A 144,179-nucleotide genomic window follows, 5' to 3' on the forward strand; every position below is an offset into this window, starting at 1 on the left:
TGTCAGATTTCAAAAATGCTTTACGGTGAAAGCAAACGATGCTATTATCTGAGGATAGCACCCAAGCAAACAAACACAGACCATCATATTTCAACCCTCCAGGCGCGACACAAAACGCAGAAATAAAAATATAATTCATGCCTTACCTTTGACGAGCTTCTTCTGTTGGCACTCCAATATGTCCCATAAACATCACAAATGGTCCTTTTGTYYGATTAATTCCGTCGATATAYATCCAAAATGTCCATTTATTTGGCGCGTTTGATCCAGAAAAACACTGGTTCCAACTTGCGCAACGTGACTACAAAATATCTCAAAAGTTACCTGTAAGCTTTGTCCAAACATTTCAAACTACTTTTGTAATACAACTGTAGGTATTTTTAAAAATTGAAGATGGGTGTGTTCAATACCGGAGGAAAACAAAGTGGAGCGTGCTTTCAGGTCACGCGCCTATAACAAAGAGTACACTTCCCTCTACCTTTATTCTGAACAGTGTTACTTCTTCATTTCTCAAAGGAATAACCTCAACCAATTTCTAAAGACTGTTGACATCCAGTGGAAGCGATAGGAACTGCAAGAAGGTCACTTAGAAATCTGGATTCCCAATTTAAAACCATTGAAAAGAGAGTGACCTCAAAAAAAAAATCGGAATAGTTTGTCCTCCGGGTTTCGCCTGCCAAATAAGTTCTGTTATACTCACAGACATGATTCAAACAGTTTTAGAACCTTCAGAGTGTTTTCTATCCATATCTACTAATAATATGCATATCTTAGGTTTTGGGCCTGAGTAGCAGGCAGTTTACTTTGGACACGCATTTCATCYGGACATGAAAATACTGMCACCTATCCCAGAGAAGTTAAAGGACGAACCACTGTAGGTGCTGTAACAACATTCTTCCTAGATTGAGATGGAKTCCCATTGATCACAACTACAAGTACTGTATTGGTGTCTGCTATCATGTTGCAACATACAGTAGTAACTATATTGTTAATTCATGATGCATTTCCCTTTAAATTAAGTTGCTTGTTCCTGTGTAGAAACATTGTAGCTAAGTTACTTTTCTTTACAACATTGTAATAACTGACATTTTGATATCCTGTTAAATATGTAATTGCATTGAAAGTACATTGTAATTACACTTGCAGGTGCTGTAACAAGTTATTCAACATTGAAGTGTATTTTCCCAATGATTGTAATAGCTGCTTGCTCATGAGTACCTACATTATATTATTTTGAACAACATATAACTTACATTACACCTTTGAAGCCAGAGAAATACACCCTTAAATCCCTTTTCAAAAGGCAGGTACATAGTTTACAAAGGTTATACCATTGTGTTTCACTTTATATTAAGTTGCATGCTCCTGGGTAGGTACATTATAGTTACATGCATRTCCAATGTAAATACATTGCCCTTACATTTAATTCAGTACATCCTTTAAGCCAAATAATATAGAAAGAAGATAACTGAAGCTGTAGTTAATGACAGGGTGTGTATTGTTACCAGTGGCGATTTTAGCATGTACATCTTGGTGGGGAATAAAAAAATAAAAAGAATGCATGGCAAAGCCACTACAACACAACACTAAACAATACAATACATGAATTGCACTATAATGGTGACAAACGGTGCCCACAAACTGTTAGGGCCTAAATAAAGTTGTCTCAACACCTCACCCCTGCTACACCTGGCTATCAGCGGAGCATTGTCTGGTAGCAAAACAGTTCATTCAGCCTGATTTACTGCCTTTAAAAAAAAATGGCTGAGTTGCTTTAACAAATGTGGTTTCTACTGACAATTAAGATGTACAGACTATGGAATCGATGAGCGGATAAGAGGCAATCAGTCATTTTCATTAAGACATTAATGAGCTAGGACGGACGTAGTCAATATAATTTTTTGTTCAGCACTTTTGAAATGTACAGCAACAGAATTCAGAACATGGGCCGTTCTTACAGTATTCTCCCTGTACACCAAGTCAGAACCATAGGATAAATAAAAGGGGGCATATGTGACCCGACTCTAGAAACTAGGCGCGTATGTCGCACTTCACAGGAGAGTCGTTTGAACGTAAAAACATGTTTTTATCAAAATGCGTTTTTTGGCAGAAATGCCTTCTCGAACATGTGAACCTTCATGTGCCATAATAACAAACGTGTATGCCATCTGTAAATACGAATACAATTGTTAAATTATGCGCCTTGTTGGGTAAGCCACAGAAAAAGTCAAGCAACCTTCCCACTAGCCATGATTGGCTGAGATAATGTGTGAGCTGGACATGCCGAGAGAGGAATTTGGATTGGGTTGCCAAATTGAGCTCGTCAGTCTGTGTTGGTAATCCTGTCGAATGCTGCTTAAAAAAAAAATGGTATTGTGTARTGGAGCTGCATAAGTGTTGCTCTCCATTTTCTGGAGGATCAAGTTTTGAAATCAGTGGAATTAGAGCATGATAGCTAAAGAGATGGAGAAAACACCTGTCTCCGGATTACATCTTCAAACTAAGAACAAGCGTCGTATGGCATTCCTGACAGAGAGATGCGTCCATGATGCATGTTGATGTATACTGCACAGGTAAGGTAGTCTAGCGTTAGCTAGCTACATTTTCAGATATTACACGTTTCAAATTTTCACAGAAAGTTTTTTCATTTCAGGCTAGTGTACTGTTAGCTAGCTAGATAACGTTAGCTGGCTGGCTCCCTAGCTGACGTTATTTGTTTCCCAAAGCCGTTTGCTTTTCTAGTTAGAGCCTAATGTTAGCTAGCTAACTTCGGACCTGGTTGGTTCGCTCCCAGCACTGTGGCATTGTTGCCACTTTGTTCCTTGATGTTTAACAAGCTAATGTTAGCTGGCTGGCTCGTTAGCTAACGTTACGTGACGTGTGTGGTCTTAAACATTGTTTACCTAGCTAGGTTCATTGTTTACCTACCTAGCTAGGTCTTAAGCTAAAGTGTACTGTTAGCTAGCTAGCTAACATTAGCTGGCTGGCTAGCTGGCTGGTTAGCGGACATTATTATTCGTTTCCCAGAGCTGTTTGCTTTTCTAGTTAGAGTCTAATGTTAGGCAGTGTGGCACTTTGTTCATTGTTGTTTAACTAGCTAACGTTATGTGTCATGTGTACAACACCCATTGAATATGGCCGGTGTCAGTAAACGTCTGCAAAAAAACGTAATGAAATTGTTGCCAGCAGAGCTGGTTAGGCTGTTTTCATGTTATGAAGAGGTAAACAAAACATCGGTCAGCGAGTCAAGTGTGCGCTCCGAGAGCGAAACTAGATGGGTGGGGCTAAAGCTTAAGAGGGTGTGAACAATGCTGAATGGGTGTAGACAAAGAAGAGCTCTTCACGAGATACCAAAACATTCAAAGGCGATTTTTTTCAAAAGTGAGTTTACAAGTTGAGCAACTTTCAAAGCATAATTACTTTCCCATTGTTCCTCAAATGCAATGTATGATATACCATTTAGTAGCTCTGAGTCTCTACTTTTATCCAATGTAACAAATACCATTTCACATTTTTCTACATAAGACCGCATCCAGTTGGTGAGTCACATAAGCAAACAATGAAAGCTCTTACAATATTCGATGACATTTCTCTCTAGGCTATAGGCTACATGTGCACCACCAACAGCTAACAGCTTACTACACAACATACACTTAGTATTACTTTGTTAGCTACAGTATACATATCTCCCTGGCATATTACATAATTTATGCAGTAGCATACGAGACATTTTTGGACTCACCTTGTTGTGCTGTTCTCACTTAAACAGGAAGCTGATGCGGTGGTGTCACGACATCCGCCGAAGTTGGTGCCTCTCCTTGTTCGGGCGGCGTTCGGCAGGCGGTGTCACCGGCTTTCTAGCTGCCACTGATCCACGTTTCTTTTTCCATTTGTTATGTGTTGATTGTACACACCTGGTTCCCATTACGTTATTATTATTTCCCTATTTAACCCTCTGGTTCTCATTATGTTATGTTATTATGTTTTAAGCGTGATTGTTTCTGGTTTTGTGTTAGTCTTTTGTGTTAGGGTTTGTTATCCCTGCGTGGATTTGGCTGATTATTTTAAGAGTAAAGTTCGGCGCCTGACTCCGTCCTCACCTCTGCACAACTGACACTTGACAGGCGGTCCTTCGTGGGCTTTTTTTGTCATCAAAGTCTGGCATTCTCTGGATTTATGGTGCTTTCAAGACAACTGGAAACTCGGGGGAAAAAAACAAGGTTGAATCAGGATGACAACAGTGATCTTCTGGTCGGAGCTCTAGAAAGAGGCCGAGATCTCGACTTGCAATTCCGAGTTGGATGAACATTAAAAACGTTTTTTCCCAGTCGGAGCTCGTTTTTTTCTGAGTTCCCAGTTATCTTGACGCACTGTAGTTATTTGTCCCTGTTTCGAGTTTCCAGTTGTTTTGAGAGCGGCGGAAGTAATGCTTGATTGACATCATGGCCGATGTTGAATGTTTTAAGCTTGGAAAAGAGACCCTCATTGTTGAATTTGCATTTTCAACTTGTAGTGTAATGTTTATGGCCAATGAGGATTTGCCAGTAGATTGTTGACTTGAATCATGACTGCTAGCTTCCTAGCTAAGATTTTGAAAGTATAACGTGATTTGACGTCATTTTATCTGTGGCCAATGACCTTGACCCTTCTTGGATGGGCACTTCTAATGTAACTCTACGGCAGCACCCAAGGGGCTTGAATTTTGTAGGCTCTACCCTTAGATCTGGCGATGACGTAGTGTCCCCATGAGTGACATGACACTGAATCCAATCAGTGCACAACTAGAGAACATTACCAACCCCTACGCTCTGTATTTTCCACTAGCTGCCCCACCACCAGAGAAAGCACTGAGCTAGGCTGAAACACCTGCATTTTGGATCTGTGTTACATAAGTTTGCATGCAGCTAAAATATTAACTCCATGATGATTATTCATCTTTTTCTTTTTTTTTACATTGTTTGCAAACTGATATGTGACAAATATGAATGCCAAAATAACTTTTCTGGCTAAACGGGTGAGGAGCCCCACCTTCCCTGAAAGACGGGTCGCCACTGATTGTTACAACATCTGACGGAGTCCTAGCCTAGCTTATTTAAGTGATAATGCCAGAGAAGCCAGTGTTGAGGATATACAGTTGAAGTCGGAAGTTTACRTACACCTTAGACAAATACGTTTAAACTCAGTTTTTCACAATTCCTGACATTTATGCAGAGTAAAAATTCCCTGTCTTAGGTCAGTTAGGATCACTACTATTTTAAGAAAGAGAAATGTTAGAATAATAGTAGAGAGCATAATTTATTTAACCTTTAATTCCTTTCATCACATTCCCAGTGGGTCAGAGGTTTACATACACTCAATTAGTATTTGGTAGCAATGCCTTTCAATTGTTTAACTTGGGTCAAACGTTTCGGGTAGCCTTCCACAAGCTTCCCACAATAAGTTTGGTGAATTTTGGCCCATTCCTCCTGACAGAGCTGGTGCAACTGAGACAGTTTTGTAGGCCTCCTTGCTTTTTCAGTTCTGCCCACACATTTTCTATAGGTTTGAGGTCAGGGCTTTGTGATGGCCACTACAATACCTTGACTTTGTTGTTCTTAAGCCATTTTGCCACAACTTTGGAAGTATGCTTGCGGTCACTGTCCATTTGGAAGACCCATTTGCGACCAAGCTTTAACTTCCTGAGTGATGTCTTGAGATGTTGCTTCAATATATCCACATCATTTTCCTCCCTCATGATGCCATCTATTTTGTGAAGTGCACCAGTCCCTCCTGCAGCAAATCACCCCCATGCTTCAAGGTTGGGATGGTGTTCTTCGGCTTGCAAGCCTCCCCCTTTTTCCTCCAAACATAACGATGGTCATTATGGCCAAACAGTTCTATTTTTGTTTCATCAGACCAGAGGACATTTCTCCAAAAAGTACGATCTTTGTTCCCATGTGCAGTTGCAAACCGTAGTCTGGCAATTTTATGGTGGTTTTGGAGCAGTGGCTTCTTCCTTGCTGAGCGGCCTTTCAGGTTATGTCGATATAGGACTCGTTTTACTGTGGATATTGATACTTTTGTACCCATTTCCTCCAGCATCTTCACAAGGTCCTTTGCTGTTGTTCTGGGATTGATTTGTACTTTTCGCACCAAAGTACGTTCATCCCTAGGAGACAAAACACATCTCCTTCCTGAGCGGTATGACAAATGCGTGGTCCCATGGTGTTTATACTTGCGTACTATTGTTTGTACAGATGAACGTGGTGCCTTCAGGTGTTTGGAAATTGCTCCCAAGGATGAACCAGACTTGTGGATGTCTGCAATTCTTTTTCTGAGGTCTTAGCTGATTTCTTTTGATTTTCCCATGATGTCAAGCAAAGAGGCACTGAGTTTGAAGGTAGGCCTTTAAATACATCCACAGGTACACCTCCAATTGACTCAATGATGTCAATTAGCCTATCAGAAGCTTCTAAAGCCATGACATCATTTCTGGCATTTTAAAGGCACTTTAATACACAATTTAGTGTATGTAAACTTCTGACCCACTGGAATTGTGATACAGTGAATTATACGTGAAATAGTCTGTCTAAACAATTGTTGGAAAAATGACTTGTGTCATGCACAAAGCAGATGTCCTAACTGACTTGCCAAAACTATAGTTTGTTAAAAGAAATGTGTGGAGTGGTTGAAAAACGATTTTTAATAACTCTAACTGTATGTGACCCGTTTCAGGAAACTAGGCATACTCGCGAGTCACTACTTCACAGGAGAGCCGTTTGAAAAAAAAATAATAATAATCTAAATGTGTTTTTTTGGCAGAAACGCTTTTTCGAGCATGTGAACTTTCATGTGCCTTAATAACAATTTTCTATGCCATCTGTAAATACAAATACAATTGTTAAATTACGAGCCTAGTTGGTTAAACCACAGAAAAAGCAGCAACTTTCCCACTAGCCATGTTTGGCTGAAATAATGAGTAGGCTGGACATGCCGAGAGATGAGTTTCGATTGGTCTGTCATACAGTGCGCTTTTATCGATTTGAGCTAGTCAGTATGTGTAGGTAATCCCATCTAAAACGCAGCTTTAAAAAAAAGAAAGAAATGTATCGTGTAGTAAAACTTAACCGTAGACTCCACTATGCAAGTATCCATTTTAATAGAATGTCACTGCAACAACTGTTTCAGAGCACTCTCGTCTGAGTGTGCCAGAGCGCAGAATAACTGATGAATTTACGAATGCTCAACATCGGTTGAATATGGCCAATGTCGTCAAAAAAAGCGTAATTAAATTGTTTCCAGGAGCACAGTTACAGTCACCAACGCTCTGGATAACATGAAAACATCCTAACCAGTTCTGCTAGGGTAAGTAAAATGTTCAGARTCTGGGTAAGTGCTAAAGTTTAAGATGATTATTATAGCATTGCACACGGTCAGTGTGAGCCAGAGTGACTTGACACAACGGACCAAGCAAGCTGTACATCCAAAACGGAAAGGACACAGGACGTCTTATTTAATGAAAGGGGTTGCAGTCTGTCGTGAAGCTTTCATCCATGTATACGGGTAAGAGTCTAGCTACTGTTTCAGATGTTATAATTTCTAAGTTTCTAATTTTGTCAGAAAGTAGTTTTCATTGCAAGTTAAAGCTTAGCTGACGTTATATGGCTGGCTCGCTAGCTAAAATTAATTTTATGATCTGTGTTGTAACGTTCTCAGAATGCCATTACACATGGCTAGTTATAGCCTAATGTTAGCTAGCTAACTAGCTATCATATAACCTATTTGGTTAACTTTAGATAGCTATGACTATCGGTTTGTACTCTATGGATTAGGATTATGGTTCATTGTTTAGCTAGCGTGTCTAGACAAATATATCTCTGGCATTTGTCTTTCAGCATCAGTAGAACACGCCTGACTTTCCTCCACCAGTCATACAAGTAGAATGGTCTAATGCCCCATCAAAAAGAGAGCTAGCACAAGCAAGCAAAGACAGCAGCGCAGTCATCAACTACATGCACCATTTCTTCACCAACTATGGAGTTGGGGAAACATATGTGGACCTGAATTGTGGTAAATGCAGTGGCAAAAACAAGAACAAGTTTGTGCTCTGGTATTGTGCCTGGCGGACCATGCACAAGTTCCACCACAGTCTGGACATTCACTTCCTGATCACAGGCCACACCAAGTTTGCCCCCGACTGGTGCTACTGCCTCATCAAGCAGCGCTTCAGAAAGACCAGAGTGAACACTTTGTCTTAGATTGCTGGTGTTGTGAAGGACAGCACTGTGACAGGGGTCAACATCCCACAGCTGGTTGGACTGGAGGATGGTACGGTGCTGGTGGAAAGCTATGGCTAGCAACAACACCTGACTCCATACTTCAGGTCGCTGCCACAGATCAAGCAGTACCAGCACTTCAGGGGGAAATCATTTTCATTGTATGAGGTTATTTTTCTTGTCTAAACTTGGGAGGTGAATTGATGTTGTGCAGGGTTGTAGTGTCTTCTGATTGTTTGTTGTTGTTATTCCCTGTTTTACAGCTTCGATGCTCTGGAGCCTGGCGTTGTCGCCAAGGAGCGACATACAATAGTGTATGACATACCATTTTGAAGCTCTGAGTCTCTACGTTTATCCAATGTAAAAAACCCAACATATAAGACCGATTTGAGCCGGTCAGTCACAAATGTGCTCACTCATCAGGATACGGTTGTTCAGAGGAGCTAGCCAACAACACAACTAACACAATCACTTCAAACTGGAGCTGTGAAGACTGCAAACTAGCTGCACTTAATTTCGTTTGACTTTTTTAAAATGTACATTTCTTTGTATATATCAATAAAAATTATGCCAGCGGGTTCATGATTTCGACTGGCTGAGCAATGCTGCCTGTCCTTGTCTCCCGACACGTTCATTACTATGAGACAGCTGTAGATCTAATTTTAATATTGTTGCAAATGTCGGAGAGACCGACAGCAAGGTTTATACAAATCTCCACTGTTGGAAATGAAATGTTAGTCTAAAAGAAATTAGATGCTTTTTATTGTGGATATCAAGTGTATAAATTGCTTGGCTAGGCTGATGAGAGAGTGGATTGAGCAGTCAGATGGAACAGAGTAAATAGGTATTTTAACGTCATAGATTTAGCCGGTGGTAACTTGTGGAATAGACACCGGCTGGAATGCGGTTTTAACCAACAACATTCAGGATTATACCCACCTGTTGTATAATTAGGTGGTCGTGAATTATGTAGTTACATGTAACAAGGTTACGTAATAGGATGCATTGTTAACATTATGCTACATTGGAGACTGCAAAAATGTAATTACAGCACATTAGTTACATTTGAAACAAGACATCTTGTAATTACATATACATAATCATTAATTACATATGTGGAATAACCTCAGACAAGCTGATTTGTAATTAGATATCCTTGTTCCACTTGTGTAATAAACTATACCGCTAAATCCTTAGAGTATAATTACATATAAATACTATTTAGTTACTAATTAATGTACTGGTCAAGTGTTACCAATATGGTAATCTGGACACTGCCCATATATGCAAGGACCCCATTTCACCATACTGTTTACACCTTCTGTATCCTGTGCATGTGACACAAACTTAGATTTTATTTGATGTAGTGTGTGTTTACCAGAGACGGTAATATGAACAACATGACCTGCACCAAAGTCAGATTAGGATATAGGCCAAGGACTAGAATAAGTGTATTTTTACCTGTAGTTCTTCCTTATTGTAGGCTACTACTTTTACAACATTTATGTGTGACATCTTTGGTTGTTTACTATACTGCTCACTCTGTTTAGCACATGGGCTCACATGTGAATCCTTAAAGAGATAGGTGGGACTAAGGCTTAAGCGGGTGTGAACAATGCTGAATGGGTGTAAACAAAGAACAGCTCTCTAGTAGGTGTACCAAAACATTCAAGGGCCATTTTCTTAAGTGGGGTTATCAACTTTCAAAGCAGAATTACTCTCCCACTGTTCCTCAACTGCAGTGCATGATATACCATTTTTTTGGGGGGTAGTGCAACCACTTACTATATGCTCCTGGAGGCAGGATTTTTATCCCCTGTCTGACACTCACTTTCTGTGCAATATCCCTCTCATCTATTGTTATACTTGATCTGTCAATGTAAGTCAAATTCTCTTTGAGTACAGAAAACCAAATAAAAGTGTAGTTCTGCTTACCCTGTGATGGGCGGAAGCATGTCAGTGGACAAGAGGGCTAGCGGAATTTTGTCCCTCTCGATGAGCCACACCGTGTAGCGTCCGCTCTGCAGGGGGTGCAGGAACATGGCCATGTCCATCCCACAGGGGTCCCAACCTCCCCACAGCCAGGGGCTCAGGACCCATGGACCTGCCAAGGCAGAGCCGTTCACCCACAGGAACTGACCTGAAAAGGAGAAAGAGAAAGACGTTATCTAGGTCATTTGTCACTTCCAATCCTTCACCATTGATTTGATGATTTTATTGTTTTGCTTTTGTATGTCCCTTTCATGCCAATCTAGCTTGAACTTGAGAGAAGTCCTAGCCTCTACCCGCTAGACACTTCTGTAGATATGGAACTATTGCTTAGGTGGACGCAATATGGCAAAATCTCCACCAGCCAGGGGACAATATGGAACTACTACTCTGCCTATCCAATTAATTCAGATCAACAAAAAATGCCAAGGGGAAAGGGCTATTGGGTAGTTTCTGGAGAGTATGAAGCGGGGTGGAGTGATTATTATTGTTATTATTAACAAGTGCATCTTAAATGTCAGCGTTATGGGTAGTGAGGAAACAAAATAATCCACGTGAACGCCACATGATATGCCAATCACTGACAGGTTTGCCATAATGGAGTCTTATTGATTCAGTGATGTAACAAGAGCCCACAAGGGGCCAACCACGCACCCTTCGTTGTGGTTGATGGATTACAGATATCCCCACATTCCAGACCAAGATTTAAAGTTCTGTGACGGCACCCTCCTTTACAAGCACTCATGAGAACAAACAAACGACTCTTCCTTTTGCCTTTTATGACTCTGAATGGCCCTGAGGGGGGTCAGCAGACCTTCTTGTGATCTACATGTGTTACTGGGTAAATGACCAGCCAGGCTTTTGAGTACTGGGGATTTGTATCCCAAGAGGAGAGAAGTCAGGATTTTCCACTCTTTGTAAAAAAAAAATTGCCAATAGCACAAAGGACATTTAAACTTGTTTTCTGGACAATGTATCAAACCAAAAAAACTCATGACATGGTGAAGCTTGAAGCATACGCATACTGTGACATTTTTCCTAACCTTTCCTATATCATTAAAAAGGGTTTAATTAGTATTTGCTGTAACATCAAATGTATGAGTTTTACCAAAAGCATGTTTAGTACCTACAGGCTACATATTTCATCTTGCAGACAGTTAAACTGTACTGTACAAGTAGAAACATTGTGGGAACACTTGAGGAAATCTCAAATTTAGCTCATGTGAACATACTGTGAGTATCACTATAAATTACAGGACTTGCAAACATGTCAGATCAAGTTTCTTCATAGTGTGGCCACACCAAGTTGAACTGAGTGATCAAATCTCCTTGGAAACCAAACACCGGTATACTTTTCTTATCCTACTCAGACGGAAGAAATCATCCCTGATCTTGCGAGACTAGCTGACTGAGTTAGCAATCCATCCGGGCTGGGACCTGAAGGAGGGATTCATTGCATGGAAGCTGCTCTAATAGACTTCACTGAGGACTGAGAGAGAGGAACTGGGTATCACTCCTTCGGCTGTGAATTACTCCAGACCGCTGGCTTCAGCTCCACTGGTGAGAGAGACTGGGACAACCATCCTCCATCCAATCATCCCATCCTAACAGAATCTCACTGAGAGGGAACAAGATACAAGTAATTTGCCTTGTTACAATATTCATATCCTATAAAAGTGGCATTGTGTGTCTAAGGTGGTGGAAGTCATTGAGTAATTGTAAGACTGCAGGTCTAATCTACAAGCCCTTGGTCAATACTGTCCCGGCATTGTTTACATTTGAATGCTAACTGATAGCCTAGTTCATTGTCTATTCCTTGTTGGTGAGACGCTATAATTTTGTGTTGTTTTAGCCTCTAACATTTAATTTTTCAATGAATATGATCATATTCTCAAAGCCCTGTGTACGTATTATTTCATTTGCCTGAGATTAGTATGGGAGCCATTCATATTGACCTGCGGAGACTTTCACCTCAATAACTGTTGTATCCTATTATACCAGACCTTTATATTGTGTCCGTTAACTACCTCACTGCCCAACTTATTTCGTCTAGTAAATCAAACCTTAAATGAATTTGTGGCGCTGAGTTCATTTGCGAGTGACTAGGTTCTTGAGGTTCCGGAGCTTGACGACTGTTCAGAATGAGTATATAAAGTAAGGTGACTGTTGATTAAGACTATTGAGGATATAGGATTAATGGTATAACGGTTAATGATTATCAGTAGTTGAGTTAATTCGATTATTTTGGATAGGATAACCAAATTAAATCAGACCAATTAATTATTCCAGTAATTAATCAAGAAATTATCTTGAATATTAATTAGCCAAAAGTCAGTGACACTTTAAGTTATCCCTATTACTATGTAACTACACTGTAATAACTGCAAGGGCACAGGCTCTGGTATGCCACTGAGTGCTATCAGTTATTACACAATTGGAACAAGGAAAGTGTAATTGCACAACCACTTGCTGAAGGTAATTCCACGTGTAATTAATGTTATTAAACATTCTTGTTCCAATATGCAACTCATTTTTTGTAATTACACGTTTGAATGTCACCTGTTAAATAACCCAAACCAAAATCGAACCTTGTTACATTTAACTACAAGGTGACACTACCATCGAATCCACATACCAGGGTTGATAAATAGGCTAGGACTGAGTAACAACAATTGTAACAAGGCACACCCGGTCATGTACCTACCCAGGAGCCCCAACTTCATGTAAAGTGAAACCCAGTAGGGTATAACCTTTCTTAGGGCTAGGCGTCCCGCTAGCGGGACAACTTCCGGAGAGACTGGAGGGTGCACAATTCAAATAAATAATCATAAAAAGTATATTAAACATTATAGTACATACAAGTGTCTTATATCGGTTGAAAGCTTAAATTCTTGTTAATCTAACTGCACTGTCCGATTTACAGTAGCTATTACAGCGAAAACATGCCATGCAATTGTTTGTGGACAGCACCCCACATCAAAATATTTTTCCACCGGCACAGGTTTCATAATTTCACAAATAACGATTAAATATTCACTTACTTTTTGAAAATCTTCCTCTGATTTGGCATCCAAAGAGTCCCAGCTATGACATGTAGTGTCGTTTTGTTAGATAAAATCTTTCTTTATATCCCAAAAATTCAGTTTAGTTGGTGCCATCGATTTGAGTAATCCACTCGTTCAACATGMARAGAAAAGAATCTGAAAATCTAAATACGTTTCTATTTACTCCTCAGATACCCTAGAATGTAATCAAACTATAATATTTCTTACGGAAAGAAGTATGTTCAATAGGAAACCGATTTTAGCAGGAGTGTCCTGTCTTTATGGCACGCGCAAACATGAATTTCCAAGATTGTGTCCCTGTACTAAAACTGATATGTCTTATTCGTTTTGGAAGTTACAAGCCTGAAACCTTGAACATAGATGGCTGACACTCTGTGGAAGCCATATGAATTGCATCCTGGGAGCTAATTTTCAGTATGCCCATGCCATTGTAAGAGCATGGTCTCTCTCCCCCCAAAAAATCCAGTTGTTTTTTTCTTTGGATTTTCTCCTACCATATCTATTGTGATATATTCTTCTACATTATATTAACATTTCTACAAACTTCAAAGTGTTTTCTTTCCAATGGTACCAATTATATGCATATCCTGGCTTCAGGGCCTGAGCAACAGGCAGTTTACTTTGGGCACGTCATTCAGGCGGAAATTGAGAAAAAAGGCGTCTAGCCCTAATTAAAGTACTTTACTTCCTCTTGTAGCACTGTTCGTTCTGCGTTGTGTACTTTTAATTAGGACACTGCCACACCTGGAGGTCTGCTGGTTGGATTCTTTTTAATTAACCTGCACACGAAGAGACAACACACAATATTTTAGCCCTTGGCGCAGTCACAGCTCTCAGGCACCTTGCTAGCCGAAGGTCAGGCAAAAGAGAGCGCCTAAAATAAATAACAGGTGCTGCGTGCACACATTCAGTGCACAACAGCACACCATACAATACAAGTAAAATGATATAGAACATAATTTGGACAAAATAAAATACATACCTGCACACGAAGAGACAACACACAATATTTTAGCCCATGGCGCAATCAGAGCTCTCAGGCACCTGCGCAAGCACATGGACACTCACTCAAACACTGTCCCAAGTACTCACAAGTTACAATAGATACCCTAGTTAGCGAGATGGCATAGCAGTGCAGACGTGGTTTGTTGTCCTCTCGTTTACTTTTCGTATTTTTTGTATATATTCCAATTTATTTTTCAATCTCTTTTTCCATTTTAAATTTTAAATTACCTTCCGGTAACCCGCCTCACTCAATGTGACACGGATCCGCAATTTTTTTAGGCCGTATAGCCAAAACTTTCATCAGAAGGTAGCCAGCTAATTAGCTAAGTTACTAGCTATTTAGCCATTGTTAGCCACTGCTAGAGGCCTTTACCCTCTGCTCAGGCACCAGCCATTTTTTTTTTGCCTGGATAAGACCTGCCACACTCTGTTTTTCTCCACTACAACGCCAGATTCCTGCCGTAAACCCTGGACCATTGATCATCACAGCTAGCTAGCTGCCACTGAGTGACCCAGCCCCGAAGCTAGCCCTGAGCCAGGCGCATCTCCGGCTAGCAAACGAAATTACCACAACTACAATACCTCTTTCGCCATCTGGCCAGGTCCTTTCGTCGACACGGCGCCCTGCCGTACCACCACGACTGGTCCGCAGACGTAATTCCATCAGCTGTGCCTTCAACCGGCATTTGCCAGACGACGGAGCAGACGCTTGTACTTACCCCGCACTGCTAACTTTAAACGCTGTGTCTCCCGCGTGCTAGCGTAGTAGCGGCTTCCCTGTTTCATCTATTGCTGTACACTGGACCCTATGATCACTTGGCTACATAGCTGATRYCTGCTGGACTGTTCATTTCTCACGGTACTCCACTTTGTTTATCTGTCGGCCTTAGCCCCGAACTCAGGCCCTGTGTAGTTAACCGACCCTCTCTGCCCATTCATCGCCATTTTACCTATTGTTGTTGTCTTAGCTGATTAGCTGCTTTATGTCTCTCTCAAATGTCAATATGCCTTGTATACTGTTGTTTAGGGTAATTATCCTTGTTTTAGTTTACTGCGGAGCCCCTAGTCCCACTGTACATGCTTTAGATACCTCCTTTGTCCCACCTCCCACACATGCGGTGACCTCACCCAGTATAACCAGCGTGTCCAGAGATGCAACCTCTCCTATCATCACTCAGTGCCTGGGCTTACCTCCACTGTACCCGCACCATACCCCTGTCTGCACATTATGCCCTGAATCTATTCTACCACGCCCAGAAATCTGCTCCTTTTATTCTCTGTCCTCAACGCAATAGATGACCAGTTTTGCTAGCCTTTAGCCGTACCCTCATCATACTCGTCCTCGGGTGATGTGGAGGGTAACCCAGGCCCTGCATGTCCCCAGGCACTCTCATTTATTGACTTCATGCATGTTAACATCCTCCCTAAGTTTGTTTTACTCACTGCTTTAGCACACTCCGCCAACCCTGATGTCCTTGCCGTGTCTGAATCCTGGCTTAGGAAGGCCACCAAAAATTCGGAGATTTCCATACCCAACTACAACATTTTCCGTCAAGATAGAACTGCCAAAGGGGGAGGAGTTGCAATCTACTGCAGAGATAGCTTGCAAAGTTCTGTCATACTTTCCAGGTCTATGCCCAAACAGTTCGAGCTTCTAATTTTAAAAATGAATCTCTCCAGAAATAAGTCTTTCACTGTTGCYGCCTGTTATAGACCCCCCTCAGCGCCCTGGACACCATATGTGAATTGATTGCCCCCCCATCTATCTTCAGAGTTCGTTCTGTTAGGTGATCTAAACTGGGATATGCTTAACACCCCAGCAGTCCTACAATCTAAGCTAGATGCCCTCAATCTCACACAAATTATCAAGAAAACCACCAGGTACAACCCTAAATCCGTAAACAATGTCACCTTCATTGGTATTATCCTGACCAACTTGCCCTCCAAATACAACTCTGCTGTTTTCAATCAGGATCTCAGCGATCACCTCCTCATTGCCTGCATCCGCTATGGGTCCGCGGTCAAACGACCACCCCTCATCACTGTCAAACGCTCCCTGAAACACTTCTGCGAGCAGGTCTTTCTAATCGACCTGGCCCAGGTATCCTAGAAGGATATTGACCTCATCCCGTCAGTCGAGGATGCCTGGTCGTTCTTTAAAAGTAATTTCCTCACCATCTTAAATAAGTATGCCCCCTTCAAAAAATGTAGAACTAAGAACAGATATAGCCCTGGTTCACTCCAGAATTGACTGCCCTTAACCAGAACAAAAACATCAACTTGTAGCATCAAATAGTCCCCGCGATATGCAACTTTTCAGGAAAGCAAAGGCTAGCTTTTACAAACAGAAATTTGCATCCTGTAGCTCTAACTCCAAAAAGTTTTGGGACACTGTAAAGTCCAGTGCAAGACTTTACAGAACAAGAGCACCTCCTCCCAGCTGCCCACTGCACTGAGGCTAGGTGACACGGTCACCAGAAATAAATCCATGATAATCGAAAATTTCAATAAGCATTTCTCTACGGCTGGCCATGCTTTCCTCCTGGCTACCCCAACCCTGGCCAACAGCTCCGCACCCCTCGCAGCTACTTGTCCGAGCCTCCCCAGCTTCTCCTTCACCCAAATCCAGATCGCAGATCTTCTGAAAGAGCTGCAAAACCTGGACCCGTACAAATCAGCTGGGCTAGACAATCTGGACCCTCTCTTTCTAAAATTATCCGCCGCCATTGTTGCAACCCCTATTACCAGTCTGTTCAACCTCTAGGGATCTCGGACGAGACGAAAGAAAGATTGGAAAGCTGCCGCGGTCATCCCCCTCTTCAAAGGGGGTGACACTCTAGACCCAAACTGTTACAGACCTATATCCATCCTGCCCTGCCTTTCTAAAGTATTTGAAAGCCAAGTTAATAAACAGATCACTGACCATTTCGAAACCCACCGTACCTTCTCCGCTGTGTAATCCGGTTTCCGAGCTGGTCACGGGTGCACCTCAGCTACGCTCAAGGTACTAAATGATATCATAACCGCCATCGATAAAATACAGTACTGTGCAGTCGTCTTCATCGACCTGGCCAAGGCTTTCGACTGTCAATCAACGTATTCTTAACGGCAGACTCAATAGCCTTGGTTTCTCAAATGACTGCCTCGCCTGGTTCACCAACTACTTCGCAGACAGAGTTCAATGTGTAAAATCGGAGGGCCTGTTGTCCGGACCTCTGGCAGTCTCTATGGGGGTACCACAGGGTTCAATTCTCGGGCCGACTCTTTTCTCTGTATATATCAACGATGTCGCTCTTGCTGCGGGTGATTCCCTGATCCACCTCTACGCAGACGACACCATTCTGTATACATCTGGCCCTTCTTTGGACACTGTGTTAACTAACCTCCAAACGAGCTTCAATGCCATACAACATTCCTTCTGTGGCCTCCAACAGCTCTTAAACGCTAGCAAAACAAAATGCATGCTTTTCAGCCGTTCGCTGCCTGCACCCGCCCGCCCGACTAGCATCACTACTCTGGATGGTTCTGACCTAGAATACGTGGACAACTGCAAATACCTAGGTGTCTGGCTAGACTGTAAACTCTCCTTCCAGACTCATATCAAACATCTCCAATTCAAAATCAAATCTAGAATCGGCTTTCTATTCTGCAACAAAGCCTCCTTCACTCACGCCTCCAAACTTACCCTAGTAAAACTGACTATTCTACCGATCCTCGACTTCGGCGATGTCATCTACAAAATAGCTTCCAATACTCTCCTCAGCAAATTGGATGCAGTCTATCACAGTGCCATCCGTTTTGTTACCAAAKCGCCTCGTACCACCCACCACTGCGACCTGTATGCTCTAGTTGGCTGGCCCTCACTACATATTCGTCGACAGACCCACTGGCTCCAGGTCATCTATAAGTCTATGCTAGGTAAAGCTCCGTCTTATCTCAGCTCACTGGTCATGATAACAACACCCACCCGTAGCACGCGCTCCAGCAGGTATATCTCACTGGTCATTCCCAAAGCCAACATCTCCTTTGGCTGCCATTCCTTCCAGTTCTCTGCTGCCAGTGACTGGAATGAATTGCAAAAATCGCTGAAGCTGGGGACTTACATTTCCCTCACTAACTTTAAACATCAGCTATCTAAGCAGCTAACCGATCGCTGCAGCTGTACATAGTCCATCTGTAAATAGCCCACCTCATCCCCATATTGTTTTTATTTACTTTGCTGCTCTTTTGCACACCAGTATCACTACTTACACACCATCATCTGCTCATCATCATCTGCTCATCTATCACTCCAGTGTTAATCTGCTAAATTGTAATTACTTTGCTACTATGGCCTATTTATTGCCTTACCTCCTCATGCCATTTGCACACACTGTATATAGAGTATATAGAGAGAATTTTGTATTGTGTTATTGACTGTACGCTTGTTTATTCCATGTGTAACTCTGTTGTTTCTGTCGCTTTGCTTTATCTTGGCCAGGTCGCAGTTGTAAATGAGAACATGTTCTCAACTGGCTTACCTGGTTTAAATAAAAGGTGAAATATATTTATATATATCTTTTTTTTTTTTATAAATCTTTATATTGTCCACATTGTAACAAACGTATGGTTGCATAACAGCACATTGTGTAACATTACCACGGTTTTATATTGAACAATTTCGGAGCCAAGGGCAACATACCTTGCTAGCCGAAGGTCAGGCAAAAGAGAACAATAAGGGGGTATGGAAATACAGACAAACCAAAACATACAAAACTTTTACAATCACGTGTATGTACAATATTGATATGAAAAAGTGTTTGTACACCAAAAAATAACATTAGCTATGCAGCTGTAATTAAATAAAAAACACACTGAATTACTATTATTATTATTATCAAATTATTAACATCCCCTCTTGACCTGGCCTATTTGAATCGGTCCTTGTGTGCACCTTGGTGCATAATCTAGGGGAACAACATCACACTGCTACATTCACCCCCACTGTTTTACCTTAGATTATAGGCACAAAACAAAAACACATTACCTCGAAGGTAACAAAGCAAAGAAAGAAAAAKAAAAATTCTCACCCACAGGGCGACAGAGTAACCCAGTGTAGTCCCTTAATTCTAGACCCACAAATGGTCAATCAGCTGAAAAGCTATCCCAAGAAAGGATTAGGGAAAATAAGGGGTAGCTAATCCCTTATTCAACCGTATACGAAAAATGCCATATACATTTTATGCCGAATGACTACACACAAAGTTACATGAATTGTCAAATATATTAGACAAACCCACAAATCATTCTAAGACACGCTTAGATTACTACATATATAACAAATGAAAAGGTAGGCAATATCCTACCGTCACTGAGAAACCAAGAACTGTTTCATTTCCTGTGTAGACATAGTTTGGATTAGCCTATTCACTGGTTTAATAAGTCTACCTAGTCTAGTCCGAACACCCTCACCCAAAAACCTAGCAGGAATGTCACGGACAGCACTAACCGTGCTCAGAGGTCTAACCTCAGGATGGGGAGTATTACAGATCGGCATATCCGGAGCAGGCACACTTTCAGTTACAGACTCAACGCTAGTAGTGTCAGACGACTGATCAGAATCCTGGTAGATTGTCACAGACCACACTGACGAAGCATCTTCAACCAAGGTAACATTATCTGTCACCGCATCATCCACACGAAATGGAGTTTCGCAATCAGAACTCTTGTAGGCTTCGGGGATATCTCTCTGGTCCACCTCACTTAAGGGGACTTCATACGATTGTTCCACCTCACTTCCATCAGCTGGGACTTCACCATCCTCTTGTAGTATCTGTCACGCCCTGACCTTAGAGAACCTTTGTATGTCTCTATTTTGGTTTGGTCAGGGCGTGAGTTGGGGTGGGTATTCTATGTTCTATGTTTTGTAGTTCTATGTTTTGGCCGGGTAGGGTTCTCAATCAGGGACAGCTGTCTATCGTTGTCTCTGATTGAGAACCATACTTAGCCTGCCCTTTTTCCCACCTGTGTTTGTGGGAAGTTGACTTTGTTTAGGGCACATAGCCTTTGAGCTTCACGGTTTGTTTTTGTAGTGTTTATTGTTTTGTTCGGCGTCATTTTTTCCAAATAAAAAKAAAATGGATGCTCACCACGCTGCACCTTGGTCCTCTCCTTTCAACAGCCGTGACAGTATCCTCCCAGAAGACTCAGGAAGGCCTGCTACCCAGTGGACAGTCCTGGCGTGAGATCACGTCACCAATCGATAGAGATCCGTGATCCTCATGTTCCAACCACGAAGGCAAAGGCAGAAAGTTGACTGGCATAATCAGGTTCCTATGCACAGTTTTGATGCGTCCAGTGGTAGGGTGTTGGGTACGATATGTGTTCAGTGAGCTGTTCTTCGCAACAACTATGTACACCACACTCTCCCAGCGATCAGCCAGTTTCTTCTTGCCCCTCTTCCCCTTGTTAGCAAGTAGAACTCTGTCTCCCTTCTGCACCGAGTGACACGTGTCTCTTTTGTTGCTTACTGGCATGCTGCTGGGCCAATGTCATGGCCTCTCTCAGATCCTCACCCAGAGACTGGACATACTTATCCACATCTACTGTGTCCCCATCCAACAGCCCACTTTCAAACATAACATCTACCGGCAACCTAGGGGTGCGTCCAAACATCAAGAAGAAGGGCGGAAATCCACTAGTCTCGTGAACAGTGCAGTTATAGGAGAATGTCAATGTGTTCAACATCTGAGGCCATTTAGCCTTGAACCTATCTGGCAGAGCTCTAATCATCCCACCCAGTGTGCGATTCAGACGTTCTGCTTGACTGTTACCCATGGGATGATAAGGTGTGGTGTGGGACTTTAACACCAGATAACTTAAGTAATTCTGCAATAAGTGAACTCTCAAAGTTAGCACCCCTGTCAGAATGGATACAATCAGCGAACCCATAAATGCAGAAGAAATTATTCCAGAGAACACGAGCAACAGTCTTAGCAGACTGGTTTGGACATGGATATGCACAGGCCAGCTTAGTAAAGTGATCAGTCACTACTAACACATCAATAGACTTGTTGTTTGAGTCTTCTGCAGTCCAGAAATCAATAAACACTAGTTCTAAAGGTGCCCTTGTCACAATGGAGACAAGTGGAGCTTTTGCTTCAGGCTCAGGTGCTTTACTCAACACACATCACACATATTCCTTGACATCCTTTTCCATAGATTCCCAGTAAAACCACTGTCTCGTAAGCCACAATGTGCGCTGCTGACCCTGATGACCAGCATCATTGTCACGCCCTGACCTTAGAGATCCTTTTTATGTCTCTTTTTGGTTTGGTCAGGGTGTGATTTGGGGTGGGCATTCTGTTTTGTTTTTCTATGATTTTCTATTTCTATGTTTTGGCCGGGTATGGTTCTCAATCAGGGACAGCTGTCTATCGTTGTCTCTGATTGGGAAGTTGACTTTGTTTAGGGCACATAGCCTTTGAGCTTCACGGTTTGTTTTTGTAGTGTTTATTGTTTTGTTCGGCATCATTTTGATTAAATAAAGAAAATGTACACTCACCACGCTGCACCTTGGTCCTCTCCTTTCAACAGCCGTGACAATCATCATGAACTCCCTTCAACACAAGGCCTCTCAAAGACACAGGTACGACATACTGGAATATTTTCCTCTTACTCACTGGGTGTTTTGAGACACGATACAGAATCCCTAACCGCGTGGTGAGTTTCCCCCACTGTCTTAGAGTATAAACTGTTTCTTTAGCTTCCAGGACTCGCTCTCTCCTAGATGGGCGCCGGCCTCTATCTACAGAGAACATCAGTATTTCTTATCCTCTTCATGCAGTGGCACATTGTAATACCCTGACGTCAAGTCCATTGTGCTGAAGAAGGCATTACCTCCCAACACAGCCAGTACATCAGCCTGATGAGGCAGGGAATAGCTTCCTTTACTGTGCGGGCATTTAACCACCTAAAGTCAGTACATAGACGCAAGTCCCCATTCTTTTTCCATACCAGCACCAATGGTGAGGCATACTCGCTGCTGGATTTTYTGACGATTTCCTTTTCCTCCATATCATCCAGTGTTTCCCTGAGTTTTTGGTAATGAGCTGGAGAAAGCCTACGATAAGGTAATCAAAATGGGCCGTCATCAGTCAACCGTATGCGATGGCAGAACTCTTTTGCCTTGCTACAATCCAGGCTATGTCTAGAGAACACTGTCATACTTCTCATTTAAACTGACAAGTGTGTCTTTCCAGAACTGTGAAACTGGACACTCCTCAACAGACAGGCCTTGAAGTCCAAGATTGCTCAGTGTACTGTTGCCATTAACTACACTGCCACCAACTGAACTCTTAGCTGTAAGACTGCCATGTGAGCTGTCACATTGTACTTTTGCCACGTTCTGGTAAGCTGCTTGCTGCTTGACATCATCAAAATCCTCCAATGCAATGCAAGGGTACACATCCGCCACTTTAGCATTTCGTCTCAGGGTAACTGGCGAAGTTGTTGTATTCACGATCTTCACAGGGAGCCATCCATCCCCCCACAGAGGCGTAACTACTCTCCCATCTAATATGTGTCGATTCACACAACGAGACGTGCTGGGCTCGACAACAACAGTACTGCCCACAGAGTTTTATCTTTGGGGTTAGGCGGCCCCACACCAGATGCTCACTCATGGGTTGGAGCGTTACTGCTCTCTTCAACTTAACGGTGGCCACTTTATCTGGGATGGAGTCTCCTTTCCATCTCTCCAGATTTGATAGGAGACGCAGGAACTGGCTGTCATCACACTGGCCAGAGGGACCTAGCGTACCCACCACCCGCCAGTAGCTGTCATTTGATTTGAACTGTCTAATCAGAGACTTCAACACGTTAGTGCCCACAATGAGTTCATCAACCTGCCCATCTACAATAAGCACTGGGACGACATAACTGAAGCCATAAAGCTGTAGTTTCAAGTCACACATGCCCACTGGGCTAGTTTGCGTCCCACCACAACCCACCAGGATGATGTCTGAAGGAGCTAGAAAGTTCCCCTCTACCACTCCTGCCTCCCTCAACTGAGGTACAATATCTGCGCGCAGAGTAGTAGCCATGGACCCACTATCTAACATCCCCTTTAGCTCAACTTTATCCTGTACTAGCACGGTGGTGTAAAACAAACTGTCATTCTGAATAGTTCTCATTGTGTTCTGAAAAATTACTGTGTTGTTCTTGGGTACTGACTAGAATAAGAATAAACAGATTGGATATCATCATCAGTGGAGGAAAAATTAGACTACTCCACATTGCCCTCCTCAGAATGTAGGCTTTCTAGTTTTCCTGAGACCTGCCAGTCTGTCCACCTCCAGGGCTCTGTCGCTGCCCAGTCTCACTACAGTCAAAGCTCATGTGGCCCGGAGAGAAACACTTGAAACACAGCTGGTGCATCTCACAGTGAGCTTAAGTCCAGTGATTAGTGCTTCCACAGACAGCACACTCACGCTGACTTTTGGGGAACTGTTTACGGGGTCCTCTGTTAACAGACTGAGTATTGCTGATAAGAGCTTTCTCTAACAAAGTCAAAACTTAATCTAATGTCCCACCCTCAGATACAGATGGGGCCTGTTCTGGTTCACAGCCACATCGAGAAAAAGATGACACATTAGGTCTGCTCACAAGATCCACTTCCTCCTGGGGGGGGAGTCAAAGACAGCAGCCACCTGCTGTGAAAGTTGTGTTCTACATGCTTTATGCTCCCTTAACAGTTCATCCATACGATCCTGTGCCTCACTGGCTGTCCAGTCACGAAGGGGTTTGCATTTGAACACTTGGGCCAACTCTTTATCAGGACAGTTGCGTACAAACATGACTGCCAACTCTGAGCACTGATTGGGCAAGGTTCTACCCTCACTTACAAGGTACTGTTCAGCTGCCTCTGCAGCTTTGTTAAGCCTAATCCAGAAATCTAGTGGACCCTCATTAGTGTATGGTTTGATTGAGTAGAAATCAGCTAATGGCATACCTGAGCAGACAGGATCCCCAAAGTGTTGCTTGAGAACACTGAAYACTGCCTTAACATCTGTGACAACAGGGTTGTTACGCATCCAGACTTTGGTCACATCCCGTGCCCTCCCCAACATGCTCAGATCCAGTGTAACCCCTCTTCTGTAGGTAGACTCCCATTAGCTCCTACCCACTCCAGGACAGCGTACTTATCTAAGCCATCACCCCTAAAGAAAGGTGGAGCACTAACATCTGACTTCACAACCAGATTCAGCTTGGACGCATCAATAAAAGGTGACCCACATTGCTCAGGCAGGGGAAACTGCTGGGGTTGATGAGGGGAATGGGCAGGAGAAAGACTTGAAGCCCCAGGCTGCAGTAAACTCGCTCTGATAGATTCTCCTATCTCTGTACCAATCTGCTTAATAAGGTCACTAAGCTGACTCGGAGGTGTCCCATTATTACTGGGGATGATGGTGCATCAAAAGACAGAGGTGGGATACCCTGGTCAGGTGGAATAAACAGACTACCCCTCCCAGTGCTTGTAAACTCAGGACTAGCAAATACTCTACTCCCAGGAGCTGACTGTACAATTGGTGTAAATGCAAGGACACCCCTCCCTCTACCCACAATCCCCAGTATAACTCATATTATGAACTTGAGAGTCTTCCATGGTTCAATAGAGCACTGAAATACAATGTAATTTACTGCATTCAAATACCAAAAAAATTGCAACAAACAAATTCCTTCAAAACATACTAATAAACACAAATACCCTTATTTAGTGAATATGCTACATTCACCTTCACTAGTTACAGTATATATTCACTTATAGCAAACCATCAACAAGTGCGCATGCGCAGATCGCGCACCTCATCCACATGCACAGCTCCGGTGGTTGGCTTGAGCTGACCAGTCGGCAGGTCGCGGCACCAGTTTGTAGCGTGGTTCGTTCTGCGTTGTGTACTTTTAATTAGGATACTGCCACAACTAGAGGTCTGCTGATTTGATTATTTTTATTTGCCCTGCACACGAAGTGACAACACAATATTTTAGCCCTTGGCGCAGTCACAGCTCTCAGGCACCTTGCTAGCCGAAGGTCAKGCAAAAGAGAACAATAAAGGGGTACGGAAATACAGATAACCCGCGATGGGCCAAACCAAAATATACAAAACCTTTACAATCAGGTGTATGTACAATGTTGATATGAAAAAGTGAAAAAATTACATTAGCTATGCAGCTGTAATTAAATAAAAAAACACACTGAATTATTATTATTATTAACATCCCCTCTTGACCTGGCCTATTTGAATTGATCCTTGTGTGCAACTTGGTGCATGATCTAGGGGAACAACATCACACTGCTACACTCTTTCAAAATATAATTCGATGAATCATGCGTGACTCCATAATTTGTAACAAGTTTCAATAAAACATTTTTGGTAGTATTTCTATGTTGAAGATTGAAATTTTTTTAGGTGCATTTTCCCCATATTCCATCCAGTTCGCTTTAAAAACATAATATACTACATATATACTACTGGATCTTTCTTGAATAAGTTCCTTTTAGTTTTTCCTCTAACTTATTCTGTGCCTCTATGGTACAGTTTTTATTGCTATCTAACTGTACTCTTAGTCCTTCAATTTCCTTTGTAAATATTTACTTGTTGCAAGTCAAATTTGCCATTACGAATAGAATATACACCCCTTGTAGATGAAAAAAAAACGTTTGTTTTTGGGCTGCTAAAGAAAACATTTTGTGAAGCACGTGCTCTAGCAAGCAATGCCCCCTCAAGCACATTATGCAGCCTGTGATTTTGCCTGTGACGTTCATTCAGGTGAACAATATCTGGTGAAGGCTCCAGTTCTACAATCAAGTAACTATTACTCCTTGGCCTGAAGTCCTGGAATATTATTTTTGTATCTACTTGAAGGTAATTGTCTCTTTTATACCTGATTTTTGTTGGTAAACCTGGCATTTCTAGCTGGCTTCTGACTTATTCATGATACTTTACTAGCAACTGGCAAGCTGTATCAGGCAGCTTTACATGTGAGGGGAAAAATAGATATATTTGCTTAGCTATCCATCTGATTGATAAAGTTGATACAAATGCCATTAGCTAGCGAGCTAGATTGAAACTGCTGGAGGAAAGTTAGCTATCGTTGCCTAACTCCCACCATCAGTCTGAGTTCACCACCTTAGCTAGCTACGTGGACTGTAGCGAGGTTTCTAGAAAATATCAACTATACTGTATGTTTGCTAGCTATAACACTGACTATTGTGAACACTTTTTGTCAAACTACTTCGCTCCCCTGCCTGGGGTTTGATCCCAGGCTGTGTCATTACCGGACATGACCAGGAGTCCCATAGGGCGGCACACAATTGGCACAGCATTGTCCGGGTTAGGGGAGGGTTTGGCCAGGGGGGGCTTTACTTGGCTCATCGCACTCAAGCGACTCCTTGTGTTGGGCTGGGCGCCTGAAGGCTGACTTCGATTGTCAGTTGAACGGTGTTACCTCTGACACATTGGTGCAGCTGGCTTCCGGGTTAAGCGAACTGGTGTTAAGAAGCGCAGTTTGGCGGGTCATGTTTCAGAAGATGCATGACTCGACCTTCACCTCTCCCAAGCCCGGAATAGGCTTGTGAATAGGCTTGTGGACATGTACATCAGTGTTTCAATAGTTAAAACTAAGTTACTAGGCTAATTCTTATTCATATTTTTGGTGGTTTAATTTCAGATGAAAAGGGAGTTAGATCACTAGAAAAGCAGCATGCAGGGCCCGTATTCACAAAGCATCTCAGAGTAGGAGTACTGATTTAGGGTCAGTTTTGCCTTGTATATCACAATGAATGAAAAGGGTGAGCTTAAGACACGTGTGAATACAGGCCCTGGATGAAAGCTGTTGCCCAATACCTTGCACAGCAGTCTTTCACCACAGGAACCTAGAGGTATTTCCGTCAATATTTATGAACTGAATATTTGTATGTGAATTTCCATATCAATATTGTATGTGAATTTCCATATTTCCATATCAATGACACTAACAAAAGGGTTGAATTGATCAGCAACATGTGCAGTGAACATGACTTTGGCGATGGATGGTACATAATGCATGTATTGTCATCTCCCTATCAGGCCACTGCATGCTGTAACATGGGCTTGGATGGTGACACATCTTCTTCAAGCTTCCTGACTGAATACTGGGGTTTTCAGTGGTTCCAGAAGCAAGGGCCTTACCTGGGAGCACAGCAACAGTCTCTCTGTCTCGCAGCCATTCTGTCAACATGTATTGTATGTAACCACTCRAATTCTTACTCCCTGCTACGTATGCAAGACCTTAAAACTTGAGACATCTGTGGCATTGTGTTGTGTGACAACTGCACATTTTAGAGTGGCCTTTTATTGTCCCCCGCACAAGGTGCACCTGTGTAATGCTGTTTAATCAGCCTTTTGATATGCCACACCTGTCAGGTGGATGGATTTTCGACCAACAGGGATGTACTTGCGAAAGTATTCACCCCCCTTGGCATTTTTCCTATTTTGTTGCCTTACAACCTGGAATTAAAATATATTTTKKGGGGGGGGGGGGGGTTGTGTCATTTGATTTACACAACATGCCTACCACTGTGCATAACTATTCAACCCCACAAAGTCAATACTTTGTAGAGGCACATTTTGCAGCAATTACAGCTGTGGGTCTCTGTGGGTATGTCTCTGTAAGCTTGGAACATCTAGCCAATGGGATTTTTGCTCATTTTTCAATGCAAAACTGCTCCAGCTCCTTCAAGATGGATGGGTTCCGCTGGTGTACAGCAATCTTTGTAAGTCACACCACAGATTCTCAATTGGATTGAGGTCTGGGCTTTGGCTAAGCCATTCCAAGACATTTAAATGTTTCACCTTAGTGTTGCTTTAGCAGTATGCTTTGGGTCACTGTCCTGCTGGAGTGTGAACCTCCGTCCCAGTCTCAAATCTCTGGATGACAAACAGGTTTCCCTCAAGAATTTTCCTGTATTTAGCGCCATCCATATTTTCTTCAATTCTGACCAGTTTCCCAGTCCCTGCCGATGAAAAACATCCCCACAGCATGATGCTGCCAACACCAAGCTTCACTGTTGGGATGGTGTTATCGGGGTGATTAGGGGTGTTGGGTTTGGCCCAGACATAGTGTTTACCTTGATGGCTAAAAAGCAAAATATTAGTCTTATCTGACCAGAGTACCTTCTTCCATATGTTTGGGGATTCTCCCACATTCCTTTTGGCGAACACGAAACGTGTTTGCTTATTTTGTTCTTCAAAACGTCTTAAGGCTAGGGGGCAGTATCCTGAATTTCCGGCTGACTAACGTGCCCAAAGTAAACTGCCTGTTACTCAGGCTAAGAAGTTAGGATATGCATATAATTGGTAGCATTGGTAGCAACTCTCTGAAGTTTCTAAATCTGTTAAAATAATGTCTGAGTATAACAGAACTGATATGGCAGGCGTAAACCCGAGGTGTTTTTTTGTTGTTGAGGTCACAGGCCTTTTCAATGCAAGCCTATGGAATATACAAAACAATAGCTCCCAGATTGCAGTTCCTATGGCTTCCACTAGATGTCAACAGTCTTTATACAGGGTTTCAAGTAGTTGTAGTTTATCCAAGGTGTTCTCATCAGGAAAGGTAAGCTTTTGGCGCTCGTGAATAAGGGCTTGCTCTTCGTTATTTTCCTTTTCTATTGAACACCATTCTTTCCGTCTGAAATAATATAATTTATTTACATATTAGGGTACCTGAGGATTGATTAGAAACATTGTTTGACTTGTTTGGACGAAGGTTACCAGTAGGTTTTTGGATTCCTTTGTATGCATGTTGAAGGTGTGGATTACTGAAATCAATGGCGCCAACTAAACTGACTTTTTTGGATATAACGAAGGACTTTATTGAACAAAACAAACATTTATTGTGTAGCTGGGACCCTTGGGATTGCAAACAGAGGAAGATCTTCAAAGGTAAGTGATTTATTTTATCGCTATCCGATCCCTAAGCGTTAAGCAATTACTTTTTCTGGCCACTCTTCCGTAAAGCCCAGCTCTGTGGAGTGTACGGCTTAAAGTGGTCCTATGGACAGATAGGACTGTGGAGCTCCGCTGTGGAGCTTTGCAGCTCTTTCAGGGTTATATTTGGTCTCTTTGTCGCCTCTCTGATAAATGTCCTACTTGCCTGGTCTTAGAGTTTTGAGGGGCGGCCCTCTCTTGACAGGTTTGTTGTTGTGCCATATTCTTTCCATTTTTTAATAATGGATTTAACGATGCTCCGTGGGATGTTCAAAGTTTTGGATATTTTTTTATAACCCAACCCTGATCTGTACTTCTTAGAGTTATTCATAACTTGTCAGAAATGTCCAGATCAACTAGCCCATGTCAGCTAATAATTTTCATTTCGTTTTTTTGCCCATAGATATTGTTGTAATTTTTTTCGTACTCATATCACATGAATACACCTTAGACATGGCAAAATATATAGAATTGCAAGAAAATGTGTTTTAAAACAGCAACATTTCCTTTGCACTCCATGACAAAATGTGTAGAATTGCAGGAAATTAACTTTAACCTGTTTAGGCCAGGGGTGCCGCTAGCGGCACTCCTCCCACATTCCATTGAAAAGGCAGAGCGGCAAATTCAAATTTTTTTTTTGAAATATTTAACTTTCACACATTAACAAGTCCAATACAGCATTTGAAAGATAAACATCTTGTCAATCCATCCAACATGTCCGATTTTTTAAATGTTTTACAGAGAAAACACCACATATATTTATGTTAGGTCACCACCAAATAAAAAAAGACAGACAGACATTTTTCACAGCACAAGTAGGCTGCAGGTAGCATGCACAAGCCAACCTAACTAACCTAGAACCAACCTAAATAACCTAGAAAAAACTACCTCAGATGACAGTCCTATAACATGTTACACAATAAATCTATGTTTTGTTAGAAAAATGTGCATATTTTAGCTATAAATCAGTTTTACATTACTGCTACCATCATAGCCACCATCACAGCTACAGTCAGAAATCGCACGGCAGTAGCCAGAGAAAATACAGACACCAACGTCAACTACTAATTACACATCATAAAACATTTCAGAACAATATATGGTGGATAGCTAATGAAAGAATAAGATCTTGTGAACAGAGCCAATATTTCTGATTTTTGAAGTGTTTTACAGCGAAAACACAATATATCGTTATATTAGCTTACTACAATAGCTAGCACACAGCAGCAGTGATTCTAGTCAAACGGTAGCATAGCACAGTTCGACAGATATATATGAAAAAGCATCCCAAATTGGGTCCTTATCTTTGTTGATCTTCCATCAGAATGTTCTCCAAGGGGTCCTTTGTTCAGAACCGACTTTATTTGGATCCATAACGAACGATTTCCCTCAGAAAGAGCAAGCACACTGGCCGTGCGTTGCTAGCCTCTCGTTCTTGAACCAATTCTTGCGACGCATCACGTCTAAAGTCCAGAATAAATTTCAATAATATAATTAAACTATATTGAAAAAACATACTTTAAGATGATATTGTGACATGTATCAAAGAAAATCGAAGCCAGAGATCATATTCACCTTTAAAAAGGTTCTTCAATGAGCCGAGTACAGGTCCGACTTCGCGCCCAGGAAATAAATAAAAGTGCTAGAGAGAAACTAGAGACTGTTTTCTATCCAATAGTAATAATAATATGCATATTGTACGAGCAAGAATTGAGTACGAGGCCGTTTAAAAATCATACGATTTTCCCCAAAAGTGAAAATAGCACCCCCTGGTCCCCAACAGGTTAAACCTGCAAAATTATCTACACCAACAAGAGGGGTGTGAACAGTTTGTGTCATGAACAGTGCCGTTGCCCATAGAAATAGAAGTGGTGTGCAGGATGTTCCCCAATGCTGGAAGGGGGCCCTGAGTGAAAAGGTTTGGGAACCCCTGCTCTAGATTTCCATAGCCCAGCAGACTCACCTAGAGGAAAGGGGGATGGACACGGTTTTGATAAAAGTCTGGGAGACTTTTACAAGGAGGCGAGAGCATGAGTTTTGGAGTGAGTACAGTAAATGCATTCCAAACTTTGGCCCTGGATAATATACTAGTATCACACAAGCAGACTGCTATAGTGAAAGAGGTTTACATAGTAGATCAAGTAACCTATTATGAGTGGAGCTTACTTCTCTGTGCTCTGGAGAGATCACAGGTAGTTGGTCAGAAGGCTCTGGAGGTCCTTGGACCAATCTGTCTCTAGCACCTGGAGAGAGACGGATAGAGGTAGTGAAAGAGAGAGCCCTCACCCCTGACCTACTACTGTCCCAGGGCCCCCTGCCTACCCCTCTTATTGCAGTCTCTCTGACAGGGAGTTACTGCAGGAGTAGACCTTTGTATGGTGCATAGGGCCTCTCTACTTCTTATGACTGTAGTATTAGCTCTTAAAACCTTTTGTCAATAGGGGGGCGCTATTTTCACTTTGTAAAAAATCGTGCCAAAATTAAACTGCCTCGTACTCAATTCTTGCTCGTACAATATGCATATTATTATTACTATTGGATAGAAAACACTCTCTAGTTTCTAAAACTGTTTGAATTATATCTGTGAGTAAAACACAACTMATTTTGCAGCAAACTTCCTGCCAGGAAGTGAAAAATCTGAAATCGAGGCTCTGTTCCAGGGCTTTCCTATTAATTTGCCTGAAATCTATGGATCTACATGCACTGCATACGCCTTCCACTAGATGTCAACAGGCAGTGAGAGGTGGAATGGGGTGTCTAGCTTGATCTGAGGCCGAACAAGAGCTTTTGGAATGACGTGTCTGGAATTTTCATTGTCTTGGAAGGCGCGAGAAGGAACCCCAGGTTGCGTTYTGAAAAGCTTCCGGTATAGACGTTAGATATCTCCGGCTCTGATTTTATTTGATAAATGTGATAAAAACATCATAAAGTAGTTATTTTAAACCGAGTTATATCAGTTTATTGAACGTTTATTGCGATTTTCAGCATTTTCTTTTCTTTGCGTTATGTGAAGTTGGGCACGTTTGCGCCACATGGCTAGCTTTGGTTGCTAATTTGACAGGAGAAGAGGACATCCTACAACCAAACAACGATTTTTCTGGACAAAGGACAACTTGTACAACATTCTGATGGAAGCTCATCAAAAGTAGGAACCATTTCGCTATAACGTAAGCTGTATGTCGTACTAAAGTTATWAAAAAAAATCTAACACAGCGGTTGCATTAAGAACTAGTGTATCTTTCATTTGCTGTACAACATTTATTTTTTAGTTAAGTTTATGATGAGTTATTTGATTAGATTAGGTGACTCTCCAAGATTTCTCCGGACAATTGTGCATTTTGACTACGTATTCACATTGTAAAACCACGATTTGTACCGCTAAATATGCACATTTTCGAACAAAACATATATGTATTGTGTAATATGATGTTATAGGACTGTCATCTGATGAAGTTTGTCAAGGTTAGTGAATAATTTTATATCTTTGGCTGGTTTTTTCGCTATCGCTACCTTTGCGGTGAATGAATGCGGTTGTGTGGTTGGCTATTGTAGAAAGCTAATATAATGCTATATTGTGTTTTCGCTGTAAAACACTTAAAAAATCTGAAATATTGGCTGGATTCACAAGATGTTTGTCTTTCATTTGCTGTACACCATGTATTTTTCATAAATGTTTTATGATGAGTATTTMGRTATTTCACGTKKSTCTCTGTARTTRTTCTAGCTGCTTYGGTGMTATTTSTGATTGYAGCTGCAATGTAAAACTATGATTTATACCTGAAATATGCACATTTTTCGAACAAAACATAGATTTATTGTATAACATGTTATAAGACTGTCATCTGATGAAGTTGTTTCTTGGTTAGTGACTAATTATATCTTTATTTGGTCGAATTTGTGATAGCTACCTATGCGGTAATTTTTTTGTGAAAATATGCGGTTGAGTCTTTTGCTATCGTGGTTAGCTAATAGAAATACATATTGTGTTTTCGCTGTAAAACATAAAAAAATCGGAAATGATGGCTGGATTCACAAGATGTGTATCTTTCATTTGGTGTCTTGGACTTGTGATTTCATGATAATTATATGCTAGTATTTACTTGTGGCGCTATGCTAGGCTATGCTAGTCAGCTTTTTTACTGATGAGGATGCTCCCGGTTCCGGGATTGTGACCAAGTTAAATTAGTATAATGTAAAGAAGAAAAAAATTAATCTTTAGGCGTGCTTGGCCAAGCAGTCATGGGTGACCAGGGAGTACAGGAGGAGACTGAGCACGCACCCTTGTGGGGCCCCAGTGTTGAGGATCAACAAAGTAGAGGTGTTGTTTCCTACCTTCACCACATGGGGGCAGCCCATCAAGATGTCCCATTTGCACAGGGCGTGGTTCAGTCCCAGGGCATTGAGCTTAATGATAACCTTGGAGCGTACCATGGTGTTGAATGCTGAGCTGTAGTCAATGAACAGCATTCTTACATACAGTTGAAGTCGGAATTTTACATACACTTAGGTTGGAGTCATTAAAACTGTTTTTTCAACCACTCCACAAATGTATTGTTAACAAACTATAGTTTGTGCAAGTTGGTTAGGACATCTACTTTGTGCATGACACAACACAATTTTTCTAACAATTGTTGACAGACAGATTATTTCACTTTTAAATCACTGTATCACAATTCCAGTGTGTCAGAAGTTTACATACACTAAGTTGACTGTGCCTTTAAACAGCTTGGAAAATTCCAGAAAATGATGCCATGGCTTTAGAAGCTTCTGATAGACAATTGGAGGTGTAGCTGTGGATGTATTTCAAGGCCTACCTTCAAACTCAGTGCCTCTTTGCTTGACATCATGGGAAAATAAAAAGAAATCAGCCAAGACCTCAAAACTCAGAAAAAAAATTGTAGACCTTCACAAGTCTGGTTCATCCTTTGGAGCAATTTCCAAACACCTGAAGGTACCACGTTCATCTGTACAAACAACAGTACCCAAGTATAAACACCATGGGACCACGCAGCCGTCATACCGCTCAGGAAGGAGATGCTTTCTGTCTCCTAGAGATGAACGTACTTTGGTGCGAAACGTGCAAATCAATCCCAGAACAACAGCAATGGACCTTATGAAGATGCTGGAGGAAACAGGTACAAAGTATCTATATCCACAGTAAAACAAGTCCTGTATCAACAACCTGAAAGGCCGCTCAGCAAGGAAGAAGCCACTGCTCCAAAACCGCCATAAAGAAGCCAGACTACGGTTTGCAACTACACATGGGGAAGATTGTACTTTTTGGAGAAATGTCCTCTGGTCTGATGAAACAAAAATTGAACTGTTTGGCCATACTAACCATCGTTACGTTTGGAGGAAAAAGGGGGATGCTTGCAAGCCGAAGAACACCATCCCAACCGTGAAGCAAGGGGGTGGCAGCATCATGTTGTGGGAGTGCTTTGCTGCAGGTCGGACTGGTGTACTTCACAAACAAGATGGCATCATGAGGGAGGAAAATTATGTGGATATGTTGGAGAAAAATCTCAAAACATAAGTCAGGAAGTTAAAGCTTGGTTGCAAATAGGTCTTCCAAATGGACAATGACTAGAAGCATACTTCCAAAGTTGTGGCAAAATGGCTTAAGGACAACAAAGTCAAGGTATTGGAGTGGCCATCACAAAGCCCTGACCTCAATCCTATAGAAAATTTGTGGGCAAAACTGAAAAAGCGTGTGCGATTTAAGGAGGCCTACAAWCCTGACTCAGTTACACCAGCTCTGTCAGGAGGAATGGGCCAAAATTCACCCAACTTACTGTGGGAAGCTTGTGGATGGCTTCCCAAAATGTTTTACCCAGGTTAAACAATTTGAAAGGCAATGTTACCAAATACTAATTTAGTGTATGTAAACTTCTGACCCACTGGGAATGTGATGAAAKAAATAAAAGCTGAAATAAATCACTCTACTATTATTCTGACATTTCACATTCTTAAAATAAAGTGGTGATCCTAACTGACCTAAGACAGGGAATTTGTACTAGGATTAAATGTCAGGAATTGTGAAAATCTGAGTTTAAATGTATTTGGCTAAGGTATATGTAAACTTCCGACTTTAACTGTACATACATACAGTGCTACTGTAGAAACGACAACACGATATACATAAACTATAATGATAACGTAATAACGCACGTGTCCAAAATTATTATTAGTACGGAAAACTGCAATGAAGGTAATGCGAGCACCAGACAGAAAATGTGATGGGGGAAAAAATGCAAGTTCTGTGCAAGTTCTGTTCTGACTGGAGATGCAGCAAACATCTGCATACTTGATCCGGGGAAACACTTTGGAATTGTATGCGCTCTCGTCGAAGAGAGACAACATAAATTGTCCGATTTCTATGTGAATTAATGAGGAGGCAGAAAACATAACAAATAAAACTTATTCGAAAATGTTTTAAATTGGCAAGTTGAACATAGGCTATAGATAATTAGCAGGCAGCTTGCCTTGGTTTGAAGGTAGCACAGGTTAACTGTCCTACCAAGCAACTTAATGTAAAGTAAAACCCAGAAGGGTATAACCTTTATAATTACTATGTAGTGACAAGGTCAGATTTTGGTTTGGTTTATTAACATAGAAATTCACAGGTGACTTTCAAATGTGTAATTACAAAACAGTTACATAGTGGAACAARACAATATGTAATAACATCAGTAATTACACATGTGGAATAACCTTCAGCAAGTGGATGTGTAATTACACATTCCTTGTTCCAATTGTGTAATAACTGATCGAGGTACAACGTTATTACCATTGAATTACATAGTAATAGGGGCAACTTAATGTAAGAGTTTACGACTCAGTTATTGGTACTGCAAATGGTGGATAGGACAAGACAAACCTGCTCAGGGATGGACTGGGACCAGATATCGGACTGGCATTTCTAACATACCAGACCATTTTTTTTTTTAAACCTTGAAGCCCCCATTATTAACCAAATAATAATATTTATTATTTTCAAAAAACAAACAGGCCTACTGGTCTAAAGATAGACCAGCTCAAATGCCCTGTGGCCAGTCTGTTTCTGACCATGCTGATTGTCTATTTCAAATGCAAGCTAATTCAGGCTCCATCACTATAATATTGTTAATTAGCCAAATAAATCATGTTTTGATACACAATTTTGGTGCAATCCCCTCTTGAGATAACATTTAATCTATAGCCTTTATAGAATTAGTAAAAACCACAAAGCCACAACATACCTAAGATAATATAATATAGCAAGAACAATACCATTAAATATAGTGCTCTATACGAATGATCTGAAAGTAAAGTAGACTATCAAAGCATGAATGCAGGACATATCCTATGTTCTGGGGCAGAAATGTTCTTAGATCAAAACTGGAATCATATAGAGACATACCCATAAAACGACTTCAGTAGACTTCTTAAGGTTTTCAATTCAACATGAGAATTGGAGGTTACTTAAGGTCAGCTTTTTCAAAGTGAGACAAGTAATGCGTGAGAAAGCCATTAGCAAAGACTGAATTAGACTGAGAAGCTGTACTTTATAACCAATAAAATGCAATTGCATGCCAGATGCAAAAGCCTACTGTGATGTAATTTTAATTTCCGCTGGCAAAGACCAACAGTATAAAGACACAATGAACTCTCTTGACATTGAAATGCTAATTTGTAGATATGAGTGTGACATGGSTGAGATATGAGAACAATGTCAAAGGGCCATTCATCTGGATATTACGGTGTCCATAAAAAGACAGCCTCAAGCTATTGCCTTTTACAAGAAGAAGATCTATAGCTCAAACTCAATCAACGCCATGACTAAGGAAAAACGAAAGAGAACAGTCAAATTAATAAAAAAAACAGAGGAGCTATATCAAAGTGGTGTCTACAGGCTTTGATATGAAGTCCCCACTCTCCAACAGACTCATTGAGCTCATTCAAATCAGGAAGTTCACCGGAAACAGCAGCGGGGGGAAAACTACAAAGGCTTTCTTTACCACTTTTTAAGGAGAAAAATCCTATTTAAATGTCAGGGTGAGGGAGAGAGAGGAAACTGATTAAAAAAAAACGTGTTTTTCATTATTCAGAGTGAAATCCAACAAGGAATTAATGTGACATTGTTTTTTCTTTTGTTTTCCACTGAAGTGAGGATGGAGCAGGGAACTTGCTCGGCTCTTGGATTTACAGATCTGAGAAAGCTGTCGTGAATTTAGGACTTTGACAATTGTAGTTTTTCTGTTAGTTTTATTATTTTTTCATTTCCAGCGAGCATTTAATACTTGCTTGGCAAAGAMATTGTAATATATCAGCTTCTGTGGTATCACAGTGTATCAAATCCACCACACTAACTAGTATATGGACTGAACTGTCGGTCACTTGTGCACTCCCTCAACCACTTATGGACACCATGTGAGAAATGCTGTTACAGAAACATATGAGAAGTGGATGGTGATGCATTGGAGACATGAAGGATCTGATGTGATGTCATGATGGGTGGGATTAGCATGTACTGTCAATCAAAGCGTTATTCAAACCAATTAAAAACTTTGATGTGGAGCGCTCAGTGTCTCTACATGGTCACACAGTTTAGTGACTGACAAGGCCTRATATTCCTACACATAACATATTGCAGAGGTTTCTCTCCTTTCATCATTGCTGTGACAAGTTACGGTGCACTATGGGTATACAGTGGGGAGAACAAGTATTTGATACACTGCCGATTTTGCAGGTTYTCCTACTTACAAAGCATGTAGAGGTCTGTAATTTTTATCATAGGTACACTTCAACTATGAGAGACGGAATCTAAAACAAAAATCCAGAAAATCACATTGTATGATTTTTAAGTAATTAATTTGCATTTTATTGCATGACATAAGTATTTTGAATACATTTCAGAAAAGCAGAACTTAATATTTGTGTACAGAAACCTTTGTTTCCAATTACAGAGATCATACGTTTCCTGTAAGTTCTTGACTAGGTTTGCACAACACTGCAGCAGCACCTCCCTACAGATCTTCTCCAGATCCTTCAGGTTTCGTTCGGGCTGTCGCTGGCCATACGGACTTTCCAGCTCCCTCCAAAGATTTTCTATTGGGTTCAGGTCTGGAGACTGGCTAGAGCCACTCCAGGACCTTGAGATGCTTCTTAGGAGCCACTCCTTAGTTGCCATGGCTGTGTGTTTCGTGTCGTTGTCATGCTGGAAGACCCAGCCACGACCCATCTTCAATGCTCTTACTGAGGGAGGAGGTTGTTGGCCAAGATCTCACGATACATGGCCCCATCCATCCTCCCCTCAATACTGCAGTCAGTCCCTGTCCCCTTATGCAAGAAAGCATCCCCAAAGAATGATGTTTCCACCTCATGCTTCTTTTTAACCTTAAAGCGGATCGGATGTTCCATTGAGGGCCTTTGTACTATACTTCTCATTCCTCCAAACACGGCGAGTGGAGTTAGACACAATAAGCTCTATTTTTGTCTCATCAGACCACATGACCTTCTCCCATTCTCCTCTGGATCATCCAGATGGTCATTGGCAAACTCAGACAGGCCTGGACATGCACTGGCTAAGCAGGGGACCTTGCGTGCGCTGCAGGATTTTAATCCATGACGGCGTAGTGTGTTACTAATGGTTTCTCTTGAGACTGTGGTCCCAGCTCTCTTCAGGTCATTGACCAGGTCCTGCCGTGTAGTTCTGGGCTGATCCTCACCTTCCTCATGATCATTGATGCCCCACGAGGTGAAATCTTGCATGGAGCCCCAGACCGAGGGTGATTGACCGTCATCTTGAACTTCTTCCATTTTCTATAATTGCGCCAACAGTTGTTCCTTCTCACCAAACTGCTTGCCTATTGTCCTGTAGCCCATCCCAGCCTTGTGCAGGTCTACAATTTTATCCCTGATGTCCTTACACAGCTCTCTGGTCTTGCCATTGTGGAGAGGTTGATCTGTTTGATTGAGTGTGTGGACAGGTGTCTTGTATAATGGTAAAACATCCGTCATACCAGAGAAAACTAAGCAAGTCCTGCAGTTTTAACCTACATAGTCCAGGGTAACGATGACGCCGTAGAAAATACAGATGTTTTTAAATCCAATCGCCCAGTGAGGGATGTGTTATTTTAAAAAACCAAAATACCTTTAACAATGTATCAAAAAGGAACGTGTTATAGAGCTTGGTAAAACATAAGAAAACAGAGGGAATAATTAATGAAGGTGCTCCTCAAAAGATTAAACTAACATGCCAGAACGACCTTTAATGAATTTCTTACTGGATAGGGTGATCACTCTATACTTCAACCTCCATGGTGCTAGGAACATGACCAAAAATATCACAACACCAAGTTATATATATTATATCAATACACAAAATGTTGTACAAAACTATTTTAACTCTCTTAATATAAATCAATTAGATGTGATTTCTTATGGAACAAAAAGGTGCTGTCAATATTTTCCATTCATCGTGGATTTTTTGCTCATCTCTCATTCGATCGTACTACACAGGAAATTGAAGTACATCAAGTACACATAATCGGATACAAAGATACAGATATCAACAGACCTTTCTACCTCAACTGCCTTCTGTAAGTAGGAAAACCTGCAAAATCGGCAGTAGTGTGATCACATAACCATATCTCATCTTGTTCTCCCCACTGTATATACTGCAGTTGTATTTTTGAATCCATTTGTATAGGCTATGAATTTTACTGTGGATAAATTACTTAATTAGCTGATTTTCTATGGCACACTTTTTATCTGCCTCTGGAGCTTACCACAAGAACATGATGACAATACCCAGAGGGCCAATGAGAACCGCAATGTCAACACATGGACATTCAGTCCCAAATCAATTAAAATACAGAGACTGAATTAAATTAGGCCTGAGCACAGTAGCGTAGCAATCAGTACCTTCAAGATGTGTATTTGTTTCTGTACCATCTTGTATCTTTTTAAAAAGACAGCTTTTTCATTCCTATTATCCCTTTTGAAGGTGACCATTGTCTCCCAGAGGCTGTTGGGGACCATGGTGAATTCGGAGGCCCTCAATTTATGGTGCTCCTGCTAAGCCTTGTTTGTTTTTCTCTTCTGATTTGCATGATGTATAATACTCAGAGGCTCCCAACAACTTGGAGCCTCTGAGCATTAGGCTCTGAGTTTTCCAAAACGTTTTGGAAAGCATCACCCAGTGTTTTACTCATGGAGATGCTGAAAAATACCTGCTCAATACAATTATTGGCAGGTCACAGCTTTGACAACAAACTACAAAGTCAAAAACTAGATTTCTGCACCCTTCTCGCAGTGCTCTTGACATTGGCAAGACTTGCCTTTTTTTCTGGTAATATTATTACATAAATACATATAAATACATATTACATACTAAGCCTTACATAAAAAAGCTTTTTAGGCTTATTCCAAAGTTGCAGCAACAGGAATGGTTGAACAAACACTTTTGTCCACGGAAAATGGGAAGGCTTATGTTTGACATTCGTTCTTTGATAAAGCTGGGTATTTACTTAAGCAGTTGGGGTATAGTCAATTTCTTGAGTTGCTTACCCAACAGCTTCTTCCCCCACCTGTTCGTTTAAGTTTGAGTTCTGCTGTGCTCAGCCAGACTCAAAACACTGCTGTGTTCACCGTTCTGTTTACTGCACATATCAGTCTGTGAAATTAAACAGCATGCAGCAATCAGGCTGGTTCCACCATTGCTAGCTGTCAGATCCAGTCCTAACCAAATTACTCAAAGTGCCCGTTGATATTTACAATTCTGTTAGAAATTTTAGCTTTTAAATCATAAAACAAAGCCCCAACTTTTGTCTGGTCTTGCTGCAACAAGTACACAATTTCCTCAAAGAGCCATTGATGGTTTTGGTTTAAGAGGAAAACATTTTGTGGAAACAATTACATTCTCACAATTCTCGTGCTAGAGGGGAACCCGTCAATGTCCACAGATTTGGACTCCATTTGCCACGCAAGCTCTTGTAAATTGGGCCATTTTGCCACAGTTAATGGACTTTGTTGAAGGCAATTACTTATTTAGCTCTAGAGAGAAGACTTCTCATACTCAACAGTGGTTATGGTGTATTACATGGATATTGTCCCCTGAAGCAAGTTAGCATAACCCCAGAAGACAGTGCAGTGAATTAACATCCAAATAATTTACAACAAGCTAGTAAAAACTTATCCTACAGTTTATGTGCTGTTACTGATTCAAATCAAATAAAGCTCTTCTTGACAGCGCACCAAATCATTCCAATTGTTCTCAAGCACAGCATTGACTGAGATTAGGGCTGCAGTCCAAATGGCGCCCTATTCCCTTTATAGTGCACTACTTTTGATCACGGCCCAAAGGGCAGCCAATATATAATCCCAGTCGAAGACTGAAGGGAGAATTTTTTTTAAATTTAAATGTCGTTTTTCAAAATCCTCTTGGCAAAGACGATGCGTTTGCCTTCTGAATGAGCATGGGTTTTGAGTATTCATAACATTTCTTAGTGCAAGTTACAGCACATTATTGGAGTGCAGCAAATAGATCTTTCTGGAAGCTTTTTAACACACAGAAGCAAAGAAGCTGACTTTTGTTTCTCTCTCTAAATCTTGGCAATAATTTAGCGATGATATAATATTAATTTAGTTATTCCACAGCACGTCGTCACTATTATGTCACTCAGCCGAATCCCGAGACCTGTTCTGTTTGATTATTTAATTTTTTTCTATTTTGACTGACAGCTGTAACCTTCGATCTGTATTCATCCTTGTGGTACAGAGACAAAAAGTCACGTCGACAGCAACAAAGTGTTAAGGGGGCAGAGAAATGGCACAGGGAAGGCTGCAATTTTTTTTTAACCTTGTCTGGCTCCTCCATCTGTGAGACTAAAACATTTAGCGTCATTGAATTAGACACGCTGAGGTATGATGAAAACACAGCATCAATACTTTTATGTGGAAATATGGTAAAAAATGTATTTTAAACGCCACTGTTAAATGCATAACATGCAATTCTCTAATTATAACAGTGTCGTTTTCACTATGAAATGTATTCTACCATGCTATGACACCACTGAGATGGCGAGATACCTGACCAGCGGTGTTATGTCAGTAGAGCCATATCGCAAACCACTACCTCTGTCATTACAATGGTCATCTGATGTGAGCCAGGGGACCAAAAATWTAAAAGTAGGCTACAAAAAAGTTGACTAAAATCATTCCAATATCAATTACAATGCCATGGCTGTTTAGCATATTGATGGGCTGGCTTTAGGACTATCGCTCAGAGAGAAGCTGCCAGCCTGCGCAGATTTCTCTCAAGGACCAGAGACCGTGCCAGACAGGTCAACTATTTAGGTAGTGCGTCGATTGCTGTGAACTTGTTGTTGGCATTGGAACTCGGCCTTGTAAGCCTCATGGCCAACTGTTTTATGCACCGGTTACTTTCACATTGATGTTGGCATAGGCGGAGTGTCCAATAGGCTAAGGGAAGATACGCTTCCCCTAAAGTAAATKTAATTAAATTAGCCAAAATTATCTGCATAATTACTTGTGCCTATACAGAAATTAATAAAATAATTCAAAATACGACACCAGAGAGCATGATTAGGCCACAGAGGAGCATTAGCTTCTTGAAAAATTAGCTGTGTTGCTCACAATTTGGGCAGMAAATACAGTGGCAAGAAAAAGTATGTGAACCCTTTGGAATTACCTGGATTTCTGCATAAATTTTCATCAAATTTGATCTGATCTTCATCTAAGTCACAACAATAGACAAACAGTGTGCTTAAACTAATAACACACAAATTATTGTATTTTTCTTGTCTATATTGAACACATAATTTAAACAGTGTGGGTTGGAAAAAGTATGTGACTTCTCCAAAAGCTAATTGGAGTCAGGAGTCAGCTAACCTTGAGTCCAATCAATGAGACGAGATTGGAGATGTTGTTTAGAGCCGCCTTGCCCAACAAAAAGCACTCACATATTTTGAGTTTGCTATTCACAAGAAGCATTGCCTGATGAGAAACATGCCTTGAACAAAAGAGATCTCAGAAGACCTAAGATTAAGAAATGTTGACTTGCATAGAAGCTGGAAAGGTGACAAAAGTATATCTAAAAACCTTGATGTTCATTTTTCCACGGTAAGACAAATTGTCTATAAATGGAGAAAGTTCAGCACTGTTGTTACTCTCCCTAGGAGTGGCCGTCCTGCAAAGATGACTGCAAGAGCACAGCGCAGAATGCTCAATCAAATCAAATCAAATGTATTTATATAGCCCTTCGTACATCAGCTGATATCTCAAAGTGCTGTACAGAAACCCACCCCAAACAGCAAGCAATGCAGGTGTAGAAGCACCTCAATGAGGTTAAGAAGAATCCTAGAGTGTCAGCTAACGTCTCTGTTGACGAGTCTACGATACGTAAAACACTAAACAACAATGGTGTTCATGTGAGTACACCACGGAAGAAGCCACTGCTGTCCAAAAAAAATATGTTTGCAAAAGTCCACCTGGATGTTCCATAGCGCTACTGGCAAAATATTCTGTGAACAGATGAAACTACAGTTGAGTTGTTTGGAAGGAACGCAACACTGTGTGGAGAAAAAAAAGGCACAGCACACCAACATCAAAACCTCATCCCAACTGTAAAGTATGGTGGAGGGAGCGTCATGGTTTGGGGCTGCTTTGCTGCCTCAGGGCCAGGACAGCTTGCTATCATTATCAATACATTTTGCGGGAGGCTATTTGTCCTCCAATTGAAGCTAAACAGAAGTTGGGTGATGCAACGGGACAACGACCCAAAACACAAAGGTAAATCAACAACAGAATGGCTTCAACAGAAGAAAATACGCCTTCTGGAGTGGCCCAGTCAGAGTCCTGACCTCATCCCGATTGAGATGCTGTGGCATGACCTCGAGCAGTTCACACCAGCATCCCAAGAATATTGCTGAACTTAAACAGTTTTGTGAAGAGGAATGGTCCAAAATTCCTCCTGACCGTTGTGCTGGTCTGATCCGCAAGTACAGAAAACGTTTGGTTGAGGTTATTGCTGCCAAAGGATGGTCAACCAGTTATTAAATCCAAGGGTTCACATAGTTTGTCCACCCTGCACTGTGAATGTTTACACGGTGTGTTCAATAAAGACATGAACACGTATAATTGTTTGTGTGTTATTAGTTTAAGCAGACTGTGTTTGTCTATTGTTGTGGCCTAGATGAAGATCAGATCACATTTTATGAATTTATGGAGAAATCCAGGTATTTCCAAAGGGTTCGCATAGTTTTTCTTGCCACTGTAGCCTACCAAATAGCTGATTATTTAGTTGCAGTGGTCAGTGAAAAGCAGTTAAATAAGCCTATCGCAATATTTCAAAATACAAATCTTAGAAAAAACAGCTATTACTGAAAAGAGAAGACTCTAATCTGTCTCAAAATTCTCAACTCCCAATTGAGCGAACAGTAAGCTATCTTATTGGYACCAGCAGAGAGCATCTGGGTGAGTGCATATTCACTGTCTTTATCATTGCAACAGTACCACTGGAACGTTTTTGGGGAGAATAATTTCCTCCTCCAGGCTAGATGGATGTCATATTATACAACTTGTGTCTCACCTTTTTGTAGGCCTAGATTAAATGGTTGTTTATACTGATGTCAGTGTCAGCAGAGTAGGCTACTAATTTGTGTTATATAAAAAAAGATGTTGCAGTCATATAAAGTATAGTAGAATTGCATGAAATGTGTTAAAATCAAATATTATTTGTCACATGCTTCGTAAATAACAGGTGTAGACTAACAGTTAAATGCTTACTTACGGGCCCTTCCCAACAAGGCAGAGAGAAAGACATTTGAGAAGTAATAGAAAAGTAAAACACGTAATAATAAAAGCAAAATGAGTAATGACAACTTGGCTATATACATGGGGTACCTGTACTGAGTTGATGTGCAGGGGTACCATGTCATTTACGTAGATATGTACATGTAACTATGAATAAAGTGACATGTAATGAGTCAAAAAGTTGTGCAAAAAGGGTCAATGAAGATAGCTATTTGGTTAACTATTTAACTAACTATTTAGCCATCTTATGGCTTGTGGGTAGAAGCTCTTCAGGGAGAACACTCAATGACTTGGGTGGCTGCAGTYTTTTAAMAWYTTTTGTGCCTTCTTCTGACACCCCCTGGTATAGAGGTCCTGGATGGCAGGGAGCTCGGCCCCAGTGATGTACTGGGCCGTACGCACTACCCTCTGTAGTGCTTTGCAGTCGGGATGCCATACCAAGCGGTGATGCAGCCAGTGAAGATGCTCTCAATGGTGCAGCTGTAGAACTTTGTGAGGATCTGAGGGCCCATGCCAAATCTTTTCAGTCGCCTGAGCGGTTGTCGTGCCCTCTTCACGACTGTGTTGGTGTGGACCATGATAGATCCTTAGTGATGTGGACACAGAGGAACTTGAAGCTCTCGACCCGCTCCACTACAGCCCTGTCGATGTGAATGGGGGTGTGCTCGGCCCTCCATTTCCTGTAGTCCATGATCAGCTCCTTTGTGTTGCTGACGTTGAGGGAGAGGTTGTTGTCCTAGATTGCCTCATCTGTGGGTTAAGGCATTATTGTAACGGCTTTCCTCCTGGAAAGAAGGAGAGGACCAAAATGCAGCGAGGTTATTGTTCAACATGTTTAATCAGACGATAAACAGTGAACATTAACAAACAACCAAAATAACAAACGTGAAAGCCGAGACAGTCCTATCTGGTGCAGAACACAAACACAGAGACAGGAAACAATCACCCACAAAATCCCAACACCAAACAAGCCTCCTATATATGATTCTCAATCAGGGACAACGATTACCAGCTGCCTCTGATTGAGAACCATATTAGGCTGGACACAGAAACAGACAAACTAGACACACAACATAGAATTCCCACCCAGCTCACGTCCTGACCAACACTAAACAAGCAAAACACATAATAACTCTGGTCAGGACGTTACAATTATGCAAATTGGCGTGGGTCTAAGGTATCTGGGATGATGGTGTTGAGGTAAGAAATTACCAGCCTTTCAAGGTTTCAGATGTGAGTGCTATGGGGCGATAGTCATTTAGACAGGTTGGCGTTCTTGGGCACAGGGCCTATGGTGGTCTGCTTGAAACATGTAGGTATTACAGACTGGGTCAGGGAAAAGTTGAACATGTCAGTGAAGACACTTGCCAACTTGTCAGCGCATGCTCTGTGTACAGATCCTGGTAATCCGTTTCGCCCTGCGGCCTTGTGAATGTAAACTTGTTTAACGGTCTAACTCAAATCGGCTAAGGAGAGCACAGTCGTCCGGAACAGCTGGTGCTCTCATGCATGGTTCAGTGTTGCTTGCCTCAAAGCATGCATAGAAGGCATTTAGCTTGTCTTGACTTTTTGTTGGGGGGGGGGGGTTCCCCAAACTTGAAACTCACAAGCCACCTATGGATGATGACATCCTGGTTATATGTGAGCTACTCAAAGCCTGACTATGGGGTCAGTACAGCTCAGCTAACTAGTAGCAGCCTAGCCGGAGAGCACTGTTGCTGACAAATCTCCCATGGCCCTAGTTGCTTCTGTAAGTCGCTCAATATAAGAGCGTCTGCTAAMTGACAAAAATTTAAATGTACCGAGAAGCACAACCAGTCATTCTAGCTAGAGAGGGCACTTAAGCTAAACGAGGGGGGAGGTAATGCTGTAGGTAAAAGAGCTTACAGAAAGAGCTAGCTCTAAGCGTGTACTGGGCAACGCTATCTGTGGTGTCGGTCCTGGCGTTAGCTAGTCAACGTTCGCCCCCTGGGCCAATCGCCTAAATATTGCTAGTACACTGCAAAATGAAGACAAAGTGATTGTCTTAGGTGAGCTATCTGGTTAGCTTTGCCTAGTAACGTTAGTGTGGCGGACTCGCCCTGTGCAGAGGGACTCGCCCTGTGCAGAGGTAAAAGTAGCCTTAGCTCTAGTATGGAGACCCGGGCTATGAATGTGCTGTTTGATGTTTAGCTGTGTAGCTAGCTAGTTCTGTCATAGCTAGCTAGCATTCACCCAGTGGGTCAGTAGTCTAGTTATAGCAAGCACACTGCTCGGGTGCCTGGCGTGGGCCTCCCTGGCAAGGGGAAGCGGTAGCCATGACTCGGGAGAGTGAGCTACAAGCCTGTCGTAAACTGCACGCAGTAAGCCAGAGAGAACCGCAAGGTGGAGTTTCTCTACAGGCTAGAAGGCTCTCACGACCGCAGTACCGGAAGGTAGGACTGGTCAGCCTAGCCAGCGAGGGCGCTGGAAAGCTAGGTGGAGAAAATAATACTGCCGTGCAGGTAGAGAGAGCTAGCAAAGGAGCTAGTTCTAGTTGTGTGCTTCGCCGATCCTTAGCTGTGTAGCCAGCTACTCCTGGTGTTTAGCTAGCTATCATTACCCTCAAAGGTTAGTAGCCTAGCTATAGCAAGCACACTGCTAGCTGAAAATAATGTGCATTCTTTGTTAGCTAGCTAGATTAGCTTAGAGTATGGCATCTTCAAAGTCTCTTTCCTTTCTTCCATCTAGGTGGGAACAWGCGGCACGAAGCAGKTAGCTACAGTACCCGTCAAAAGTTGACACACCTACTCATTCAAGGGTTTTTCTTAATTTTGACTATTTTCTAYAKTGWAKWMTAATAGTGAAGACATCCAAACTATTAAATAACACATATGGAATCRTGTAGTAACCAACATGTTTTAGATTCTTCAAAGTAGCCACCCTTTGCCTTGATGACAGCTTTGCACACTGAGGTAGTCCCWGGAATGCTTTYCCAACAGTCTTGAAGGAGTTCCCACATATGCTAAGCACTTGTTGGCTGCTTTTCTTTACTCTGCAGTCCAACTCATCCCAAACCATCTCAATTGGGTTGAGGTCGGGTGATTGTGGAGACCAGGTTATCAGATGCAAATAGCCCTTAGTTTGGAGGTTCCACTGTGTCTCAGTGCACCCATTGTTAAGCATCAAGCTCAATTATGATAATTTCCCAATTTTCCTTGGTAATGGTTATATCATACTACTGTTTTTATGAGGGATTATCTCTTGTGTTTGTTCATGGTGGATCAACCATGTTAAATAGCACATTCCCACCTACAGTAGGTCTAACGTCAAAGGTCAAATATCTTCTCTAACCCAGGGCCAGAGTTTAAAGTTGTTCTCCTTAAGCGTATGAAAGATAGAAGAGCCGGCGGAATTCAAATGTATGGTGATTACTATGAAAAAATAAGTGCTGGAAGTTCAACATTTTGATCTATTGAGACGCCAGTATGAAAACCAACAGCAGTGTTTGAAAGTTTCCCTCTACTTGTAATAGTAGAGTTTACAATGTAAGAGTAATCGACAAACAGCCTATTCTCTTGAACTGTACCTACCTTCCACGGGAAGTAACTTAAAGGGATAGTTAAAGTCAAATGCGCCTTACGACAGATTAACAAATTAGTTACAACACACTTAAAGTATTTGGMGATGGGGACAAACTTTGTCTCGCAAATAAACAGACAGGTGTCAGGAGAGTTGTTTATGATTTACTGAGGTACAAAAAGGGGGAAGAAAGTCACAGGTATAGAACACAARGGAGTTTTCTTATACAGCCCAATGATCCGTACATCAACTGTTTTCATTTTCATTACTTCAATTCATGCCCGTGAGGTGGAAAGGAGGGGGGGTAGAGACTATTAACGTGTGAAAGCAGCCAATAAGACAGAGTCTTTAGCAGTGATTTTTAAAGAGGGTTAGCGGGAGCAGCCTTTACCTGAGGGAGTTAGCACTGGACTAGCTGACAACCCACGGAGGCAAGCGTCATCGCTGTTTCCTTCCTTCACTTAATGCCGTGAGAGATGCTGTCGGCAGTGCCAGGCCTGTACGTTAATAAGCTGTGCACTCGGGCCAGGAAATGGGAGAAAAGAAAAGGACCAAGGAGAGGCTTATTTTTGTATTAATTTTCTTTAGCTACAGACTGCAAAAAAATCTACAGTATTTTTTTTACCTGGCCTGGGTTTGGCTGAGATTATCCAAGTGCGTATCCCAAAAACGTTGAGCAAAACTTCGACTTTGAGCTGAGAATGGAAAACATTAAATGAGTTCATATCACTTCCCTATCAATTTAAAGTTAAACCGAWAGTAATGTAAACATTAGGTTATGTCCTGGGAATGTTCTTTGTTTGCTGGGGAGGCTTTTTAATCATGGAATGATTTCATTCTACTTATTTTATCAAAGCAATGTTTTTTTAATCTCTTTGATGAGTATGCTGTGTACGGTAATGTTACACAGTTCCTCCCTATTCTATAGGAGCTAATCAAAAGACAAATCCCAACATTTTGCAGGTGGCAACTTAATCAAAGTGCAACACAACTTTAAAGGAACATCATGGCACAGTCTATGGGGGACTGGCTTCTGTTACAAATGTTGGCTAAATGTTCGTTGGGATGTATTGGGACTCACGAAGGAGAAGTGGTAGTGGCTCAACTCAACCAGGCGCTGGGAAAGGGGGAAGCGGGCACTAGATCCAAAAACAGCTTTGTAGTTGAGACAAAAAGGAATGAATCCATAAAATGAGTGGAACCTCCGAGACGGAAACACACCAAAGGGCCCTGGCAAACCCCTCACGGCGACAGAYACCGGCCAAGGAACGCCGGCATGGTCATTTAATGGAAATAGGAGAGGAGAAGGAGGAGGTAGAATGTGGGGAGATGGTGCCCCTGTGAATGGCATTTGGAAAAATGTGGAGCGTATCCCTGGAGGCAGGGATATCTACCCGATTTAAGTTACATTAGGAAAAGACACAGAGGTAATAACTCCATTAGTGGACTCGCTCCTTTGTCTTCCTCTCTCCCTTGCCCTCCACATACACACACACACGTAACCTCTTTGGATTCTCTCAAATTCCATCCACTCCTGCTCTCTTTTTCCTCACATACACATATACACACCATCTCCAGAATCTATATAAACCCATCTACTCACTGTCTCACTTTCTCTCTCTCACACACACACACACACACACACACACAGACGTAGACACTCAAGCTCTCCAGAAGCTTTCTGATCCATCCATTTGATCTCCCAAACTCCCTCTCTTTCTACCCCCGGCATATTTTCTTTCGTCGCTTGATGACATATTGAGGAACAGTACGACGAACACCACTAATATTGCACTGAAGATGCAACAAGGCATCGGTTATTTACCTATGTGCTTTGAAACTCCCGTCGTGAACTGTGCATCACGTTTATGTTCTATTTCCCTTCAGTAGAGTAGATTTGCAGTGTGCAAATGAGTGCACACATGTGAACTGTGAACAATGAGTGTGCACRTGTGTTGATACTGTATGTGCTTCCCTGCTTATACACCTGTGTGTGTCTTCTATTTTAATGTCTATGTGTTGCGACTCAAGTATGGGTTGGCAAAATTCTAGTAACTTTCCCTAAATTCCCAGGTTTTCCAGAGATCCCAATGGGAAGATTACCAGAATCAGGAGGGAGTAAGCATTACATTCTCCAACCAGGATTACTCGGATTTTGGGGAAGTGACCAGAATTTTTCAACCCTAGAATCAAGACAGGGTAGCGAKGGGAGTTGGGCAGGGAAGTCAGCTGAGGTAAGGCCTTGATGGATCACTCTCCAGAGGGGCGTCAGCCACTCTCCCCTGCGAACACAGCCTAATGGTGGAGAGCCTCCCAAGGATAAGCTAAGCCAGTGTGCCAGAGCCGGTACCAGTCAACCCACGGGGGTATATGGAATGTGGGTGTAGGGAGTGTGTTTGCGAGTCTCACACACAGCAATTACGACACACACAAAGTCTCATTGTGGCTAGGTGTCAGTCGGCAGACACAGAGGGTTTTGGGAGTGTGTATGTGTGCTAATATATGTGTACCCTCCCACACAATGTAGCACCCAGCGGGTATATGGTAGGGTGTTTGTATGTGTTAGCATGTGTACTCCCCTATTACCTCACGTATGTGTCTGTCAAGTGCATCTGCATGTGTTTCTCTCTACCACCTACGTGCCTCACACCTACGCGCCTCTCTTCTTGTTTACCAATTTATCAGCATGCTTGCTCAACAATCATCTAATTGAACAAACTTGACCAATTCAACCTTCTACATGCAGAGCACCACGTGACCCCCTGTCAGTGGCACATTCTGTCCTCCGGCAGACAAGACGCCAGGGCGATCACAGAGACAGTGGGAAACTGCTGAAATCTGGCAGTGCCATGCCTTGGCTGATTAGGAACTATTACCACGGGCTCCTCAGTCAAGCTCAACTAGACTCTCTGTTTATTATCAGATGGCAGCCTTCACTTTCCACTGCTGTGGGACACACATTGGTTGACAGCTATAACAGAGAGACACAGGCTGCACTGCTTCATCTTTCAAGGGGGAGGGGGGACAGCTATAGGGGAGGGAGGAARGTTTATGTGTGCTGTTTGATGGAGCCTCTTGGGCATAATAATGGGATTAATTAGGGATGTGTGGCATATGCACACACACACAGACACACACACAAACACGAAACCCACAGTCAAATGTGAAGGCACACACACACATCTAGCCCCCCCCACACAAAGCATGGAAACAAAACCAATAAGAACGGTATCCTACAGAGAGACTGCAAACAACAGCTGAAAAAAATCAATAGCAAGCCAGCTGCTTGGCTTTTTTTATCGGAAGGCACAGCTGGCTTCAACACATGTCAGAGACTGACRAATATTAACACAAAAACCTGAAATTCAAAGTTGTTTTTAATTGGAAATAAACACTGTTAACTATAGACTGGAAAAAACGCTGTTTCCGTTCTTTCATGGCATGTGAAATAAACAGTTTGTTTTCTACAATAGTAACACTTTCATTCTTAGAAATAAGGGTACGGTTAGGGTACAAAGTGTTCTTTGGGGTACAAAAAGATAGGTTCACTCTCACTATCCTCAAACTCCCTGTCATAAATTGACCAAGGCGCAGCGTGCATGTAGTTACATATCTTTTAATGAAAGTGAAACCGAAACAACCAAAAAACAAACAGGTAAACAGCAAAGACCGTGACGCAACCGAGGTGCACACAAACACACACGGAAAATAATTACCCACAAAACACAGGTGGGAAAAGGCTACCTAAGTATGGTTCTCAATCAAAGACAACGATAGACAGCTGCCTCTGATTGAGAACCACACCCGGCCAAACACATAGAAATAGAAAATCATAGAACATAGACTGCCCACCYAAATCACACCCTGAMCAAACCAAAATAGAGACATAAAACGCTCTCTACGGTCAGGGCGTGACACTCACATGTTAATGTTTGGTACCTTTTAGGGTGCATGTACGGATAATCGACACCGAACGAAAATATGAACGCAACATGTACAGTGTTGGACCCATGTTTCATGAGCTGAAATAAAAGATCCCAGAAATTGTCCATACGCACAAAAAGCTTATTTCCCTCAAAATGTTGTGCACAAACGTGTTTACAGTGCCTTGCAAAAGTGCTTCTACACCTGCATTGCTTGCTGTTTGGGGTTTTAGGCTGGGTTTCTGTACAGCACTTCGAGATATTAGCTGATGTACGAAGGGCTATATAAAATAAACTTGATTTGATTTGATTTATTCATCCCCTTGGCGTTTTTCCTATTTTGTTGCATTACAACCTGTAATTTAAATTGATTTTATTTGGATTTCATGTAATGGACATACACAAAATAGTCCAAATTAGTGAAGTGAAATTTAAAAAATTACTTGTTTAAAAAAATTGAAAAGTTGTGCGTGTATATGTATTCACCACCATTGCTATGAAGCCCCTAAATAAGATCTGGTGCAACCAATTACCTTTAGCAGTCACATAATTAGTTTAAGTCCACCTGTGTGCAATCTAAGTGTCACATGATCTGTCATATGATCTCAGTATATATACACCTGTTCTGAAAGGCCCCAGAGCCTGCAACACCACTAAGCAAGCGACACCATCAAGACCAAGGAGCTCAGGGACAAAGTTGTGGAGAAGTACAGATAAGGGTTAGGTTATAAAACCGGTACATTATAAAAAATTGTAAGTCGCTCTGGATAAGAGCGTCTGCTAAATGACTTAAATGTAAATGTAAATGTAAAAAAATATCCAAAACTTTGAATGTCCCACGGAGCACCGTTAAATCCATTATTAAAAAATTGAAAGAATATTGCACAACAACAAACCTGCCAAGAAAGGGCCACCCACCAAAACTCACAGACCAGGCAAGAGGCGCATTAATCAGAGAGGCAACAAAGAGACCAAAGATAACCCTGAAGGAGCTGCAAAGCTCCACAGCGGAGATTAGAGTATCTGTCCATAGGACCACTTTAAGCCGTACACTCCACAGAGCTGGGCTTTACGGAAGAGTGGCCAGAAAAAAGGCATTGCTTAAAAAAATTTAAAAAACCTTGTGTTCGCCAAAAGGAAAGTGGGAGACTCCCCAAACATATGAAAGAAGGTACTCTGGTCACATGAAACTAAAATGTATCTATTTGGCCATCAAGGAAAATGCAATGTCTGGCGCAAACCCAACACCTCTCATCACCCAGAGAACACCATCCCCACAGTGAAGYATGGTGGTGGCAACATCATGCTGTGGGGATTTATCAAACTGGTCAGAATTGAAGTAAAGATGGATGGCGCTAAATACAGGGAAATTCTTGAGGGAAACATGTTTCATTCACCAGAGATTTGAGACTGGAACGGAGGTTCACCTTCCAGCAGGACAATGACCCTAAGCATACTGCTAAAGGAACACTCGAGTGGTTTAAGGGAAAACATTGAAATGTCTTGGAATGGCCTAGTCAAAGCACAGACCTCATTCCAATTGAGTCTGTGGTATGACTTAAGAATGCTGTACACCAGCGGAACCCATTGCCTTGAAGAATGGGCAAAATTCCCAGTGGCTAGACGTACCGAGCTTATAGAGACATACCCCAAGAGACTTGCAGCTGTAATTGCTGCAAAAGGTGGCTCGACAAAGTATGGACTTTGGGGGGGTGAATAGTTATGCACGCTCAAGTTGTCTTATTTCTTGTTTGTTTCACATTAATAACAATTGTGCATCTTCAAAGTGGTAGGCATGTTGTGTAAATCAAATGATACAAACCCCCAAAAAATGCATTTTAATTCCAGGTTGTAAGGCAACAAAATAGGAAAAATGTGCAGGCAGAAGCTACGGATAACGAACACAATTTAATTTTATCGATATCAATTTGAATGCACAGAGATATCGTAATGAGCTCCTGAGGCCCATTGTCATGCCATTCATCCGTCGCCATCACCTAATGTTTAAGCATTATAATGCACAGACCCATGTTGCAAGGATCTGTACACAATTCCTGGAATCTGAAAATGTCCCAATTCTTCTATGGCCTGCATAGTCACCAGACATGTCACCCATTGAGCATGTTTGGAAGAGGAGTGGGACAACATTCCACAGGCCTCAATCAACAGCCTGATCAACTCTATCCGAAGGAGATGTGTCTCGCTGCATGAGGCAAATGGTGGTCACACCAGATACTGACAGGTTTTCTGATCCACGCCTCTACCTTTTTTTAATGGTATCTGTGACCATCAGATGCATATCTGTATTCCCAGTCATGTGAGATCCATAAATTGGGACTTAAATGAATTCACTTTAATTGACTGATTTCCTTATTTGAACTATAACTCAGTAAAATCTATTACATTTTTGTTTCCCAGGGTACAAACGTATTTTGTGTACCCTAAGTATCCACCWTAAGGTACAATGATACATTTTTGCCACTTAAAATGAACTGACGGCTTTCTCACTGTGGTGATACCCTAAAAGGCAAATCTGTACGATCATCATTATCATATTTACCAGCATGCTATACTGCAGGTTGATATTTTACAATTGTTTGGAAGTTTCCTGGAAATGGGAGGAAGTATGCAGGAAAYCTGAAAGTTGCTGKAATTTTGCAACTCTTCTTGCTGGTCTGATGTGGCCTGTAAACCAACTTTCAGRACACTGTATTGTGAAAAAATATGACTCAACGTATGAGATACATATTTAATAGTAATAAAATTCAACAATCATCTCTCTGACACAAAGAAATACAGTCATGAGTAGTAACTCAACAATCCACTAGAAAGCAAGGTACACTGGGAAATTATATTGGAGGTGTGGGGGAGTGGCTTTCAGTTAGTTATTTTGGCCACCCGTGAGTGGAACTGTTGTACCAGTTCAAAGTGTATGAACCAATATGTTTTACTCATCAAAGTAACAACATGGTGTGGTCAAATGCTTAGTAACTTGTAATCATGACCTCGTTACCTATAAATATAGTCATGCTTTGGTTTTTTAAATTATTAACATCTTAACGGATAGCTTGTAAACTACCCACAATGTATTATTTCGCAACGTCATATGGAGACTCTACAAACAACCAATCCGATTCCCCAGTTAACCCCCAACAACTGCTCCCTGGGCGCCAATGACGTGGATGTCAATTAAAGCAGCCCCCCCGCACCTCTCTGATTCAGAGGGGTTGGGTTAAATGTGGAAGACACATTTCAGTTGAATGCATTCAGTTGTGTGACTGACTAGGTATCCCCCTTTCCCTTGATCCTGGTCGGATGCTGCACGCACCTGACTCTTCCTGCAGGCTTGCTTCTGGCTAAAAAGGAAAGTGAAAATCATTCCTGCCAGCTCTAATTGTTTAATACTTTGTCTGTGCTTCGCTTGTTTTTTGTCCTCCAATTTGTTTGGTCAACTTTTCAACCTGTTCTCCGTGAAGTAGGTTACCAGAGTTGTTTAACCTTGACATAGGACTAGCACGCTACAGTAGCTGACTGACTGTGCTGTCGTGATCTGCCTGGAGCCTTCATCCGATCGCAGTCTTATTGTTGATTCTTCCCCTCGTCTCCTGCGTCCAATGCCGCCTCTGGGTTATTGCATCTGGAATCTATCTGGATTTAACTCAATATATCGCTATTGGATTAGCTGACTCTCTCTTGCCGGTGAAATGGCCTCTCGCCTTGGCTCTTTATTGGTCGCTAACTCAGTGTCGGGAAGCCTCCGCTCTCTCTACGTCTGCTGGATTTGTTTGTGTGTTCTGTAGGTTCCTGCCTGTGCTAGACTAGTTGGTGTTGTTCTCTGGCTTACTACTTAGCTATGTCGACCGTGGTGGTTAGTTAGCAGGCTAAAATAACTGACTTTAGCTAGCTGAATTGCTGGCTAAGATAACTGAATATACAGTACCTGTAACATTGTTTGATAACTGGTTCGATGGCGTTATATATTCCCAAAGCTTCGGTTTACTTCGATGTAGCTATAAGCTAAGTGTTAAGACTAACTGGCTGATTCCTGCAGTRCTAACATTAGCAGGCTGGTAGGGCTAACGTTAGCAGGCTAGTAGGACTAATGTTAGCAGGCTAGTTGGCTAGCAACCATGCAAGCTGATTTGGAACAATAAAGTAATTGCTTGTAAGTTGGCTGAAAATGTAAATGAAATGCAAATGGTTTGGTTAGATTTTAAGTTATTACTGTCGGAGTTTACATTATAGAGAATAGGCTGGCTCGCCGTGTCCTCCATATTATGTCGTAACCCGCCAAAACGTTTTCTGGCATTCTTCGGAATTCTGATAGATTTTATGTAATAACTCCAAAAATTGAAGTGTAACTTTAGAACATATACTAATGCAAATCCATATGTTACATGTGGTTACGTGTATGCTACCTACCCTGTTTAAGTGGTGTATGGTAGAGGTACATTTTTGCCACTCGCAAGGAACAGATGGCTCTGTCACTGTGGTGGGATCCTATAAAGACAAATTGTTCCTTTTCTAAAGGCACTCTTTTCTACCYGTGGACTGTATGTAAGAAAGGTACGTGGAGTACAATTATGTACAGTACCAGTCAAAAGTTTGGACAGACCTATTTTTTTACATTGTAGAATAATAGTGAAGACATCAAAACGATGAAATAACACATGGAAACATGTAGTAACCAAAAAAGTGTTACACAAATCAAAATAGCCACCCTTTGCCTGAATGACAGCTTTGCACACTCTTGGCATTCTCTCAACCAGCTACATGAGGTAGTCACCTGGAATATATTTCAATTAACAGGTATGCCTTGTTAAAAGTTAATTTGTGGAATTTCTTTCCTTCTTAATGTGTTTGAGCTAATCAGTTGTGTTGTGACAAGGTAGGAGTGGTTTACAGAAGATAGGGCTATTTGGTAAAAGACCAAGTGATGAAACTGGCTCTCATGAGGACTGCCACAGGAAGACCCAGAATCACCTCTGATGCCGAGGATAAGTTCATTAGAGTTACCAGTCTCAGAAATTGCAGCCCAAATAAATGCTTCACAGAGTTCAAGTAATACACATCTCAACATCAGCTGTTCAGAGGAGACTGTGTGAATCAGGCCTTCAAGGTCGAATTGCTGCAAAGGAACCATTACTAAAGGACACCAATAAGAAGAGGAGACTTGCTTGGGCCAAGAAACACGAGCAATGGACATTAGACCGGTGGAAATCTGTCCTTTGGTCTGATGAGCCGTGTCTTTGTGAGACGCAGAGTAGSTGAACGGATGTACTCTCCATGTGTGGTTCCCACCGTGAAGCATGGAGGAGGAGGTGTGATGGTGCTTTGCTGGTGACAGTCTGATTTATTTAGAATTCAAGAAACACTTAACCAGCATGGCTACCACTGCATTCTTCAGCGATACGCCATCCCATCTGGTTAGAGCTTAGTGGGACTATCATTTGTTTTTCAACAGTAAAATGACCCAACACCTCCAGGCTATGTAAGGGCTATTTGACAAAGAAGGAGAGTGATGGAGTGCTGCATTAAATGACCTGGCCTTCACAAACACCCGACCTCAACCTAATTGAGATGGTTTGGACTGCAGAGAAAAGAAAAGCAGCCAACAAGTGCTTAGCATATGTGGGAACTCCTTCAAGACTGTTGGAAAAGCATTCCAGGTGAAGGTGGTTGAGAGAATTCCAAGAGTGTACAAAGCTGTCATCAAGGCAAAGTGTGGCTAAATTGAAGTTTAACACTTTTTTGGTTACTACATGTTTCCATACTATTCTACAATGTAGATAATAGTAGAAATAAAGAAAAACCCTTGAATGAGTAGGTGTGTCCAAACTTTTGACTGGTACTGTACCTAAATGTGCAAAGGAGGTACCTCATAGACTATCACTACAGTGACAAGCATTTGTACCCCTTTAAGAACTAATCTTTACATTTTAGTGTATAGCAATGATATCACCCATACACAACCCYMCCCCCCCCCCCCCCCCACTGCAGACACACACACACAAACCACCTAGCCCTCCTCACACAAAATTAGCCCCCCTGATGATCTCGCGAATAACACGTCTTTAACAGTGTGTGATAATTACCCATCCTGCCAAACAGGAGCAGTTTCAATTATATACCGCTGTGGCAGGCAACATCTCTTACAGCGAAGAGAAGAACAGGAGTGCATCCCAAATGGCCACCTGTTCCCTATTTACTGCACTACTTTTGACCAGGGCCATTGGGCTCTGGTTAAAAGTAGAGCTCTATATAGGGAATAGGGTGCCATTTGGGACACAGCCCTGTGTTCACCAGGGTTTCTCTAACAAATGATCAGAGCGTATGTAGACGGTGGAGCTGTGGATACCATACGCTCCGAAATGACTGTGGGCTACACTCAATCAAAGCAGCATTACCCGGAGAATTGAGAAAACAACATCCTTTAAAAGATTCTCGAGTCATGTACCAACCAAAATAAWGTTTTTTTGTCAATTTGAAATAATTCTCAATTGTAATTAAACATAATTTCTCGGTTCTCTGACGTCGTCTTGTTTTTGAGTTAATCTCCAAAACTCTGTTAGTCATTTTGAGGGAACRATGAGCTGTGCCGGTTTGATCGACTACGATTTGAGGAAATCCACCAAAAAATKGTGTCTTGTGATCTGTCATCATCCAGCATGAGTATGGTTCGACTGGTCCCAATCGTGGCCGTGCTCACGTGTAGCAGCTATTATCGATCGCTTTTCCCCATCTGAGCTGCCAACCTCTGTGCTTAGTCTGAAAGAGAAACCGCCTGTGCGTATGCATGCATACATGACAAGGATTGAACAGAAGTGTATATACACGAAGATATACACTTTTTCGGGGTCTGGGTAATAAATGTGAACCAGTCAAAGTCAGCTGTAGCCACAGAAAGAGGTCTGCCTAGTAACATTCCGCTGAGCAAAATAGTTTGAATAGCATTTTTGTCCCATTACACTTTCATTTAAGGTTGTATATTTCAAATATATGTGACACTAAATGCACCAAGGCAATTCAGGAGGGTGTTTAATCTTTCTGTGGTGGGACTCCCAGGCACTTGGCAGATGTTGTCCCCACTACATCTCAAATCAAAGTTATGCCCCAGACTGTGAGCCTCATAAAAGACTCCACAAAAAAGTACTTGGTACCTTTCTCTAAGCTATACCTTAACAACATTGCAATATAATTAGTTATTCTTTATGTCTTCTCATTGTATAGTTGGTTGTTTCTTTGCTCATTTACCTGCCGCAAGTAAGCCCTAACCTTCAGGGCCAAAAAACAGCTGTGCTCTGAAGAAGCAATCTCAGATTTTTTTAAATGCGCTCCTCCGATAGCCAATCACTCCTCTCTCCAGCACTCCAAAAGGGGTTCTGCCCTGCTTGTGGGTGTGAACAACGTGATCCTCATAGCAATGAGGCTCCTGTTTCTCGAACACTGAGGTTACGAAGAGAGATATGGATCAGAACCTGAGGAGTTGGGGGTCAAAGGTTGGGTGAGTGTCGTGGAAATTGCAAGATTATGTTATAATGCTTGTATTATAATGGTTGTTTTATTCGACAGAATAGAGTATTCTGTTAACTATTGTGTGTGTGTTTTAATGAGGAGAGACTCTATGAGATAGCACTGACAGGAGATTTACGATGTCTTTGGGTGATAAAACCTAAAGAGCATTCCAGATAACTTGAGGTAATGTATTTGTGCTATACCGTACCAGGGTGAGACAGTTCCAGTTTGGAGTAGGAGGACCAGACACTGGTATTTACAATAAACTGTTGACACAGCAGTTGCTGTCTGCTATGTATTATAGATACCTTTCATACAAATCTTAACCTTGTGACCATTCTATGTATCTGTTGTTCGTCATGTAGGTTGAGAGGGGTGTATCATGGCTATAAAAGATCTTTGTACTTTTGTGTTGTCACTTTCAATGGTTCATTAGAAATGGCGCATCATTGAAAGTCAGTGCTATTGCAAAGCTCTTATTATTAAAGATGTAGTTTAAGTATAATTCTGACTGGTGTGTGTACTTTGTCTCTCTCCTCATTGGGTAATACAGAAATTAACCACCACATGAGTCACGCCAAGCAGTAGAAAGTGGCTCAGATTGCATGTGCACACTAGGGAGAATTAAGCAGAATGGTTCTTGGAACATAGCCAGAGCCTCCACGTCGGTGTACTCCTGCCTTAACTACAGGACACCAGCTTGCCATTCAAGGCTCGTCCTCCTCCTTTAACCCCTAGTGCTGCTTTGTAACACACACACAAGGGTGATTTATCGATGCAAAGGAGGTAATATGCATGGTGGCCACAACCACTTAAAATGCCTAAGCTGAAAAGACCACATATAAAGATTATGATAAATATCTAAACTATGCAAAACAGGATTTTTCCCAATTAAGTGCAAAGAATGCCACGTTTGATCTACGGCGCCACTATTTGCTCTGTGCATCTCCGGACCTTACCAATTCATTTCTCACCTGAGTCGTTTGATCTACGGAGCCACTATTTGCTCTGTGCATCTCCGGACCTTACCAATTATTTTCTCACCTGAATAATTTCTAGGAAAATGGTGAGAGACGTTCACTTATTTGAATTACAATCAGCCGGTGTGAGTCAAATTGGGAGAAATAATGAGTACCTGTTGAGGACGAAAATAACACAGCTCCCTAATGCAATCTGCTCAGGCATGAGTTACTTTGTGAAATACGCTTCCTTACTTCTCTCCGGCAGATATKGGCAAGAACAGCCTAGCATACACAAATAAGGCTCTTTTCGGGGGATTATAGATTTTTTTGTTTTAGCAGCAGGTGGGAAAAGGCTTTGCGGAACCGATGGAGAGCAGAAATGCCATGCGCTTGATGATATTGACTAAAATACCCTAACCAGAACTCTTACTATAACCTTCCTCTTGTCATTACTTGTATTATTCACTGTTTGGCCTGTAGATCAATCTAGACTCCCACAGGCTATTGGCACTGGTGTTCCTGTCTATATATTGAGAATAATTCAATATACCTCAATTTCCTCTCCTTTTTTCCCCAACTCTTGGCTCCAGTAGTACACGCCCCACATCAACAGATGGCAGTGTAGAGCAGAAGCATCAACAGGTCAACCATCTGGGTTTCACTCCATATGAGCTGGTGCTTCAGCTTAACCACGCATCAAATGATTTAAATCAAGCCAATAGCACACCCAGTTGATTTCTTATCGCCTTCCCTTGGTTTCTTTCTTTGGTAATGGCACTCTCGATTGCCGGGGACAATTACACCATGGGCTCCGGCTGCAATCGAGCTCCAGCTCGGTCACAAAGAGGGGGCGGTACTGGGCAAGGCTGCCCCCTCTCTCCCCTCGTTATCTGGGCTGGTGATATTCTGCAGCAGCCAGTCAGTTCATCACACTGGTATTTAGCACTGGGGTGATGGACAATTCTAATGGTCTGTCGGCCGCCTTATCAGTCCAGAGAGGGCCTGCTGGTCAGCGGAGACATGAGCCGACTCCAGAACGAGGGTGTCAATCTACATGCCTGACTGGAAGGTTTTTATTACGGCAAAGTGTTTCATGTTAAATGGTCTGAGTTTCTGTGAAGCAATGATATAACAAGGTATTTACAGGGTAGTTATATTGGCAGTACAGTAATTCTCAGAAGTTGTATAGCTGTAGTCTGCTGTGTTCTACCCATAATATGTTTCACAGTAGCTGCCAATGTAGTCGCTGTGTACATAGATGTATTACTTCTTTTGGTTATCCGGGTGTTGTGAAGTGATTACATTGAGTCATATTTTTTTGTTCAATCTTTCAGAGGGGATGATATGAAACATAATTAGTTCATGGAATGCATGGCTGTCATTTTTTAATTAGGAAAGAATGAATAGATATGTGATTCATTTGGGGAATGCATGCCATTTCATGACCTCGGAGGAGTAAATGTTAACGTATTACCTCGTCATGTAATCTGATTTTATGCATGTATGATGGTGTCTTCTTTCAAAAGCATKTTATCTATTTTATTTTCTAATAGTATGGAGACAACCTTTTATCGACCTCAAGTGTCAGAGAGAGAAAATAGGGCGCATACCATTATCTGTCAGATGGTTATTTTCTCTCAATCACTCTTATATTTTTCTTTCCATGCCTCAGATTATCTCTATATCTCAGACTTATCTTTTTTCTCTCTGTCTGTGTAAGTGACTCATTCACAGTTGGTCTCGTACTAAGCCGCTTGCTCCCTCATTTAACCATCCAGAGCTATTTCTCTCTCACTTTTGCTCTCTGTGTTACCCTCTCTCATTCGCTCTTTGCAACTCTCACTCTTTCTTTTGATCTGTCTCTCTCCAGCTCTCTCTTTTGCTCTCCCCAACAGTCACGCTCTCTCTTTTACTCTCCCCCTTTGCTTGGCCTCTCAATCTCTGTCCCTTGCTCTCTCTCTCTCTTTAACCAAACCAGCGTTCCAAAGGCCCTGGCTGTGACTCGGGCCTTTGAAGGGTGTAAAAAAGAAGCCTTCACTGGTATCTCCAAGATTTCTTTCTTTTCACGTCAAGAGTGGCACTCGGCGCCGGAAGCACTTCATATATTATTTCAAAGATTAAAGCAACGCAATCATAAGCAGCACAAGCAAGTAGCGCAGCATGACACGAACACAACCTCACAAAGGAGAGAAGAGAATACGCTGAGAAGAACAGAGAGAGGGAAATTGAAACGTGTTCGCAAAGGAGCTGGGCTCTACTGTTCTTCTGGTGTTTCTGCGTTGCACCCCATTAGGACTATCGGATGAAACTGTAAACAGAGTTCAGCTGACAGTTTCAGATTGGTCCTCGTTCAGGCTGCCTTTGGTGTGTGTCAGTGTTTTGTTTTGTCGTGGCATTCCCAGTACAAACTCAAAGACAAGTYTCTCGAAGCCTAACCATGTTCTGATGTGTCTGATGTGTTTGGTTAACTTGCGATGCGCTTAGACTTTGTTTTCCGAAGAGCTTCTCTCTCTTCGGATCCAATTTGAAGTCAGACACAGCCACACTAAAAAGCTTTATGTGATACTACCATTGCGACCACCTTGGGGCCTATACCCCCTAGGAACAACAGTTGCTTCCTTCCTGCGTGAATCGCTTCCCACCGGTTTCCTCCAGAGTAGGTTTCCTCCAGAGTAAATGCAACAGGCCTGCATACAAACCGTGTACTGTCATGCCTCAACTTTTCAACTCAAACAACTCCTATTTTCACTTATGATTCTCATCACCATCGTGCAAGACCACCTACTGAATATTGTCGATAGCCCTACATACAACCATCTGTCCTCAACCTTTCAACTCGAACCACTTCTATGCTCACTAATCATTATCATCTCCCCTAACACCCGTGATCCACAACCCACTTACCTCCTGCACTGACAACCTCAGCACGACAGGAAGTAGACTTTCACATTCTCTCGATTTAATTAGTGTCAGCGCTCAGTTCCTCTCCGGCTCAAACTTCTACCCATTCACMATCAAAGCTCGACTCAATTAAGACTGCCATCTTTGAAGTCCAAAATGAGACAAGGCAGGTAGCTCTCGTGGGAGATTTGTCAGGCTTTGCAACCAAAGTAATAGGGCCTAGCGCCTAGGGGTTTGCTACCACGTTGTGTGACACACTTTGTGTATCAATGAGGCTTAGAAAGGGACTGCTACGCTACATGTAAACGTGCACGTACAGTTAATTGATCACTGCTCGTCACAACACATATACTTGTTATATGATGGTAAATAGGTTAGTTTAAAATGTGTGTTGCTGCCAGGTGTGATCTCGATTTGTACTTAGTGATAAACGACACACAGTGCAATAGCTATTGTATATTACTGCATTTTCATGTGAACAACTGGGGTTCAAACGTGAGATCCTGCACATCAGGACTGATTTCATTTGATTTGTTAAGCCCAGGCATTAGCTCAAGGAGCTAATGCAAATATTCTGGCTCAGGCAAGGTCATCACAGACACATATACTGTACAGCACTAAGGGCTCCTATGCTGTCTGTGGCTACTTCTCCCAGCGTTTTTTCCCGAGTAAATCTCGCCGTTAAGACGTTAAACAGTCTGCCTCACACCTTACTGCCTCCGGTTATTGCCTCACTCACAGATCCTTGCAGCTTATGCTCACAGCGACGTCTGTAGATCTAGATAACTCGAAATAATTACAGGACGGAGTGCCAAGGGACAGTTGCAGGACACGTGCTAGGTTCTTCTGGCCATACTACAGTACATTTCAAATGAGAATGCGACGGCCGGCGAATTATCAGCACAGTGCAGGCCTGTCGTGTGTTTGCATTCTTACTCTCCCTCTGCTATAACAACCTAAATCCACACCAGAGTGTGTCACCGTTCCAAAAGCAAGGCAGTTGGATGTTTCTTTCATTGTGTACATTTCAAATTCTCTTCGCTTAAGACACAGAGAATAAAAGTATGGCTCCTTCATAACAACATCGCTTCATAACACTCACTGATCCTCTAGTAATAATTGTGATAATGTATTCTTTGAGCATGAAAAATGAAGGGGGCCTGTTTATTGACTGTTCAGAGTCTACCCACTGGGCAAACACTGGTTGAAATCCACATTGTTTCCAGGTCATTTCAATGTGAAAAACTGATTGGATTTGAAAAAAAGTTTGATGACTTAAGGGAATTTGGTCTGTTTTTCACCCAAAGTTACACCTACATCCAAAGACATGGTGAAATGTTTTGTTGGTTCACGTTGAATTCAGGTTAGTTGACAACTCAACCAAATGTAAATCAAAACTAGACGTTGAATTGACAGATCTGGCAACATCCTTCATCCCGACAATGTTAGCCCAAAGGCATTTCTTCGCATGAGAGGGAGATAGAGAGCATTGGTGTGTGTATTCATGGATGCAAAGGGGAAACAAGCTTCCCCCAAACATTTTACAATAAAAAAATTGACTATCTTTTCATAATTTTGCTTCAATTCGCAAGAGGCTGAATGTATCAGTTTGGCTTCCCTCCAATAAGTCATTGACAGAAACAACTTGAATTGTATTGTCCAGTGGGTAGGTAGCTAGCTAAAATTGTCCCTTTCCTGAATTAGCCATGGATGGCAATAGGGAGTTGGACTTGTGGTTTTACTTAATTCTCCGTACAATGATTATAACGGCAATTCTGATCCAACCATAAATTCATACATTGTGCCCCTGGCCTGAGAGGAAGTAAGTTTCATATGTAGCTAGATGTAGAAGGCTAATGTTAACTAGCTAACATTGCCCATAAAAAGGAAGTTAGGCTAGTAAGCAAGCATTTTAGCCAGGTAGACTAGAACAACAACAAAAATGTAAGTGTGTACTGTATGACAGCCATAAACTGTTTCGTTGACATTGTTTCTTTACAAATAGGCTGAGTTAACATGTTTTTTCTACTTGTACGCATGTATGCATGCACACACAGACACAAATCAGAACCATGGACAGCCACATCATATTTAGCTTTGGTTGATTGGACTAAATTGTTTTTGGTATCTTTTAATTGTCACTGTACTAGACTAAGCAGAGGTGATTTGATGATGTTGAAATGTTGCTGGAATAGTGGAGGCAGCTCCTGTTTTCTTTGCGACTTGAGGTAACTCTCCGTGGTTCTAAATCAATAGTTTAGGTGGGCAAAAATGTCGGAAACATTAACTTTCTTGACCACGTTGCAGGTCAATTAACTGCTTTTTACATGCAATATGAATTTTGGACTTCCCCGGACAGAGGTTACTCTCTGGTTTTGTGATGAAACAAAGGTGTGGTTGAATTTATTCTGCGACTGTGTCTTCTTGTCTCGGCCTTTAGGCCTATATATCACGGCGAACAGGTTATTGAACAAACAAACCAATCATCACAACACATAGATTGTAATATGTTTGTTTTTTCTGGCTTGGCTTCCCCAGTGGTTTAATCTCTCCCTTGGGCTGTCGCACTATCTCGTCATCTCTCTCTCTCTTTCTCTCTCATGCCTTTCTCTCGACCTGGTCCGCCTGTCACCCCGGCGCTCCAGCAACCATGTTTTTATGTGTGTGGCACTAGAGAAAATGGCAGCGGGGAGAGAGAGCAAGGGAAAGTGAGAGAGAGGAGAAGAGCAAAGCCAGAGGCACACAGGATGTGACACTTGATCAATGAGGAGGAGCGTTGTTGTGGCCGACTCGGTGCACCATCTGAGAGAGAGACCTGTCGTCAGCAAGGGAAGGAGAAGAAGAGAATGAGGGGGAGAAATAAAGAGGTATTCACAGGAAGGAAATCGAATTCTTTAGAAGCAAGGTGTACGTTTATGTCTTAAGGAACCGCGGGCGTATACTTTCCTCCAGTAAAGTAATCAAAATKCAATCTTCCAGCTTTCAGGCTAAACTGGAAGAAAAATGTCTAAATATAGAAAATCACCCAAGAAAGAAAATAATCATTCCCTAAAAATAATCACCCATACCCTCCGCCCACTTCCACTATTTAGGCCTACATGTATTTTTTTTTTGCTGGTTTGTTTATGGGTTTCAGTGTCTGCCACTTATACTGAACAAAAATACAAACGCAACATGTAAAGTCAAAGTTGTGAAGTTGGTCCCATGCTTAACGAGCTGTAATAAAATATCCCATAAATGTTCCACATGCAAAAAAAGCTTATTTCTCTTAACTTTTGTGCACAAATTTGATCACATCCCTGTTAGTGAGCATTTCTCCTTTGCCAAGATAATCCATCCACCTGACACATGTGACATATCGAGAAGCTGATTAAACAGCATGATCATTACACGGGCGCACCTTGTGCTTGGGACAATAAAAGGCCACTCTAAAATAGGCAGTTTTGTCACACAACACAATGCCATAGTTGTGTGCAATTGGCATGCTGACTGCAGGAATGTCCACCAGAGCTGCCAGATAATTGAATGTTCATTTCTCTACCATAAGCCGTCTCCAACATCGTTTTAGAGAATTTGTCAGTACGTCCAACCTGTCTGTAATAAAGCCCTTTTGTGGTGGAAAACTATTTTTGTTTGACTGGGCCTGGTTTTCCAGTGGGTGGGCCTGGCTCTCAAGTGGGTGTATATATATATTTTTTTTGCCCTCTCAGGCACACCAATGGCTGTGCCCTTGCCCAGTCAAATGAAATCCATAGATTAGGGCCTAATTCATTTATTTCAAATGGACAGATTTGAACTGTAACTCAGTAAAATCATTGAAATTGTTGCATGCTAAGTTTATATTTTTGTTCAGTATATAAACACGTGAACTTGAACAGACCTAACAGCATTAAAAGGCCCACACCTTGATAATTTGTTTTATATGCAGTACCAGTCAAAAGTTTGGAAACCTACTAATTTCAGGGTTTTTCTTTATTTGTACTATTTTCTACATTGTAGAATAATAGTGAACACATCAAAACTATAAATTAGACTGGGGCCTTGATAATGTCAAAATCCTCCAAGAGAAAGACAAGAGTAGGAGTGAGAGACAGAAGAGATAATAAAAACTAGAGTATACCCGAGGGCTATGGTATTAACTTCAACAGACTCAAGCACTATCTGGTCGCTCTGTTGGCACTAGTTTACACGGTTTCTGTAACATACCGGGGTATACAGGATTACCGGAAGTGCACAAATATATTATTGTAATTCTTGACGCACAAAATAATTTACGGAACATGGATCTTGATTCAGGATTGCTCTTGACATTTTGCCACTGAGCTAGCAAGTTAGGGATTGATAGAAATGGAGGGTTTAGTCTTTTTTTATCTAGTCCAGTGGGGGGTCATGAAATTTGTAATTGATGACATTTCAATATTTCTTAGGGATTTAGAATTAGTTGCTTATTGGGCTATACAGTATATCGATGTGTGCCCGATGCCGCCCCTTATATCTGATTCTCCGCTGGGCGCAAAATATTAAGTGCGCCTATAGGCTATTTAGTGTGGTCTCAATCAAATAATCCATAGTCTTAAGTGCATGTTAGGAGAAGCAGAGCAAAGTTATATTTCTAAGATAGCTGCTGGGATGGTGTAAATAAATCTAGGCTGCATTACACACTGAAATGAATATTCCAACCCTGAGCCCCGGCCTGCTCTTGCTGTGTAAGCGTACAGTAGCTGGGATGGTGAAAATAAATCTAGGCTGCATTAAACAATGTAATGGATATTCCAACCCTGAGCCCCGCCCTGCTCTTGCTGTGTAAGCGTACAGTAGCAGTTCAGGAGAAGAGTCAAAGGCTTTTTTAGAAAATATCAGTTTATTGGGCCTTGTCCAAAAAATGCAATATCTTGCGGGCGGATTAGCCTATAGCCTATGTTCAGTTCAGTTTGAGGAGGAGAACACGATGATCAGAACGAGGACCGGAGGTCAACTTTGATAGCTTGCTACAACTATAATTGACTTTAATAAAAACAATAATGTTTCTTGTCAGAGTTATTGACCTCATAATAACCCAGATTCTAATTACTTTCATTGTGGTGCTGAAACCTGGAAGCAGCAGCAACAGTCAATCGGAAATGGACACCTCATGGTGCTGAAAGTAAGCAAATTTGAGTAGGCATAATTCATTTAAACCATCTTAAACCGTCTTCATTTTAATTAGACTTTACTAACAACAAAATGGCTTTGTGTTGGAGCCTATTACTTCCTATTTAACCCTCCTGTTGTGTTTGTTTCAAGTTTTTTTTAAATGACCGCCCCATTATAGCTTATTATAAATCCATAATAATACTTATATTATCACCTAATGTTGTGTTAGATATTTTTATCAACTTAAGTAAACATTACAAGTTTTAAACATGTATTTTATATTTATGGCCTGTAGGCCTCATTGACCTGAGCTAATACGACTTGTGTTTTTGTAAAAAAAAGCATCATGTATGGATTATTTTGGCCCTGGGGTCATCCTGATAACATTTTCATCCTACAGCCGACCTCTCCTCTCAGGTAGGGATGAAGACCAGGACAAGTTCCCATTCTTTGACCGGAATGTGACAACATCCTCAGCAGGGCCCTCTTCCTCATCACTGGATTGTAACAACAACCTCAGCAGGGCCCTCTTCCTCATCACTGGATTGTTCCACATCGGTTGTCTCTTGGCCTGGATCATATTCTGTGTTGTCTTCAACTTCTGACACTTCCTCCTCTAATGCATCTTCACTGTCACTTTCCTGGCCTCTCTCCTCCTCACCAGTGTCATGATCAAAGATATGATCATGAGCCTCACATACAGTATATCGTTTGGTCATTGTGCTGCCACAGAATGAATTGTGAGCCACAAAAAAGGCCTCAAAGATTTATATACCAGAGCTGCGAGAAAAGTTCTATATATTATTGAAACAATGTTGCGATTGTTTGTGAGAATGACAAAAGGTGTGGTTCCCTTGGGGGTTGCTATGGAAGCCAAGAAGGGGAGTGAGGTGTGTGTGTGCTCAAACACACATGCATGTGGGGGTCTGGGAGAGGAAGTGTGTCCATCTGATGAATGGGCATGTGCCTGAACTCAATTGTATACACTAATTGTAGTCTCACTCATTCATTTCTAATGATCAGTCATTTTTGACCAGGAACACCACAGGTGTACAAAAGTTAAATAAAACACCCAAATGTTATGAAAATCATTAAAGTGTATTTTGTGTGTTCAGATGCCCTGTGTGGACAAAGTCATGGAACCTTATGACAATCAGATTATTTATTTATTTAATTTTTACCTTTATTTATACAGGTTTTTTCTCATTGAGATAATATCTCTTTTCCAAGAGAGACCTGGTCCAATAGCAGCAGGGGGAACAACGTTTCAGACAAAACAACTTACATACACTAACACAAAACTATAAACACACATACAGTACAACAATTACACTAAAAACAGCTGGCCTAAAAACAATTACACTCTTCTATGATCAAGTGTTTAAACTCCACCAACGAAACTAGATCATCACATTTTAAAATGTTCAGGAGCGAATTCCAGGACCACGGTGCTAAGTAACTAAAACTATTTATACCATGACCTGTTCTAATTTTTGGTTCTGTTAGAAGCAAATCAGAATGGGACCGTAATTGATATTTATTTACTGACCTGACTAAAAAAGAACAGAGATAAAATGGCATTTTACCCAATATGGCCTTATAAATCAGTGTATACCAGTGTTTCAGCCTACGCAAGGTCAATGACGACCAGCCAACAGCGCTGTAGAGATCACAATGATGTGTTAGACGTTTCTGATTTGTAATGAACCTGAGGAGCTGTGATACACTGAATCAAGTGCTCTCAGGGTAGTGGCTGAGGCCTGCATTATACACTGCTCAAAAAAATAAAGGGAACACTTAAACAACACAATGTAACTCCAAGTCAATCACACTTCTGTGAAATCAAACGGTCCACTTAGGAAGCAACACTGATTGACAATAAATTTCACATGCTGTTGTGCAAATGGGATAGACAACAGGTGGAAATTATAGGCAATTAGCAAGACACCCCCAATACAGGAGTTCTACAGGTGGACCACAGACCACTTCTCAGTTCCTATGCTTCCTGGCTGATGTTTTGGTCACTTTTGAATGCTGGCGGTGCTTTCACTCTAGTGGTAGCATGAGACGGGTCTACAACCCACACAAGTGGCTCAGGTAGTGCAGCTCATCCAGGATGGCCATCAATGCGAGCTGTGGCAAGAAGGTTTGCTGTGTCTGTCAGCGTAGTGTCCAGAGCATGGAGGCGCTACCAGGAGACAGGCCAGTACATCAGGAGACGTGGAGGAGGCCGTAGGAGGGCAACAACCCAGCAGCAGGACCGCTACCTCCGCCTTTGTGCAAGGAGGAGCACTGCCTGAGCCCTGCAAAATGACCTCCAGCAGGCCACAAATGTGCATGTGTCTGCTCAAACGGTCAGAAACAGACTTCATGAGAGTGGTATGAGTGCCCGACGTCCACAGGTGGGGGTTGTGCTTACAGCCCAACATCGTGCAGGACGTTTGGCATTTGCCAGAGAACACCAAGATTGGCAAATTCGCCACTGGCGCCCTGTGCTCTTCACAGATGAAAACAGGTTCACACTGAGCACGTGCCAGTCTGGAGACGCCGTGGAGAACGTTCTGCTGCCTGCAACATCCTCCAGCATGACCGGTTTGGCGTGGGTCAGTCATGGTGTGGGGTGGCATTTCTTTGGGGGGCCGACAGCCCTCCATGGGCTCGCCAGAGGTAGCCTGACTGCCATTAGGTACCGAGATGAGATCCTCAGACCCCTTGTGAGACCATATGCTGGTGCAGTTGGCCCTGGGTTCCTCCTAATGCAAGACAATGCTATACCTCATGTGGCTGGAGTGTCAGCAGTTCCTGCAAGAGGAAGGCATTGATGCTATGGACTGGCCCGCCCGTTCCCAGACCTGAATCCAATTGAGCACATCTGGGACATCATGTCTCGCTCCATCCACCAATGCCACGTTGCACCCACAGACTGTCCAGGAGTTGGCGGATGCTTTAGTCCAGGTCTGGGAGGGATCCCTCAGGAGACCATCCGCCATCTCATCAGAAGCATGCCCAGGCGTTGTAGGGAGGTCAAACAGCACGTGGAGGCCACACACCTACTGAGCCTCATTTTGACTTGTTTTAAGAACACATACATCAAAGTTGGATCAGCCTGTAGTGTGGTTTTCCACTTTAATTTTGAGTGTGACTCCAAATCCAGACCTCCATGGGTTGATTAATTTGATTTCCAGTGATAATTTTTGTGTGATTTTGTTGTCAGCACATCAACTATGTAAAGAAAAAAGTATTTAATAAGAATAGTTCATTCATTCAGATCTAGAGGTGTTATTTAGTGTTCCCTTTATTTTTTTGAGCAGTGTATAACATCACTAAAATCTAAAACCGACAGTAATGTACATCGTACCAGCTCCTTCCTGGCCTCAAAAGAAAAACAAGCCTTATGCCGGTAATAAAATCCTCTTTTCAGCTTGAGCTTCCTTATCAAGTTCTCTACATGCACAGTGAAGCTCAGCTTATCATCAACCCACACACCCAAATATTTGTACACTTTAACTTGCTCTATAGTATGTCCAGCCAATGTAGCAATGACATGATTTGTAACATGCCTGGCATTTGAAAATACCATGCATTTTGTTTTACCCGAATTTAGAATCGGCTTTAAATCATACAGATTCTGTTGTATGATGTTAAATGCTCTTTGGGCATTTTCAAAAGCTAAAGAACCTACTACCACTTGAATAAAGAACAGTATCGTCTGCATAAAAATGAACATCCGCTGTTTCAATAAGATTCCAAATGTTGTTGATATACAAAATTAACAACAGTGGGCCCAAAATAGAACCTTGCGGAACACCTGAGCACACCTCTATGGACTCAGATTTACAGCCATCCGCCATTAGACATTGTGTACGATTTGATAGGTAATTTATTAACCAATCTAGAGCATGACCAGTAATTCCACAACATTTTAACCTTTGCACTAACACAGCATGGTCCACGGTGTCAAAAGCCTTCGACAAATCAATAAAAACAGACACACAATGTAACTTCTTATCAAGAGCACAGTGGATGTCATTTAAAACCTTCAATGTTGCTGAAACAGTGCTGTGGCCAGACTTAAAACCTGATTGCATTCCATTTAAGATGTTGTTTTCTTAGAAGTAGGTCTTTGGCTGCCTACTAACTAAGGACTCCAGTACCTTTGACAGTACAGACAATTTTGATATGGGTCGATAGTTGTCAAGTAGCGAGGGATCTCAACCTTTCAGGAGAGGCAGTACAAAAGCAGATTTCCATAACTTGTGGATTTCCTTAACATCAAGCGTAAGGTTAAAAATACATGTTAAGGGGGAGCAATGATGTCTGCGGGGGTCTAGTTCATCAGGGCCAGGGGATTTTTTCCCATCAATTTCTTTCAGGGCTTTACTCACTTCTGAAACAGAGAAGGATGAAAAGGAGAACCTGGTGAAGGAGTGCACAGGGGTGTCAGGTACATTTATAGGGGGGTCAATTATACCTTTGACCTTTTCAAATAAACTGCCTGCATCTAAAAAATGCTGGTTCAAGGCTTTCAGAATGGAGTTACAATCTGTGTGTCGACCATCAATTGTTTAGGAAGCTGTGTATCTTTTCTGCACTCCAAACCTTTCACTACTTGCCAACATTTTGGTTAAATGAACTACAGCAGGAGGGTTAAGAAATAAGAGTTAGGCCTACCTGTTTGACAGACATATTGGTCTATAGGCTGCTATATCTATAGGTTTTCCTCCACCCACCATGCACTCTTTAAATAGCCCACCTCCCTCTCAGTGAAGGGCTGTTAAGTTAAAACCAGGACTCGAATTGAGAGTGTATGAGAGGGTATGCCATAAGTTTACCTTTTACTAAAGAAAATGGCAAAAAGCACAGGCTTGTTAGCTTAAGATTTTGAAGATCTGATTCATATAAAGTGATCTATAACAGTGCATTGGTCCCCAATGCTTTATGCTACAAAAAAGCTGGAGAGGTGTGACTTCGATTTAGAGGCTGAGCTACTACAACCTATAGCCGAGGAGACGAAGAATGTACTTTGCTTGTGAAGTCATCCAATTCTGTCACTATCAATCGATTGAGCTATTCACTTTCTGTACAATGGAAGATGTTTAAACCTGGACAGTTTTTAGGGAAACACTTGCGACCTTCTCTCATTGGGTTAAGCCACGGATAAGTAGCCGGCAGTTAAATATGACGTTTTCTGCGTACGGTAGGCCTACTCTGTCTGGGGTCATTGGGGTCGAAATGTAAGCCTGATTTTTAGAAAGTACCATGCTCAGATTCCTACTGACGTCTCAGATTTAATTATTGCAAGCAGGAAACAAGACACACTGATTTGGCACTGGAGAAATATGATAAGATGAACACATAGGCATATATCTCTGTCCGTTCTTAGCCTGTCGTTTCATGAATGTGTGTGGTATTAAAAACATATTCTGTTGATGTCAAATGATGTAGAATTGCATGACATTTTTATAAAAGGCAATTTTTTCTCAGACCTGAAAATACGATTATAGATTCATGCAATGCTTTTACTCTAAAGGAGATATTTCCACCCACGGTGGTCTGTAAACCCACAACCTTCTGGCCCCACAGCCCTCTGCGCAGTCAAAATGCCTGTGTTGCCATGTAATGCTTCCAGGATGAAGAACAGTTTCTAAAACTGCATATCTAATGATCTGGTCTGTCCAAGAAGTGAGGGTAAACAGTAGGCATTTTCTTTGCTATCCACTATGTTAAAATTATTATTTTGGGTATAGTGGAGTGCCACCCATTTTCATATCAGAGAGGTCCGATTTTCTCCATGTAACCCTTATTATAAACAACGTTCACTCCCTTAACAAACCAAATGCAAAGTTGGAGCCCTGAGCAGGATATAATTGATTTGACACATCTTACATTTCTTGTAGTTATACTTAACTTACTTAAGCAGTGGCGTAGCATAGACCCCGTAGCACATACCCCGTGCTACTCAAACGGTATGGAAAATCATAGTCGGTATTTTGAAATACCCCATTATACGGTATATCGCCCAAGCCTAGTAAGGACGGAAGATTGGAAACACACACTCTCTTTCATACACACAAACACACAGGACGAATTGACACTGGGTAAGGACTGGAGATTGAGAACACACACAAAATCTTAGTTGAGAATAAAAGGATGGCTTGTCTAATCCAGAGTGGGCATTGCTGCTGGTTCTCCAGGATAATGTCATTGAGAAAGGTGCTGAGCGAGGGGGGTTAGGGGGAGGGAAGGACGGAGAGGATGGAACGGACACAGGGTGATGCTAATCTGGATCTGAGTGCGGGGAGTTTCTTTTCTCCTTCTCGCCCTACTCTACCCTGCTCAATGCTCACTCTGTGGGTCTTTAACTTACTCTTTCCTTTTTGTCTCCGTCTTTCTCTTCACCCCCTCCAACTATCTCTGTCTCTCTCTTGCTTCCCTCAGAGTAGACTTAGCAACAATGACACTGATAGCCCAGACACTGCATGATTGTTTGTGTGTGTGTGAACATTCAAGTGTGTGTGCATGTACACGCACTTGTGCTTTCGTGTTTACGCGTATGTGCACCTGTGTGTGTACTGTATGTGTGTGTGGAGTGGTGTGGATAAGTGAATGCCGTGATCACAGTAGTGGAACTAATGGAACGATATGATGCTGTGAGCTTCGGCTGAGGCTCTGCGGCAACATATTGAAAATGTGGCGAGAGCCAGAGAGAGATGGTGATGATTGGAAGAGAGTCAGTGATGTAAGAGAAAGAAAGAGATGGAAAGAGAGATATTGGAGAGGGATAGTCATAAAGGAGAAAGCGAGAGTGATGGATAGAGAGATAAAAAGAGAGAGATACTGGCAGAAAGAGAGATGGAAAGAGTGTGATGGGAAAAAAGATACTGACAGAGATAGAATAAAGGTAAGAGAAAGTGTATAGTGAAGAGGAAGAGAGAATAAGGCTACAAAAGAGACAGACATTGTAAGGGGTGCGTAACTGGTGGCAGGGAAGTCAAATGCAGGAGAGCAGAACTTGGTGAATAGCTGGAGCAGTTTAATATACAAAACAACAAACGCATGGGTACAAAACCCGTAGCGCACCAGAAACACATAGCACGAGTACTTACAAATAAACAATTTCCGACAAGGACATGGGGGGAAACAGAAGAAAAATATACAACATATAATTAGGGAATTGAAACCAGGTGTGTGTGAAAACAAGACAAAACAAATGGAACATGAAAAATGGATCGGCGATGGCTAGAAGACCGGTGACGTCGACCGCCCGAACAAGGAGAGGAACCTTGATCAAACTTATAACTACGTAAAAGTCCATAATGATGGAGTGCAGAAACACCAATTCAAACACAAGAGCAACTCACCAGGGGACCTGTCAAATGTCAGCCATAACAGCAAACCCACCAGAGGACCAATCCCAGATCAGCCGCTGACACACCCTGTCATCCATCCATTCACACACACAGGGAAGGAGTTAACAAGTCATCAGGAACAGCAACCGTGCGCTATTGGCTTGGGTTCATTACACAGCTGATTTCAAATAATCATTGCTTGATTATGAGTTGAACATTTGAGTCAGCTGTGTAGTTGTGCTAGGCCCAAATGTTCACCCCTTGGGGTCCCCAGGACCGAGTTTGGGAAACGCTGCTATAGGTCCTTGGACGAGTCAGCAGTCAGATCAAACAACTCAGGAAGGGCCTGAAAGACACAGGAGCTTCCCTAGTGGGGAGTTGCAGTAGGGTTCAAAAGTAGCTGGTCAGTGGTAGAACAGCCAGTCAGCTCCTTTGTTGTTCAATGCGACGTGCCATTTCATAATGACTGCTGTGGCTACTGCTAGCTAGCATGAGGACGTAAACGTCAGTTTACATAAACACTAGCAGTCATTCAAGCTTATCAGTGTAACAGTTGTGATAATAGGACAATTCGGAGTAAAACGCATTTCTGATCTCTGGATTGCGGTATGTTTTCCGAGACATAGACTACCGCTCAAAAGTTTGGATCACTTACCGTCAATATTTCTTGCCAACGTACAATCATTGGACAAAAAATTAGACGAGGTATGATCACGAATATCCTACCAACGGGAGATCAAAAACTGTAAAAAAATGGAATCGTGGCTGAATGATGACATGGATATTCAGCTAGCAGCATATACGCTGCACTGGCTAGATAGAACAGCACACTCAGGTAAAGACATGGGGGGGGCGGGCGGGCTGTGCATATTTGTAAACAACAGCTGTTGCATGAAATCTAAGGAAGTCTCTAGATTTTGCTCGCCTGAAGTAGAGTATTTATGATAAACTGTAGACCACACTATTTTGCCGAGAGAGTTTATCTATACTTCTCGTGCTGTTTATTTACCACCACAGACGGATGCTGGCAGTAAGACCACACTCAGTCAGCTGTATTAGGAAATAAACAAACAGGAAACTGCTCACCCAGTGGCCGGGGACTTTAATGCAGGGAAATTTAAATCAGTTTTACCTAATCGCTATCAACATGCGCAACCAGAGGGAAAATAATTCTAGATCACCTGTACTCCACACACAAAGACGTGTACGTAGCTCTCCCTTGCCCTCCATTTAGTAAATCTGACCAAAATTCTATCCTCCTGATTCCTGCTTACAAGCAAAAATTGAAGCAGGAAAAACCAGTGACTCGGTATATAAAAAAGTGGTCAGATGAAGCAGATGCTAAAGTACAGGACTGTTTTGCTTTCACAGACTGGAACATGTTCCGGGATTCTTCTGATTGCATTGAGGAGTACACCACATCAGTCACTGGCTTTATCAACAAGTGCATCGAGGACGTTGTCCCCACAGTGACTGTACGTACATACCACAACCAGAAGCCATGGACTAAAGGCAACATTCACACTGAGCTAAAGGGTAGTGTTGCCGCTTTCAAGGTGCGGGACTCTAACCCAGAAGCTGATAAGAAATCTTGAGAAACCCTCCAACTAACCATCAAACATGCAAAGCGTCAATATAGGCCTGAGATTGAATTGTACTACACCAGCTCCAATGCTCGTCGGATGTGGCGGGGCCTGCAAACAATTATGGACTACAAAGGGAAGCACAGCCACGAGCTGCCAGTGACACGAGCCTACCAGACAAACTAAATAACTTCTATGCTCGCTAGGAGGCAAGCAACACTGAAGCATGCAAGAGAGCATCAGCTGTTCCGGACGACTGTGTGATCATGCTCTCCATAGCCAATGTGAGTAAGACCTTAAACAGGTCAACATTCACAAGTCTGCAGGGCCAGATGGATTACCAGAACGTGTACTCCGAGCATGCGCTGACCAACTGGCAAGTGTCTTCACTGACATTTTAAACCTGTTCCTGACCAAGTCTGTAATACCAGCATGTTTCAAGCAGATCACTATAGTCACTGTGCCCAAGAACACCAAGGTAACCTGCCTAAATGACGACCGACCCGTGCTATGAAAGGCTGGACATGGCGCACATCAACAACATTATCGCAGAAACCCTAGACCCACTCTAATTTGCATACCGCACCAACAGATCCATAGATTATGTAATCTCAAATCGCACTCCACACTGCCCTTTCCCACCTGGACAAAAGGAACACCTACGTGAGAATGATATTCATTGACTACAGCTCAGCGTTCAACACCATAGTGTCCTCAAAGCTCATCACTATGCTAAAGACCCTAGGACTAAAAATCTCCCTCTGCAGCTGGATCCTGGACTTCCTGATGGGCCTCCCCAGGTGGTAAGGGTAGGTGACAAAACATCTGCCACACTGATCCTCAACACGGGGGCCAGTCAGGGGAGCATGCGTAGTCCCTTTCTGCACTCCTTGTTCACCTATGACTGCATGGTCAAGCACGACTCCAACACCATCATTAAGTATGCGATGACTCTGTACTAATACCCCCTGTATATAGCCTCACTATTGTTATTTTATTGTTGCTCCTTAATTATTTGTATTTTTTTATTTTCTTGTTTATAGATTTTTTTGTATTTATAGATTTTTTACTTCCGTTTATTTGAATAAATCCTTTAACACTTATTTTTCTTAAAACTGCATTGTTGGTTAAGGGCTTGTAAGTAAGCATTTCAATGGAAGGTTGTATTCGGCGCATGTGACCAGTACCATTTGATTTGAATACAGAGAGGGATTGAACTGACAGTAAATCAGACACAGAATGCATGTATTGACTAGGAAACAACATGTTAATAAATGTAGCTAAGGATGCACTACAAATGACTTGGCTAGGTACAGTGGCTTGCAAAAGTATTCACCGCCCTTGGCATTTCCCCTATTTTGTTGCCTTACAACCTGGAATTAAAATGCAATTTTGGGAGGTTTGCATCATTTGATTTACACAACATGCCTACCACTGAAGATGCAAAATATTTTTTATTGTGAAACTAGAAAAAAAAAAAAAATAATTGGGCGTGCATAACTATTCACCCTCCCAAAATCAATACTTTGTAGAGCCACCTTTGGCAGCAAATACAGCTGCAAGTCTCTTGGGGTATGTCTCTATAAGCTTGGCGCATCTACCCACTGGGATGTTTGCCCATTCTTCAAGGCAAAACTGCTCCAGCTACTTCAAGGCAATGGGTTCCGCTGTTGTATAGCAATCTTAAGTCATACCACAGATTCGCAATTGGATTGAGGTCTTTGACTAGGCCATTCCAAGACATTTAAATGTTTCCCCTTAAACCACTCAAGTGTTGCTTTAGCAGTATGCTTTGGGTCATTGTCCTGCTGGAAGGTGAACATCCATCCCAGTCTCAAATCTCTGGAAGACAAACAGGTTTCCCTCAAGAATTTCCCTGTATTTAGCACCATCCATCATTCCTTCAATTCTGACCAGTTTCCCCATCCCTGCCAATGAAAAACATCCCCACAGAATGATGCTGCCACCACCATGCTTCACAGCAAAATTAAAAGCACAAAATACAGATCCACAAGCACTATTTGAATGTGCAAATGCACATTAAACAGTTGCAAATGTTAGGAATTTCTGAACATTTGCTCACAAATCGTTCAACATTTGTTCAAATTTTAGTTTTATTTGTGAGCTGTGTTGAATCTATATAGAGATCATTCATTTATTTGACCTATGACATTTTATATATTTATAGATGATGGTTTTATTTACTAAATATTGTAATAATATTCACAGATCATAGTTTTGTGTGTGAGTTATGTTGCATATACACACTGATCATGGTACACATGCTTACAGAATAAAGAAACAAAACTCACTCCATACAGGTGTGCTAGATTATGGTTGGAGTGAAAACCTACAGGACCGTAGCTCTCCAGGAACGAGGTTGGAGAGTACTGGTCTAGTCTGTGTTAACGGGCAATACTTAATCGCTATGGATCAAACATGATCCCAGATCCCCTGGCTTTATGCCAATTTAGAGAATGATGCGCCACCAGCTAATTGAGAAGTCTGCAAAGACATTTTAGAAGATTTTCATAGCATAAACATAAAATCAGCTACACATACTGTACTTACCATCTCAACACCCCCCAATTTATATCTAACCATCCCCCAGGTGGGAGGCCCAATCTGAGTGATCATTTTGTCAGCCCAGTTACAAAATCACAGGCAAACAAGCTAACCAGCTGTGATCCCCTACCAACATCTGAGTGCTGTGAAATGTTTGCAATAAATTGTTTCTATCTTTTAATTAACTAATTATTTCTCAAATTAGACTCGGTTCCTCCATCTATGTCAACCTTAGGCTAGTGCTGGTTGTTTGGTGGTGTTGGTGTCAGCAGGGTCTTTTGTAATCATGGTATGTCAGGCTGGTATCAGTATACAAGCCACTCAAAGTGATGCTAATGAAAACTATATGCAWCAGCAGTATGCAAAGGCATCACTTCCTGTGTTTCTTTTTTGACTGGCTCTCTGGATGTGTGCATTGGGCCGAATTCATTAGGCACACTGAAGCTAAGTTCAAGGCAGTCCCTCCCTGTTTCAGGCTGTATTGTTCCGTTTTGTGCCTAATGAGTGTTGAGAAGTGAATAAGACAATTGGGAGAAGGAATTGAACTGCCTTGCAAAATGAGTGCATGAGTGCTCTTGAAAAGAGATTGAAATCTCAGTGAGTGTGTGACCTTTGTCAGTGTCTAATCAAACTGGTAGTAGAGGACAATTAAACACCATGTCATATTTTCTAATGGAGACAAACCCGGTTGTCACGATCGCTGTCTTCAAACTCCCTATCATAAATGAGCCAAGGCGCAGCGTCTTTAATCGAAGTGAAACCTTTCACAAAAAAAGAAAAATGGTAAACAGAATCGGAACGCAACCGTCGCGCACACAAACACTCACAGAAAATAAATAATTACCCACAAACACAGGTGAGGAAAAGGCTGCCTAAGTATGATCCCCAATCAGAGACAACGATAGACAGCTGCCTCTGATTGGGAACCATACCAGGCCAAACAAAGAAATAAGAACTATAGTTTTGGCAAGTCGGTTAGGACATCTACTTTGTGCATGACACAAGTAATTTTTCCAACAATTGTCTACAGGCAGATTATTTCACTTATAATTCACTGTATCACAATACCAGTGGGTCAGAAGTTTATATACACTAAGTTGACTGTGACTTTAAACAGCTTGGAAAATTCCAGAAAATGTCATGCTTTAGAAGCTTCTGATAGGCTAATTGACGCCAATTGGTGGTGTACCTGTGGATGTATTTCAAGGCCTACCTTCAAACTCAGTGCCTCTGCTTGACATCACGGGAAAATCAAAAGAAATCAGCCAAGACCTCAGAAAATAAATTGTAGACCTCCACAAGTCTGGTTCATCCTTGGGAGTAATTTCCAAATGCCTGAAGGTACCATGTTCATCTGTACAAACAATAGTATGCAAGTATAAACACCATGGGACTAAGCAGCCATCATACCGCTCAGGAAGGAGACGCGTTCTGTCTCCTAGAGATGAATGTACTTTGGTGCAAAAAGTGCAAATCAATCCCAGAACAACAGCAAAGGACCTTGTGAAGATGCTGGAGGAAACAGGTACAAAAGTATCTATATCCACACTAAAATGAGTAATATATCGACATAACATGAAAGGCCGCACAGCAAGGAAGAAGCCACTGCTCGAAAACTGCCATAACAAAGCGAGACTACAGTTTGCAACTGCACACGGGGACAAAGATCGTATTTTTTTGAGAAATGTCCTCTGGTCTGATGAAAAAACTGTTCGGCCATAATGACCATCGTTATGTTTGGAGCAAAAAGGGGGATGCTTGCAAGCTGGAGAACACCACCTCAACCGTGAAGCACAGGGGTGGCAGCATCATGTTGTGGGGGTGCTTGGCTGCAGGAGGGACTGGTGCACTTCACAAAATAGATGGCATATTGAGGAAGGAAAATGACATGGATACATTGAAGAAACATCTCAAGACATCAGTCAGGAAGTTAAAGCTTGGTCGCAAATGGGTCTTCCAAATGGACAATGACCCCAAGCATACTTCCTAAGTTGTGGCAAAATGGTTTAAGGACAACAAAGTCAAGGTATTGGAGTGGCCATCACAAAGCCCTGACCTCAATCCTATAGAAAATTTGTGGGCAGAACTGAAAATGCGTGTGCGAGCAGGGAGGCATACAAACCTGACTCAGTTACACCAGCTCTGTCAGGTGGAATGGGCCAAAATTCACCCAACTTATTGTGGGAAGCTTGTGGAAGGCGAAAAGTTTGACCCATGTTAAGCAATTTCAATGCAATGCTACGAAATACTAATTGAGTGAATGTAAACTTCTGACCCACTGGGAATGTGATGAAAGAAATAAAAGCTGAAATCATTCTCTCTACTGAAATGCAAGCAGCAGGTGATGAGACCAGTTGCAGAAAGTATTACAATACCAAAAAATACCTAACATTACATTTCACTCAAGTCAACCTTACCAACATGATTGTAATCCAGTCCGTCATCAGTACTATTCATATTAACTGGACCTCCTTAGCACAAACTAGAATTGTTCACTTTATTTTAAATGATGATGTAATGTTCAATGAATCACACAGGTGGCGAATGTCATTAGATAGAATAGCATTTTCTAATCCTGGTCCTGGGGACCCAAAGGGGTGCACATTTTTGTTTTTGCCCTAGCACTACACCGCTGATTCAAACGATCCACTTATCAAGTGTTGATGATTTGAATCAGGTGTGTAGTGCTAATACAAAAACAGTATATCTTCCTCCACTATCCCACACTGGGCACAAACCAGTGATCCTCTGCACGCAAACACACAAGACTCTACCTACATGTTTATTTATCCTACTGTTTTTCCCAAACAAATGTCAATGATTTGGCTCAAACCGTACCAATTGGATTGCTCCATCCGCACCATTTCAAGATAGATGTGGAGTGAGCTTACGGCATGTTTTTAACTCTGTTAAACGTTTGTATGTGATCATGCATTAGTGTATGTCTGTGATTCCTTTCGTGACCCGCCTACTCATTCATGTCGCCTCTCTCTTAGACCAGGGTTTCCCAAACTCGGTCCAGGGTTTTAGTCCTAGCTCTACACAGCAGATCAACTAATCTTCAAGCTTGGTTATTTGAATCAGCTGTGTAGAGCTAGGGCAAAAAATCTAAACGTGCACCTGAGGGGGGCAGGACCGAGTTTTGGAAACCCTGTCTTAGACCATGGTACTGTAATTGTACTCCTCAGTCTTGCCTTCATCGTTCGTAAGTGAGAAGAGATTGTGGTACTGCAGAGGTTGCCCTCTGCCTTATTCTTCTGAGGCAGGCATCTCCAGAGGAACACTGAGGAGGGATAGATGGGAAGGAGAGAAAATGACATGGTCTTCTCAGTAAGCCATACCAGTATAAATACAGGTATTCTGGTTGGAAATGGGGTGCTTGTCAAGGCAAATAATGCATTACTAAACCATCTAGAAAGACACTGAGGAGCCGAGGGGAGGATACTCGCATGTACATGGAAAAGAAACTATAGGTGGAGTTGATGCCGTATGTCTCCTAGTTGAACATCTTACTTGCATCTCAGCCATTAGACTAAAACCAGCCATTAAAGCTAACAGAGATATAAAAAGGAATGGTGGTTAGTGTGTGTGTGACAGTGTGTGTCTCACTGTGTCACCAGTGGCATACTACTCAGATTTCTTTATGAAGTTAGCCAGCTTCAGCTTCACACTCCAGGTCAGGCTTCATCCGTACTTTGATGGTGGATATTTCTTGCCCTTTGCCGCTAACTTCAGCAGGCTTGTGACTGCGTGTGCATGTCGCACATTGCTAGTCGAATGTCGAATGCTGAAACATCAATTCATGGGCGATCCAGTGCTACATTTTCATTTGTAACGAAATCAAAAGAAAATTAAAGTTACCTTGCAAATTCAGCAGGCTATGAGATACTCTTAATGATCAGCTATGAAAAGCTAACTGACATTTACTCCTGAGGTGCTGACTTGCTGCACCCTGGACAACTACTGTGACTATTATTATTTGACCATGCTGGTCATTTATGAACATTTGAACATCTTGGCCACGTTCTGTTATAATCTCCACCTGGCACAGCCAGAAGAGGACTGGCCCACCCCTCATAGCCTGGTTCCTCTCTAGGTTTCTTCCTAGGTTTTGGCCTTTCTAGGGAGTTATTCCTAGCCACCGTGCTTCTACACCTGCATTGCTTGCTGTTTGGGGTTTTAGGCTGGGTTTCTGTACAGCACTTTGAGATATCAGCTGATGTAAGAAGGGCTATATAAATACATTTGATTTGATTTGATATGGTGTGAAATAGGCTTTTAGAAGTGCCATCTTTATCTTATTGTCGTTAATGCCGTATTTGGGTTGCTTATCAATGCACTAGCACCTTTATCCCCACTCCTATCTATCCTTCTATCTGTGGAACAGCTTATTACTTTGTGGCCATAGACATATAATCCATAGAAGGGTTTTGGAACCCTCTAACCCTGGCAATTTGATTTTTAAACTCATGGGTACACAAGCAATGGCTGCCAGTCTTGACCTGAATGGGTACCACCATCTATGGATTATGTCTATGGTTGGTTGAGTCTGTCAATTTGCTTTTGGAAATGTCTAAATACAATTGTGCAAAAAATGTACAGTTTGGAAGCAAATCCACTTTGGCTTAATAACTTCTTGGAACTATAGGGGGTGCTGTTCCGCATTAGCATATTTGGGTCTCCAAATGAAACTGCCTCGTGCTAAATTCTTGATCGTACAATATGCATATTATTGTTATTATTGGATAGAAAACACTTTCTAGTTTCTATAGCCGTTGGAATTTTGTCTCTGAGTGGTACAGAACAATATCTACAGCACTTTTCATGACAGGGGTCAGATTTCAGAAATTTTTACCCCTGATCTGGAGTCTGTTTTTAAGGCGACAGTGAATGCTATGAAGAAACCGACACTGCCTACGTCTTCCTCTGGGGTCTGTACGTCATCACGTTTGAATGGAGTCTATTGCACAATCACAGCCACTATAAAACAAGAAAACGTAGAAGTACCGCTCTCTTCCTGCATGCGTCGTGCGCAAGATGGACATCAGACCTGCCTCCTTCCAAATCGTTGTTTAGAGAGTGATTATTCTCCGGTCATGTTTTTAGTCGTTATAGTTGTTAAAAACATCATAATGTAGTTAATTTGAACCGTTTTATAGCAATTTATATCCGTTTAGTGCGATTTTGAGGAATTTCTTTGTTGTGCACTCTGAAACTTTGGACACGTTTTGGGGTCCCGTTCGATCTGTTAGTGGATATTTCGAAGGACAGAGGACATCTATCGACCAAAAGAAGATTACAACATAGAAAGGATACATTGCCAAGAATCTGATGGAAGAACAGCTCAAAGTAAGCAATATTTAATATGATAAATCGTGGTTCTGTCGAAATATTTAAACGCATATTTCGCCATTTGTGTTTGTTACGCGTCATTGGCGAACCCTGTATTGAAAAGTAAGGATAATTTTAAAAATGTAAGTCAGCGGTTGCATTAAGAACTAATTTGTCTTTCGATTCCTGTCAACCCTGTATTTTTTAGTCAAGTATATGATTAGCTTTCGATTAAACTAGATCACTCTGAAAGCTGACGTCCCTCATTTTGATGCTTGAGTTGCTACTATTTTCATTGTATAACCACGGTTTTGTATGGCTAAATATGCACATTTCCGAACAAACTGTATATGTATGTTGTAAAATGATGTTACAGGAGTGTCATCGGAAGAATTCTGAGAAGTAGTGAAAAAATTATATATTTTGGCGGTGATTACGTTTATAGCGCTCTTTGGCTGGAATCGATGCTCTGGTAACGTTTTCACATGTGGTATGCTAACTTATCGATTTATTGTGTTTTCGCTGTAAAACGCTTAGAAAATCTGAAAATATTGTCTGGAATCACAAGAACTGGGTCTTCCATTGCTATGCTTTGTCTATTCTTATGAAATGTTTTATTAAGAGTAAATTGGTCATACCCGTTGCTCTCTATAGTAATTCTAGTCGTCTTGTATGGTCGGTGCAATTGTAAACTGTGATTTCTACTCTGAAATTGCACTTTTTTAACAAAAACCTATCCTATACCATAAATATGTTATCAGACTGTCATCTGAAGAGTTTTTCTTGTTAGTGGCTATCAATATCTTAGTTTAGCCGAATTGGTGATAAGCACCTGAAGTAGTGAAACTGATGGAGTTAGAAAAGTGGTGTATTTTGCTAACGTGTTTAGCTAATAGATTTACATATTTTGTCTTCCCTGTAAAACATTTTAAAAATCTGAAATGGTGGCTTTATTCACAAGATCTGTATCTTTCATCTGGTGTCTTGGACTTGTGATTTAATGATATTTAGATGCTACTATCTACTTGTGAAGCTATGCTAGCTATGCTAATCAGTGTGTGGGGGGGTGGGGGGTGATCCCGGACCCGGGGTAGAGGCTCGTTAGAGGTTAATACAATACTTAACCAGTCGTCTTTCTCAAATGCAGGGGATAATTCTTCAATCTTTGCGAGAGGGAGGGTATCTGATTTCTTTGTGCCTCAACTCATGGTTCAGAAACTTCAATCAGGATAAATGGAGTTAGCATTTAGTTAGCCTGCCCGGAGCAGGTTAATTCTGAAGGATTTGTTGCCATAGAAATTGACCTAGCTAAAAAGGTGAGCCACTTTCATGGTAACGGTTATCCTGCGTTTAACCTTGCCTGGACATCCGACCAGGCATGTCGGGCACAATGGAGCGTTTGAATCAGGAAAGTTTCCTCTCATGACCTTTACAATTAAATGATGTTTTAACATACTTTTCCGGGTTATCTGTGCATTTGGTCCTTTTGCAGGTAAAACAATAAAGACAATACACTGAGTGTACAAAACATTAAAGACATCTGCTCTTGCCATTACATAGTCTGACCAGGTGAAAACTATGATCCGTTCTTGAAGTAACTTGTTAAATCCACTTCAAATCACTATAGATGAAGGGGAGGAGACATGTTAAAGAAGTATTTTTATACCTTGAGACAAGGATTATGTACGTGGGCCATTCAGAGGGTGAATGGGCAAGACAAAAGGTTGAAGTGCCTTTGAACGAGGTATGGTTGTAGGTGCCAGGCGCATCGCTTTGTGTCAATAACTGCTATGCTRCTGGGGTTTTCCATAACTGTAAATTAACCATGCTCTAATACTGTATACAAAAAATTGACAAACCAATCAATAATTAGGAATGTGTCACGACTTCCGCCGAAGTTGGTCCCTCTCCTTGTTCGGGCGGCGTTCGGCGGTCGACGTCACCGGCTTTCTAGTCACCACCGATCCATGTTTCATTTTCGTTTTGTTTTGTCTTCAATGTACACACCTGGTTTCCATTCCATAATCATGTTCCTTATTTAACCCTCTGGCTTCCCCTTTTGTTTTGTGCGTGATTGTGTTTGTCAAGTGGTTCTGTGTACGTGTTCTGGATTGTTTATGTTTATCCTTATTGGATTATTGTTGATATTGAGTAAAGATCGTGGCTTTACTCATACCTGTGTTCTGCGCCTGACTCCGCTTCATTCCATTCACCTGGAACACTGACAGAATCACGCACCTAAAGAATGGAGTCAGCAGGTGCACCCAGCCATCCTCTACCAGTGGAGGAACGCGTCCAGCAGCAAATTAGGGGGAGAGGGGGTTTTCCCGTCAATCATCATCATCACCCCCGCTCCCACAACAACCTCCCTCGACGTCCACCCCTCCTTCATCCAGCATCCAGTGGAATTTGGCTATCGCTCCCGAGGGTATATGACGGAACGGCTGCCGGGTGCCAGGGGTTTCTTCTCCAGCTGGAGCTCTACCTGGCAACCGTTCGGCCGGCTCCTTTGGGACGCGAGAGTGTGAACGCCCTCATAAAGCACTGGAATGGGCCAACGCCATCTGGGGAAGAGAAGGACCGGCGTTGGACGATTACGAAGATTTCAACCGGTTTCGACTATATCATCTCAGACAGGGGATGAGGAGCGCACAAGAGTTCGCGCTGGACTTTCGCACTCTGGCCGCCGGCGCGGGATGGAATGAGCGGGCCCTGATCGACCACTACAGGTGTAGTTTACGCGAGGACGTTCGCAGGGAGCTAGCCTGCAGGGACACCACCCTTAACCTTGACCAGCTGGTGGACCTATCCATCCGGCTGGATAACCTGTTGGCCTCCCGCGGACGTCCGGATCGGGGTCCGTCAGTTCCATCCCCCAGCACCTCTGATCCTACTCTGATGGAGCTGGGAGGTACTGCTATGAGGGGGACCGGAGGGGGGACCATTCCCTGCACCACCTGTAGCCGCAGAGGGCACACTGCTGGTCAGTGCTGGGGAGGTTCCCCAGGGAGTCGAGGTAGCAGGCGGATCGCTGGTGGATCATCCCAGGTGAGTAGTCACCCGACTCACCCAGAGCTCCCTGTTGCGCACATGTGGTTGTTTATAGAATTTCCTGAGTTTTCCCCGCATTCCCAGCATAAGGTGCTAGTCGATTCAGGCGCGGCTGGGAAATTTATTGACCGTTCCTTTGCATGTAGATTAGGGATCCCTATTGTTCCCGTTGATGTTCCCTTCCCTGTGCATGCCTTAGATAGTCATCCTTTGGGGTCAGGGCTAGTTAGGGAGGTCACAGCTCCACTCTGTATGATAACGCAGGAGGGTCATGAGGAGAGAATTAGTCTCTTTCTGATCGACTCTCCTGCGTTTCCTGTTGTGTTGGGCCTTCCCTGGTTGGTCTCACATGACCCCACTATTTCGTGGCAACAGAGGGCTCTCAAGGGATGGTCACGTCAGTGCTCAGGGAGGTGTGTAGGTGTTTCCTTAGGTGCAACTACGGTGGAGAGTCCAAACCAGGTCTCCACCATACATATTCCCCCCGAATATGCTGATTTGGCACTCGCCTTCTGTAAAAAGAAGGCGACTCAATTACCACCCCATCGACGAGGGGATTGTGCGATAAATCTCTTGGTAGACGCAGCACCTCCCAGGAGTCACGTGTATCCTCTGTCACAGGAGGAGACGGCGGCTATGGAAACATATGTCACCGAATCTCTGGGACAGGGATACATTCGGCCTTCCATTTCACCTGCCTCCTCGAGTTTCTTTTTTGTGAAGAAGAAGGATGGAGGTTTATGCCCGTGTATTGATTATCGAGGTCTTAATCAGATCACGGTAAAGTCCAGTTACCCGTTACCTCTCATAGCCAGTGTGACAGAGTCATTGCACGGGGCGCGCTTCTTCACAAAATTGGATCCCAGGAGCGCTTACAACCTGGTGCGTATCCGGACGGGGGATGAGTGGAAGATGGCATTTAGTACCACTTCTGGGCACTATGAGTACCTCGTCATGCCATACGGGTTGATGAATGCTCCATCAGTCTTCCAATCCTTTGTAGATTATATTTTCAGGGACCTGCACGGGCAGGGTGTGGTGGTGTATATAGATGATTCTAATATACTCCGCCACATGCGCAGAGCATGTGTCCCTGGTACGCAGGGTGCTTGGTTGACTGTTGGAGCATGACCTGTACGTCAAGGCGAAGAAATGTCTGTTCTTCCAACAGTCCGTCTCCTTCCACTTTTGGAAATGTCCATTTGTCTGTCCTTCAGGGTGAACTTCTCGGTGACAGCGTTGTAGAAGTCACAGCAGAAACACATGTCTGGAGCAGGTTTTCATAATGCATATCTCTGTACACTTCCTGTCACTTTCTGTTGAACGCGGAATGAGGGAGAGCTCGGTTTGTTGTTTTGGAAAGTTTGTTGTTTTAAAAGTGTATTGGAAAGTTTCTTAGCAACTAGCTAACTTTTTAGTGTGGATCCCGCAACGCAGTTGGCATCAGTTGCTGGGACTGCTACTCTCTGTCCAGTGATCCTAACGACCAAAACAGGGTCTGCGGAGCGAATAGGCATAGCAGCTAAACAAGCTGATAGCGGGGATTCTTGAGGGCTTGAACGCAGCCCGCGACACGGTAAGCCATTGTGGCTGGGACCGCGGATTGTCCCAGGTTTGTGGCTGTCTAGATCCCTACTGTTTGCGGTATTAAATCTTCCCTGTGACCTGCCCTGTCTAGAACTGCGAGGAGTAACAGCAAACCTATGTTGCAAGCTACCATGACAAAGAGCAAAACGCCAACAGGAGTACCGTTGAGAACAGGGGCGTCTATCACAGGTGAAGGATCTTGAAACGGACAAAAAAAGTTCTACAACAATTGTTACAACAACAAGAAAATTGCTTCAAGTGTTTTGTCCAAAACTGGTTGATTCAACTAACTTCAAGTGTTTTGTCCAAATACTGGTGGATTCAACTAATAAAAGAATGGATGACCTGACCAGAGAGGTCCAGGACCTGAAGAACAGCTTGCAATTCTCCCAAGGTCAGCTCGATGAGTTGAAACAGGAGAATGGCAAGATGACAGCAATTGAGAGAGGACATCAGTTCTGTGTTTGAATCCATGATAACAATGACAGATAAATCAGACTATAACATGGTTGAGGACGGAATTGCAGAATCTCCACAAGAGACCTGGACGGAGTCTGAGGTCAAAGTAAGGGAAATGATCTTTGAGAAATTGAAGATTGACTACAGGAAGATTGAGGTGGAGCGTGCCTAMAGGACTAGAATACCCACCACCGGCCCAGGTGACAGGCCCAGGCCAATAGTGGTCAAGTTCCTGAGGTTCACGGACAAGGTAACTGTTCTGGAAAGAGCCAAGAACTTGAGCGGAACGTATATCTTGCTCAACGAGGACTATTCTGAAGCTGTGTGCCAGAAGAGGAAAGAACTTATCCCAGCCATGAAAGCTGCCAGAGCATGTGGGACATTGCTTACATCCACTATAACAGGCTCATTGTCCACCCTCCCTCCCAGAAGCCTGGAAGGGATGAGAGCGCCAAGCCTATGGGTTCGTAGCTTCAACCCCGCATCACATACACACCAATTGATTAATGGACTGCTGAATGTATATATTTGTCTCTTGCTTTGTTTGTTGTTTTCCATATTATGTATATCTATGATAAGCTACCCAGGAAAGGTGTCACGACTTCTGCCGAAGTCAGTCCCTCTCCTTGTTCGGGCGGCGTTCGGCGTCACCGGTCTTCTACCCATCGCCGATCCACCTTTCATTTGTTTTGTCTTGTCTTCCCACACACCTGGTTTCAATTCCACCATTACATGTTTTGTATTTAACCCTCTGTTCCCCCCCATGTCCTTGTCCGGAATTGTTTATTGTAGTGCTTGTGCACGTTATGCTGGTGTGTAATGGGTTTTGTTTACCCATTGATTTAGTGTTCTGTTTACGGTGGTTTTGTTTACTAAACTACGCCGTTGTAAATCCGTTTTTGCTCTCCTGCGTCTGACTTCTCTGCCGCCAGTACGCACCCCCTACAAAAGGGCTGAAAGTAGCCCATATTAATATATGTAACCTTAGAAATAATGTTAATGTAATCAGTAACTTGCTAACACCAGATAGCATTAGTTTATTAGCCATTTCTGAGACTCACTTAGATAATTAATTTGATGATACAGCAGTAGCTATACAAGGATATAACATCTATAGGAGAGACAGAAATGCTTATGGGGGATGTGTTGCTGTATATATTCAGAGCCATATCCCTGTAACGCTTAGAGAAGATCTTATGTCAAGTGTTATTGAAGTGTTGTGGTTGCAGGTTCACTTGGCACATCTAAAGCCTTTTCTTTTGGGGTGTTGCTATAGGCCACCAGGTGCTAACAGTCAGTATCTAAATAATATGGGTGAAATGCTTGATAGTGTATGTGATGTAAACAGAGCGGTCTACTTTCTTGTTGACCTGAATATCGACTCGTTTTCATCAAGCTGTCCACTCAAGAGGAAGCTTCTCACTGGAACCAGTGCCTGTAATCTGGTTCAGGTTATTAATCAAACTACCAGGGTGTTTACAAACACTACAGGAACAAGATCATTCACATGTATCGATCACATGTTTACCAATACTGTATAACTTTGTTCTAAAGCTGTATCCGTACCCATTGGATGCAGTGATCACAATATAGTGACTATATCAGGGAAAGCCAAAGTTACAAAAACTGGGCCTAAAATAGTGTTTAAGAGATCATACAAAAGATTTTGCTGTGACTCTTATGGGGATGATGTTAAAAATATTTGTTGGTCTGATGTGATTAATAAGGAGCATCCAGACCCTGCACTTGATTAATTTATTGATAAACATGCACCTGTTAAGAAACTGACTGTTAGAACTATTAAGGCTCCATGGATTGATAAGGAATTGAACAACTGTATAGGGATGGGGCAAAAGCAGTGGCTAATAAGTCTGGCTGCACATCTGACTGGCTGAATTACTGCGACTAAGCTCAACAAATAGAAGAAGAAACTGTAATATGAAGCCAAGATCAATGATATAAAGAATGATGGTGAAAAAACTTTGGAATACTTTAAATTCAATTATGGGCAGAAAGACAAATTCAACTCCATCTTTCATCATTGTTATTATTCAACAATGACAAACCTCGTGGCATTGACAACTTAGATGGAGCTACTGAGGATGGTAGCTGACTATAGCCACTCCTATCTGTCATATCTTTAATCTGAGCCTAGAGGAAAGTCTTTGTCCTCAGGCCTGGAGGGAAGGCAAAGTAATTCCACTACATAAGAGTGGTAAAGTGGCCTTTACTGGTTCTAACAGCAGACATATAAGCTTGCTGCCAGCTCTTAGCAAACTGTTGGAAAAAATTGTGTAAGTGACCAAATACAATGCTATTTCTCTGTAAACAAATTAACAACAGACTTCCAGCATGCTTATAGAGAAGGGCACTCAACATGTACTGTACTGACACAAATGACTGATGATTGGTTGAAAGAAATTGATAATAATAAGATTGTGGGAGCTGTACTGTTAGATTTCATTGCAGCCTTTGATATTATTGACCATAAGGGCCTCCCGGGTGGCGCAGTGGTCTAAGGCACTGCATCGCAGTGCTAGCTGTGCCACCAGAGATTCTGGGTTCGAGCCCAGGCTCTGTCGCAGCCGGCTGCGACCGGGATGTTCATGGGGCGACGCACAATTGGCCCAGCGTAGTCCGGGTTAGGGAGGGTTTGGCCGGCAGGGATATCCTTGTCTCATCGCGCACTAGCAACTCCTGTGGCGGGCCAGGCGCAGTACACGCTGACCAGGTGTATGGTGTTTCCTCCTACACATTGGTACGGCTGGCTTCCGGGTTGTGTCAAGAAGCATTGCGGCTAGGTTGGGTTGTTTCGGAGGAAGCATCGCCTCTCCCGAGTCCATACGGGAGTTCCAGCGATGAGACAAGACTGTAACTACTACCAATTGGATACCACAAAAATTGGGGAGAAAAAAGGGTTAAAAAAAATTATATTATAGACCTGTTGAAAAAAATGTGTGTTAGGGCTTTTCAACCTCTGCCATATCGTGGATTCAGAGCTATCTATCTAATATAACCTTTTGTCAATACAGGGGGTGCYGTTTCCACTTTGGAAAATATCGTCTCCAAATTAAACTGCCTCATACTCAATTCTTGCTCGTACAATATGCATATTATTATTACTATTGGATAGAAAACAATCTCTAGTTTCTAAAACCGTTTGAATTATGTCTGTGGGTGAACCAGAACTCTTTATACAGCGAAAATCATGACAGGACATGCGAAGCTCTGAAAAATWGTCTCTGATCTCGGATCAGTTTTAAGCTCTGTGTATGCCCTATGGATCGAAATGAACTGCACCCGCCTTCCCTGGATGTCAGTAACCAATGAGAAGTGGAATGGTGTCTCTAGGTGTTTCTCAGAGTTTATAAAAGGGAATGGAGTGAGATGACCCTTCTTTTTGACGCTCGCCAGGACGCAAGGGAGGACATCAGAATCGCATGCTCAAAAGCTCTCGTTATTGATCAAAGATATATCCGTCTGTGATGTAATTCGATATAGGTGTTAGAAACATCATAATGAAGTTATTTGAAACCGATTTATATCAGTTTATGCGAGTATATTGCTATTTTTCTGAATTTCCTTAGTATTGCGTTTGACGATTTGGGCATGTGTGTGCCGTGTAGCTATCGTTAAATGCTAGTTCTGAAGTTGAGGAGGTCGTTTTACAACAAAGCAACGATACTTTTGGACAAAGGACACATTGCCCAAGATACTGATGGAAGCTCGTCCAAAAGTAAGAGTTATTTATGATTTTATTCCGTATTTATGTGGAAAAATGTAAACGCAGTTGTCAGCCATTTTTTGCGGCACTAGTCTGGCTGTAACTCACAATGTATGTCTAGTAACGTAAATTTTAAAAATCTAAATCAGCGGTTGCATTAATAACCAATGCATCTTTCATTAGCTGTCCAACCTGTATTTTTTTAGTCAATCTAATCGATAAATAATCGTTATCATAGGTCCTTTCCAAGATGGCGCCGGCCCGAATGCATGCCATGTTTTGACAGATTACATTGCATAACCACATTTGTGATCAAATATGCACATTTTCGAACAAACCTATATGAATTGTGTAATATGATGTTACAGGACTGTCATCTGAAGAATTCTGAGAAGGTTAGTGAAAAAATTAATATATTTTGGTGGCGATAACGTTATCGCCCCCTTTGCCTTGATTTAATGCTGGTGTGATGTTAGCTCATGTGGTATGCTAATATAACGATATATTGTTTTCCTGTAAAACACTAGAAATCTGAATATGTCTGGATTCACAAGATCTTTGTCTTTCAATTGCTGTAGGCTGTGTATTTTTCAGAAATGTTTTAGGATGAGTATTTTGGTAATTGACGTCGGTCTCTGTAATTATTCCGGCTGCTTCCAACGCTATTTCAGATTGCAGCTGCAATGTACAACTGTGATTATACCTGAAAAATGCACATTTTTCTAAAAAAACATATCCTATACCATAAATATGTTATCAGACTGTCATCTTATGAAGTTGTTTCTTGGTTAGTGGCTATATATATCTTTATTTAGTCAAATTAGTGATAGCTACTGATAGTAAAAAAAGTGTGTCTTTTGCTAACGTGGTTAGCTAATAGATTTACATATTGTGTCTTCCCTGTAAAACATTTTAAAAATCAGAAATGATCTGGATTCACAAAATCTTCTTTTCATCTGGTCTCTGGACTTGTATTTAATGATATTTAGATGCTTGTATTTACTTGTGACGCTATGCGAGGCTATGCTATCAGCTTTTTTACTGTGGGGTGCTCCCGGATCCGGGTTGGTAGCAAGTAGAAAGATAACTCAAAGGGTTTTCTTTCATGGAAGCTTCTCTATTGTAAATTGTTGTATACCGCAGCTGAGCTCTCTAGCCCTCTACTCTTTATATTTTTACCAATGACCTGCCACTGCATTAAACAAAGCATGTGTGTATGTATGTTGATTATTCAACCCTATACGTATCAGCAACCACAGCTAATGAAGTCATTGAAACCCTTAACAAAGAGTTGCAGTGTGTTTCGGAATGAGGCCAGTGATAAACTGTCCTGAACATCTCTAAAACAAAGAGCATTGTTTTTGGTACAAATCCTTCCCTAAATACTCAACCTCAGCTGAATCTGTAATGAATGGTGTGGCTGTTGAACAGGTTGAGGAGACTAAATCACTTGATTTACCTTAGAATGAAACTGTCATGTTCAAAACATATAGATTCAATGGTTTGTAATGATGGGGAGAAGTCTGTCCATAATAAAGAGCTGCTCTCTTTTTTTGACACCACACTCCAAAAAGAAAGTCCTGCAGGATCTATTTTTGTCTTATCTTAGATTATTGTCTCATGTGGTCGAGTGCTGTAAGGAGAGACATAGTTAAGCTGCAGCTGCCAGAACAGAGCGGCACGTCTTGCTCTTCATTGTAATCAGAGGCTAATATAAATACTACACATGCCAGTCTCCTCTTGGCTAAGAGTTGAGGAGAGACTGACTGCATCACCTCTTCTTTTTATAAGAAAACATTAAGTGTTGAAAACCCACAGTTGATTTCTTCAAACCAAGCTGCTACCTATTGCAGATTCAGTCTTCCCAGCCTGGTGCAGGTCTACAATTTTGTTTCTGGTTCCTTTGACAGCTCTTTGGTCTTGGCCATAGTGGAGTTTGGAGTGTGACTGTTTGAGGTTGTGGACAGGCTGTCTTTATACTGATAACAAGTTCAAACAGGTGCCATTAATACAAGGTTTAAACCCCGGAGGTGTGGAGGACAGAGGAGCCTCTTAAAGAAGAAGTTACAGGTCTGTGAGAGCCAGAAATCTTGCTTGTTTGTAGGTGACCAAATATTTATTTTCCACCATAATTTGCAAATAAATTCATAAAAAATCCTACAATGTGATTTTCTGGATTTTTTTCCCTCATTTTGTCTGTCATAGTTGAAGTGTACCTATGATGAAAATTACAGGCCTCTCTCATCTTTTTAAGTGGGAGAACATGCACAATTGGCGGCTGACTAAATACTTTTTTGCCCCACTGTATGTATTAGGCTGTTTGGATGGGTTGATAAGGATTCAAACCTTCTCTCAATGTGAGTACATCTGTTGTTAAAGTACAGTATATCAATAAAGCTGTAGTAGACAAACTGCTTATGATGAAAAGCCCTGTTAGTGCTTAGGTCAAATTAGCTTTTGAGTYTCCTGTCTTTTTCGGCTTCAGACAAAAGCTAATATTTCACTTAAAACACACTACCGTTCAAAAGTTTGGGGCCACTTAAAAATGTCCTTGTTTTTGAAAGAAAAGCAAACATTTTTGTCCATTAAAATGACATCAAATTGATCAGAAATAGACATTGTTAATGTTGTAAATGACTATTGTAGCTGGAAACGGTAGATTTTTTTAATGGAAGGAATATCTACATAGGCGTACAGAGGCCCATTATCAGCAACCATCACTCCTGTGTTCCAATGGCACATTGTGCTAGCTAATCCAAGTTTATTATTTTAAAAGGCTAATTGATCATTGGAAGCCCCTTTTGCAATTATGTTAGCACAGCTGACAACTGTTGTCCTGATTAAAGATCCAATTAAACTGGCCTTCTTTAGACTAGTTGAGTTGAAGGCTATTCCATGCGAGAAATTGCCAAGAAACTGAAGATCTGGTGCAACGCTGTGTACTACTCCCTTCACAGAACACAGCAAACTGGCTCTAACCAGAATAGAAAGATGAGTGGGAGGCCCTGGTGCACAACTGAGCAAGAGGACAAGTACATTAGAGTGTCTAGTTTGAGAAACAGACCCCTCACAAGTCCTCAACTGGCAGCTTCATTAAAACCTGTTAGTGAATAGGGGGCGCTATTTTCACTTTGGGAAAAAATCGTGCCCAAATTAAACGGCCTCGTACTCTGTTCTAGATCATACGATATGCATATTATTATTACTATTGGATAGAAMACACTCTCAAGTTTCTAAAACTGTTTGAATTATATCTGTGAGTAAAACAGAACTCATTTGGCAGCAAACATCCTGAAAATAGGGCTCTGTCAGGCCTTGCCTATTCAATTGCCTTTTATTTATGGATCTGTATGCACTTCATACGCCTTCCACTAGATGTCAACAGGCAGTAGAATGTTGAATGGGGTGTCTAGCTTGATGTGAGACCGAATGAGAGCTTTTGGAGTGACAGGTCCGCCCTATTGGCAGTATTTAGCCGCGCACCAGGGAACCCCACATTTTCTTCTGAAATGCGTTAGGTATACACGACGAAATGCTCCGTCTTGGAATTTATTGGATACATATGAGAAAAACATCATAAAGATGGATTTACAACCGAGTTTGACCAGTTTATTCGACGTTTGTGACTTTTGGAATTCTTCGTTCCATGCGCCAAGAGTTGATGGACATGTTCGCGCCACAATGCTAGCCAAGTTGCTAATTCGATAGAAGAAATGGACATTCTAAAACAAAACAACGATTTATTGTGGAAATAGGACTCCTTGCACTACATTCTGATGGAAGATCATCAAAGGTAAGATAATATTTATGATGTTATTTCGTATTTTTGTGGTATATGTTGGCTCCAACATGGCGGAGAATTGCTGGGCGCTGTCTCACAATATTGCATGCTGTACTTTGTACTAAAGTATTTTTTTTTTTTATCTAACACAGCGGTTGCATTAAGAACCAGTGTATCTTTCATTTGCTGTACAACATGTATTTTTTAGAAAAGTTTATGATGAGTTTTTTGGTTAGATTACGTGAATGTCCAAAATATCTCCGGACAACTTGGTGCATTTTGGCGCCGTATTCACAATGTAAAACCACGATTTGTAGCTATAAATATGCACATTTTTGAACAAAACATAAATGTATTGTATAACATGATGTTATAACACTGTCACCTGTTGTTTATCTTTCATTTGCTGTACATTTGCTCATTTGCTGTACAACATGTATTTTTCATAAATGTTTTATGATGAGTATTTATGTATTTCACGTTGCTCTCTGTAATTATTCTGGCTGTTTTGGTGCTATTTGTGACGGTGGCTGCAATGTAAAACTACGATTTATACCTATAAATATGCACATTTTCGAACAAAACATAAATTAATTGTATAACATGATGTTATAAGACTGTCATCTGATGAAGTTGTTCAAAGGTTAGTGATTCATTTTATCTCTATTTGTGGGTTTTGTGAAAGCTATGTTGGCGGTGAAAACATGGCGTTGTGTGTTTGGCTATTGTGGTGAGCTAACATAAATATATATTGTGTTTTCGCTGTAAAACATTTTAAAAATCGGACATGTTGGCTGGATTCACAAGATGTTTATCTTTCATTTGCTGTATTGGACTTGTTAATGTGTGGAAGTTAAATATTTCTAAAAAATATTTTTGAATTTGGCGCGCTGCGAAAGCAGCGGAATGTTGTGGGTGTTCCGCTAGCGGAACCCCGGGGCGAGAAAGGTTAAATAGTACCCGCAAAACACCAGTCTCAACGTCAACAGTGAAGAGGCGCCCCCGGGATGCTGGCCTTCTAGGCAGAGGTATCCTGTGTCCATTGTCTGTTCTTTTTCCCATCTTAATCTTTTATTTTTATTGGCCAATCTGAGATATGGCTTCTTCTTTGCAACTCTGCCTATATTGGCCTCCGTTGTTGTCCAAACCAAGAAAGCTAACCTGAAGCCTATTTATAGTGCTCAAGCTCTGATTTCTACGTGAAGAAATTAGCTAGAAGTGTTTTCACACGTGAGTACTGGGTGTAGGTAATCTGTAAATGAGTGTGGCATTTTGAATGGAAGTGTTTTCCAAACGAAACACAAGTCCTCAGTCCAGCCTCTCCAGTCCAGCCTGTTAGTCCAGTCCAGCCTGTTAGTTTTGAATGATGTGTCTAATGTAAAGAACTGTGTTTAGTGTTTAGCAAAAAGTGTGTTTTACAATTGCAAACTGGGTGTAAAGCAGATAATGTGCTTGCAGTGTTGCAGACTTGGTTCTCTAGATTAGGTACATGAGTTAATGGTTTCACTGAGTGTGCCTCAAGTACCACTTTTAGTGTGTAAGCGATTGTAAAAAAAACTGTAAAAGAATATGACTCAAGTAAAAGTGATGATCACCCGCTAAAATACTACCTGGAACATAAGTCTAAAAGTATGTTGTTTTAAATATACTTAAGTATAAAAAGTAAATGTAATTGCTAAACTATCCTTAAGTATCTAAAGTAAAAGTATAAATGTGGAGTAAAAAGTACATTATTTTATGTAGGAATGTAGTAAAAGGAAAAGTTGTCAAAAATATAAATAGTAAAGTACAGATACCCCCAAAAACCAACAAGCAGTACTTAAAAGTATTTTTACACCACTGCTGCCAACCTTGTCCACCAAATACCCACACGGGGCCAAGTATTTCTCAGTTTGGTGCATAATGAACACGACCCACTACGGCTATAACCTTGGGCAACAGAATAGACCCACTGTTGTTGTGTCAAGGAGAATATCCTCCCTCTAGTTTTTCCTCAGAATGGACAATGTTCATTGTTCTCAGATCAGGAGCCAGGCTTTTACACACTGTTCACAGCATGGACACTGATGTAAGATCAGCAACAGTCTCTTGCTCAAAGAACGAGTGCTCCTGTCCTGCACTTGGATCAAGGAAACTCCATTACTTCCAGGCTTCTGCCACAATGACCAAGGCCCAGAGACGTAGGAGGGGAAACAAATGTGAATGAGTGCATTGAGATGGATATGATTGAATTGATATTCATTGACTGAGCCTCATGCTGCCTCCCCTACGCTACAGTGAGTTCAGAAGGTGGAGGAGGTTGTCGTTCACCCTGCAGATGTAATCACACACACACACACACACACACGCAGAAATACCCACCTAAACCAAAGCATAAACAAACCTGACAATACCTGACAAAAGTGTTGCCAGCCGCTAATTCAACTCGCTAGATCGTTCTGATTTATACTTGACTTTTACTTTATTAAGCCTTAATTATTTGTCCTTAACGCGTGACGAAAGTCAATCGTATACATATTCATCTCAATGTGGGGGGAGGGCAAGGTCATACAAACTACTTTTTGATAATACCAAGTTCAAACAGAGGGCGCGGGCGACACTTAACGTTTAAGACACGCACCAGAACGGCGTCCATTTTAGTACACCCTCAGCTTGAGACTTGGCGCTAATGGGTGAGGCTTGGCACTGGTCTCCTAAAATGAACACTATACACACAAGTCACTGAACAAAGCTGCAACCGAATAAAGTCCTATCTCTGAAGTTGTATGAAGAACTGGGAAGGAAAATGATAGAATTGAATATGCAGTTTGTGGAGTTGGATAAAGAGAGCAAAATGGTTCTTTATAAGGGTTTTACTCCCAGACATTTGAGTATTTCACTGTCTTGCTCTGTGTCTCTGGTTGAAAGGTTTGATGAATTCTGTTTACTAGATGTGAGAGGTTTTTTTGCAGAGTAAAATGATCATTAGTAGGTACGGTAGATGCACTTGTCTTTAAGCACGGCTAAGATAAAACTCAACTTCCCACATATTCTGACAATGTCTTCTTTCTTTTCTCTGTCAATTTCAATTTCAAGGATTTCCGTAAACAGATTGGGTTTGCAAGATGAAAAAGTCCAGCGGCAACATATATTTGTATGATGTCTTTGTCTGTGCTAATAATGACGAGGGAAAGTAACTCAATCTCCTTACATCTCCTTCTTCCGCACTTCCTTCCTTTTTTAAAATAATTTGATTCACTAGCTTATTTGTCCATTCCCTAGCTCATTTGTCCACTCACGCGTTAGCGGCTTCCTGATGCTTGAAACTACGAGTTGACCACCGATAAGTCATCACCACCCCACCCCAGGTAGAGGAAGAGAAAAACCATTACGCACCCCTAAGAAGCTAACGAGAGGAAGCAGGTATATCCATCTTCCTCAATACCATTCACCCAAAACTCAGTTATATACATTTCCTCTGTATATGGAACTCCCTCTAATGGATCATTCTTTGCGGGGGCGGGAAAAAATGAGGATGGCGCACCGTCCCCACGTTAGTGCAGCGCTAATAACTTCCTGAGCAAGAAAAATTAAGCCTGGTCTCAGATCCGTTTGTGCCGTCTCACTAAACTCCTACGGTCACTGCCATTGTCACGCCAAACCGCTACCAGCCAAGGCTAAGAGAAATGCGCTTCCCCTGTCAATCTGGCCCTGTTGAACTATGTTGAGGCAACACAGATGATTCTTTCAGGAGGGGCTCCGACTACAGCCCGTCATATGAATTATGATTTGGCCTACTTGTTTAGATATTTTTTTGATGAAGTCCAGTCAGGCAGACGGCAGCTCGCTAGGCCTGGAGTCCTGTTTACACCTGTGAGACAGGGATGCGGTCGGTCAATTAGCCTGTCCAAAAATACGTTATTAAATCACGGTGAAAATAAACGAGACAAATCAAATGCCAGTAGGAGTTTGCTGTCCTCGTTTACTCTCTGCCTATCATTGGTGTGCCGCTCATTCTCTCTGTCTGTCTCTCTGTCCCTCTCATCTCTCTATCACGGTCTTTCCTCTCTGACTGTGTCTGGCTCCCCTTTCTCTATCTATCTCTCTGTTTCCTCACTGACTGTTCTCTCCCTGTCTTTTTCCTTGCATTTCTTTCTCTTTCACTCTTGTTATCTCATTCTATTTCTCGGCAGTCTGTTTTTTCCCGGCGTGTTCCGACTCCTTCTCACTGTCCCTTACTATATCATTACCCATCAGTAGTCATACTTTGCTCCAACCATGAATAATGGAAGGGGGGAAAGACTGAACATAAAAATGTATGGTTTGTGTCAATTTAGCTTATATCTCCCTGACAGTATTTCTTCTGGGAGAGCGGGAGACAGAGGGAACATGGACGTGTTAGTTCTCGGGAAGATGAGGAGCTGTTCACACAGACAAAAGTGTTTGCCATAGAGAGATGAGAAAGGAAGAATGAAAAATAAATCAAGATTGTGTCGCTACGTGAAAAATGGATGTATGAATACTATCTGAAGGCACTGTGTGTTTGTTTACAGAGTGTCAACCTCTCGACTGTGGTAAGCTCGCTTCTCTAAATCCTTGTAGATCAGCTGTGATCTCCACAGATCCCGTTTGAGCCTCCGCCAATACAGCAAAACACGATTGTGGAACACAGATTGAGAACACACTTTCTGTTAAGATTTAGTTTAAAACTTCTTGGAACTATAGGGGGTGCTGTTCTGCATTAGCATATTTGGGTCTCCAAATTAAACTGCCTCGTGCTAAATTCTTGATCGTACAATATGCATATTATTGTTATTATTGGATAGAAAACACTTTCTAGTTTCTATAGCCGTTGGAATTTTGTCTCTGAGTGGTACAGAACAATATCTACAGCACTTTTCATGACAGGGGTCAGATTTCAGACATTTTACCCCTGATCTGGAGTCTGTTTTTAAGGCGACAGTGAATGCTATGAAGAAACCGACACTGCCTACGTCTTCTCTGGGTGTCTGTACCGTCTCACGTTTTGAATGGAGTCTATTGCACAATCAACAGCCACTATAAAACACGAAAACGTAGAAGTACCGCTGCTCTTTCCTGCATGCGTCGTTGCGCAAGAATGGGCATCAGACCTGCCTCCTTCAAAATCGTTTGTTTAGAGAGTAATATTTCTCCGGTCATGTTTTTAAGTCGTTATAAGTTGTTAAAAACATCTAATGTAGTTAATTTGAACCGTTTTAATAGCAATTTTATCCGTTTAGTTGCGATTTTTGAGGAATTTCTTTGTTGTGCACTCTGAAACTTTGGACACGTTTTGGGGTCCCGTTCGATCGTTAGTGGGATATTTCGAAGGACAAGAGGACATCTATCGACCAAAAGAAGATTACAACATAGAAAGGATACATTGCCCAAGAATCTGATGGAAGAACAGCTCAAAGTAAGCAATATTTAAATGATAAATCGTTGTTCCTGTCGAAATATTTTAAACGCATATTCGCCATTTTGTTTGTTATCGCGTCACTTGCGAACCCTGTATTGAAAAGTAAGGATAATTTTAAAAATGTAAGTCAGCGGTTGCATTAAGAACTAATTTGTCTTTCGTCCTGTCAACCCTGTATTTTTTAGTCAAGTATATGATTAGCTTTCGATTAAACTAGATCACTCTGAAAGCTGACGTCCCTCATTTTGATGCTTGAGTTGCTACTTATTTTCATGTATAACCACGGTTTTGTATGGCTAAATATGCACATTTCCGAACAAACTGTATATGTATGTTGTAAAATGATGTTACAGGAGTGTCATCGGAAGAATTCTGAGAAGGTTAGTGAAAAAATTAATATATTTTGGCGGTGATTACGTTATAGCGCTCTTTGGCTGGAATCGATGCTCTGGTAACGTTTTCACATGTGGTATGCTAACTTATCGATTTATTGTGTTTTCGCTGTAAAACGCTTAGAAAATCTGAAATATTGTCTGGAATCACAAGAWCTGGGTCTTTCCATTGCTATGCTTTGTCTATTCTTATGAAATGTTTTATTAAGAGTAAATTGGTCATACACGTTGCTCTCTATAGTAATTCTAGTCGTCTTGTGATGGTCGGTGYAATTGTAAACTGTGATTTCTACCTGAAATATGCACTTTTTTCTAACAAAACCTATCCTATACCATAAATATGTTATCASACTGTCATCTGAAGAGGTTTTTTCTTGGTTAGTGGCTATCAATATCTTAGTTTAGCCGAATTGGTGATAGCACCTGAAGTAGTAAGAAACTGATGGAGTTAGAAAAGTGGTGTATTTTGCTAACGTGTTTAGCTAATAGATTTACATATTTTGTCTTCCCTGTAAAACATTTAAAAAATCTGAAATGGTGGCTTTATTCACAAGATCTGTATCTTTCATCTGGTGTCTTGGACTTGTGATTTAATGATATTTAGATGCTACTATCTACTTGTGAAGCTATGCTAGCTATGCTAATCAGTGTGTGGGGGGATGGGGGGTGATCCCGGACCCGGGGTAGAGGCTCGTTAGAGGTTAATTAAAATCTTAGACTTGAAAGACTGTCCATACATTACAAAATAAAATGTTAAAATAGGAATGTCAGATAACATTATGCAAACCGGCTACGTTGTTTTTCTTGTTGACCTTCCTATACGACTTTGGTTTGGTGTAATCATATTGATTTAGGATGAAGTCTAAAGAGTAGACTGCATGACATTGGGATTTGGTTTGGTGTAATCATATTGATTTAGGATGAAGTCTAAAGAGTAGAGTGCATGACATTGGGATTTGGTTTGGTGCTTTGGGGACTTAAGATCTATCCTGAATTCAGTCATTGCAGGTTTTTCTGGAGATTTTCAGCTTTTTCAGAAGTGCGTTTGTGTAACGGCTTTCTTCCATAGGTGAAGGAGAGGACCAAAGTGCAGCGCGGCTAGTGTTCAACATGTTTAATAAAAGAACAAGTGAAACACTACAAACAACATACAAAATAACAAAATGTGCAAAAACCGAGACAGACCTATCTGGTGCAGACAACCACAGAGACAGGAAACAAACACCCACAAAATCCCAACACAAAACAAGCCTCCTATATATGATTCTCAATCAGGGACAACGATTACCATCTGCCTCTGATTGAGAACCATATTAGGCTGGACATAGAAACAGACAAACTAGACACACAACATAGAATTCCTACCCAGCTCACGTCCTGACCAACACTAAACAAGCAAAACACATAATAACTCTGGTCAGGACATTACAGTACCCCCCTCCTGAGGTGCGGACTCTGAACGCACCCCTACAACTCAAGAGGAGGGTCTGGGTGGGCATCTGTCCGCGGTGGCGGCTCCGGCGGTGGACGAGGACACCACTCCACCACTGTCTTTGTCCCCCTCCTTAGCGTCCTTTGAGTGGCGACCCTCGCCCACGACCTTAGCATCCTCCCCAAGGCCCCCACATGATTTTGGAGGTAGCTCAGGACAGAGAGGTAGCACAGGACAGAGAGGTAGCTCAGGACAGAGGGGTAGCTCAGGACAGAGGGGTAGCTCAGGACAGAGGGGTAGCTCAGGACAGAGGGGTAGCTCAGGACAGAGGGGCAGCTCCGGACAGAGTGGCAGCTCCGGACTGAGTGGCAGCTCCGGACTGAGTGGCAGCTCCGGACTGAGTGGCAGCTCCGGACTGAGGCAGCTCCGGACTGAGTGGCAGCTCCGGACTGAGTGGCAGCCCGGACTGAGTGGCAGCTCATGACCGTAGGGCAGCTCATGACCGTAGGGCAGCTCATGACCGTAGGGCAGCTCATGACTGGCTGACGGCTTCTGGACCCTCATGGCTGACTGACGGCTCCGGCAATCCTGTCTGGTTGGCGGCTCTGGCAGATCCTGTCTGGTTGGCGGCTCTGGCAGATCCTGTCTGGTGTGGCGCCTGGCAGATCCTGACTGACGAATGGCTCTAGCGGCTCCTGACTGACGAACGGCTTCTGACGGCTCGGGACAGACGGCGGCTCAGACGCGCTGGGTAGACGGATGGCTCAGATGGCGCTGGGGAGACGGATGGCTCAGATGGCGCTGGGGAGACGGATGGCTCAGATGGCGCTGGGGAGACGGATGGCTCAGATGGCGCTGGGGAGGACGGGTGGCTCTGATGGCGCTGGGGAGACGGATGGCTCCGATGGCGCTTGGCAGACGGCCAGCTCTGACGGCGTTGGGCAGACGGACAGTTCAGACGGCGTTGGGCAGACGGGCAGTTCAGGCGCCGCTGGGCAGACGGGCAGTTCAGGCGCCGCTGGGCAGACGGCAGACTCTGGCCGGCTGAGACGCACTATAGGCCTGATGCGTGGTGCCGGAACTGGAGGTACCGGGCTGAGGGCACGCACCTCAGGGCGAGTGCGGGGAGGAGGAACAGGGCTCTGGAGATGCACTGGAAGCCTGGTGCGTGGTGTAGGCACTGGTGGTACTGGGCTGGGGCGGGAAGGTGGTGCCGGATATACCGGACCGTGAAGGAGGACACGCGCTCTTGAGCACCGAGCCTCTCCAACCTTACCAGGTTGAATGGTCCCCGTAGCCCTGCCAGTGTGGCGAGGTGGAATAGCCCGCACTGGGCTATGCAGGCGAACCGGGGACACCACCTGTAAGGCTGGTGCCATGTACACCGGCCCGAGGAGACGTACTGGAGGCCAGATATGTTGGGGCCGGCTTCATTGCACCCGGCTCGATGCCCAACCTAGCCCTACCAGTGCGGCAAGGTGGAATAGCCCCCACTGGGCTAAGCACGCGTACTGGGACACCGTGCGCTTTACCGCATAACACGGTGTCTGACCAGTACGACGCCCTCTTCACTCCACGGTAAGCCCGGGGAGTTGGCTCAGGTATCCAACCCGGCTTCGCCACACTCCCCTTTAGCCCCCCCCCCCCCAAGACATTTTGGGTGAGCCTCTCGGGCTTCCAGCCTCTCTTACGTGCTGCCTCCTCAATCCACCGCTTCCTGGGCTGTGGCTGCCTCCTTCTCCTCCCGAGAGCGGCGATCTCTCCAACCCTTTGCCGCAGGGTCTTTTTCCGTTCATGATTTTCCTCCCCATGACATTCCCCTGGTACCGCTTGCTGCTGTTGCTGCTGCTGCCCGTTGCCGGACGCTGCTTGGTCCGGGTTTGGTGGGTGTTTCTGTAACGGCTTTCTCCATAGGTGAAGGAGAGGAGCAAAGTGCAGCGCGGCTAGTGTTCAACATGTTTAATTAAAAGAACAAGTGAAACACTACAAACAAACATCAAATAACAAAATGTGCAAAAACCGAGACAGACCTATCTGGTGCAGACAACCAAGAGACAGGAACAAACACCACAAAATCCCAACACAAAACAAGCCTCCTATATTTGATTCTCAAGTCAGGCGGCAACGATTACCATCTGCCTCTGATTGAGAACCATATTAGGCTGGACATAGAAACAGACAAACTAGACACACAACATAGAATTCCCACCCAGCTCACGTCCTGACCAACACTAAACAAGCAAAACACATAATAACTCTGGTCAGGACGTTACAGTTTGCTAGATGTCTCAAACAGATTATTTTACCTATATTAATAATTATGTGTCAACTCCTTCCATCACAAAACGTGACGCTGTGCACATCAAATATGCTTCCGAAAGGACAATGTTAAAAAACAAATATTTGCAACAATTGAATTTCTGACTTCTGCCAGACTCCTTCTCCATGAAAAGTCAGTTCACTCAGGTGCTGACACACTTATTTAAAATTATATCAAGCCTCTTACCATTATATAATTAATAAAAGCACATACAGTACACCCCCTACAGAGTGTTTTCTTCCACTTAAATTACACATTTGAAAAGTCTGAACTTCTGCAGTCCATTCACTATAGTATTCCTTTAGTACCAACCCTGCAGGACTTCAAACCAGTGCGCGCTGCCCCTGTGAGTGGTTTGTGGGAGAGGAGTTGGGAAGTTAGGATGACTATTGTGAAACTGTTCCAGGTCACTGGGGTCAGGAGAAGGCAAAGCTTACCACTGGACTAGGGGACACAGTGAGCAGTGGTGTAAAATGCTAAGTAAAAATACTTTGGCAGGTATCTGTACTTTATTTACATTTTTGACAACTTATACTTTTAGTTCACTACATTCCCAAAGAAAATCATGTACTTTTTACTCCATACATTTTCCCAGACACCCAAAAGTACATTTTGAATGCTTAGCAGGGCTGGAAAATGGTCCAATTCACGCATTCTCAAGAAAACAACCCTGGTACTGTCTCTGTGGCTGAAAAAAACAAGAAAATTTTGCCATCTGGTTTGCTTAATTTAAAGAATTTGAAAAAACATACTTTTAATACTTAAGTATATTTTAGCAATGAAATGTACTTTTGATGCTTAAGGATATTTCAAACCATATACTTTTAGACTTTTACTCAAGTGGTATTTTACTGAGTGACTTCACTTTTACTTGAGTAATTTTCTATTAATGTATCTTAATTTAAGTATTTACTCAAGTATTATATTGGATACTTTTCCCACCACTGACAGTGAGTAAGTGAGTGAGGTAGCGTAGGTTTTCCTCTCTGAGAATGACAACTAATAGACAAGTTCTTAGTGATCTGGCGGTTTGTCTTAATTTGTTGTGGTCCAGTTTATCAGACACAGATTAAGCCTAGTCATGATCTAAAAAGTTGTTTAAATTGAGAATCTCCGTTGAATTTTCTATTTAGTCTAGGAGTAGGTGTTTCGCAGGTAGGTGTTTCGCAGGTGTTCGCATCGTTCATATTTCGGAAAGGGAGGGGACATTTGGCCCATAGACTTATCTGAAACTTGAAAAGGGAGGGGGTGTAATTACTGCCCTGCTTCTGCTCCTGGTTTTGGTATATTTTCTAACTTAATTGAGCATCTGGCGCAATTACGCAAGATTTATTTCTGAGTTTCCGAGATCACCATGCGCCCAACAAATACGGAAAAAATAATGATACTGTAGTCACTGTTACGCCACATTATAATCAGTTGAAAGTCTAACCCATTGGTGTAAAACCAAATGGTCAATGAGTGCAGTTACATGCACACAATAATGCACACAATAATTGTGGATAGTCAGATTAATATAAACGTTTGATTAAAACCTTTACAGGCTTTGCAAGAACAACGATTTCCCTAATAATCCTGTTTACATGGACACATCTGAAATCAGGCTACCTGATGGCACTCTGATAAATGCAGAAAACCATATTTAATTCTGATTTCGGGACATATAAAGTTTGTAAGACGCATACATTCAGTTGTTCCGAACCCACTTCACTCACGCTAAAGAGGGAGTCTCTCTTGACTGTTGCTAGCACACGCGCAGATCAAATATACAGCTAACTTTGTACAGTTGGCTAATCATAGTGGTAGGTAGACCTAATGTACTTTTTTACTCCAACCAACGTAGCCTACCTAGCGAAGTTAGCTAACATTATCCCCTTTTCAACATTGTTTTTAAGAGTGTTTAATCACGATTGCTGACAGACATGATAGGCTACATTGATTGATGGAACATGTCAAATTGGCTAGTTAGCTAATAAAAGATCATGTCAATATGGCTAGTTAACAAGCTAACTTTCAGGGGATAAATTAAATGACTATATCCAAATATTGTTTGATTTGCTTGCCATCTATAGTGGTGATTACTGCAGTCCGACTGACAACTTTACCAGGATGAGGACTTGCCGATGTCAAGCTCTTTCCAAAAGTCGAATCTGTATAACTCTGGTCGAGCTAAATGTGGAATAATTACATATGCGTAGTTCTGACTATGCTCTTCAAGAGATGATATTATTAAAACCAAATAGTTTGAATATTTATTTAACAATCCCTTGAAAACAGCACATAGTTGTCAATGGTTTTAGCATGTGTAATCAATGATCAGGTGACTCAATAATGAGACTGATAACCATACAAAACTGTACAACAGTATATCATTACTCAAAACAGCAACCCTCAAAGGTCTGTCTGGCAATGCAGATCAATTGTTGTTTGTCCAACTTCTTTCTCATTAACACTAACTTTCACAAAAATCCTCCAAGTTTTACACAAATGTTCCAATTTAGTCAACGTACCTTAAAGGGATACTTTGGGATTTAGGCCATGATAATCTTAATCCAGTTCCCCAGAGTCAGATGAACTTGTGGATACAAGTTTTATGTCTCTGTGTCCAGTATGAAGGAAGGTAGAGGTAGTTTCTCGAGCCAATGCTAACTAGCGTTAGAGCAATGACTGGAAGCCTTTGGGTCTCTACTAGCATGCTAGTAGATACCCATATACTTCCAGACATTGTGCTGACGGTAGTTAGCATTGCCTTGCGAACCTAACTCTAACTTCCTATATACTGGACACAGATGCATAAAACTGGTTTCACTAGTTCATCTGATTCTGGGGAAGTAGATAAAGGGCCTCATTGCCAAAATCCCGAAGTATCCCTTTATGACAATATCCGATTGTTTTCATGAAACAAAGGCAGACTTTAGAATTCTCTATATCTTACATGTACGTTCATTGTGTACCTTGGTCCCTGAATATACTTTAGAACACACTCAAGTTAGAGTGCAAAATAATGACTATCCTCTGCAGGAAGTAGGATTTGTAAGTAAATCTAATTCATATGGGGCTTTTCCTTTTATAGTAGCTTGTGTTTACTTTATTGCGTATTTAAAGTCCTGTTCCCTTGACAAAGATTAAGCCTCGTTCTAAACTGTGAAGCGTGTTCATGGGAGATACTCTATTTAAAATCATTTTTAATCCAGAAGTTGGYATTTAGTAATGCAAATCCTGAATTTAATTTTGTCCTGTGTCTTTTACTGGAGCCGCCCTCCTGGCAATGTTTGCCTGGGAGAAGAGATGTATCACTATATCTCAATGGGAATTCCTGGTCTAAATAATGTCGATAAAACAGATATGAAAGTTTAAAAAATCACAGCCTCTTTCAGTGGTCTCTACTTTTTCAAGGTCATTGGACCCCTTGACACACACTGTGGGATACAAACAATTCAAGCTATTCAATTTGCAGTACCTCCTCCCAGAATTGAGATTCAATAACAGTTTGTTCAAACAGAGGGGGAAAGAAAACGAGAAACACATTCTCTACCCTACGGATGAGTGCGAGAACTCTGCTGAAAGAAAAGAGGACAAGGCAGGGGAAATCCATAGGCCCCAAGCAGAATTTATGCAAGGGGAAATAAATCCACATTGTTTTCTATTCAGTAGAATAAGCATTTATAAGTGCTGAGGAGTTTGAATGTAATGTGAATCCTGTACAGTACAAAAGCCTGGGGAGCCAGGGCACAGGATGATTGCAGAGAAGTCTTGAACTGCGCTTCAAACTAACCGTAGGCTATGGCTGGGAGGAAAAACACACCGTTTTGCCTTTAGAATAATAACAATGTAACAATATCAAGAAAGTTGAATTGTAGACAAACTGAATATATTAATATTTAAATGTCGGTGGTAGCTCGGGAGTTAACACTATCGAACTGCAAAATGTTTTAAAGTGTTTGTTTCTTCCCACTGAATGACTAGAGCTCTTTCTCATTGCTAAATCCCAGAGTGTGCTAGGTTACCAGAATAATATCCAGCTGACCTTTGCCATGCATAACTAATAATACACTTGTGAGCCGTTCCTATGGAACATTGCAGCTGGACTATCAGTTCTCAGATGTTAAATGTTTTTGGTTACTTAAAAAACAAGACTGCCAAAGAGGCCATTGGAGAAAGAAAAAGGTTCTAGTCTCTTTTCCAGAAGTTCTAGGACCTAGTCTCTTTTCCAGAAGTTGCTGAAACAGTGAATAACAAAAATCCCCCAAGTGTGACAAGTTAGTTGTGTGTCGCAGTGCTATGCCTACGCTCGCGTGCACACACACACACACATAAATAAAAAACAAACCACTTGGGGTTACTTTTTAAAGTAACTCATTGGGTTACAACGTTACTGCCATTAAAAGTAAGAGTAAGTAACGGTGTAATGTAATTCGTTACATTACTTTTGCTTTACCAAGAACATAAAACCCTCTGAACATGCCTCAGGACACGCAGGTTGAAATATAAAAACAAACTCTGAACCAACTATATTAATTTGGGGACAGGTCGAAACGCATGATAAGTTCATGGCAGTTTAGCTAGCAAGCTTGCTGTTGCTAGCTAAATTGTCCTGGGACATAAACATTGGGTTGTTATTTTACCTGAAATGCACAAGGTCCTCTACTCCGACAATGAATCCACAGATAAAAGGGTAAACCCAGTTAGTTTCTAGTAATCTCTCGTCCTTCAGTCTTCTTATTCTTCTTTGGACCTTATATGGCGGTATGCAAATAACTTTAAGGTGTATTACCATCACCAACTGGACTGGAGTGTGGATCTCAGTTCATCTTTCAATCACCCACGTGGGTATATGCTCCTAAAAAAGACAATGATATGGGCGAGAAGGGACTGGCAGCGCATCAAGCTTCAAAAATAGAAGCAAGTTCTATTTTAACGCATGGCTATGCAGACGCTCGTTGACACACGCGAGCAGTTTTGATTGAATAAACATGTATGTGTCCATTTATTTTGCAACGCTCACGCACATGAAGCCAGCGGTGTGGTCAGCATGTAAAGAGTGGTCAATGTGCCATCATCAGACATCATGGGAGAGATCAAGATCGAGATCTCTGTCAGATTTCCTAATAGTTGTTTAAGTTGTTTTAGTAAAATGAACCGTCTTATTTTTTAATCGCATTATTATTTTGCCTTTGTAGTTCAGTAGCCTATATTGAAACGGAACTGTTCCACAAAAAAATTAGTGTTGGAGGAGAAATGGATACACATTATGATAATAAGGAAAGATGTTTAAATAATAGTGTGACACCCTGATCTGTTTCACCTGTCCTTCTGCTTATCCCCTTCCCCCTCCAGTGTCGCCCATCTTCCCCATTATCCCCTGTGTATTTATACCTGTGTTTTTTTGTCTGTCTGTGCCAGTTTGTCTTGTTTGCCAAGTCAACCAGCGGTTTTTGTCTCAGCTCCAGCTTTTCCCCAGTCTCTCTTTTTCTCGCCCTCCTGGTTTTGACCCTTGCCTGTCCTGACTCTGAGCCCGCCTGCCTGACCACTCTGCTTGAATCAAAATAATTACTTACAATCATCAAATAGGCATACATGTTAATTTAGTTCTCTCGGGGTGACAGGTTTAGCCGAACAGAAATCTAGCTTTTGCTGTTTTGTTGCAGAAGCACCGCCATCCTCAGCATCAACGGCAATGGGCTAGCGTGGGTCTTTCTCCACCAGTTTTGTGGAACTGTGCTTGTCCTGATGGTCTTGCAGAATTAGTCATTTGGGTATATAGTCTGAAAGAGGGGGAAGCCCCCCTAGTGAAAGTAACACTAGAACAGTCATTGCCGTGAGTGCGGGTGATTTAGTCCAGGTGGTTGCAAGGGCATTGATGGTCAAAGAGTTGTTGGGCTTCTTGATATTTGAAGTTGCGTTCTTCTCAGTTGAATGTTAATTCAATGTTCTTAGAAGACTGCTTCATAGTCCAATTTCCTTACTGTCCACAGATGTTGTTGTTGTTGCCTACCCAACCCCCTGAGACAAACACACACACACACTCAAGGGATTGGAAGCACAGTGTCAGCCAGGAGCTAGTGCCCCTGGAGCAGTTAGGGACTTGCTGTTGAGTCATGTGTTGTTTTTGTGACTTTAGCCTAGTGGTTAAGAATGTTGGGCTAGAACGTTGGGCCAGTAACCGAAAGGCCACTGTTAGAATCCCAGAGCCACAAATCTGTCGAAGCGCCCTTGAGCAAGACACTTAACCCTAATTGCTCCTGTAAGTCGTTCTAGATAAGAGCGTCTGCTAAAAAAAWTTGTTTTTTAAATGTGCGTTCTCTAACTCTCCCATAATATCAGGCAAGATTTGGCCAACTATGGCTAAGAATGGGGCTTCAGACATTTGACCTAACATATTCATACTGCACCTTCGAACATATGTATCAATCACCTCAGAGTAGGAGTGCTTTTCTAGGTGCAAGCCCCCCCCCCCCCCCTTGGCCTATATGGATAGAGCTAAATTGAAATGTTTCTTACAAAATAAATATGATAAGCATATGCATAAGCATGGTAACAATTGAAAGGGAACAGTTTGGAGATTATGGGAAAATTATGAGACCAAAGTTGAGAACACAACAGTTCACCGGGACAAGGCTGAATCCAAACAATACACTGTTGATTTTATGTGCATTTTACATGTACTCTACTATTTGCTGCAATTGTTGATAACGAAATCTAAAAATACGTTGGATACCCTCAGTAACATGTATCTAGAGTAATATTCCTGGAAAATGTGGGGTAGGCGCAACCTAAGAGGGTTTGAGTGAGAAGACTAACTGGTGTCTAAGTGGCCACACACCTCTCAGGTCCTAAGTCATTTTTATGACTCAAAGGAGTCTTCAACTATAAGGTGCTTTTTTTGAGCTCTCCTAGCTGTGCTGTTGAGGGACTAGATTAAGCACACTTGTGGTTGTTTTGTTTGGATCACAGCCCTGGATCCCCGCCCATCACACAATTACTGTCGTTTACGCAATCCAAAAACGGCCCATTATAAATCGCAATCTGGGACAAGTGGGCATCATTTGAAAGCGTGTTCTATTACCAACATGACCTAGCTAAGTTATAAAATATGATCGCACAGTGTTAGGTTTCACAGGGCAATTCAGAGAAACTTAGCGTAATTGTGGAGCGCATAGAAAGGATGCGTGCATTCAGGAGCATGTTTCACCGCACATTTTCTTCACAATAGACAAAACATAGGCTCATTCTGTTCAAAACACCCCAGGGTATGACGCCATGTCATATTGTAACTGTACATCAAACAGTGATCATAAAAATGTTGACACTGTATATGACAGTTTTATGATATGGAAATGTGAAGTGCACCTTTGGACTCGTGGGTGTTTTGGCTTGCTTTTTATGACATAAAAGCAATATTTATTATAATCCTCAACGTCTCCTCTTTCAAAATACACCCAGTCCTCTTAATTTAGAGAATTTCCCTCGCAACAAAAAAGGTTGGCCAATTAGAGGGAGGGATGTGGGCAACTTCTTGTCGCGTGTGGTGCTGAAGTCCAGAACTTCTGTCAATCAAAACCCATACAGTGCTGTGAAGTGAGCTCTGACATAATTTATAGCACTGTGTTCCAATTTAGGCACTCGTCAGTAGGAATGGTATCAAAGAATGCTTCCTAAACACATTTGCATACCCTAAACCAAAGCCCCATTCACTTTTATTGCCAGAGACATCGGTAAATTGTTTTCATTTTCAATTCCATAATAATAATGACTATATGTGGTGACAGCAGCGGCTGGTGTTTATTAAAGGATCCGCCTGTTTTTTTTTCACATTTTCGCCTAAAATTACATACCCAAATCTAACTGCCTGTAGCTCAGGCCCTGAAGCAAGGATATGCATATTCTTGGTACCATTTGAAAGGAAACACTTTGATGTTTGTGGAAATGTGAAAGGAATGTAGTTGAATATAACACAATAGATCTGGTAAAAGATAATACAAAGAAAATACCAACCGTTCTTTTGTATTTTTTTGGTACCATCATCTTTGAAATGCAAGAGAAAGACAAATGTATTATTCCAGCCCAGGTGCAGTGTATAGTGTATGCAGTGTATGTGCAACGTTTTAGACGGATCCAATGAACCATTGCATTTTAGACTGATCCAATGGACCATTGCATTTCTGTTCAAAATATTGTATCTAGACTGCCCAAATGTGCCTAGTAACTTTTCCAGTTTATTAGTAACTTTTCATGTTCAAAATTGTGTGCACTCTCCTCAAACAATAGCCTGGTATTCTTTCACTGTAATAGCTACTCTAAATTGGACAGTGCAGTTAGATTAACAAGAATTTAAGCTTTCTGACAATATCAGATATGTCTATGTCCTGGGAAATGTTCTTGTTACTTACAACTTCATGCTAATCGCATTAGCCTATGTTAGTTCAACCGGCCCGTGGAAGGGACACTGATCCCGAAGAAGTGAATTAATTGATTTATCTTGGGTCACTTCTCAAAAATATCAATATTTTGTCTTGCTGGCTAAGCTATTAGATATGATAAAAGTACAACAATGGGCAATCAAAAGGCCTCACCTGGCCCAACTTTGCGCTCATTTAGTTCTAATCACAGACTCATTTTATTAGTCGCCAACGTGTAATTTACGGCCTATTCGTTTGGCTTGATCGAAGACACCACGGCCTCATTCACACTTGGTTTCCCAACCTCTACCCTTTTATTAGGCACATTTTGGAGACCCAATGGGAGTCTGGCCCGCAGGGTATTGCCCTAAATGAGGGCCGTGGTGCCCCTCTAATTTCATTTTCATCTGTGAAAGGCAGTCGTCATTACTCTGGCTAATGTTCTGGTCTGTTTTCACTCTGCCTTGTCCAGACAATACCTTCCTATCCTAGCCAACATGATAAACAGAATAGAATAGAATAACGTGTCCTATCATCCGCCCTTCCTTGAAATCCTCCCTCATCCCTGCAGACATAAACTTTTCAGAGAGCTGCGGCAGTAGGAGAAACTCAGGGAGGTTTATAGTCAGTTTCAAAGACAAGACTCACGAAACCGCACCAGAGTGATACATATATACTTTTGACGCCTCCGAAAGGTGTTAGGGGGAAAATACAGAGCTTTACCATACAAAGGCTTTTCATTTTATTCTGGGAAAGGCAACAAGTTCCCCATGAGAAATACCCTAATCCTTGCGAGGAGGTAGACAGGCTTAAGGGCACCCGCCATTGTTCAGCTGACGTCTCTATCTTTGATTCAACCGACGGTTGAGAAAAAAGAGAAGGACAAAGTGTGTGGAAGGTGAGAACAGGCGAGCAGGTTTCAAAACACGCAAGTAGTCTTCGATGCTGGATGCTTTCAATGCCTCCCAGAAAGGTACGAGCGAATAGAGAGCCAGCCCAAGATGCATGTTTCCAGGAGGAGCCAGAGTATGTCTGATCACAGCAAATGGAAAGCCAGATTGCCACACGTCGGCATTAGAAGCACTACGTGTGTGTGTGTGTAGCCCTGCATGTGCGTGTGTATGTATATTTGTAGCCATACTGTATGTGTGTACAATATATGGCCTTGTGTGTAACCCTACGCGTTTCCTCCACTCACGCTCACCGAACAGGAACCACCTTGGGGAACCAACCATCAAAGAACCAAATTAATCAAACACACAAGAGGCGGTGGTTGGGGTACAGGTGTGACCATGTGCACCACCAGAGAGGGCTTCTGGAAAAGACCTGATATACCCCTCAGATGACATTTGAAGAACACTCGAACTCTCCAAGAGTTGACCTACTTTTGACCAGAGCCCTATATAAAAGTAGTGCATTATATAAAGGAAATGGTGCCATTTGTTACGTAGAGTTCTCCACTGGAAGAAGATTTACTCTTCCTATAAATGAGCTCCGGTGCTCGAGTGCAAAAATCAACCAGGATAATTCCATGGATGAATGCAAGCTTTGGCTTTTACTTTGCCATTACACACGTCTCCCATTGGCTCAGGTCAAGATCAATAAGCTGATTTAATTGAGTAAGGATTCAATTATTTTCAGCATGATCTTAAAGGATATAGAATCGAATATGGAGGACATTGGCCATCAGGAAACAAATTGATTGGAGTCGCTGGATCGATGGGCCATTCAAGCCAAAATGAGAAATAATCGGGCCACTAAAATACACAATATAGAAAATGTGGACACTACTTCAAATTAGTGTATTCGGCTATTTTAGCAACACCACAGGTGTTTGAAGTCGAGCACAGAGGCAAGCAATCTCTATAGACAAACATTGGCAGTAGAATGGCATTACTGAAGAGGTCAGTGACTTTCAATGAACTTTCTGCCCTGCTACAGCTGACCCGGTCAACTGTAACTGCTGTTATTGTGAAGTGGAAACATCTAAGAGTAACAACTGCCAAGCCAAGAAGTGGTAGGCCATACAAGCTCATAGAACGGGACCGCCGAGTGCTGAAACACGTAGCGCGTAAAAATCTTCTGTCCTCAGTTGCAACACTCACTACCGAGTTCCAAACTGACACTGGAAGCAACTTCAGCACAATAACTGTTCGTCGGGAGGTTCATAAAATGGGTTTCCATGGGCGAGCAGCCTCACACAAGCTTAAGATCACCATAAGCAATGTCAAGTGTTGTCTGGAGTGATGAATCATGCTTCACCATCTGTCATTCCGACGGGCGAATCTGGTTTGGTGTATGCCAGGAGAACGCTACCTTCCCGAATGCATAGTGACAACTGTTAAGTTTGGTGGAGGAGGAATAATGGTCTGGGGATGTTTTTCATGGTTCGGGCTAGGACCCTTAGTTCCAGGGAAGGAAAATCTTTATACCACAGTATACAATGACATGATAAAGTTTGAAGCACAGAATTATTTGTGACAACAGTTTGGGGAAGGCCGCTTCCTGTTTCAGAATGACAATGCCCCCGTGCACAAAGCGAGGTCCATACAAAATTTGTTTGTTGAGATAGATGTGGAAGAACTTGACTGGCCTGCACAGAGCTCTGACCTCAACCCCATCAAACACCTTAGGGATGAATTGGAACGCCAACTGCGAGCCAGGCCTATTCACCCAACATCAGTGCCTGACCTCACTAATGCTTTTGTGACTGAGTCCCTGCAGCATGGTTCCAACATCTAGTGGAAAGCCTTCTCAAAAGAATGGAGGCTGTTATAGCAGCAAACGGGGGAGTCCCACTCCATATTATTGCTCATGATTTTGGAATGAGATTTTCGACAAGCAGGTGTTCACATACTTTTGGTCATGTATTGTAGCTCACACTTTAGCCTGGTAGATGAATGACTAATTGTGGATGTACTGGCGGTATACTGTATGTGTGAGAATGTGAACCCTTTGGAATTATCTGGATTTCTACATAAATTGGTCATAAAATTAGATCTGGTCTTCATCTAAATCACAACAGACAAACACAGTCTGCTTAAACTAATAACATACAAATTATTGTATTTTTCTTGTCTACATTGAATACATCATTTAATCATTGAATACCTACAGTGTAGGTTGGAAAAGTATGTGAACGTCTAGGCTAATGACTTCTCCAAAACCTAATTGGAGTCAGGAGTCAGTTAATGTGGAGTCCAACCAATGAGACGAGATTGGAGATGTTGGTTAGAGCTGCCCTGACCCAAGATTAAGAAATGTTGACTTGCATAAATCTGGAAAGGGTTACAAAGGTATCTCTAAAAGCCTTGATGTTCATCAGTCCACGGTAAGACAAATTGTCTATAAATGGAGAAAGTTCCGCACTGTTGCTACTCTCCCTAGGAGTGGCCGACATGCAAAGATGACTGCAAGAGCACAGCGCAGAATGCTCAATGAGGTTAAGAAGAATCCTAGAGTGTCAGCTAAAGATTTACAGAAATCTCTGGAACTTGCTAACATCTTTGTTGATGAGTCTATGATACGTAAAACACTAAACAAGAATGGTGTTCATGGGAGGACACCACAGAAGATGCCACTGCTGTCCAAAAAAAACATTGCTGCACATCTGAAGTTCGCAAAAGAGCATCTGGATGTTCCACAGTGCTAATGGCAAAATATTATGTGGACAGATTAAACTAAAGTTGAGTTGTTTGGAAGGAACAGACAACACTATGTGTGGAGAAAAAAAGCCACAGCACACCAACATCAAAACCTCATCCCAACTGTAAAGTATGGTGAAGGGAGCATCATGGTTTGGAGCCTCGGGGCCTGGACAGCTTGCTATCATCAACGGAAAAATGAATTCCGAAGTTTATCAATACATTTTGCAGGAGAATGTAAGGCTATCTGTCCGCCAATTGAAGCTCAACAGAAGGTGGGTGATGCAACAGGACAACGACCCAACACAGAAGTAAATCAACAACAGATTGGCTTCAACAGAAGAAAATACGCCTAATGGAGTGGCCAAGTCAGAGTCCTGACCTCAACCCGATTGAGATGCTGTGGCATGACCTCGAGAGCGGTCAAGAATATTGCTGAACTGAAACAGTTTGGTTTCAGAGGAATGGTCCAAAGTTTGGTTGAGGTTATTGCTGCCAAAGGTGGGTCAACCAGTTATTAAATCCAAGGGTTCACATACTTTTTCCACCCTGCACTGTGAATGTTTACACGGTGTGTTCAATAAAGACATGAAAACGTATAATTGTTTGTGTGCTATTAGTTTAAGCAGACTGTGTTTGTCTATTGTTGTGACCTAGATGAAGATCAGATCAAATTGTATTACCATTTATGCAGAAGTACAGGTAATTCCAAAGGGTTCACATACTTTTTATTGCCACTGTATTATGGCTGTATTGGAAGTTTATGTGTGAGATTATGTGGATAATTTTTTAAGCCTATTTTCGATGAGTTTGAAAGTGCACATCACAACATCTCGAGGTCTTGGATAATACTACAGGTCAAATTATCCAATTTGCAGTCTACCAATCAGATTTCAGGAAAGGACCATAATCCACTACTGTAAACCATAACTGTCAACCCTTGCCAGTTATAAGACACTGTACATGTTTGCAAAGGGATAATAAAGGCTGTCTCTTATACACATCTAGATGTGTATAAGAGACAGCTGTCAACCCTTGCCAGTTATAAGACACTGTACATGTTTGCAAAGGGATGATAAAGGTTTGAAAGCATTGAATAGAGCAGACATAGCCTGGTCCCAGATGTCTGTGCTGAATAAAATGTATAGCCAATGCCTATGGAGTTGGTAAACTATAATAACCAATTGGCCTCAAGATTGAAATCGCTGTTTCAGCCAAAGCTCAACCTAAATCATTACGTACACATTTACCACTATGCACATTTACCCCCCCCCCCCCCATACATACACAAACATACAAACCCACCACAAACAAAGGGTTCCGGGACATCACCAATGTGGCATGCGCTTGTTAATTCACCTACCACCTTCTAGCTCCTAGTCAATTTTGTTTTTATGTGTGTTATTTCTTAGTTCTCTAGTTCCTTGAGTGCTGCTGTGGTGTCGGCTTGAGTGGGGATGAAAGGAATGAGAGCCAGTGTTCTAGTCAGACTCTGTAGGAGGGCAAACCACCCACCACCTCTGAGTATATTACTTGCTAATATACAGTCTCTGGACAATAGGTAGACAAACTCAGGGCGAGGATTTCCTTCCAGAGGGACATGAGAGATTGTAACATAATTTGTCTTACAGAGTCATTGCTCACGCAAGATACTCCTTCCTAGGCCATACGCCTGCTGGCTTCTCCGTACATCGCACAGACAGGAAGAACCCTCCAAGAAAAGAAAAAGGTGGAGGAGTATATTTCATGATTAATAACTCTTGGTGTGATTGTAAAAAAGTTTWAAAAAACTGAAGACCTTTTGCTATCCCAATCTGATATACCTCACCATCAAACGCCGACCCCATTACCTCCCAAGAAAATTCACATTGGTTATTGCCATGGCCGTTTATATCCCCCCTCAAGCCGACACCACAGCGGCACTCAAGGAACTACATAGGACTTTGAGCAAACTGGAAACTGCACATCCCAAGGCCACATTTGTTGTAACTGGGAACTTTAAAAATTCTCCCAAAATTTCACCAACAATTCGCCTGTGCCACACAGGGAGAGAAGATCACTGTTACTCTCACTTTCGTGACTGTTTACAAGGCCCTACACCGCCCTTCGGCAAATCAGATCACATTCTTTGCTTCGAAAGGAAAAGAACACAGAGCAGCCGTCGTGGGCCCCCACTGCTCACGAGGACTGCAGCCTTTTGATATCTGTAGCTGACGTGAAAGGCTGGTCATGGCTCACATCAACAGCATCCTCCCGGACACACTAGACCCACTCCAATTCGCATACCGCCCCAACAGATCCAAAGATGACGCAATCTCAATCGCACTCCACACTGCCCTTTCTCACCTGGACAAAAGACACACCTTAGTGAGAATGCTGTTCATTGACTACAGCTCAGCGTTCAACACCATAGTGCCCACAAAGCTCATCACCAAGCTAAGGACTCTGGGACTAAACACCTCCCTCTGCAACTGGATCCTGGACTTCCTGCCCGGACTGCCCCAGGTGGGAAGAGTAGGCAACAACACGTCTGCCACGCTGATCCTTAACACTGGGGCCCCTCAGGGTGTGTACTTAGTCCCCTCCTGTATTCCCTGTTCACCCATGACTGCGTGGCCAAACACGACTCCAACACCATCATTAAGTTTGCTGACGACACAACAGTGGTAGGCCTGATCAACAACAATGATGAGACAGCCTATAGGGAGGAGGTCAGAACTGGCAGTGTGGTGCCTCTCCCTCAATGTGAGCAAGACAAAGGAGCTGATCGTGGACTACAGGAAAAGGCGGGCCAAACAGTCCCCCCTTAACATCGACAGGGCTGTAGTGGAATGGGTAGAGAGTTTCAAGTTCCTTGGTGTCCACATCACCAACAAACTATCATGGTCCACACTTATCAAGACAGTCGTGAAGCGGGAACGACAAAACCTTTTCCCCCTCAGGAGCCTGCAAAAATTTGGCATGGGTCCCCAGATCCTCAAAAGGTTCTACAGCTGCACCATCGAGAGCATCGTGACCGGTTGCATCACCGTCTGGTATGGCAACTGCTCGGCATCTGACAGCAAGGTGCTACAGAGGGTAGTTGCGAACGGCCCAGTTTATCACTGGGGCCAAGCTTCCTGCCATGCAGGATCTATACAATAGACGGTGTCAGAGGAAAGCCCATAAAATTGTCAGAGACTCCAGTCACCCAAGTTATAGACTGTGTTCTCTGCTACCGCACGGCAAATGGTTCCGGAAGCTCCTCAACAGCTTCTGCCTTCCACAAGCTTCCCCCAATAAGTTGCCTCCTGACAGAGCTGGTGTAACTGAGTCAGGTTTGTAGGCATCTTTGCTCTCACACGCTTTTCCAGTTCTGCTTAGAAATGTTCTATAGGATTGAGGTCAGGGCTTTGTGATGGCCACTCCAATACCTTGACTTTGTTGTCCTTAAGCCATTTTGTCACAACTTTGGAAGTATGCTTGGGGTCATTGTCTATTTGGAAGACCCATTTGCGACCAAGCTTTAACTTCCTGACTGATGTCGTGAGATGTTGCTTCAATAAATCCACATAATTTTCCTCCTCATGATGACATCTATTTTGTGAAGTGCACCAGTCCCTCCTGCAGCAAAGCCATTACATCATTTTCTGGAATTTTCCAATCTGTTTAAATGCACAGTCAACTTAGTGTATGTAAACTTCTGACCCACTGGAATTGTGATACAGTGAATTATAAGTGAAATAATCTGTCTGTAAACAATTGTTGGAAAAATTACTTGTGTCATGCACAAAGTAGATGTCTTAACCGACTTGCCAAAACTATAGTTTGTTAACAAAAAATGTGTGGAGTGGTTGAAAAACGAGTTTTAATGACTCCAACCTAAGTGTATTTAAACTTCCGACTTCAACTGTATGTGAAAATGCTGCTTATCGACAACAGCTCTGCTTTCAACACCATAGTGCCCTCCTTAGCTTGTGACTAAGCTTGGGGTCCTGTTTCTGATGCCCTCCCTGTGCAACTAGACTTCCTGACAGGTGGTGAGGGTAGTCAACAGCGCCTCTGCCACGCTGATCCACAACACGGGGCCCCCAAGGGGTGTGTGCTCAGCCCCCTCCTGTACTCCCTGTATACCCATGACTGCGTGGCTTCGCACGACTCCAACTCAATGATCAAGTTTGCTGACAATACGACAGTGGTAGGCCTGATTACCAACGACGATACAGCCTACAGGGAGGAGTTTAGAGCCCTGGCGGAGTGGTCCTAGGAAAATAACCACTCCCTCAACATGAACTAAGAGCTGATCGTGGACTTCAGGAGACAGGGCCGCAGTGGAGAGGGTCATAAGCTTCAAGTTCCTTTGTGTGCACATCCCTAAGGACCGGAAATGGTCCCACCACACCAACACCGTCGTGAAGAAGGTGCAACAGTGCCTCTATAACCTCAGGCGGCTGAAGACATTTTGCATGGCCCCTAAGTCCATCACAAACTTCCATAGATGCACAAGTGAGAGCATTCTGTCGGGCTGCATCACAGCTTGGTACGGCAACTGCACCGCCCTCAACCGAATGGCTCTCCAGAGGGTGGTATGGTCAGCCCAACGCATCACCAGGGGCACACTTACAGCACTCAGTGCCAAAGGAAGTCCAAGAAGATCATTAAGGACTTCAGCCCCCGAGTCACAATGTGTTCACTGCTAACAGAAGGAGAAAGTACAAGTGCATCAAAGCCGGGACCAAAAGACTGAAATACAGCTTCAATCTCCAGGCCATTAGAGTGCTGAAGAGCCATCACGCCATCCCCTGTAGTTAGTGAGAGTAGTATTCCCGTAGTAAGTAATAGACAAAGCTAGACTCACAAGAAAACACAAACCCAAGCTCACACACAAACACAGACTCTGTACCCACATATACATACGCCCATACACATAACCAATGTTGCTGTCCCATGTACTGTATTTGTTCATCTACACCTGTTGTTTATGAAGCATTTGACAAATAACATTTTATTTGATTTATATAGAAACATTGATTAACCTCTAAAAGGCTTAGCCTTTTGGGGGGTGGGAGGGTTACTTAGCTAACATATTGTTTTCAGATGGTTATACCATGGATCATTTAGCTATTTGATTTTACATTTTAAGACCCCTATTGGTATAAAAAAAATATATATACAGTATATATATACAGTACCAGTCAAAAGTTTGGACTCATCTACTMATTTTCTTTATTTGTGCTATTTTCTACATTGTAGAATAATAGTGAAGACATCAAAACTATGAAATAACACATATGGAATCATGTAGTAACCAAAAGAGCGTTAAACAAATATATTTTATATTTGAGATTCTTCAAAAACGGAGAACACCAACGTGAGAGTTAGTCTCATCTCTCCGTAGGGGTATTAGTCTATAGTTCGGACGCTACAGACGTTTACCTGAGAAGACCGATTTTTCGAGATGTCTCATGGTCTGACAAGCACCGCTGTAGCTCTGCCACCTTCCACCGCAGATGAGGAAGGTTGACATAGGCGGGTGCGGTGGTTTGAGACGCAGCCCAATGCCAGATATCTCTAGCTTAAACTGACGGAATTTGATGGCCTCCAGTATTTTTGCTGCAGTAGTTTGTGTGTCGGGGGGCTAGGGTCAGTCTGTTATATCTGGAGTATTTCTCCTGTCTTATCCGGTGTCCTGTGTGAATTTAAGTATGCTCTCTAATTCTCTCTTTCTTTCTTTTTCTCTCTCGGAGGACCTGAGCCCTAGGACCATGCCTCAGGACTACCTGGCATTATGACTCCTTGTTGTCCCCGGTCCACCTGGCCGTGCTGCTACTGCTCCAGTTTAAACTTTTCTGCCTGCGGCTATGGAACACTGACCTGTTCACTCACTGTGATTACTATTATTTGATCATGCTGAACATTTGAACATCTTGGCCATGTTCTGTTATAATCTCCACCCGGCACAGCCAGAAGAGGACTGGCCACCCCTCATAGCCTGGTTCCTCTCTAGGTTTCGTCCTAGGTTTTGGCCTTTTTATGGAGTTTTTCCTAGCCACAGTGCTTCTACACCTGCATTGCTTGCTGTTTGGGGTTTTAGGCTGGGTTTCTGTACAACACTTTGATATATCAGCTGATGTAAGAAGGGCTATATAAATACATTTGATTTTATATTTTTATTATGCTACTTAAATTCACGCACAGGTGTGTCAATAGACTCGTAAGGATTTTTAAAGAACGGGACCGTTTCTTTTATACTGTTTTTTTACACTGTGTAGTATTATGCTGTATTATTTGCACATGCTCATTCTAATAAATCTGCTAGTGTACATTGCATTTCTGTTACACTCTTTATTCACACCACCTGTATTTATATACTGTATTCTTAGTATATTTTTGGGGTCTATATACTCATAGATTGAATTTGGATTACTGATACATTGTGATTTGGGTTGTTAACTGGATTCGTCCTGACATTTATGATTTCTTGTTTCAAGTTTTGATGAATACTTGTTTAAAAATTTTACTGCACTGTTAGGAGCTAGTAACACAAGCATTTAGCTGCACCCACTATAACATCTTCTAAACCGTGTACGCGGACAATAAACTTTGGTGTGATTTGATAGAATTGGACAGATTGCAGACGGTATTGTAATTACATCCCAACGAACATCAGGGATAACTCATTTTTTAACCCCTGACATTTCTTTTAAATGTATTTTGTAGCTTTAATTACTACCCCTTGTTTGAATTGTCTTTTTCGTCTTCTCTAGTTAGTTACAGACTGAGTGAATGCAGGCTGACAGTGCATCTCCTTGTCAGAGGTAATTGGCTGAGCAGGCATTAAGGCGGGCTGAACGGTGGTGGAGCGCCACCATCTGGAAGTGTAAAGAATTACACAACCTGCTTGGCTTTGTCATTTCATCCTCAAGGTAGGGCAGTGGTTTCCAGACTGGGATCTTTGGCCCAACAAAAAGCCTAATGCATTTACATATCAATGGTATCTTTCAGTTCTGTTATTTGAGTGATACTCTTTTCAGGTCATTTTCAGGTAAGGTTCAATTAAGGACATTCATTGTGAAATGAGTTGGAAGAAACATCCCCATACCCAGGGCAGTGAAAGAGCTAGGCTAGAGTTGACATAGGGCTGCTGTGGAAAACGAGTGAGTGATTGAGCTCATTGTGGCTTAAAGCCCTCAAGGTTGGTCAGTGCATTAGGAGGTAGAGGCTTTCAACAGCAACCAGGTGTCTATGGTCTCTGATTTCTCCATTCCTCCATTGCTTTGCGGTAGATGAAAGGCAAATGCTTTAAATAACGAATCTATACTTTCTCATTAGCGGTGGATCGTATAAAAAGGGTTGTTGATTTGTAAAGGGTTGAAAAGGTTGGAAAGAAAAGTCATCTGGTGTCTAAAGCTTTTGAATGCAAGCATCTCTCTCTGAGGTATAGCTCTCAAGATTGTTGGAAGTACAGCTCTTCCACTGTGCTATGTGAGTCAGGGTTGGGGTCAATTCCATTGCCACTCATTTTTGTCATTTCTTTTCGATAAGAATTGGAATCTCAGTTTACTTTCTGAATGGACGGAATTGACCCCAACCCCACTGTGAGTGAGCCTATATACCGTTGCTGAACATGTACACGTCTGGGGCAAAGAGCAAAGCTTCATTGGTGTCTATGGTGGGTCACTTAATGTTTAGCCCCACAAACTAATCATATCACCCATCTGTGTGTAGTTGCCATTAGCACAGATGTTCCCATTCCATATAGGAGGGAGTAAGTTCCAAATGCAGCACTTTAAACCTTTATAGAGTGAATGATTATGCATGTCAACATGCCCTAATATGGTTTGCCACTGTCTTGTCATGGTACACTATGTCATCAGAGCTTTTATTATAGACTTTAAGGACCGGTTTCCTGGACACGGATTAAACATAGTCCTGGACTAAAAAGCATACTCAATTGAGAATCTAAACACTCCATTGACAGTGATTTTTAGTCCAGGACTAGTTCTGATAATCTGTCTGGGAAACTGGCACAATTTTAGCCAGAATTACCCTCAACCAAGTATATCCAACTGTTACATTCTCTCTTTCATCACCTATTTTCTGGTGATTGGAGAGGTTGGTTTCACTTTCATCGCAGAGAATGTAGCAATGTGGAGAACGTAGCAAACCATCCTCACCACACACTGCCATGTATCCAAGCACGTTGGCATGGAGATACTGAGTCAACCGGCACTAGTTTGCATGTCCTGTTCCTGCCCGCCCTATCAGGTCATGAAAATAGAAAGCGGAGGCTGATGAGGTGGATGGCCGGCGCTTCACCGAAATGCAAGGGCGAGCTAGTGCCGAACGGCAAAGCAAAACAAATTGCCCTCCCATCCAAAGTAATACCTCTTAATTATTTGCCCAAATAGGAGCAGTTTCTGGGGAGAACAATAGTCGGAAGCTAGGGGTCATTTGTTCTTAGTGTGGCTGGAGCACCATCGATCAACTCAGACATAATCTCACAGAGCAGAGGCGGAAATAAACCTGGGAGCCGGCAGTCTGGTCACAMATTTTTTTTTTCTACTCTCGCATCATACTTTGAAGACTCGGTGTCTATCTTTTACATGACTGACTAAACGAGACTAAACTTCCAGACAAATGCTCACTAACCTAAACGTAACTGTGGGAACTTGGGAAGTTCAGTAACATAATAATAATTCAGTAAAGTGCAGAGAGGACTTTAGTGTAGATTTTTTACAGAACTTACTGAAGTGACTGAACATCCAAATGAATATTGACTAATCTGAACATAATCATGTGAATGTCAGTAAGAGCAGAAGAGTTGACAGTGGCTTTAAAGAAATGATGTTCAACTTCTCTAAATGCTTTTGTCCTGACTTGACTTATAACATTAATCTGATGACTGGAATTTATCTAATCAACCAATTATGTTTAATTGTAACCCAATTAAATGAATCATGCAACTATTAACTCATTAGGAATTGGGGCAACACGAGAGAGGTTCTTTAAAGAGTTACCATCTCCCGAATTAAACTCTAAAGGTCTTTACCTATCACATCTATAAACAGTCAACTTATTAATCATAACCTTGTATCATATCATCATTCTGAACAGTCGCAACCTCCTTGCATCTGAAAAAACCCAAGCCTTACTTATGATTCAGTACTACACAAATTGGTTTAATTATTTATTTACTAGCTAAATAAATGGTTACACAGGATAAACATACACACTTAATACAATAGAAACAGGTCCCTAAAACGAGTCCTATATCGACATAACCTGAACGGCCGCTCAGCAAGGAAGAAGCCACTGCCATAAAAAAGCCAGACTACGGTTTGCAACTGCACATGGGGAAAAAGATCGTACTTTTTGGAGAAATGTCCTCTGGTCTGATGAAACAAAAATAGAACTGTATGGCCATAATGACCATCGTTATGTTTGGAGGAAAAAGGGGGAGGCTTGCAAGCCAAAGAACACCATCCCAACCATGAAGCACGGGGGTGGCAGCATCATGTTGTGGGGGTGCTTTGCTGCAGGAGGGACTGGTGCACTTCACAAAATAGATGGCATCAAGAGGAGGGAAAATTATGTGGATATATTGAAGCAACATCTCAAGACATCAGTCCGGAAGTTAAAGCTTGGTTGCAAATGGTTAATGACCCCAGGCATACTTCCAAAGTTGTGGCAAAATGGCTTAAGGACAACAAAGTCAAGGTATTGGATTGGCCATCACAAAACCCTGACCTCAGTCCTATAGAACATTTGCGGGCAGAACTGAAAATGTGAGTGCGAGCAAGGTCTACAGTACATACCTGACTCAATTACACCAGCTCTGTCAGGAGCAATGGGCCAAGATTCACCCAACTTATTGTGGGAAGCTTGTGGAAGGCTAAAACGTTTGACCCAAGTTAAACAATTTAAAGGCAATGCTACCAAGTACTAATTGATTGCATGTAAACTTCTGACCCACTGGGAATGTGATGAAAGAAATAAAAGCTGAAATAAATCACTCGCTACTATTATTCTGACATTTCACATTCTTAAAATAAAGTGGTGATCCTAACTGACCTGAGACAGGGAATTTTTACTTGGATTAAATGTCAGGAATTGTATTTAAATGTATTTGGCTGAGGTGAATGTAAACTTCGGACTTCAACTGTATTTACGTGAAAATGCCTTTGTTTGCCGTGTATCTCTCCTAACCGGGCAGCCTTGGAAAGGGGGTTGGACCTTATTGCAGCACGCTTGTAAGGCTCTGATTGTCCAAAAGGGGTTTCTCTGTTGTTCTCCTCTGCAGTCGTCCGGTATCTGGTGACTTGTCGTGTAGTGCCAGTGATTGTACGGGAGGTGACTTTATTGTCTCTACCTCGTGTTGAGATTCAGAATTCAAACCACTTTAAACGTGAGCTGCAGATCTATGTCTCTCTGGTCTGATATGTTAATTCTTAACTCATTATTTTATACAGTTCGTTCAAAAGGGACTGTTCTGACAGGCTGACACGCTCTCTGACCTCACTCAAGGGATGGCGACTACTTACTGCGCACAGTTATAGAAACAATTTCCTCTTATAGTTTCTAAAATCACATCCCTCTCTAAACAATAACATGTTCATAATTTTTCATAGCAGGATGGAAACTTCGTACATGTAGTATGTATACTTTCCAAGTTACAGTATTTCCTTTATAAAAATTTTAATGACATCACAAAATAACACACACTATGACATTAGTGTTCTTTAGACCGCCTCTGACTATTCCCCACGTTCTATGTTCGAAATATTGTTCCAGTATTTGCTTTAGAACGTGTTAAGAGTTTTGGCGGGAAAAGTCTGTGAAACAAAGTCACATTCCTCTGGTGAATTTGGGGAGGGAATTCCTCTGGTGAATTTGGGGAGGGAAACCTGAATCTTCTCTCTGTGATTTACAACAGGGTGCGAGGTGTTAACCCCCACTAGTTCCCTCCTACCCCACCAAAGCAGTCATTTGGACTCTGTCAGTGGACTTAATTGATTACCCAAACGTCCATGGTCAGCTGCATTTGTTCTGGTCTTAGCAATGAGAGACTCTACAATAGTCAATATCAGACCAAATTGGGCCAATCTTTCTCATCAATCAGTGACACCATTCATGCCAAGATGAAATGTTTTTGTATTTCACGCTCTTGCAATTCCTTGTCTTGGCCTGCAAATCTCAAAATTATGTAAAATATTATGTCACATACTTTAGCATTTGTCTTTGGCCACTTCCCAGACTAACACATTAAAAAGCACTGTTAGTGGATATTTAGACTGTTTGTGTGATATTTATTCAAATGTCCATTCCTCAGACCTAGGCTTAAATAGGATAGATATTTATTTATCAATTTTCACAGAAATGTAATTGCTGCCACATTACCCATCCCAACGCATTACATGCATGACGGGTTGAGAGCAGCAAATTATCATCCGCAGCGCATAACTGCATTCCTGGAGCAGTTTTAGGGGTTACGTGCCTTGCTCAAGGGCACAACGGCAGTAGGTTGCACCTGGGATATTAATGCCAGGAACCCTCCAGTTGTCGTCTTAAATACAACCAGATTTTTCCAAGCAGCTTGGAATTCCTACCAGCAACCCTCCTAAAAAGCTACCGTCACCTCACTAGGTCTTTGAATGTACAGTATGTAATATGATGACTCAAACAATGTACAATATGATTCAAGCAAGGTTACTCTCTAACCGCGTGGCCTTTGAGTGTAGAATATGACTCAACCAACTCTTTCCACTCAGTGACACGTTTTCTTTTACTTTCTCATCCCGGTGTACAAATAAAGTGACTGTGCAGACACAGCTATGCCGCTCAACTCTTGGCTGACAAAGCAGCAGATGAAGATGAATGACGTGCCAGCCATGTGCCAGCCAAGACCCCAAAGCAACAATTCCCTTTTGCCAGTAGCTAGCTACCCCCTCAACACCAATTGTCATCTCTTTTGCCAGCCCAGCAATGCTTTTTGCTGCCCCTCTACTTTCTGAGAGAAAATCACCTCAGACAGATGACCTCGATCACTAGGCACAGAGTGTACAGCTGCAAGTAGAATCTCAACAAGGCCTGCAATAGCTCAGAGTTTTATAATGCTTGGCGGCTGTAGGGTATAGTGTCGTCTCCTTGAGCAATTGATGGTATATTGGAGAGGGAGGGTGCTGAATGGTGGCTGAACGAGTTCTGTTCACACAAAAAAGCTTTGTTGAATCAAGAGGCTTCAGTCATGTTGCCTTGTTGTACGGTAAAGGTGGGCAAACTATTTGTTCCATGTGCTTTAGAGTCTAGTGTCCCTTTTCCCTCAATCGAGAGATCCACAGTATGCAGTGTTTTGTTATGACTCAGTACCTTGATAATGAGTTGATTTGCTGAATTAAGTATGTTTGTGCTGTGCTAGAACAAAAGCCTGCACACACTGTGGGTCTGCAGGACCAGGTTTGAAAAACAGTGTATTAGAGGGGAGCAACCATAGTGACAGCATCATGACAATAACAAAGAATTCATACAGTTGTGATGGTTTAGAAGAACCTTAACCGTGCCGATATCAGTCATAAAGGTACATTAAATAAAGGGAATGACAGAGTTATTTTGATTGAGCCAGTTCGACAGCTGTTGTAATGAGAGGTCCTCTCAGGGGAAGGGTCACCACGGGTTCAACAGGGGGAGCCAAATCTCTGCCTGACCAAAACAGTTTGCCCTCTAAATTTATTGTATGGATGAGGAAATACAACATTTGGTTAAAAAAAAGAAGTACAAGTAAATAAATGGATACATCGTTTGTACATTAATTACCAGCCAGAGTGAGAGTGGTGCCAATATCAATACGAGCTCGTCTGGAATCGAATTGGGCAGTTTACCCTAGAGACCCATTTGAATGGACGGTTTTGAAAGCAATGCAGGAGCCGTGTAACTTTGAGATAGTTTTATCATATGCAACAGATACCGTCAACCTTCACTTGAACTTTGGATGTGTCTTATTTAGACTTCAGAGGAATGGTTTCTGGCGTCTGTGAGCAAAAAACAAGAGCTAGTAAAATCAATGTACTAGAGAACTACATCCCCAAATTGTGCCTTTGAGATAATGCTGCTGCATCGTCTGCTCTATGTACTCCCTGGCGACCTGCTTTTCCCTTTGAAGATAATTGCTTCACTAAATCATTTATTATCTCCCAATGGTACAAGCTAAGTCAATCTATTTGCTTGCAACTGTATTAGTATGTGTCACAAACAGAAGAAGTGAGTGTGTGTCTGGCCTCTGAAGTAATGCTTGATAATGTCACTGCATTGGCAGGTAAGTTATTACATTTTTAAAGATGCAAAGGCCTGCATGCAAACAAGAATGTGTGTGTACGTGTGCGTGCATGTGTCTGTGTGTGTGTGTGTGTGTGCTTGTGTGCATGCATGCGCGTGTGTCTGGTAGGCAAGGCAGGTACAGTGGGGAGAACAAGTATTTGATACACTGCCGATTTTGCAGGTTTTCCTACTTACAAAGCATGTAGAGGTCTGTAATTTTTATCATCGGTACACTTCAACTGTGAGAGACGGAATCTAAAACAAAAATCCAGAAAATCACATTGTATTGATTTTTAAGTAATTCATTTGCATTTTATTGCATGACAAAGTATTTGATCACCTACCAACCAGTAAGAATTCCGGCTCTCACAGACCTGTTAGTTTTTCTTTAAGAAGCCCTCCTGTTCTCCACTCATTACCTGTATTAACTGCACCTGTTTGAACTCGTTACCTGTATAAAAGACACCTGTCCACACACTCAATCAAACAGACTCCAACCTCTCCACAATGGCCAAGACCAGAGAGCTGTGTAAGGACATCAAGGCTAAAATTGTAGACCTGCACAAGGCTGGATGGGCTACAGGACAATAGGCAAGCAGCTTGGTGAGAAGGCAACAACTGTTGGCGCAATTATTAGAAAATAGAAGAAAATAGAAGAAGTTCAAGATGATGGTCAATCACCCTCGGTCTGGGCTCCATGCAAGATCTCACCTCGTGGGGCATCAATGATCATGAGGAAGGTGAGGGATCAGCCCAGAACTACACGGCAGGACCTGGTCAATGACCTGAAGAGAGCTGGGACCACAGTCTCAAAGAAAACCATTAGTAACACACTACGCCGTCATGGATTAAAATCCTTGCAGCGCACACAAGGTCCCCCTGCTCAAGCAGGCGCATGTCCAGGCCCGTCTGAAGTTTGCCAATGACCATCTGGATGATCCAGAGGAGGAATGGGAGAAGGTCATGTGGTCTGATGATTCAAAAATAGAGCTTTTTGGTCAAACTCCACTCGACGTGTTTGAGGAAGAAGAAGGATGAGTACAACCCCAAGAACACCATCCCAACCGTGAAGCATGGAGGTGGAAACATCATTCTTTGGGGATGCTTTTCTGCAAAGGGGACAGGACGACTGCACCGTATTGAGGGGAGGATGGATGGGGCCATGTATTGCGAGATCTTAGCCAACAACCTCCTTCCCTCAGTAAGAGCATTGATGATGGGTCGTGGCTGGTCTTCCAGCATGACAACGACCCAAACACACAGCCAGGGCAACTAAGGAGTGGCTCCGTAAGAAGTATCTCAAGGTCCTGGAGTGGCCTAGCCAGTCTCCAGACCTGAACCCAATAGAAAATCTTTGGAGGGAGCTGAAAGTCCGTATTGCCCAGCGACAGCCCCGAAACCTGAAGGATCTGGAGAAGGTCTGTATGAGGGAGTGGGCCAAAATCCCTGCTGCAGTGTGTGCAAACCTGGTCAAGAACTACAGGAAACGTATGATCTCTGTAATTGCAAACAAAACTTCAGTACCAAATATTAAGTTCTGCTTTTCTGATGTATCAAATACTTATGTCATGCAATAAAATGCTAATTAATTACTTAAAAATCATACAATGTGATTTTCGGGATTTTTGTTTTAGATTCCGTCTCTCACAGTTGAAGTGTACCTATGATAAAAATTACAGACCTCTACATGCTTTGTAAGTAGGAAAACCTGCAAAATCGGCAGTGTATCAAATACTTGTTCTCCCCACTGTATGTCAATCCTAACCTATACCATAACAATAATGTGTCTCATCCCTAACCCTAACCCAAATCCAACCTAAACTCTAACCTCGATACCTGATCTAACCTGTTTGCACTAGCACAGTATCCATACTAGGACAGCTTCAATGAGTCCAGGATAATTGTTTCCCTAGAAAAGGCCCCTTCAAAGTTCACATGCTATATTTCCACAATACCCGTGATCTGATATTTGAGGCTCTTTGTATTGAAAAAACCTCACAATGCCTGAGGACATCATCAGGGGTGCTGTTTGATTATTCCATCTCCTTGGTTCTGCCCTCAAGGTAAACAGTAAAACAGCAACGGCAGGTTGAGGAAAAGAGATGTTTTGTTATAGATGCACCCACCCAACTTTGCTTCCTTCCTCCCCCCTCTATCTCTAGTTCTCGCTCTGTTTTTCTTCCCATTTGTCGTAACAAGGTTGAGGAGTCACACACTGTGCTCCTGCCCCCATTCAAAAACTCCAGATGACACTTTGAATCGCAAAACAACAAAGCTGGCTATGGGGCACTCTGTTGCTAACAAACAAATCAATTGCCACGGCAAACAAGCAGCCTACTGGATATCTCCCCCTGCCGGTGCCCCTCTGGGCCAGCTGATGCCTTTTCACCTCGGCGTGTGTGAACAAAAATCCATGTGTAATCATATTCACACAAATCCTCCGCAGTGGCAGCGGGGGGTAGACATCTGGAATTGAGAATGGCCCTCTCGAATCGAGGGGTCGCGAGGAGAAGCCAAGCGCTTTGAAAATAATTGTCTTTCTCATCGGGCTTGATTTCTTCTAAATCTCTGCACCTTAACAGAGGGGATTAATTTGTAATCTGCGCTGGTCGCCACACCAGCCACGTCTCAGAGGAGACGAGTCATATTGGGCTCAAAGATGGCTGCACGGTTCAGTTGACCGGCTATGCAGATTTCCCCACTGTCACCTCCAGCCTTGCTATGATTTGTGCCAATGTCTCCCATTGCCACCTGTTTGCCACTGTGGACAAACACTTCCTGGTKCCCTCTGACACTGGACCCAGCCTTTGCAGTCACACAGCCTTAATCAACAATTCTGCCCCATGATACCCCTATGTTAATCGCCTGGCCAAAGGCATCGGTGCCCCAAGCTATTGTCATTAGCCGCATCTCTAATATGCCTGTTCATCACCAATGGGGGCAGAGTGGGGTGCAGTGCAGTCACTTAGCATGCTATGCTAAGCCCTGCTAGTGCTAAAGAGTCGGAGAGTAGGATTAGATGTTGTTTAAGAGTACTTACACCAGGGCAAAGCAAATCAGTATAGGCTTCAATTACGTGTAGGCTTTGCATGTGCCAAGTCAGTAGGTCTTTGGTGAACCTCTAGGTAGTTTAACTAAGTCTAAGACGTGTGCTGTCTTAAAGTGGGTTGCCCGTACTATTAGTGCTAGATATAGAAGTGAGTCTATGTAGGCCAAAGCAATTGTCCCAAAAAACCACCTCCCTGCTTTATCAATGCCTGTGTGATAGGTCACCTGTTATTCTCACCTAAAAGCAGCTAGCCAGTATCGCAGGTTCCCTATATTCCCACATGAAGGCGATGCAGTGCGACAGCCTCGAGGTTTAACTTCACCATAGAATAACGAAAGAGGAAATAGCTTGTGCATTTCCCGGATCCTATTCATCCAACTTTTCGGCCCTTATTTCCGTCCCTATAAATTGCAGGCGCCGGTGGAATGTACTGAGACAGCGGCTACGCCTAATCATTCAAAGCACGCCCACCGCATTTGCCTGATCTGACGAGTTGAGGTGATTATGCACATACATTTCCTTTGTGCTTATTTTGACCTTCAGCCATGTATGGTGCACTCCTTTTTTTGTTACCCACGTGTAGATGACGTTGATTGCTGCTGCCAGGTTGCAAGTGGTGGAAGGGAAGCGAGAGACAGAGCGGGCCTGAACAGCTAACTGTTGAGCCGTCTGTGGCTTTAACGTCAGATCACGTTAATTTGATCACCCTCGTGTAATTTATCTGTGTATTATTACAATTTAAAATCCCTGCCTTGTGCACAAGCCCTACGTTCAACTGTCTTTGAGGCAGGTGCTACAATTATTTCAGTAAGAATTAATTATTATGCTTCCTATCCGACCACATGCTGTTGTGGCTTCAGCATTTCACCAAAACGAAATGTATTATGTCTAACTTTCTGGTCCACTGTGGCTAAACAAAATCAGAAAGTATCCGCTGTTAAATATATACGAGACATTATCTTTGATGATTTTGTCATTACGTTTGTTTGGGTTTTTTCCATTGTTGCTATCGTTACCTTGCAATTTCAAAGACTTTACGGAACCCGAACACATTATCAGGCGAGTGTGGCGATGCATTGACTGACTGAGGCTTTGTAGAGCGTCTCCCTCTCTATACTTTATGGATTAACGTGGCCTTTTAAAAAAAAAAYCTCGACCCATCTCTTAAGATGTTTGAGGGGACATGATAAATATCATTAGAACATGTAAGGAAGTGGGCACACCCTCCATTCTCACCATCATCTCTGGAAATGAGTTGTTTTCTCCTCTTACAAGCGCAACGCTATGCTAAGAACATGACTGAGGCTTGGGAATAGTGGTGCTTTTGTACTCACGTTTGAAATGATACAGACTACTGGAGTTGCAAACGACTCACTCATTCTCACCATGAATTGTCTCCTTGGAGATACAGTGCATTCGGAAAGTATTCAGACCCCTTGACTTTTTCCACATTTTGTCACAGCCTTATTCTTAAATTGATTAAATAAAAAAATGTCCTCATCGATCTACACACAATACCCTCATATTATGACAAAGTGAAAACAGGTTAAGAATTTTTCGCAAAAAACTGAAATACCTTATTTACACAAGTATTTGCTATGAGACTCGAAATTGAGCTCAGGTGCATCATGTTTCCATTGATCGTCATTGAGATGTTTCTACTACTTGATTGGAGTCCACTAGTGGTACATTCAATTGATTGGGCATGATTTGGAAGGGCACACACCTGTTTATATAAGGTCCCACAGTTGACAGTGCATGTCAGAGCAAAAACCAAGCCATGAGGTCGAAGGAATTGTCCGTAGAGCTCCAAGACAGAATTGTGTCGAGGCACAGATCTGGGGAAGGGTACCAAAATATTTCTGAAGCATTGAAGGTCCCCCATAATTATTAAATTGAAGAAGTTTGTAACCACCAAGACTCTTCCTAGAGCTGGCCGCCTGGCCAAACTGAACTATCGGGGGAGAAGGGCCTCGGTCAGAAAGGTGACCAAGAACCCGATGGTCCAGAGTTCATCTGTGGAGATGGGAGAACCTTCCAGAAGGACAACCATCTCTGCAGCACTCCACCAATCAGGCCTTTATGGTAGAGTGGCCAGACCGAAACCACTCCTCAGTAAAAGGCACATGACAGCCCACTTGGAGTTTGCCAAAGGGTACCTAAAGTACTCTGAGACCATGAGAAACAATATTCTCTGGTCTGATGAAACCAAGATTGAACTCTGGAGGAAACCTGGCACTATCCATACGGTGAAGCATGGTGCTGGCAGCATCATGCTGTGGGGATGTTTTTCAGCGGCAGGAACTGGGAGACTAGTCAGGAACGGAGAAAAATACAGAGAGATCCTTGATGAAAACTTGCTCCAGAGCGCTCAGGACCTCAGACTGGGGCGAAGGTTCACCTTCCAACAGGACAGCGACCGTAAGCACACAGCCAAGACAACTCAGAAGTGGTTTCGGGACAAGTCTCTGAAAGACCTTGAGTGGCCTGCCAGAGGCCGGACTCGAACCCGATCTAACATCTCTGAAGAGACCTAGAAATAGCTATGAAGCAATGCTCCCCATCCAATCTGACAGAGCTTGAGAGGATCTGCAGGGAAGAATGGGAGAAACTCCCCAAATACAGGAGTTGCCAAGCTTGTAGCTCCATACCGAAGAAGACTCAAGGCTGTAATCATTGCCAATGGTGCTTCAACAAAGTAAAGAGTAAATGGTCTGAACACTTATGGAAATGTCATATTTCAGTTTTTGCTTTGCCATTATGGGGTATTGTTTGTAGATTGATGAAGGGAAAAAACTATTTAATCAATTTTAGAATAAGGCTGTAACGTAACAAAATGTGGAAAAAGCCAAGGGGTCTGAATATTTTACAAATGCACTGTATATCAATAACACTCTGAAATAGAGTCTAAGTTTTGATGCATGTCGTGTAATATTCTACCTGAAGGTTTCACCCAGTTAAAAGCATCTCTGTTTACCTTCAGCCTTGTACCTTCAGCCTTGTCCTTTTGTGTTCTCCTCGTGTAGTATTCTAACATTGAAAACATCTATTCCGGTAGCACCACCGTAACCAAATGTCTTTGTTGAACCAAGGTTGTAAAACAAACACAAACGCAGCTTTTCCAATAGAGTGATTCCTGAACCAGCACACAGCATTTCTGAAAATACTCTTAGGTATGAGTGTTGGTTGTCACCTCTGTATGAAATACAATGTATCCAGTAAGTCCTGCTGAGACTGAGGCTGGCCTAATATGGACACTGTGTCATTTTAAAGTTGCTGAATGAAAGAGAAAATGATGGAGAAGGTACTTCCCCGCTTCGGAGTTGCGATACCTTCATTCTTACCTTCCTCCCAGCCCTGTGTACTTCCTCCTTTCTTCTCCATCCTCACGTTCCCCTCTTCCCAGGGGTTCTCTGCCGCCACCACGCTCCACGTGAAATCCGGGTTATCCTCCGGCTGCGGGTGGTCACATGACTTCCTGTTGCCGGGGCACCCGGTATCTAAAGGAAGATGATACACAGTCAATTCACAGCATGTAGCAACTACGGGCAAACTGTGTCGTAAATCATAAACAAAATGGCTGCATCTCAAGTCTGGAGTGGCCTCCTTCCCCTTGCCTTCTCTTTCAAGCACTGCTCTGAAAATACAGGATGAAAGCAATATGGCTGGAGGTCCACTGTTGCACTCGGTCAGTTTGGATCAAGGAAAGGAGGCGAGTAGAGGAAGCTGCTTTCGAGTATTGAGATGTACCCCATGTAGAAGTGCAGAAGATGAGGAGTATGGAGATCAAAATGAGAAGTAGGTTTTCAAAAGAGAGCTATTCTGTAAAGTTTAAACCCATCTGTGGCAGATTATAATTATCTGTGAGACACACAGGCTATGCAAATTATTGTTGGAAGTGAACACAAAGGCAACAGGCAACTGCTTCAGAAATAATTCCATTTGTAGCGCACACGGCAACAATCTCTTCTCTGCGAGGTATTGCATAATCCACAAAGTCAAATTGCTGTTTTCCAGGGAAGGTTAGCATGCACCTATGGATGTTCGAACAATCCGCTGTTATTACAATAACAAACCATTCAGCAAAGTATCACTCAGACAGAAAATTGAACAGTGGTGGTGCACACTCCCTCCCTCTTTCCATCGTTTCCTACCTACATCCATCCATCCATAAATGAATTGTTCCCTCCCGAGAGGATAGCCACCAGCAGAGAAACAGAGATGTCCCTGTGGCTTAGGTAACTGACAATCTGTCTTTTGGAGTGCTCGATCAGTTTCAAATGGTTTCTCACCATGGGTTCTTGTACAAAAAAGCCCCAAGCCARAGTGAATCCATCAGCCTATCATTCAATCACCTCTCAGGGGTCCTGGCTTGCTGGACGCTTTACACAACATGCTGTGGCGGCAGACACAAAACATGACCTCATAGCTGTAAAGTCTGTTAACTGAGGTGTTTCGTGTTGCATCAGTGAACATCGTTAGATGGAAGCACATCCATAGATGTTTATCTTTGGTTCAGGGTGGTTCAGCATGAGTACGACTGTATACTGTGTGATATAAACTGTCCTGTATACACTAGAGATAGGGGATTCACAAGCCATACAATTGGTGTGAAAGTGAAAATGCTGACTGACAACTTCTGCCATACGGTAGTTCATTTACTCTCCTTGTGATTTACAACATGTTGTGTGGGTTTTATACCAAGTTGCTGTTACAGTAGGCCTATTGTGAATCCCCAAAAATGTGTGTTGTTGTGTGGCCAGGAGCGTTTATGGTCCTGAGTTCAGTATGGTACTCGTTTTATGCACTGTTTGAGGACAATTGCATGACTGAGGTCACATGGGGTTCACTCACCCATTTACCGGGCAGACTGTTTTTATACCCCCCAAGTAAGGGACATTTACAAGTGAACTTAAGTTATTATTTTGGTAATACAACCAACGCAAAAAAAGCACAGTTGTTTTTGAAGTTATTTATTTCAATGTTTAAAGGTTTTTGCATAGCGTATTTTACAACAGTGACTTTTACATAAGCCCTTTGATTTCTCCTTTTGTTGATGAGTTGGTTGCATCTGTCAGTGAAGTCTACACCAATACAAACTTTTCTCTGGTGGGCACGACCTAACCGGCACCCCTAACAAACAAGAGCCTCAAGTCAAGTCAAAACCGTTACAACACACACGTCGAAATGAGAATGCGTGAGCAGAAAAGAACCCCGTGCCTACTGTACAATATGGTGGTGGACTTTTGATGTTATGGGGCAATTTTTGCTTCCACTGCTCCTGGAGCCGTTGTTCAGGTCGACGGCATCATGAACTTTACCCAGTACCAGGACATTTTTGCCAAAAATCTGGTTTCCTCTTCCAGGAGGCTGAAACTTGGACTCAAGCGGATCTTCCATCAAGACAATAACCCCAAGCACACAAAATCCCAAAAGTATTGTTAATTGGCCACAAAATCAACATTTAGGAATGGCCATGTCAGTCTGGATTGGACCACTGAAAACCTGTGGTTTGAATTGAAGAGGGCAGTCCATAAGTGCAATTGAAGGATATCAAGGATCTGGAAGGATTCTGTGTGATGGAATGGTCTAAGATCCCTACCAATGTGTTCTCCAGCTCAAAAACTATTTTAGAAAAAGGCTCACTGCCGTTTTCTCGCAAAGTGAGTTATTGAAAGGTATGGAAAACAGGGGTGTCAGTACAAAAAGATAAAAAAGTATTACTTGTTAAACAAAATCTCTTTCTCTGAGCAACTGTATTAATATAAAGTAATACAACTTCCTTTTTTTTATACAATATAGCTCAGTATGATTTATTTTATACAGTAATTGTTGCTCATCTTTATCAAGGGTGTCAATAATTTCAGACCCCACTGTACACAGACACACACTGAAATAGAGAAACATCCCTTACAGACACTCTTATCTGCTATACATGACTCGCACTCTAGCAGACAAATGTATGCAAGACAGTCTTATGCACACATATCTAAATATACAAATATTAGTCTCTGCACTCACAGATATACTTTTATCTTATAGATGACTCACTCTCCAGCAGACACAAACACACTTACACACACAGAGCTATTGTACATTTGGCTGTTTCTCCCATTTTTCACTCCCGTTTACCACACACATTAACGAATGCAAAAGCACACTTGTGCACTATGACTCCCTTACCACTCATGCACGTTGCCAAATCGTCCAGAGAAATTACTCAAGGCTTTCAACAGAATCACAAGGCTGTCACAAGGCTTTCCCATCCACTACATGAGCAAACTGGGTGAATTGCCCATTTATCCTCATTTTGACCCCTAATTTATTCGTAATATCTTAATGCAACCCTGAATACGTAATCATATTCCCTTTGACATCACTCAGCAAGGCTACAGTGATAGAAAAATTATGTATTCACCTTATTTGTTGGATATTTAACAATTATTTACTTAACAAACTAAGATAATTCTGTCCTGCTAATACTGAGTTTAATGGTGTCCACTCTAGCTTCCTGCAGATAGTCTGTGTGTTGAGGAAATGGGTTTTACTAGCGGGCTATACAACTTTACAGCCACGTTCCATTCTATGATCAGTGGTGCACTGGGGAGATGTATTACATGGACAGGATGTGGGGTGGTTGTACCTGGGATAGAGATGGACTGGAACAAAGGGTCCTAGACATCCTGGCATCAGGGAAATTAAGCCAAGGTTGGGGGTTAGAACAACATCACGTGTTGTTAACGACAGGATGAACCGAAAGTGGCTTATGATGCTGTTTGACCTGCCTGAGAGGGGTGGAACTAAACATGATTGGTGTCATATATAAGATGTCTGTTTTTCATTGTTAGGGAAGCTCTCGGCAACACAACTTAGAGTGTGCGGTCGACGGGTTCATTATTGCAATAATTAATCAATATTAAATAAAGATGATTGTTTGAAGGAATGACCAAGTCTCTCTCAGTACTGAATTTCCACGACCCTACATATGACGGTTTGATTACACCATCGAAGATGACAAGCTTATTCAATGTTTCCACAACGTCTTCTCTCCATGTTTTTTTTTCCATCCGGTTCTTGTGTCTTTGTTTCTGTCATTATTGCTAAATCCATTTTGTTTAGCAAAGGGATGTTTTTTCAGAGAAGGTCAAGGTAAACACCATTTCTGTGTTTGGCCCTTGGCACAATGTCATTTAAGCTGGAGTTACGAATCACATATAATTAAATAGGTGTTTCTAAAGAATTTAGACTCAGTTTAAGTGATGTGAAGGTTTTACTAGAATGTTCAATATACCAGCCCTTGTTAGGCCCAGTGCAGTCAAAAACGAGATGTTCCTCTGTTTTAAATATATTTCCACACTGAGGTTGGAATGATACTGTGAAATTGTGATGGGATGGAGTTTTAGCCTGCCTGAAGACATCAGGCAGTATAAATGAATAGACCAATAACAAAAATAGTTTCAAACCTCTCTGCCAATAACAGCTGGTTTTCAGGTTACATTCCTCTCATTAGGCTTATCCAATTAATCCCCTCACTCAGACCACTCCCAGACAGTCCTAGCAAAACTCTTGCTTGAGAAATTGCTCTTTGCTTTGGTCTCAGAACAAAGGGTACGGTTAGGGTACAGCATTGTTCCCAGGGGTACAAAAATATCAAAATACACAATGTACTTTCAGAGGTACACATATAAT

General features: G+C 42.2%; 1 long non-coding RNA gene across 1 annotated transcript; it reads left to right on the forward strand.

Moving 5' to 3' along the window:
• The first annotated feature begins 30,983 nt into the window (after nucleotides 1-30,983).
• LOC139023882 (uncharacterized) lies at nucleotides 30,984-96,918 on the forward strand. Its single transcript, XR_011475102.1, has 2 exons — nucleotides 30,984-31,105; nucleotides 96,823-96,918. It is a non-coding gene; the product is annotated as an uncharacterized lncRNA (long non-coding RNA).
• The last annotated feature ends 47,261 nt before the right edge of the window (nucleotides 96,919-144,179 follow it).

This window comes from Salvelinus sp. IW2-2015, unplaced genomic scaffold, assembly GCF_002910315.2.
Source record: "Salvelinus sp. IW2-2015 unplaced genomic scaffold, ASM291031v2 Un_scaffold83, whole genome shotgun sequence".
NCBI classification, from domain to species: domain Eukaryota; kingdom Metazoa; phylum Chordata; class Actinopteri; order Salmoniformes; family Salmonidae; genus Salvelinus; species Salvelinus sp. IW2-2015.